Source organism: Eschrichtius robustus, chromosome 5, assembly GCF_028021215.1.
Source record: "Eschrichtius robustus isolate mEscRob2 chromosome 5, mEscRob2.pri, whole genome shotgun sequence".
NCBI lineage: Eukaryota > Metazoa > Chordata > Mammalia > Artiodactyla > Eschrichtiidae > Eschrichtius > Eschrichtius robustus.
Window position 1 is genome coordinate 136,997,367 of NC_090828.1, and position 144,179 is coordinate 137,141,545.

The 144,179-nt window shown below is 40.4% G+C and overlaps 1 protein-coding gene and 1 long non-coding RNA gene across 10 annotated transcripts; one reads left to right on the forward strand and one right to left on the reverse strand.

Annotated features, from left to right (window-relative positions):
* Nucleotides 1-21,678: 21,678 nt before the first annotated feature.
* SAP130 (Sin3A associated protein 130) lies at nucleotides 21,679-93,963 on the reverse strand. Of its 9 annotated transcripts, none has more exons than XM_068545321.1 (21): nucleotides 93,827-93,963; nucleotides 92,086-92,203; nucleotides 84,852-85,087; nucleotides 83,977-84,135; nucleotides 82,648-82,759; nucleotides 81,519-81,643; nucleotides 79,747-79,871; nucleotides 74,061-74,208; nucleotides 73,804-73,894; nucleotides 73,490-73,594; nucleotides 69,741-69,882; nucleotides 67,658-67,779; nucleotides 62,960-63,262; nucleotides 61,962-62,139; nucleotides 55,380-55,484; nucleotides 47,132-47,490; nucleotides 42,477-42,725; nucleotides 42,168-42,293; nucleotides 24,530-24,633; nucleotides 22,842-22,955; nucleotides 21,679-22,616 (listed from the first exon to the last, which is right to left on the reverse strand). In XM_068545321.1, exons 2-21 carry the CDS (start codon nucleotides 92,195-92,197, stop codon nucleotides 22,458-22,460), a joined length of 3,174 nt encoding a protein of 1,057 aa, XP_068401422.1. In that variant the 5' UTR covers nucleotides 92,198-92,203; nucleotides 93,827-93,963; the 3' UTR covers nucleotides 21,679-22,457. The 9 variants fall into 9 exon arrangements, with proteins under 9 accessions (XP_068401422.1, XP_068401424.1, XP_068401427.1 ...); XM_068545323.1 differs by lacking the exon at nucleotides 93,827-93,963 and adding an exon at nucleotides 93,664-93,738; XM_068545326.1 differs by lacking the exon at nucleotides 93,827-93,963 and adding an exon at nucleotides 93,158-93,202 and having other exon boundaries at nucleotides 61,962-62,136.
* Nucleotides 93,964-94,048: 85 nt separating this feature from the next.
* LOC137765455 (uncharacterized) lies at nucleotides 94,049-94,810 on the forward strand. The gene is made up of 2 exons (XR_011074165.1): nucleotides 94,049-94,303; nucleotides 94,386-94,810. It is a non-coding gene; the product is annotated as an uncharacterized lncRNA (long non-coding RNA).
* The last annotated feature ends 49,369 nt before the right edge of the window (nucleotides 94,811-144,179 follow it).

Genomic DNA, 144,179 nt, shown 5'->3' on the forward strand with positions numbered 1-144,179 from the left:
GCCTGTTGATTCAGAGGCATGAGGAATGCAAAGTGGCCTGGTGGCAGTCTTCACTTTCAGTTCAGTGGAATCATTGTTGTGTCTCCTGGTGGAAGCATTCCTCCTGTTGGAAGCAAGACCTCTAAGCCAGCAGAACAAAGTCACAGGAATTGGAAGCAAAAATTTTGTTAGGGGGTCACTAAGGGTAACAGTGAGTGGTACCACTACCATTTGTACTCCTTGATTCCTAGACCTGTGAGTCCTGGCTATCAGAGAAACAGCACCATATATTGGACACTGATTCAGAGAATATATAGAGAGGTTCTGGAGAACCTTGACCCAGCCCTGAAAGGTATTGCCACCTAGCTGGTGCTGTAACTGAGTCTTCAAAAGGCCATTCCAGATACAAGCAGAGATTATCATACTAAGCGAAATGTCAGAAAGAGAAAGACAAATACCACATGATATCACTTATATGTGGAATCTAAAATATGACACAAATGAACCTATTTATGAAACAGAAACAGAATAACAGACATAGAGAACAGACTTGTGGTTGCCAAGGTGGAGGGGTTTGGGGGAGGAATAAAGTGGGAGATTGGGGTTAGCAGGTGTAAGCTTCTATATATAGAATGGATAAAAAACAGGGTCCTATTGTATAGCACAGGGAACTATATTCAATATCCTATGATAAACCATAATGGAAAAGAATATTAAAAAAAAGATGTATATATATGTATAACTGAATCATTTTGCTGTACAGCAGTAATTAACCCATTGTAGATCAACTATACTTCAATTTAAAAAATAATAATAATAAAGAAAAGAAAAAAAGGCCATTCCACCATTCTATCAAGTCAGCTGCTTCAGGCTAGTGGAAGATATGGTAAGACCAGTGACTTCTGTGAGCATGGGCCCATTGCCACACTTATTTTGCCGTGAAGTGCATTCCTCGATCTGAAACAATGCTGTGTAGAATACGATAACAGTGGATAAGGCATTCTGTAGGTCCGCGGATGGTAGTTTTGGCAGAAGCATTGCATGTAGGGAAGGCAAATCCATAGCCAGAGTGTCTATTACAGTAAGAACAAAATGTTGCCCCTCCCATGATGGAAGCAGTCCAATGTAATCAACCTGCCACCAGGTGGCTGGCAGATCACCCCAGGGGATGGTGTCACATGGGGGCTCAGTGTTGATCCCTGCTGCTGGTAGCAGAGTGAGGCTGGCCTTGATGAGTGGACGCCCATGCGTAAGCTCCATCCCTGCCACCATGGCCACTTTGTTCATGAGCTCGTTGGGAGATGACAGAGGTGGCTGGGGAGAGAGGCTGACTGGTACCCATAGGACAGGTTATCCTATCCCCTTGATTATTAAAATCCTCCTCTGCTGAGGTCATCTTTTGGTGAACATTCACATAGGACACAAATATAGTCTTATCCAGGGAGGTCTATTCACATACATCTTCCCCAAGTTTCTTTGTCACCAAAGAAATTCATATTCCTTCCAAGTCCCTGACCATCCAACCAAATCATTGGCTACAGCCATGAATGGGTATATAATCCCACATCTGGCCATTTCTCCTGCCAAGAAAGTGAACAGCCAGGTGCACTGTCTGAAGTTCTGCCCGCTGGGAAGATTTACCATCACCACTGTCCTTCAGGGATGTCCCAGAAAGGGACTATTGTGCAGCTGTCCACTTTTGGGTGGTGCCTGCATATCATGTAGAACCATTTGTAAACCAGACCTGAGTCTTTTTTCCTCTGTCAACTGATTGTAGGGAACTCCTCATGAGGCCAAGAGTACAGGCTGGGAGAGAGAAGGCAATGTAAGAGGAATGGGGACCTTGGCATTTGGGCCACTTCTTCATGTAACTTACCTGTGCCCTCAGGGCCTGCCCAGACCCAATCACATACATGTACCACCATCATGTGATGATGGAGCATTGCTGTGCACACCCAACTTTATGGCTCGGTGGGTCAGATAACACTCAGTTCACGATGCGTAGCTCAGGTCATATGGTAATTTGGTGGCCCATGGTCAAGCATGCAGTCTCTACTAAGGCCCAGTAGCAGGCCAAGAGCTATTTCTCAAAAGGAGAGTAGTTATCCATGGAGGATGGCAGGGTCTCGCTCCAAAATCCTAAAGGCCTGTGACACGATTCACATACAGGAGCCTGCCAAAGGCTCCGGACAGCATCCTTGTCCACCACTGACACTCGAGTGCCACTGGATGTGATGGGTCATAGGGCCTAAGTGGCAGAGTAGCTTGCACAGCAGCTGGACCAGTTGTGGAACCTTCTCTTGTTCTGGGCCCCAGTCGAAACCAGCAGCTTTGGGGTCACTCAGCAAATGGGCTGAAGTAATACACTCAAATGAGGACTATGTTGCCTCCAATATACAGAGGCTCACCAGGCATTGCCTCTTTCTTGGTTATAGGAGAGGCCTTATCTTTCAACATAGAAGGCATATCTTGACATGTTGCACACAACTGTGTGCAATGTCACTGAGGTAGGAGGTCCCTGAATTTTACTTGGCTTTCCTTCTCATCCTCCGACATGTGTCTTACCAATAAGTCTAAAGTAGTGCCTACTTCCTGCTTACAAGGTCTAATCAGCATAGTGTCACCAACGTGATGGACCAATGTGACATCCTGTGAAAGGGAAAGGTGATCAAGATCCCTGTGGACTAAACTGTAACATAGCGTGGAGAGTTGATATACCCCTCCGGTAGGACAGTGAAGGCTGAAAGCAAGCTGCTCTGGGGAGCTTTATGGACAGGTGAGGAGGAAAAGGCCAGGTCAATAGCTGCATACCAGGGACCAGGGGATGTGTAAATTTGCTCAAGCCATGCAACCATATCCACTACAGCAGCTTCAGTTGGAGTCACCACTTAGTTGTTCATGATAATCCACTCTCATTCTCCAAGATCCATCAGTCTTCTGCACAGGCCACATAGGAGAGTTGAATGGGGATGTGATGGGAATCACAACCCCTTCAACTTTCAAGTCCTTGATAGTGGTGCTAACCTCTGTAATCCCTGCAGGAATGGGGTATTGCTTTGACTTCTTATTTTCTTAGGAAGAGGCAGTTTTAATGACTTCCATTTGGCCTTTCCCACTACAATAGCCCTCACTCTGAAGGTCAGGGAACCAATGTGGGGATTCTGCCAGCTGCTAAGTATGTCTATTCCAATTCTGCATTCTGGAACTGGGGAAATAACCACAGGATGAGCTTGGGGACCTACTGGGCCCACTGTGAGATGGACCTGAGCTAAAACTCCATTGATGACCAGAACCCCATAAGCTCCTACTCTGACTGGAGGGCACATGACATTTTTGGGTCTCTTGAAATCAATGCCTAGTCACAGCCAGTGTCCCTGAAAGGCCTGGCTATTCCCTGTTCCCCAGTGCATAGATATTCTGGTAAAAGTGGTAAAAGGCTGTAGGTCCCTTTGGGGAAGGCTGGGAGAAAGATTAACAGTATACATTTTTGGTAGTGTACTGGGGTCCTTCCTCAAGGGGACCCAGACTCCCCTTCATTCAAAAGGTTCTGGATCTGTCAACTGGCTCAAGTTTGGGAATTGATTGAGGGGGTGTGACTCTCTAGTTTTATAATTTGAGCTAGACTTTTGTTCACTTGACCTAGAACTTTTCTGCTTATACAGATTAAGAATCTAGTAGGCTTCCTATCTATTTCATGTCTAGTAACCCCATGATTAACTAGCCAACACCATAGGTCTGAGTCCTATGGCGAGTCAAAATATTCAGATTGCTGCTTTGACTCTGCTGTCCACTGCGGTAACTATGCCTGCCTGGCCTCTGGTGTTATGCAGCCAGAAAAGCACTCCTTTGGGCCTTGAAGAGGCAAGCCATCATGTGTTCAATAGGAAATTAATTATGCTGAAAAACCATGTGAGACTGGAAGAGGACTCAGATGATATCCAGCCCTGGTGGATACCATGATTGCAGCCTCGTGAAACCCTGCCCAGGGTTGCAGCTATGCTTTGCTGGGTTCCTGAAGCATGGACACTGAAATAATAAATATTGTTGTTTTGTATTTGTGGTAACTTATTACACAGCATGGAAAACTATGAGAATATGGATAAATGTAATGAGAAGAAAAAGCAGGGATGATTCACACCCTGAATGCAATAATTGTAGCAACCTGATAGCCACAAATCCCTGAGAGTGCTTTAAAAATACCAATCATGGGAATTCTCTGGCGGTGCAGTGGTTAGGACTCTGCACTTTCACTGCCGAGCGTGCAGGTTCAGACCCTGGTCGGGGAACTAAGATCCCGCAAGCTTCACGGCCAAAAAAAAAAAAAAAAGGTAAATAAAGTAAAATAAAATAAAATAAAAATACCAATCACATGCTATTAAAATGGTAGAATTTAACTTATAAGTGAGCCTTTTAAAACACTGGTATGCTAGTTTGAATGAAAAGATTATATACACTTTCTTTGTAAACTTTCCACTTCCTCTTTGTAAAACAAAAAGGTAAACTATATGTGAATCAAGAATTTTATTAAGAGAGGGCTTCCCTGGTGGCGCAGTGGTTGAGAATCTGCCTGCCAATGCAGGGGACACGGGTTCGAGCCCTGGTCTGGGAAGATCCCACATGCCGCGGAGCAACTAGGCCCGTGAGCCACAATTACTGAGCCTGCGCGTCTGGAGCCTGTGCTCCGCAACAAGAGAGGCTGCGATAATGAGAGGCCCGCGCACCGTGATGAAGAGTGGCCCCCACTTGCCACAACTAGAGAAAGCCCTTGCACAGAAACGAAGACCCAACACAGCCATTAAATAAATAAATAAATAAAATTTAAAAAAAGAGTATGCATTGCTTATCTAAAATGTATATTTAAAAAAAAAAAGAATTTTATTAAGAGAATTTTATTAAAGTCAGTCAAACTGACATTCAATTATAAAAGGCGTGGACAAACAATTACTGATACACCAGAACTGAAGGAATATTGTACCTCTGAGGCCTTCTTGAGGAACTCACCGGAGAACAAGTTTCAAACAACAAAATGGAGACGTTGACATAAGGACTGGTGGTAAACACTAAATATATAGTTATTTCTAGAACTAATACCAATTGAAGATTACAAGGGAGAGTAGTATGCTCCCTACTGTCGATGTGCTCTGATACTGTAGGTATAGTACAACTATTTAAAAAATGAGGGAGGGACTTCCCTGGTGGTCCACTGGTTAAGACTCCGTGCTTCCAACGCAGGGGGTGTGGGTTCGATCCCTGGTTGGGGAACTAAGATCTCACATGCCGCATGGCCAAAAATTTTTATTTTTTTAATTAAAAAAAATTTTTTTTAACAATAAAAAATAAGGGGAGGGCTTCCCTGGTGGCAGAGTGGTTAAGAATCCACCTGCCAATGCACGGGACACGGGTTCGAGCCCTGGCCTGGGAAGATCCCACATGCCGTGGAGCAACTAAGCCCGTGTGCCACAGCTCTTGAACCTATGCTCTAGAGCCCGTGAGCCACAACGACTGAAGCCCGCATGCCACAACTACTGAAGACTGCGTGCCTAGAACCCGTGCTCCACAACAAGAGAAGCCACCGCAGTGAGAAGCCTGCATATTGCAATGAAGAGTAGCCCCCGCTCGCCGCAACTAGAGAAACCCCGTGCTCAGCAATGAAGACTCAATGCAGTCAAAAATAAATAAATAAATAAATAAAATAAAATAAAATAATGAGGGGAGAGCCTTCAAGGAGGTGGAGCTTAATTTTGCATCGCTTGAACGTGGGCTATACTTAGTGACTTGCTTCCAAAGAGTAGTTTATGGAAAGGAGGTGGGGGGTAACTTTACAATTAATCACTACACTTAAATATGCATTTGTATATCTGTCTATTAAAAAGTCCTAGAAACAATTACATACCCAATAGCAATAATCATGCCCCACTGCCTAGACTGTGATGTTTAAACACCACTTCCTAGTAATTGAAACTAGAGATTCTTAGAGAAATGACCAATTTGAGAAGCAGGAAATATACAAGATGTGTTTAGAACATCTTGTCACACCAGAGAGCAAGATCATAACAAAAAGAATCAGGAGCCAACCCGAAGATGCTCCTACTGGCTGCTATCATTATAAAGAGAGACAATTAGGCAGTAAGTAACTCCTGTTGAAAGGATACAACATCACACATAGTCCTACCAAAATAAAAAATCAAAAATCAACAGATCAAGACTCTGGATCCAGAGGACAGAGAATCACGTTTAACTATACTATTAAGTACAACTGGCAAAAATCAGACTGTGGGGAAAAGGATTGAGTTCCTTAACAAATTCTAAGAAAAAAAGAACAGGAAGGCCACCTTTGACTAAAGATTTAAAAGGCATATCAACAATGGAATATTACTCATCCAAAAAAAGAAATGAAATTGAGTTATTTGTAGTGAGGTGGATGGACCTAGAATCTGTCATAGAGTGAAGTAAGTCAGAAAGAGAAAACAAATACTACATACTAACACATATATAAGGAATCTAAAAAAAAAAAAAAAAGGTTCTGATGAACCTAGGGGCAGGACAGGAATAAAGACGCAGATGTAGATAATGGACTTGAGGACAGGGGGAGGGGGAAGGGTAAGCTGGGACGAAGTAAGAGAGTAGCATGGACATATATACACTACCAAATGTAAAATAGATAGCTAGTGGGAAGCAGCTGCATAGCACAGGGAGATCAGCTTGGTACTCTGTGACCACCTAGAGGGGTGGGAGGGAGACACAAGAGGGAGGGGATATGGGGATATATGTATACATATAGCTGATTCACTTTGTTATACAGCAGAGACTAACACAACATTGTAAAGCAATTATACTCCAATAAAGGTGTTAAAAATAAATAAAAGGCGTATCAAAGACAGTAAGAAAACAGGCAAGATGAACTGTAATGTTTAGATAGACATAACTGGTTATTAAAATCATAGAGAAATGCAAAACTATGATTACAATAAATGTCAAGATAGAGGAGTCCATTAATGCCAGAGTTGATTTACTAAGATAAATCACATTTTGGGCCATAGAACATGTGTTAGCAAATTTAATAGAATAGGAATCATACAACGAATGTTTTCAGACCACAGTGAAATTAAACTAGAAACCAGTAACAGGAAGATAACTGGAAAATTCCAAAATATTTGGAAATGAAACAACATACTTCTAAATAACACATGGGTCAAAGGAGTTTCAAGAGAAATTAAGTATTTTTTGAACTAAATGAAGTTGAAAATACAAATTTTCAAAATTTGTAGGATGAAGTGAAAGCAGTGTTTTTTTTGTTTGTTTGTTTTGATGTGGACCATTAAAAAAATATATATAATATTTATTTATTTTTTGGCTGCGCTGTGTCTTAGCTGCAGCACACAGGATCTTCATTGGTTGGGGAACTAGATCCCACATGCTGCAACTGGGAGTGTGCATGTTGCAACTAAGAAAACAGTGTTTAGAAGTAACTTTATGGCCCTAAATACATAAAGTAAAAAACGAAGAAAGATTGAAGATCAATAATCTAAGCTTCCACTTTAGGGAACCAGAGAAAGAATGGCTATTTAAACCTAAAACAAGCATAGAAATTATAAAAATCACAACAGAAATCAATGAAATTGAAAACAGGAAATCAACAGACAAAATCCACAAAAACCAAAAGCTGGTTCTTTAAAAATATTGACAAAACTCTAGCTAGACTAACCAAGGAAAAACAGAAGTCACAAATTACTACTATCAGACATTGAAGAGGGGACTTTACTATTGACATTACAGGAATTAAAAGAAGCATAGGGGAATACTAGAAACAACTGTATGCCAACAAATTAGATAACTTAGATGAAATGAACAAATTCTTAGAAAGACACAAACTACCAAAACTGACTCAGGAAGAAACAGAAAATCCAAATAGATCTTTAAGAAATAAACAAATTGAATTAGTAATCAAAAAACTTCCCACAAAGAAAATCCTAGGACCAGGTGACTTCACTGGTGAATTCTAAAAAACGTTAAGGAAGAATTAATACAAACCCTTCACAAATTCTTCCAAAAGAAAGGACAGCAGGGAACACTTCCCACCTCATTCTGAGGCCTATATAACTCTAATACAAAAATAGACAAAGACATCACACACAAAAAGAAATGCACAGAACAATATCTTTAATGAATATATACTAAAAACCTTTAAAAAATTAGCAAATCAAGTACATTACTAAAAAGGATTATACATCATGACCAAATGGGATATATCCAAAGAAACACAAAGTTGATTTAATATCTGAAAATCAATTAATGTAATACACTACACATCAATAGGATAAAGGACAAAAACCACATGATCATCTCAATAGATGTGGAAAAAGAATTTGACAAAATGCAAAACGGTTTCATGATTAAAAAACACTCAACAAAGTAGGAATAGAAGGGAACTTAATCTCATAAAGGGCATCTATGAAAAACTCATATTCAACACCATACTTAATGGTGAAAGATAAATGCTTTTCCCCTAAGATCAGGAACAAGACAAGGATGTTTTCTCTCACCACATACATTCAATATTTACTGAAAGAGGGAAGGAAGGGAGGGAGGAAGGAAGGAAGGAAGGAAGGAAGGAAGGAAGGAAGGAAGGAAGGAAGGAAGGAAGGAATGAATAAAAGGTGTGGAAGGAAGGAATAAAAGATGTCCAGACTGGAAAGAAAGAAGGAAAACTATCTCTCTTTGCATATGACAGGATCTTGATCTTGTATATATAAAATTCTAAGGAATACAGTAAAAAACTGTCAGAAGAAATAAACAAGTTTAGCAAGTTTGTGGGAACACACAAAATCCAAACTGTATATAGATAACTTCAAATTGTATTGTAGTGACATCACGAAAGATGGCAGAGTAGAAAGCTCCAGGAAGCTATCCCTCCACTGACCCATCAGATTGCCAGGAACTGTCTGAAGCAACTACATGGTACAGCCAGTAGAGTAGAAGAACACTTGCACCATCCAAGAGACAGTTGGATGAAGAGGCTGGTAAACTTTTGTCTGTTTCAGCTTCAGTGAGATGGTGGCTGCTATTCCTCAGCCTTAAGCCCTGGAGCAGGCAGCTATGGAAACAGCAGCCTACACACACTCTTGGTGTGGCTTGCTGGACCCAGAGTGGGTCATAAGGACTTTGTCCTCCAAAAGATGGGGTTGTGGGTTCTGATTTGATAAGTGAGCAGGAGCCACGGAGGTGGGCCATCGTTTCAACCCATGGGCTGATGGGCCTCCCAGACAAGAGAGAGTTTAAAGAGATAGGTTTTTTTCTCTCTTTTGAGAGCCATTTAAGGAAATCTTTGTCAGTACACTGGCTGACTGTAGAGAAAACAGAAGGGAAACTTCAGTGAACATACACAACAAAGAATATATACTTTGCAAAAAATAGTATGGAAAAGCTACAGAAGGATGGTTCCAGCCATCAACAAAGAAAACTCAGCAATCCCTGATGAGTGGGAGTATTAGATTTCCAGAGAGTTACCACAACATGATGCTCAGAGTATCCACTTCTCAACAAAAAATACAAAACATACAAAGAAATAGAGAAGTATGGTCCAGTCACAGGAAGTAAAGAGTCTGTAGAAACTATCCCTGGGGAAGCCCAGATATTAGAATTATTCGTCAAAGGTGTTACAGCGACTATTTTAAATGTTAATCAGCTAAAGGAAACCATGAACAAAGAACTAAAGGAAATTAGTAAGGTGACATCTGAACAAAATGAGAATATCAGTAAGGAGATGGAAACTATAAAGGGCAATGAGAAAGAAATTCTGGATCTGAAAAGTACAATAACTGAAATGAAAAACAGAGGGATTCAAAAGTAGATCAGAACAAGTAGAAGAATCAATGAATTTGAAGATTAGATAATAAGAAATTAACCAATCTGAGGATAAAAATAATGAGGAAAAAATAATGAAGAAAAGTGAACAGAGTCTAAGGGACCTGTGGGATACCATCAAGCAGAACAACATATACATTATAGGAATCCTAGAAAGAGAAGACAGAAAGGGGCAGAAGAAATACTTGAAGAAATAATGGCCAAAACTTCCCAAATCTGATGAAAGATATGAATACACACCTCCAAGAAGCTCAACAAACCCAAAACAGGGTAAACTTAAAGAGATCCACATCTTTTTAAGGAATACATTATAGTCAAATTGCTAAAACTCAAAGACAAAGAGAGAATCTTGAAAGCAGCAAGACAGAAGTGACTCCTCATGTACAAAGGATCTTCAGTAAGGTTAACAGCAGATTTCCCATCTGAAGGCATGAAGATCAAAAGGCAATGGGATGACATTCTTAAAATACTGAAATAAAAAAACTGTCACCTAAGAATTCTATATCTGGCAAAACTATCTTTCAAGAATGAAGAAGAAATTAAGACATTTCCAGATAAACAAAAGCTGAGGACGCCCATTACCAGTATATTTGCCTTACAAGAAATCCTAAAATGGGGACTTCCCTGGTGGCCCAGTGGTTAAGACTCCACTCTCCCAATGCAGGGGGCCTGGGTTTGATCCTTGGTGAGGGAACTAGATCCCACATGCTGCAATGAAAAGACTGGTGCAGCCAAATAAATAAATAAATTTTAAAAAAAATAAAAGAAATCCTAAAATGAGTTATTCAGACTGAAATGAAAGAACACTAGACAGTAACTCAAAGACATAAGAAAATATTAAAAAACAGTAGTGAAAGTAACTTCATGAAGGTAAATAAAAAGCCAGTATTACTGTACTTTGGGTTTAGTGTATATTTATAATATCTCCCTTTTCTTTTACATACATACATAAATATATATGTGTGTGTATATATATATGTGTGTGTGTGTGTGTGTGTGTGTGTGTATAAATTTTTTTTTTTTTGTGGCTGTGTTGGGTCTTCATTGCTGCGTGCAGACTTTCTCTAGCTGCGGCGAGCAGGGGCTACTCTTCATTGTGGTGTGTGGGCTTCTCCCTGAGGTGGCTCCTCTTATTGCAGCACGCAGGCTTCAGTAGTTGTGGCAAGCGGGCTCAGTAGTTGTGGCTCACAGGTTCTAGAGCGCAGGCTCAGTAGTTGGGGTTTGCAGGCTCAGTTGCTCCTCAGCATGTGGGTTCTTCCTGGACCAGGGATCAAACCCGTGTCCCCTGCACTGGCAGGCAGATTCTTAACCACTGCGCCACCAGGGAAGTCCCAATGTCTCCCTTTTCATATATGATTTAAAAGAAACATGCATAAAATAATTATAAATCTATGATAATGGGTATATAATATATAAAGATGTAATCTGTGACAATAATAACATAAAGAGGGAGAGGAGGAGATATACAGGAGCAAAGCATTTGTATACTATGAGAACTATTATTCAAAGCATATTATCATAATTTTATGATGTTAATTGTAATCCCCGTGGTAACTCCCAAGAAAATAACTTTTAAAATATACAGAAAAAGAAAGAAGGGAATCAAAATGGTACACTGCAAAAAACTAACTTACTACAAAAATGGCAGTAATGGAGGAAATGAGGAATAAAAAACATAGACGATACACAGAAAACAAATAGCTAAATGACAGAAGTAAACCCTTCTTTATCAGTAATCACATTAAATGTGCTTTGGACTGGACATTTGTGTCCTCCCAAAGTTCATCTGTTGAAATCCTAACCTCTAATGTATTAGGAGGTGGGGCTTTTGGGAGGTAATTAGGTCATGAGGTGGAATCCTCATGAATGGGATTAGTGTCCTTATAAGATGAGACACGAGAGAGCTTGCTTCCTCTCTGCTCTCCCCCATGTGAGGATACAACAAGAAGACAGTCACTGCAAATCAGGAAGAGTGGTCTCACCAGTCATCAGGCATGACGGCACCCTGATCTTGGACTTCTCAGCCTCCAGAACTGTGAGAAATAAGTTTGTTGTTTAAGTCACCCAGTCTATGGTATTCTGTTACAGCAGCCTGAATTAAGATAACATGTAAGTGGTAAGGAGAATGAATTAGTAATGAAAAACCTCACAACAAAGAAGATCCCAGAACCAGATGGCTTCACTGGTGAATTATACCAAACGTTTAAAAAAGAATCAATACCAATTATTCACAAATTCTTCCAACAAACTGAAGAAGAGGAAAACACTTTCTAACTCACTCTATGAAGCCAGAATTACTTTGATACCAAAACTATACAAAGGCACTACAAGAAAAGAAACAACAGATGAAAATCTTTATGAATATAGATGTAAACACCCAACAGAATACTAGCAAGCCAAATTCAGCAGCATATGAAAAGGACCATCCCATGACCAAGTGGGATTTATTCCTGGAACACAAGTATGGTTTGACATATTAAAATTAACCAATGTAGTAAATCACATTATTAGAAAGAAGGAATAAAACCACATGATCATTCCAATTGTTGCAGGAAAAGCATTTAATAAAACTCAATATAAAAACACTCAATAAACCAGGAATAACAGGGAAATTCCTGAACACAATAAAAGTCATATGTGGAAAACCCACAGCTAACATCATACTTAACTGTGAAAGACTGAGAGCTTTTCCTCTAAGATCAGGAACAAGGCAACAGTGCCACCTTTCACCACTTCCATTCAACATGGTTCTGGAATTTCAAACCAGAGCAATTAGGCAAGAAAAACAAATAAAAGGCATCCAAATTGGAAAGGAAGAAGTAAAGTTCTCTCTGTATGCATATGTTATGATTTGACATGTAAAAAAACTTAATGATTCCACAAAAAACTGTTAGAGCTAATAAATTCAGCAAACTTGAAGGATACATACAAAATCAACACACAAAAATCAGTTGTATTTCTATATACCTGCAATGAACAAGACAAAAGCAAATTGTAAAAGCAATTCAATTTACAATAGCATCAAAAAGAATAACGTACTTTGCAATGTAAAATGATGCAGCCACTATGGAAAGTAGTTTGGTGGTTCCTCAGAAAGCTAAACACAGAATTATCATATGATTCAGAAATTCCATTCCTAGATACATATCCAGAGGAACTGAAACCAGGCACTTGAACAGACTTATATGCCAATTTTCGTTGTAGCATTATTTATAATAGGCAAAATTTATAAACAATCCAAGTGTTCACCAGTAGATAAATGGATAGAATAAAATGTGCTAGGTACATATAACAGAATATTATTCAGACATAAAAAGGAAAGAAGTTCTGATGCCTGCTACAACCTGGATGAACCTTGAAAAGCTCATGTTGAGCAAAATAATGCAGACACAAAAGGACAAATATTGTATGATTCCATTTACACGAGGTACCTAAAAATAGGCAAATCCACAGAGACAGAAAATAGTTTCGAGATTACCAGTGGTTGGGGAAGGGGGAATGAGGAGTTACTGCTTAATGGTTACAAAGAGGTAATGAAAACATTTTGGAAATAGTCGTGGTAAAGTTTGCATAATATTGTGAATGTAATTAATGCCACTGAACTGTATAGTTAAAATGGCAAATTTTACGTTATGTATTTCTTAGTACAATTAAAAAATTCATAATGTAATATATCAAAAACCAATGAATTATTATACACTTCAAATGCGTGAGCTGTATGGTATGTGAATTATATTTGTCAAGCTGTTTCAAAATAAATAATAAGTACAATATTTAAAAAATCAATTGTATCTATACAGTAGCAATAAGCAAACAAAAAATGAAACCAAGAAAGCTGTTCCAACTACTCAGCCATAAAAAAGAATAAAATTTTGCCATTTGCAACAACATGGATGGACTTGGAAAGTATTATGCTTAGTGAAATAAGCCAGACAGACAAATACTGTATGATATCACTTACATGTGAAATATAAAAAATAAAACGAACTAGTGAATATAGCAAAAAACGAAAACAGACTCACAGACATAGAGAACAAACTAATGGTTACCAGTGGGGAGAGGGAAGAGGGGGGCAAGATAGGAGTAGGGTGTTAAGAGATAGAAACTATTATGTATAAAATAAATAAGCTACAAGGATATATTGTACAACACAGGGACTATAGTCAGTATTTTATAAGTGTATGAAGAATAACCTTTAAAAATTGTAAACCATTATGCTGTACACCTGAATACTGTAAATCAATTATACCTCAATAAAAAATTATAAAATAAAAAAATAAAGCTAATCAAAGGGGCCTGCCACAAACATTTTTGCTACATAGACCAGCCCACAACATTTTTCTTACACCTACTAATGCCAGCAATTATGTGTCAATGGCAGGAAGCTGTGATGACATGAAGAATCTACTACAGTAAGGATTATGTCTTATTAAAATTTGTAATAACCAAGGGGCACAGGGGCAGAAAAGAAACTGTCTTCCTCTGGGCCTGACTGTATTTCTGCTTGAATGTGTTAAGTGAGTTGTATAATAAATTAACAATAGTTAATATTAAAAAAATAAAGCTATTCCATTTACAGTAGCATGAAAATAATAAAAGTTAGGCGTTTGACAAATGAAAAACTTTTACTCTGAATATTATAGAACAATTGAAAGAATTTAAATTAGAACTAAATAAATTCTAAAATCAGTCCAGGTACACAGATCAGAAGACTTCATATTAAGGGGGCAACTTTTTCCAAATTTACCTATAGATTCAACACAATACCTATAAAAATCCCAAATGACTTCTTTGCAGAAATTGACAGGCTGTTCATAAACTCACCTGGAAATGCAAGGGGCCGAGGACAGCCAGAATATGGAAAAAGAGTTCCAAAGTGTAGAACTCACAATTTCAAAACTTATGGCAAAGTTTTAGTAAACAAGACAGTGTGGTAGTGGCCTAAGGCTAGACCAAGGAATAGAATTGAGAATCCAGAAATAAGCCTTCACAAATACAACTCACTTATCTTTGACAGATTGCCAGGACAATTCAATGGTGAAAGAATAGTCTTTTCAACAAATGGTGGTGGGAAAACTGGCTAGGCATGTGCAAAAGAATGAAGTTGGATGAAAGTCCTAGAAGAGAACATAGGCAAAACATTCTCTGACATAAATCATAGCAATGTTTTCTTAGCTCAGTCTCCCAAGGCAATAGAAATAAAAGTAAAAATAAACAAATGAGATCTTACAAATCAAACTTACAAGCCTTTGTAGAGCAAAGGAAACCATAAACAAAACAAAAAGACAACCTATGGACTAGGAGAAAATATTTGCAAACAATGTGACCGACAAGGGCTTAATTTCCAAAACATACAAACAGCTAATACAATTCAATAACAAAAAAACAAATAACTCCATCAAAAAATGGGCAGAAGACCTAAATAGGCATTTCTCCAAAGAAGACATACAGATGGCCAACAGGCACATGAAAAGATGCTCAACATTGCTAATTATTAGATAAATGCATATCAAAACTATAATGAGGTACCAACTCACACTGGTAGGAATGGCCATCATTAAAAAGTCTACAAATAACAAATGCTGGACAGGGTGTGGAGGGTGTGGGTGTGTACACTGTTGGTGGGAATGTAAATTAGTGCAGCCGCTATGGAAAACTGTATGGAGGTTCCTCAAAAAACTAAAAATAGAGTTGCCATATGATCCTGCAATCCCACTGCTGGGTATATACCCGGAGAAAACTATAATTCAAAAAGATACATGCATCCCAATGTTTACAGCAGCACTATTTACAATAGCCAAGGCATGGAAACAACCTAAATGTCCATCAGCAGATGAATGGATAAAGAAAATGTGGTATATACCACAATTCCACAATGGAATATTACTCAGCCATTAAAAAAGAATGAAATAATGCCATTTGCAGCAACATGGATGGACCTAGAGGTTTTCATACTAAGTGAAGTAAGTCAGGCAAAGAAAGACAAATACCATATGGTATCACTTTTATGTGGAATCTAAAACATGACACAAATGAACTTATCTACAAAAGAGGAACAGACTCACAGACAAAGAGAACAAACTTGTGGTTGTGAAGGGGGAGGGATGGATTGGGAGTTTGGGATTAGCAGATGCAAACTATTATACATAGAATGGATAAACAACAAGGTCCTATACTGTATAGCACAGGGAACGATATTCAATATCCTATGGTAAACCATAACAGAAAAAAATCTGAAAAAGAATATATGTATGTATAATTGAATCTCTTTGCTCTACAGTAGAAATTAACATAACATTGTAAATCAACTATACTTCAATAAAAAAAAAAGAATGAAGTTGGACTCCCTACATCACATCAGATGCAAAAATTAACTCAAAACAGATTAAACTCCTAAACAGGAGTAATGGTTATAGGGCGCAGGGCTTGTTTTGGGGACAATGAAAATACTCTAAAATTGACTGTGGTGATGGATGCACAACTCTGTGAATATAGTAAAAGTCACTGAATTTCACAGTTCAAGTAGGTGAATTGTACGTTATGTGAGTTATATCTCAAATATTTAAAAAAATGAAATGAAAGATTATCACTTCTGTACCTACAGACATGGAAAGAATAATAAAGGAATACTAGGAACAACTCCATGCCCACAAATAACTTAGACGAAATGCTCCAATTCCTTGAAAGACAGAAACTACCAACACTCACACAAGGAGAGAGACAATCTGAGTAGGCCTATGTCTATTTAAAGAATTGGATCAATTAATCATTTCCCAAAAAAGAAAGTACCAGGTCCAGATGTTTTTACTGCTGAATTTGACCAAACATTTGAGGAAGAAATTGTACCAATTCTCTACAATCCCCTCCCAAAAAGAGAACAGAGAGAACATTCCCTAACTCATTCTATTACCAAAACACTGAAACCATACTTAAGGCATGTAAGAAAAAGAAAGCACAGACCAGTATCTCTCATGAACACAGATGCAACTAAGTGTTGGCAAACTGAATCTAACTATGTGTAAAAAGAATTATACACCATACCCAAGTGGGATTTATTTCAAGTGTGCTGGTTTGACTGGCTGGTTCAATAGTAAAAAATTAATTAATGTAATCTAACATACCAACATGCTAAAGAAGAAAACTCATATGATCATATTAGTGATGCAGAAGAGCATATGACAAAATCCACCATTCATTCTATGACTGAAAACTCTCAGCAAACTAGGAAGAGGGGAGAACTTCAACTTGATAAAGAACATCTACAAAAAAACCCTGCCGCTAATGTCATACTTAATGATGAGAAACTGGACACTTTACCCTTATGACTGGGAACAAGGCAAGGATATTCCCTCTTACCACTCCTACTCAACACCTTACTGGAAGGCCTACCTAGTGCAATAGATAGGAAAAGGAAATAAAACCTAAACAGATTGAGAAAGAAGAAATAAAACTGTATTTGTTCACAGATGGAATTACTGTTTACATAGAAAGTCCTGAAGAATCAACAAAAAACTTCTGTGAATACAACAACATCACAGCACAGAAGGTTAACAGTATATAAATGTGGACTGCTTTCCCATAACACCAGAAAACAATCAGAATTTGAAATAGGGAATTCCCTGGCAGTCCAGTGGTTAGGACTCCGTGCTTTTACTGCTGAGGGCCCAGGTTCAATCCCTGGGGTTGGGGAACTAATGTGCCACAAGCAATGCGGTGTGGCAAAAAAAAAAAAAAAAGTACCATTTACAATAGCACACACACAAAACCGAAATAATTAGGTATAAATCTAATGAAATATGTACAGGCTCTACATGAGGAAAACTACAAGACTGATGAAAGAAATCAAAGATCTAAATAAATGAGGAGACAGTCCATGTTCACAGACTAGAACACTCAACATTATTAAGATGTCAATTCCTTTGCAACTTGATCTTAGATTTATGTAATCCTAGTCAAAATTCCAGCAAGCTGTTTTATAGATATTAACAGATTCTAAGATTTATATGAAAAGACAAAAGACCTAGAATAGCCAACACAATACTGAAGAACAAAGTTGGAGAACTCATACTCTCAACTTCAAAACTTACTGTAAAGCTACAGTAATCAAAACAGAGTGGTACTGGCAAAAGAATAGACAAGTAGATCAATGGGACAGAATACAGAGCCCAGAAATAGACTTCCACAAATACAGTCAACTGATCTCTGGCAAAGGAGCAAAGGCAATTTAATTAAGAATAGTCTTTTCAACAAATGATTATGGAACAATTGGACATCCATGTTCAAAAAAACCCTGAAAACCAAAACCCAAAAAACTTTACACAGACCTTACAACTTTCAAAATAATTATCTCAAAATTGATAATTATAGCCTAAATGTAAAACACAAAACTATAAAACCACTATGACAAAACATAGGAGAAAACCTAGGTGACCTTGGGTTTGGTGATGAGTCTTTAGCTATTATCCAAAAGCACAATTCATGAAAGAAAAAACTGATGTTGTACTTTATTAAAATTAAAAACTGCTCTTCAAAAGGTATCATTTATTAAGTAAATGGCAACATAAGCTACAGACAGGGAGAAAATATTTGCAAAACACACATCTGAAAGAGGACTGGTATCAAAAATATATAAAGAACTCTTAAAACTCAATCAGAAAACAAACAAGCTAATTAAAATACAGGCAAAGATCTGAATACTTCATCAAAAATGATATAAAGACGGCAAATGAGCATTTGAAAAAATGCTCAACACCATATCGTTAGGGAACTACAAATGAAAATAATGAGAAACCACTACACACCTGTTCGAATGGCTAAAATCTAAACACTGACAACACTAAATGTTGACGAGGATGTGAAGCAACAGGAACTCTCACTCATTGCTGGTGGGACTGTAAAATGGTACAGCTGCTTTGGAATATAGTTTGGAAGTTTCTTACAAAACTAAACATAGTTTTACCTTATGACTCAGCAATCACACTCCTAGGTTTTTACTCAACTGATTTAAACCTGAGATTCCACACGAGAAGCTGCATTCAAATGTTCACAGCAGCTTTACTCGTAATAGTCAAGAGATGGAAGCACCAAGATGCCCTTCAGTGGGGAAATGGGTAAACAGACTGTGGCATAGTCACACAGCAGTAAAAAGGAACAACTTAGGATACATTTAACAGATGGAAGAATCTCACATTATGTTGAGCAAAAGAGCCAGACACAAATAAGTACATAGTGTGTGATTCCATTCACACGAAATTCAAGAACAGACAAAACTAATGGGTGTGGGTGGGAGGACACAGGTGTACTTGACTACAAAGGAGCTCCTTCTGAGGTTACAGTAATGTCATGTATCTTTATCTGGATGTTAGCCATGGTTGTGTATGTGTGTCAAAATGCACAAAACTGTAAATTTAAGATTTGGGCATTTTACTCTCTGTAATTACATCACAATAAAACTGATTATTTGGGAGGGAAAAGTCAAGATAGTGGTTATTTTAGGGAGAGGTAGAGCGCTGTGATTGGGATAGAGCGTTTTGTGGCTAGCAAAGTTCTATTTCTTACTCTGGGGGACCATTTCAAAGTTGTTCTTCTTTTAAGAACTTATAAAGCTATACATTTGTTTCATGTACTTTTCTTTACCTGTGCTGTATTTTACTATAAAAAAGTACAAAAACTTAACATCCTTTCAAAGGTGTCCATTTCATCACAGGTTGGGCTGGACTATATAACCTCTAAATAACTTCTAAACTCTAAAACTGTGTGATTCTATATTATTACTATGATAAAAATCAATGAAAATATTCTAGAGCATTTTCTATTTAATGATCTTTTGAAATACCTAAATGTTTAAGAAAATAATATGAAAGATTTTCTAGACCAAGCAGATGGATTAAAACTTTTTCCCCAGAGACTTCCCTGGTGGTCCAGTGGCTAAGACTCCCCACTCCCAATGCAGGGGGCCTGGGTTCAATCCCTGGTCAGGGAACTAGATCCCCCACGCCGCAACTAAGAGTTTGCATGCCGCAACTAAAACATCCCGCGTGCCACAACTAAGACATGACTCAGCCAAATAAATAAATAAATATTAAAAAAAAAATTTTTTTTCCCCCGGATTTAATTTTCTACTGTAAAGAACAGAAACCACATCGACGTCCTACCTCAAATATATTTCTAATTCTTTCTCATCTTTAAGTATGTGAATGATAGTTTTCTGGACCAAGAGCCACTGGGTGTCTGGACTTCTCAGCACTATCTCCTGGTCATAAATCCCTGGAAAGTACAACCAACATAAAATCACCAATTAAGGTGTGTACTGACATTTGTCCATACAAAGAACAGAAATGTACAAAGTAGCTGTGTCTGTAATAACCAAAACCTAACAACCTGAATGTCTTTCTACAGGTGAATGCAGAAACAACTTGTGGAAGGAATATCCATATCCATACAATGGAGTGCTTGCTACTCAGCAATAAAAAGCAATGAACTATTGAAATAAGCCACATGAGCAAATCTCAGCATAAATTTCCATTATGCTGAGTAAAAGAAGCCAGACTCCCTCCCTCAAAAAAGAACATACTGTGTGATTTCGTTCAAATGAAATCCCAGAAAATGCAATCTAGAGTGACAGAAAGCAGATTAATCTTTGCCTGGAGATGGGGGGTGGTGAGGCAGGGAGGGATGAGAGGCAGGAAATCACAAAGAGGCACAAGGAAAATTTTGGGACTGATATCTTCACTCTCTTGATTGTGGTGATGGTTTCATGGGCATATATGTATGTAAGATCTTATCAGACTATATACTTTAAGGTGCTTTGTTTTTAAATAATGCTGTACACACAGATAATTCATCTCCCCCTCCACCCTCTCCTATCTTCTGATCATATTGTCCTCATAAGGTGAGGGAAAACAGAAAACACCACCATTCTAACCTGCACTGACGGCAAAGCTTGTACTGACAATCTTCCTTTGACCAGGGTTATCAAAGTTTTGTTTAAACAGAGGTAACAATACTTTTAGAGAGAACAGGTCTGCAAAGCAGGATCCAAAGTACCTGGGTCCTGTCCTTAAGAGCCAGCACATCACGTATACCTGGGCAATGTGCACAGATGAGAAATGGAGGCAAGGAGCCCTGTGCTAGCACAGGCACTATACTGCACACAACACTAAACCGGCATCGTCTAGTACACAGTCAGTAATATCTTCAGGTTGAAACACTCTAGTGAAGCAGCCTTGACTGTTCCGAGGACCTCTTTAGCTTATGCTATGCAGGCCATGTGGCCTAACCGGGGGAAGGCTGAAAGCCTGCTTTGCTTCTCTCTTCCCCAATCCTACAACAGATGAGAGTTTACCATTCCAGTTCGAGGAAGGCTGTCCCAGGAGAGCCAAGGCCATCCCAGGAAGGCCGTCCCAGGAGGGCCGTCTCTGGTCCCAAAGACTGGATCAGACTCGGCATAGACTCCTGTCTCAGATCTGTGCAGGTCAAGGCAAAAAGCAAGGCTGGGCTACCTTCCCACTTGAGCTAGTTCACAGGAAGCAACCTTGTAAAGAAACTCCACTCTCCTGGAAGCTCTATCCCTATTACTGCAGCCTAATTGTCCTATAAAATGACCAATTTCTATCTGCAGTGGGATACAATGTAGTCTTGTATTTAAGATAACCAAAAGCCAACAGGCTTCACCATCTGTGACATCTTCAAGATATGAGGGTAAGTGGAACTCTATGTGGAACAACAAAACTTTAACACAGTAGACTCAAAAACGTGAGAGAAACTACAGTAGGGTAAACACTCGAGCGATGTGCAGTACAGCACTGATTAACTTTATAAAAAGATGTAAACTGCTTCTGTACAAAAACCTCTTTGAGTCCTTTATTAACGTTTGGAGATGTGTGGTACATACAATTAACAGCATCACACCAGCTACAGAAGTACAGATAATCAAGGATGTACTTCAGAACAAAGATCTTCGAGCAACTTACGGTGTTGCCTGCTCCGAACCTCCACAACACCCAGCTCTGACACACGCCGGACAGACAATATAACAATTTCACTTTGAAATGGTTCTTTAAAAAAATCACAAGAATCGATTGTTCAAACCCTTTAAAGTGAGACGTGGCAGGTCTCTCGGTGCCATGGCACTGCTTTAGAAGGCCAGCGTGGGCATCTGAAGGTCAGAGTAAGGACCGACTGGGGTGAGGGGAAGAGGTCGGTTTTCAGCGTAGAGAGAGAACAGATGGTCTGAGTGGGTACTTTCAGTCCAGGCTCAGTATGGGTCCTGCAGGAATCCAGCAGATAAATACAGTTTATCAACTGGAAGGCCGAAAAACGCCAGCCCGTCACTTGTGTCACTGATTCCAACTGGGAGACACTGATGCATCAGGAATCATGTACGACACAGTAAGTGTAAGAGGGAGACGCCTGAAAGAAAGCCTGGAGTCCACTGTGTCAGATCAGCTCTGATCCTTCCGTGTCACTGGATGCTATGGGCCCCTCTGCTTTCGAGCGTTGAGTTAAGGAACGCTTTCTTAATTTCAATGTTCTGCTTTGAAAATAACCAAAGCCCTCCCCCACCCCCAACACCATTCTTCATAAATTCTGTTTCCAAAGTCCTGATTCGGGGTCTAGACTTTTTCCTTTCGCTTCAATTTTGACACCTTCTTGACAGTCCCATTCTTATTTAGAAGCTTCAGGACACGATCTTTGTGATCTAAAACCTTAAGCATGGAGTCTCTGGCCTCACTGATTTGATCCATCACAAGTTTACACCTCTGCATATTCCCCTGAAACAAAAGACATGACATCGTCAGTCAGTAATTTTCGAGACAATGTGGCTTTTAAAGAACTTCTCACCTTTGGATTGAGCCATTTTGAGGCTTTCACACAGAAAAAATGTTTTAGTGTTTCTTGATAATGCAGGCTGAAGTAAGTAATAGGTTTCTACTAAAGACATTGGTGGACGAGAGAGGGAAAGGGAGAATAAGGAGAGGGAAAGGGCTCCTTCAAACCTGTATTAGTTCATTTATTCGGTGTAAATCATCATCAGTTGCTGCTTTTTTCTTTGGGATGATCCCTTCCTGTAGGTTGGTGAGTCTTTCATAAACATCGTGTTCTAGATTTGTCTGCAACAAACAAGAGGGAGGGCGTCATGACCTGAGAGATACTTCTGTCAAACTCAGGCAAACAACCCACCCTGAATCACCTGTGTAAACTGGTATCAGATCTGTTTGGGTGATAAAATCATTTCTCCCAATGACTCAGATGCAGTAAAGAAAACTGATCAACAACAATTTACATTACAATTTGCCATAATTCAGAGTCCATCTTCCAGGATAACTTTTTTTTTTTAAATTTATTAATTTTATTTATTTATTTTTGGCTGCGTTGGGTCTTCGTTGCTGCACATGGGCTTTCTCTAGTTGCAGCGAGCGGGGGCTACTCTTTGTTGGGTGTGCGGGCTCTAGGCGCGCAGGCTTCAGTAGTTGTGGCTCACTGGCTCTAGAGTGCAGGCTCAGTAGTTGTGGCGCACGGGCTTAGCTGCTCCGCGGCATGTGGGATCTTCCTGGACCAGGGCTCGAACCCGTGTCCCCTGTATTGGCAGGTGGATTCCCAACCACTGTGCCACCAGGGAAGCCCCCAGGATAACTTATTTATTTATTTGTTTGTTTGGCCGCACCGCACAGCACGTAGGATCTTAGCTCCTCGACCAGGGATCAATCCCGTGCCCCCTGCAGTGGAAGTGCAGAGTCTTAACCACTGGACTGCCAGGGAAGTCCAAGGATAACTTTTAAATTCTGCCAGGAATTCACAATTCTTCTGAAAAACAAGTCTATAAGTTTCAGAGAAATATGCTTTTATGCTACATAAAAAAACTAGCCATGGCACTACTTTAAAAACAATACTCATAAAAGACAATGTTCTTCAGATCACTGCTACTCCAAAGATGGAAAAACTCTGTGAGGTTATTATTTTGATCACTTCCTCTTTACCTTGTTGAAGGAAGGATTCCCGCCTAGGGTTATGGAAAGGGCTGGACACCTAACACGTGGGACAGATGAGATCAACAGCAGTTTACTAGTCAGTATACTCACAGCCCAGGGGAAGAGGACACCGCACACCACGCACGGCCACGTGGGGGTTGCACTCCATGACAAGCAGGGAACGGAGTGAAGGAGTAGGGGCTGTAGGAGGCAGGCACTGTAGTATCAGGAGGGAGTGGTGCCCCCCCCCCCTCCCCGGTGCTCCCGGGAGGAGGTCACTGGCTTATGTGAGTATCGCCAGCTGGCAGAGAACTGAAGCCCTCTTCAGGAAGAAGTGGGAACTGTGCCTGGTCCCCGCGATAAGGAGCAGTGAGGAGGAGGAGCTTACACAGTTAGGTCATCTGATGCCCCCTCTTTTTCAGATGTCACGGCCACACGTAATACTGAACCTTAACTGTACATCTCACAAACTTAAGTTGTTCAGTACATTTCACTTATGGGGACCAAAACTAAGATATATTTAGATTACAATTACATCCACAGAATAGATAACAGTAATTATAATATCACACAGCACACATAAAAATTCTACCATGACCCACGTTAACTGGGAACGCTTCGGAATCACTCTAAAGAAAATGTTCTATGAACTCAGATGTCTCCACCATCCATCCTTCTTTTCAGCAGGACGTAACAACTGCTAGAGCGCCACCTACCAGCTGCAGCAACTGGGCAGCACAGAGGTGAACCTTCCAGCCTTGGGCACGACACGATACTCCTTTCTGATTAGCTATTTCCTGCAGCATAGCTTTCTTCTCCTCTGGAACCATAAAAAAAAAAGAAAAAAAAAGTATATTTCAATTTTTATAGAGCTAAAGCCATTTGTGTTCAAGCCGCTACTTTATTAAGAATTTTACTTAAATATCTTTAAGTCATTGAAAATACAAGTCACAACATGAATAAAAGCTCTGTTTGTCCACACCAGAAGAATTCTTTAAAGACTTATTCTGCTAATCTAGTGAGTTCAAAAGAGAGTAAGTTAGTACTCTAAACTCTTAAATGAAGGAAATGGTCTTTAGTGGGTTGGAGCCTTGCTCATGTGTGATGCTGGCCAGCATGTGGAGAGTTCGGGCATGAAGCTTAGAAGCTCCGTGGTGTCATCTAGATCTTGGAGAAATCACAGGGCTCCAACTTGAGTCACATTTAAATGTAGGTAGAAAAGTCCAGTAACCAGCACTGTAGTAAAATAAATATGAATTGTATCATTTGGACTGGGGAAAGAAACTAGGATTGAGGGGCACCTGTCAAAGGTGAGTTTAGCTGTATTTGTGAAGTTTTAATATCACTGTTTAACTAGGACTTAAAATGTAATTACATAGTACATGGATAATTAAAAATACATTTTTTAATTAAAAAACTTATTTTATTATTTTAAAAATTAATCTTGAAAAAAACCCTACCTATATGTTTGTCAAAACTGATACAGTGTACAATGCCAAGACCAAACCGTACCGTAAATGATGAACTTTGGATGATACTTGTATGTCAGTGTAGGTTCAGCAGATGCAACAAATGCACCACTTTGTGGTGGTGTTGACGGTAGGGGAGGCTGTGCATGTTCGGGAGGGGCGGTGGGGGGGACATGGAAGATCTCTTTCGATATGGTTGTGAACCTAAAACTGACGAACTTTACTTCTCAGAGCAATTTAAAAAAACCTGTCTACTAGGCAAGTATTAGCATGAATGGGATGAAAGAATTTTAACCTTTTTGAGAGAACTGTAGGTTCACATACAATTGTAAGAAATAATACAGGGAGATCCCATGTACTTTTTTTTTTTTCATCTTTACTGGATTATAATTGCTTTACAATGTTGTGAATCCTGTGTACTCTTTATCCACTTTCCCTCAGTGGTAAGATCTTGCAAAACTACAGTCAATATCACAACCGTGACAGTGAGAGTCCACTGACCCTATTCAGATTTCACCAGTTTTAGATGGACGTGTATATTTCATTATGAACATTAAAAAAACTTTTTAGTTTCACAGAAGTTGCAAAGATAGTCTAGAGATATATCTGGTAAGGGACCTGTATATAAAACATAGGAAGAATTCTTACCACTCAATAATAAAAAGACAAACCAATTAAAAAGGGCAAAGGATCCAAAAAGACATTTCTTCCAAAAAGCATATACAAATGGCCAACATCACATGAAGATATTCAACATCATTAGGCATTGGGGAAATGTAAATCAAAACCACAGTGAAGTACCACTTCCCACCCATTAGGATGCTGTAATAAAAAAAAAGAGTAAGTGCTGGTGAGGATATGGAGAAATCAGAAGTATCATCATGCACTGCCGGTGGGAAAAATGTATTTGCTTTGGAAAACGGCCTGGGAGTTGCTAGAATGTTAACTATAGTTATCAAATAACCCAGAAGTTCTATTCCTAGGTATATATCCAAGAGAAATGAAAACAGATGTTCCCACAAAAATGTAGACACATGGGGCTTCCCTGGTGCTGTAGTGGTTAAGAATCCACCTGCCAATGCAGGGGACGTGGGTTCGAGTCCTGGTCCGGGAAGATCCCACATGCTGCGGAGCAACTAAGCCCGTGTGCCACAACTACTGAGCCTGCACTCTAGAGCCAGTGAGCCACAACTACTGAGCCTGCACGCCTAGAGCCCGTGCTCCACAACAAGAGAAGCCACCACAATGAGAAGCCCGTGCATCGCAACGAAGAGTAGCCCTCGCTGGCCACAACTAGAGAAAGCCTGCGTGTGGCAATGAAGACCCCACGCAGCCAAAAATAAATAAATAAAATAAATTTATAAAAACAATGTAGACACAAATGATCACAGCACCATTATTCATAATAATCAAAAAGTGGAAACAACCCAAATGCCCATCAAGTGATGAATGGATAAATAAAATGTGGTATATATCCATAAAATAGAATATTATTCGGCAGGAAAATGGAATGAAGTACTGATACATGCTACATGGATGAACCTTGAAAACATTACACTAAGTGGAATAAGCCTGTCACAGAAGACTGTATAATATATGATTCCGTTCATAGGAAATGTCCAGCACTGGGAAATCTACAGAGATGGAAAGCAGATCAGAGGTTGCCTAGGGTTGCGGGTAGGGAGGAGTGAAGATGGCAGGATTGGGGATGATGGCTAAGGGTTGTCGAGTCTCTTACTGGGGTAATGAAAATGTTTTAAAACTAACCGTAGTGATGGACGTGCAACTGTGAACATACTAAAAATCACTGAATTGTACATTTTAATAGATGAATTGTATGCTACATGAATTATAGTTCAATAAAGCTATTACTGGGGAAAAAAAGATAGTAAAGAGAGGTCAGGTATTTCTCCTTCACCACTGTCTATATCTTAGTAACTGCAGTACCGTATCGCACCCAGGAAACTGCCACTGATGTAAAGTGAGTATATGCCATTACATCATTTTAGATTTATGTGACTGCCACCGCAGTCGAGATTCAGAACTATTGCATCACCACAGAGATCTCTCCTGTGCCACACCTTTATGGTCACACCACCCCTGCCCCATGATTAACCCCAAAATCCACTAATTTGTTCTCTATCTCTATAATTTTGTCACTTAGAGATTGTTATATAGATAGAATCACATGCTATGTCTTCTTTTTTTTCTTTTTGGTATGTGTCCTCCTAAAATTAGCTTTTTCCACTAAGCATAAGCACAATGCCCTTGAGATCCATCTAAGCTATTACATGATCAATAGTTCTTTCCTTTCCATTCCTGAGTAGTATTCAATGGCACTATAGTTTGTTTAACCGTTTAATTTCATTTGTGTTGTTTCCAGATTTTGGCTCTTACCAAAAAGTTGCTAGGAACACCTGTGTACAGATTTTTGTGTGAACACAGGTTTTCATTTTTCTGGGATAAATGCCCAGGAGTGCAACTGTTGGGTCATATGGTAAGTGCATGTTTGGTTTTTATAAAACTGCTAAACTTTTTTTTTTCCAGAGTAGCTCAGCAATGTAGAAGAGACAACTGACTTGTGATATGACAGTGTTCTTCTAAGCTGCTTCCCCAGTGAAACTGGGGAAAAATTTTAAAAAACGCTTTAAACCTCTGGGAAAGGTCCTAAGGGCAAAGAGCAATGCAGAAACATCTACTCAAGCAAATCTACTAAAATGTGCAAAGAACAGGAAGTCTGTGGTATTTAACCCAAGACTGCTCCCTCTCTCCTCTCTCCAGCTCAGAGAGGCGGCGACTCCATTCCAGATGGCTGCAGCCCACAACACGGAGCTCCCTCTCCTCCAGCTCCCAGGAAGACGGCTCTCCTCCCAGGAGGGGCAAGACAGTTCTCATCCTGCTCTCTGCTCCCTGCTGCTGAGGCCAAGTCCCAGGCGAGTCTAACTGACATGGGGGCTCCCTTCTTTTGCTCAACCCCACTTGTAGGATGGAGACTGCACCTTAGGCAAGGCGTGCTGAGAACACTGGGGCCCCAGGAGCCCTTCTCCTGGCTTGTTAAATGGTGGCGTCACATTAGGAGAGGCAAACCAAGTGGACAGACCCCAGGCTACTCACTCCTCTTCGCCTACACTGAGTGCTCACCTCCTAGAGCAAGGCATTACTCGGAAAAAAGGCTGTCATTGTCCCACCCCCACCTCCAGAGCCCTAGGCTCAGAGCTTCTGCCTGGAGGGAGAAACAGGCCATAGCACAGGAAGCTTCTAATCTCTTCCCAAAGGAGGTGGCTCCATTTTCAACAGAGTGCGCAAGTTCAAATGCTCCCAAAAGCAGTGGAGAGTGTAGTGAAGGTGAGTAGGAGGAAACGTGCAGACCCAGTGAAAGACGCAGCCTAGACTGTGGGCTGACCAGTTTTCAGGAGAGAACAAAGAGTAAGACAGCTGGCAGGAGCTCTCCTGGGGGAAGCACAAACACCGAACACTGACCTCAGAAGCCGTTCTGGCAAGGAGCTACAATACGGCTGGATTAGTTTGCAGAGGAATTTGTGTTTAAGGTCAAATTCCAGTACTGTGTTCTAGTAGATCAAGTGGCAAGCAAGTAGTGGGGTTTATCAGTTGGATGTGGTCAGGGAAACAGTGGGGGAGAACCCTACTAATGCCACTGTCTTCCCAGGTGATTTGGGCACCCAAAGCTGTGCCTCCCCAAGGAGTAACGTCAGAGGCTTAACACTTGGCGGTGTTGGTGGGGTGCAGGTGATTAGACTTCACGAAAAGAATCCAGCCAGTCGCTAAACAGATAAACAAGCAAATAGCAAATAACTATAGTGGGTCTTGGAGGAGATGGGGAGATCAGTACCAAGAGTTGCTACAATACAGTATCTAAAATGTCCAGTTTCTAACAAAAATTATGAGGCAAGCAAAGAAACAGGAAAGTATGACCCATACACAGGGAAAAAGAAACAGGCACCAGAAACTGCTTGAGAGAGTGACCAGATGTCAGATTTATCAGAAGAAGATTTCAAAGTAGCCGTTATGAATAAATTCACAGAATGAAAAGAAAGCATGAGTAAAGAAGTAAAAGAAGGTATGATGATCATGTCACATTAAATAGAGAATATCTGTAGAGAGATAGAAATAATTTTTTAAGAAAAGAACCAAATGGAAATTCTGGAGTTAAAAAGTACAGTAAACAAAATGTTAAACATCTACTAGAGGGGCTCAACAGTAGATCTGAATTGGTACAAAAGAGAATTAGTAAAGTTGAAGACAGACCAACAGCACTGAAGAACTGAAGCGAGAAAGAAATGAAGAAAAATGAACAGGGCCTCAAAGAAACATGAAACACCATTAAGAGCACCAAAACATGTATAAGGGAGTATCAAAAAGAAAAGAGGGAAAGGAGGAGAAATATTCAAAGAAAAAATGGCTGAAGACGTCTCACATTTACTGAAAACCAATAACCTATATATACAGGAAGCTCAAGGAACCCCAAGTATGATAAATGCAAAGATACAAAAAGACATATTATAGAGTTATAAAAATGTTGAAAGTCAAAGTTGAGAAAATCTTCAAAGGAGCAAGACAAAACATGATGCATCATTTACAAGATAACCCCAATAAAATCAGTAGCTGACTTCTCTAGAGAAACAATGGAGGCTAGAAAGTAGTGGGATAACATTCAAAATGCTCAAAGGAACGTATGATAGATCTAGTTCCTCTACATCCCCATTTGGCATTATCAGTATTTTTAATTTCAGTTATTTTGGCTGTGCTGCATGGCTTGTGGGATCTTAGTTCCCTGACCAGGGATTGAACCCTGGTCCCCGGCAGTGAAAGCACCAAGCCCTAACCACTAGACTGCCAGGGAATTCCCTAATTTCAGTTATTTTGATAGGCAACTCAATTTAAGTTCCTCTAATGGCTAGGGATAAACGCTTTTTAAAAATTAAATTTTACTGCTTTCTGTTCCAGAATCCAGTCAAGATACCACAGTACATTTACTTATCATGTCTCCTGAGACTCCTTTTGGCTTGATGGCTTCTCAGACTTCCCTTGTTTCTGATGACCTTGACAGTTTTCAAGAGTACTGGTTAACTATTTTGTAGGATGACCTTCTAGTTAGATTTGTCTGATGTTTTTGTTAGGATTAGACAGAGGTTATAGATTTTTGAGAGAAGACATAGAGAAGTACCATTGTCATCACTGATTCATCACTATTGAAACTGACTTTGATCACCCGGCTGAGGTGATGTTTGTCACATGTCTCCACTGTAAAGAGAGAGAGACACCCTCTTCCACCACACTGCACACTCTGGAACAAAGACTCTACAGAGCCCACACTTAAGGACTAGGATTTATATTCCCTTGGACATCTTCTCAGGTGCTTGCCATCCATGTATCCTCTTTGGTGAAATGTCTCTTCATGCCTTTGTCCATTTTCTAACTGGATTACTGTTTTTATTTACTGTTAAGTACTGAGAGTTCCTAATATATATCCTAGACATGAGTCCTTTATTAGAGATGTAGTTTGCTAATATTCCCTCCCAGTCTATAGCTTGTCTTTTCATCCTCCTAATAGGGTCTTTCACAGATAAAAAAAGGTTTTATGAAGTCCAATTTATTGATTGTTTTTCTTTTAGAGATGGTGTTTTTGGTGTTATGTCTAAGAATTGTTCACCATGCCCTAGGTTTTGAAGACCTTCTCCTAGGTTTTTTTTCTAAGTTTTATAGTTTTACATTTAAATCTATTATCCGTTTTGAGTTAGTTTTTGCATGAAGTGTGAGGATTAGGTTGAGGCACCCCCCCCCAACCTAACATACGGATGTCCAGCATTGTTAAAGAGACTCTCCTTCCTCCATTGAATTCCTTTTGCATTTTGGTCAAAAATCAGTTGAGCATATCTGTGTGAGTCTATTTCTGCATTTTTTATTCCGTCATCAACACGTCTATCCTTCTGCAAACACCATGCTGTTTTGAGTACTGAAGCTAAAGAAGATTTGTAAGATTTCTCTTGTTTTTCAAGATTATTTTACCTATTCTAGTCCCTGTGCCTTTCCACATAATGTTTAGAACAAGCTTTACTAAGTTTACAAAAACCTCTGTGATTTTGGTAGAAATTGTAGTAAATGTATCGGTCAATCTAGGGAGAACTGACATCTCTGAGTTTTTCTAATCATGAATGCTGTATGTCTCTTCATTTATTTAGATCTTCTTTCATTTCTTTCATCAGCATTTTTCAGTTTTCAGCAAACACGTCCTGTACGTGTTTTGCTAGATTTGTACCTGAGTATATCACTTTGGGGGGAATAATTGTAAATGGCATTATGCTTTTAATATGTTTCCACAACATTCCAGGTATCTAAAATTATAATTGATTTTTTTCATGTTGATATTGTAGCCTGTGACCTTGCTGAACTTATTTACTAGTTTCAGGGGTTTTTGGTAGAATCCTTGAGATTTTCTATGTAGACAATGATGTCATTTGCAAATAGAGAGTTTTATTTATTCCCTTCCAACCGGTATAGCCTTCTATCTCTTTTTCTTACTTTACAATGTGGCTAGAACTTCCAGTTCTATCCTAAGTAAGAGTGGTGAGACAAGACAGTCTTATCCTTTTGCTAATCTCAGGTAGAAAGCGTTCAGTCTTTACCATTAAGTATAATGTTAGCTCTAGTTTTTTTGTAGACTTTTTATCAAGTTGAGGAAGTCTTCCTCCTTCTCTATCTTTGAGTTTTTATCATGAAAACGTTTTGAATTTTGTCAAATTTTCTGCATCAATTGATATGATCATGTGATTTTTCTTTAGCTTCTGTTGTGGGTTGAATTGTCCCTCCAAAAGATGTTTAAGTTCTAACCCTTGGTACTTGTGAACGTGATCTTATTTGGAAGAGGGTCTTTGCAGATGTAATCAAGTTAAGAAGTCATACTGAATTAGGGTGGGCCCTAAATCCAAAGAGTCAAGAAACACAGGGAGGAATGCTCTGCTGGAGATGGGGGCAGAAATCGGAGTAATGCAGTAGCAGGCCGAAGAATAACTAGGGTTTCTGGCAACCACCAGAAGGTAAAAAGAGGCAAGGAAGGATTCTCTTCTACAGCCTTCAGAGAGGGCATGATCCGGCATATACCTTGATTTTGGACTTCTGGCCTCCAGAACTATGAGAGAATATATTTGTTATTTTAGGCCATCCACCTTGTAGTACTTTGTTATGGCAGCCCTAGGAAATTAATATAGCCTGTTAAAAACAGTGAATTACAAAACAGTGAACTACACGGATTTTCAAATGCTGAACTAACCTTGCATAGCTGTAACAAATCCTACTTGATCAAGGTGTAAAATTCTACTTAGATATTGCTGGATTCAATTTGCTAACATTTTGTTAAGGATTTTTATATCTACATTAATTAAGGAATATTGATATGTAGTTTTCTATAGTTGTACTCTCTCTGTCTTGTTTTTGTATCAGGAAAATACTGGCTTCATAAAATGAAGTGTTCCCTCCTATATTTGAAAGAGATTGTGGGAAACTGGTGTTGATTCTTCTTTAAACATTTGGTAGAATTTCCCAGTAAAAGTATCTGAGCCTACAGATTCCTGTTTGGAAGCTTTTAAATTATGGATTCAACTTATTTAATGGTTATAAGACAATTCAGATTGCCTGTTTCTGATTGAGTTTTGGTAGTATGTAGCTTTTAAGGAATTGGTCTACTTCATCTAAGCAGTTGACTTTATGAGCATAAAGTTGTTTGTAGTATTTCCTTATGCTTTTAATGGCTGCACAGTCTTAGTAATATCCTGTTTCCTTCTTTTTAAAAAATTTTTATTTCATATTGGAGTACAGTTGACTAACAATGTTGTGTTGGTTTCAGGAGCACAGGAAAGTGATTCAGTTATACATATACATGTATCTATTCTTTTTCAAATTCTTTTCCCATTTAGGTTATTACAGAATACTGAGCAGACTTGCCTGTGCTATACAGTAGGTACTTGTCGGTTATCTATTCTAAATACAGCAGTGTGTACATGTCAATTCCAAACTCCCAATCTGTCCCTCCCCCCCACTCTTCCCTCCTGGTAACAATAAGTTCGTTCTCTAAGTCTGTGAGTCTGTTTCTGTTTTGTAAAGAAGTTCATTTGTATGTTTTTTTCCCCCCACATATAAGCGATATCATATGATATTTGTCTTTTTCTGTATGATGTACTTTGCTTAGTACGATAATCTCCATCCATGTTGCTGCAAATGGCATTATTTCATTCTTCGTAATGGCTGGGTAATGTTCTATTGTATATATGTACCACACCTTCTTAATCCATTCCTCTGTTGATGGGCACTATGGTTACTTCCATGTCTTGGCTATTGTAAATACTGCTACAATGAACATTGGGGTGCATGTATCCTTTCGAACCATGTTTTTCTCCAATATATGCCCAGGAGTGGGACTGCTGGATCATATGGTACCTCTATTTTCAGTTTTTTAAGGAACCTCCATGCTGTTCTCCATAGTGGCTGTACTAATTTACATTCCCACTAATAGTGTAGGAGGATTCCCTTTTCTCCACACCCTTTCCAGCATTTATTGTTTGTATATTTTTTGACAATGGCCATTCTGACTGGTGTGAGGTGGTATCTCATTGTAGTTTTTTGTTTTTTGTTTTTTTAAATTTTTTTTTATTTTATTATTTATTTTTGGCTGCACTGGGTCTTCATTGCTGTGCACGGGCTTTCTCTAGTTGGGGCAAGCGGGGGCTACTCTTCGTTGCGGGGCGCTGCTCATTGCAGTGGCTTCTCTTGTTGCGGAGCACGGGCTCTAGGTGCACGGGCTCAGTAGTTGTGGCTCACGGGCTCTAGAGCGCAGGCTCAGTAGTTGTGGCGCACGGGCCTAGTTGCTCTGTGGCATGTGGGATCTTCCTGGACCAGGGCTTGAACCCGTGTCCCCTGCATTGGCAGGCGGATTCTTAACCACTGCGCCACCAGGGAAGCCCTCATTGTAGTTTTGATTTTCATTTCTCTAATAATTAGTGAGGTTGAACATCTTTTCATGTGCCTCTTGACCATCTGTATGTCTTCTTTGGAGAAATGTCTATTTAGGTCTTCTGCCCATTTTTTGATTGGGTTGTTTGTTTTGATGACACTGAGCTGCATGAGCTGTTGGTAAATTTTGGAGACTAATTCCTTGTGAGCTGCATCATTTGCAAATATTTTCTCCCATTCTGTGGGTTGTCTTCTTGTTTTGTTTATGGTTTCCTTTGCTGTGCAAAGCTTTTGAGTTTAATCAGGTCCCATTTGTTTATTTTTGTTTTTATTTCCATTACTCTGGGAGACGGATCAAAAAAGATACTACTGCAATTTATGTCAGAGAGTGTTCTGCCTATGTTTTCCTCTAAGAGTTTTATAATGTCTGTTCTTACATTTAGGTCTTTAATCCATTTTGAGTTTATTTTTGTGTATGGTGTTAAAGAATGTTCTAACTTCATTTTCTGACATGTAGTTGTCCAGTTTTCCAGCACCATTTATTGGAGACTGTCTCTCTTCCACTGTATTGTACTGTCTCTCCTCCACTGCCTCCTTTGTCATAGATTAATTGACCACAGGTGCATGGGTTTATTTCTGGGCTTTCTATCCTGTTCCATTGATGTGTATTTCTGTTTTTGTGCCAGTAACATACTGTAGTAATGACTATAGCTTTGTAGTATAGTCTGAAGTCAGGGAGCCTGATCCCTCCAGCTCCATTTTTCTTTCTCAAGATTGCTTTGGCCAATTCGGGGTCTTTTGTGTCTCCATACAAATTATAAGACTGTAGATTGCCTTGGGTGGTATAGTCATTTTGAGAATACTGATTCTTCCAATCTAAGAACACAGTATATCTTTCCATGTGGTTGGGTCATCTTTGATTTCTTTCATCAGCATCTTAGAGTTTTTGGAGTACAGGTCTTTTGCATCCTTAGGTAGGTTTATTCCTAGGTATTTTATTCTTTATGATGTGATGGTAAATGGGATTGTTTCTTTAATTTCTCTTTCTGATCTTTTGTTGTTAGTGTATAGAAATGCAACAGATTTCTGTGTATTAATTTTGTATGCTGTAACTTTACTCAATTCACTGATGAGCTCTAGTAGTTTTCTGGTAGCATCTTTAGGATTTTCTATGTATAATAACATGTCATCTGCAAAAAGTGAGTTTTACTTCTTCTTTTCCAATTTGGATGACTTTTTTTTTTCCTTCTCTGATTGCTGTGGTTAGGACTTCCAAAACTATGTTGAATAAAAGTAGCAAGAGTGGACATCCTTGTCTTGCTCCTGACCTTACAGGAAATGCTTTCAGCTTTTCACCATTCAGTATGATGTTAGCTGTAGGTTTGTCATATATGGTCTTTAGTATGTTGAGGTATGTTCCCTCTATGCCCACTTTCTGGAGAGTTTTTATCATAAATGGGTGTTGAATTTTGTCAAAATCCTTTTCTGCACCTATTGAGATGATCATATAAGTTTTATTCTTCAATTATTTGTTAATATGGTGTATCACATGGATTGATTTGCAGATATTGAAAAATCCTTGCATCCCGGGGATAAATCCCACTTGATCATGGTGTATGACCCTTTTTAATGTGTTACTGGATTCGGTTTGCTAGTATTTTGTTGAGGATTTTTGCGTCTATGTTCATCAGTGATATTGGCCTGTAACTTTCTTTTTTTGTGGTATCTTTGTCTAGTTTTGGTATCAGGGTGATGGTGGCCTCATAGAATGAGTTTGGGAGTATTCCTTACTCTGCAATTTTTTGAAACAGTTTCAGAAGGATAGGTGTTAGTTCTTCTCTAAATGTTTGATAGAATTCAACTGTGAAGCCATCTGGTCCTGGACTTTTGTTGTTGGGAGTTTTTAAATCACAGTTTCAATTTCAGTACTTGTGATCGGTCTGTTCATATTTTCTATTTTTTCCTGGTTCAGTCTTGGAAGATTGTACCTTTCTAAGGATTTGTCTTTCTTCCAGGTTGTCCACTTTATTGGCATATACTTGCATGTAGTAGTCTCCTATGATCCTTTGTATTTCTGTGGTGTCAGTTGTAACTTCTTTATCATTTCTAATCTTACTGATTTGAGCCCTCTCCTTTTTTTTCTTGATGAGTCTGGCTAAAGGTTTATCAATTTTGTTTATCTTTTCAAAGAACCAGCTTTTAGTTTCATTCATCTTCGCTATTGTTTTCTTCATCTCTATTTCATTTATTTCTGCTCTGATCTTTATGAATTCTTCTAACTTTGGGTTTGTTTGTTCTTCTTTCTCTAGTTGCTTTAGGTGTAAGGTTAGATTGTTTATTTGAGATTTTTCTTGTTTCCTGAGCTAAGATTGTATTGCTATAAACTTCCCTCTTACAACTTCTTTTGCTGCATCCCGTAGGTTTTGGATCATTGTGTTTTCGTTTACATTTGTCTCTAGGTATTTTCTGATTGCCTCTTTGATTTCTCCAGTGACCCATTGGTTGTTTAGTAGCATATTGTTTAGCCTCCATGTGCTTGTGGGTTTTGCAGTTTTTTCTTGTAGTTGATTTCTAATCTCATAGCGTTGTAGTTGGAAAAGATGCTTGATATGATTTCAGTTTCTTAAATTTACTGAGGATTGATTTGTGACGCAAGATGTAATCTATCCTGGAGAATGTTCCATGTGCACTTGAGAAGAATATGTATTCTGCTGCTTTTGTATGGAATGCTCTAAAAATATCAATTAAGTCCATCTGGTCTAACGTGTCATTTAAGGACTGTGTTTTCTTACTGATTTTCTGTCTGGATGATCTGTTCATTTTTGAAATCAGGGTGTTAAAGTCCTATGTTACTGTCAATTTCTCCGTTTACAGCTGTTAATATTCGCCTTATATATTGAGGTGCTCCTATGTTGAGTGAATATCTATTTACAACTATTATATCTTCTTAGATTGATCCCTTGATCATTATGTAGTGTCCTTCTTTGTCTCTTGTAATAGTCTTTATTTTAAAGTCTATTTTGTCTGTCATGAGTATTGCTACTCCAGCTTTCTTCTGATCTCCATTTGCATGGAATACCTTTTCCCATCTCTTCACTTTAATTCTGTATGTGTCTCTAGATCTGAAGTGGGTCTCTTGTAGACAGCATATATACAGGTCTTGTTTTTGTATCCATTCAGCCAGTCTATGTCTTTTGGTTAGAGTATTTAATCTGTTTACATTTAAGGTAATTATCGATATGTGTGTTCTTACTGCCATTTTGTTAACTGTTTTGGATTTGTTATTGCAGGTGGTTTTTCTTCCCTTCCTCTTTGTTCTCTTCCCTTGTGATTTGATGTTGTGTTTGGATTCCTTTTTTGTGTATCTATTGTAGATTTGCAGTTTGCGGTTACCATGAGGTTTTGATATAGCAGTCTATATATAAATAAGATTGTTTTAAGTTGCTGGTCTTTTAATTTCAAATGCATTTCCAACATCCTGCATTTGTGCTCTCCTCTTCTCACAATTTTGCTGGTTTTGATATCATATTGTGTGCAGATGATTTCCTACCTTTACTGCATGTTTGCCTTTAATGGTGAGCTTTTCCAATTGTAATTTTCTTGTTTCTATAGTAGTTTTGGTCTCTTCTTTTTCACTTAGAGAAGTTCGTTTAGAACTTGTTGCAAAGCTGGTCTGGTGGTGCTGAATTTTCTTAGCTTCTGCTTGTCTGTAAAGCTTTTGATTTCTCTGTCGAATTTGAATGACAGCCTTGCTGGGTAGAGTAATCTTGGTTGTAGGTTCTTCCCTTTCCTCACTATAAATATATCTCACCACTCCCTTCTGGCCTGCAAAGTTTCTGCTAAGAAATCAGCTGATAACTTCATGGGAGTTCCTTTGTATATTATTTGTTGCTTTTCTGTTGTTGCTTTTAATATTTTTTCTTTGTCTTTAATTTTTGTCAATTTGATTACTATGTCTCAGCGTGTTCCTCCTTGGGTTTATTCTGCCTGGGACACTCTGCGCTTCCTGGACTTGGTTGACTGTTTCCTTTCCCATGTTAGAGAAGTTTTCAGCTATTATCTCTTCACATATTTTCTCAGGTTCTTTCTCTCTCCTCCTTCTGGGACCCCTATAATGCAAATGTTGGTGCATTTAATGTTGTCCTAGAGGTCTCTCAGACTGTCTTCATTTCTTCTCTTTCTTTTTTCTTTATTCTGTTCCGTGGCAGTGATTTATACCATTTTGTCTTCTAGGTCACTTATCCATTTTTCTGCCTCAGTTATCGTGCTATCGATTCCTTCTAGTGTAATTTTCATTTTAGTTATTGTGTTGTTCATCTCTGTTTGTTCTTTAGTTCTCCTGGGTCTTTGTTAAACATTTCTTGCATCTTCTCGATCTCTGCCTCCATTCTTTTTCCGAGGTCTTGGATCACCTTCGCTATCATTATTTTGAATTCTTTTTCTGGTAGGTTGCCTATCTCTACTTCACTAAGTTGTTCTTCTGGGGTTTTTACCTTGTTCTTTCATCTGTGACATATTCCTCTGCTGTTTCATTTTGTCTAACTTTCTGTAATTGTGGTTTCAATTCCGCAGGCTGCAGGATTGTAGTTCTTGCTTCTGCTGTCTGCCCTCTGGTGGATGAGGCTAGATTAGGCTTGTGCAGGCTTCCTGATGTGAGGGACTGGTTCCTGCCCAGTGGTGGGTGGAGCTGGGTCTTGTTCCTCTGGTGGGTAGGGCCATGCTCAGGAAGACTTCAAGCTGCCTGTCTGCTGAGGGGTGGGGCTGTGTTCTGCCCTGTTGGTCATTTGGCCTGAGGTGTTCCAGCATGGAGCCTACAGGCTGTTGGGTAGGGCTAATGGTGGCCTCTGGGAGGGCTCACGCCAATGAGTACTCCCCAGAACTGCTGCTGCTGGTGTTATTGTCCCTGTAGTGAGCCATGGCCATCCCCCACCTCTGCAGGAGACCCTCCAATACTAGCAGGTAGGTCTGCCCGTCTCTTATGGGGTCAACTGCTTTTTACCCCTGGGTCCTGGTGTGCATGGGACCTTGTGTGCACCCTCCAAGATTGGAGTTTCTGTTTCTCCCAGTCCTGTGGAATTTCTGCAATCAAACCCTGCTGGCTTTCAAAGCCAGATTCTCTGGGGGCTCCTCCTTCTGTTGTCAGACTGCCAGGCTGGGAAGCCTGATGTGGGGCTCAGAACTTTCACTCCTGTGGGAGAACATCTGTGGTATAACTGTTTTCCAGTTTGTGACTTGCCCACCTGGCGGGTATGGGATTTGGTTTTACAGCGATTGCGCCCCTCCTACCATCTCACTGTGGCTTCTTCGTCTTTGGATGTAGGCTACCTTTTTCGGTAGGTTCTAGTGCTTTTTTTTTTTTGTTGATGGTTGTTCAGCAGTTAGTTGTGGTTTTGGTGTTTTTTTAAGAAGGGTTGAGCTCACATCCTTCTACTCTGCCATCTTGAGCTAATCTCTGACACAGAATATCACGTGTCAAGCACTGTTTGTTGCCATGCTTGCATATGCAGTAAGCGTACGGTTGTTGTCTGCAGATGTTTGCAGTGCTGTCTCTCCTATTTCCTTCTTCATATTCATGATTTACGTTCTCTCTCTTCTACCTTCTTCAGTCTTGCTAGAGATTTATTTTATTGATTTTTCTTTTAAAGAATTAGCTTTTTCATTTTATTTTCTGTTTTCAATTTCACTGATTTCTGCTATCTTCACTATTTTCTTCCTTGTACCTGCTTTGAGTTTATGTTGTTCTTCTTTTTCTCGTTTTTTGATGTAGAAACTGAGATTGAGATAGTTCCTCCTCTGTTTTGATATAAACATTTAGTGCTATAGATTTTCCTGTTGGCACTGCTTTAGTTGCCTTCCACATATTTTGGTATGTTGTTTTTATTTTCATTCAGTTTTAAGTATTTTTAGAAACTTCCCTTTAGACTTCCTCTTTGACCCATTATTTAGAAGTGTTTTGCTTAATCCATGGCTTGGAGGTTTTATCTGTCACTGGTTTCTAGTTTGATTCCATTATGGTCAATGAAGATACTTTATATTTTTCTGTATGACTTCAATTCTCCCTAATTCGTTGAGGTTTATGATCCTAAATATAGTCTGTCTTTATATGTTCTGTGTACACTTGAGAGAATATGTATTCTGCCGCAGTTCGAGTGTCCTATAATGTCTATTAGATGTTGGTTCGTGGTGTTCACTTCTTGTATATCCTTGCTGATTTTGTCAAGTACTTCTATCAACTACTGAGAAGAGGGTGTTGAAGTTCTAACTATGACTGCACATTTGCCTACTACTCCTTTCAGCTGTTTTTGCTTCATATATTCTGAAGCTCTCGATTTTTGTTGCCTATATATTTTTAATCAGTATGTAATGCCTTTTTTCATTTCTAGTAATTTCCTTTCCTCTGAAGTTTACTTTTATTTGATATTACTATAACTACTCTTGTTTTTTGATTAGTTTTTGCATTGTACATATTTTTCCACCCTTTTACTGTCACTCTACTGACTCACTGTATCTGAAGTTTCTTACAGACATAATATAGTTGGATCTTTTCTTTTTTATCCTCTCTGCCCATCTGTGTTTTAATTGGTACTTTCAGACTATTTACATTTAAGGTAATTACTGATATGTAAGGCTAAGCCTGCCATGTTATTATTTGTTTTCTGTGCTTCTTATGCCCCTATTTCTCTTTTCTTTCCTCCCTGTGAATTACCTGTTTTTAGTACTCCATCTTTATTTCTTTGTATGAATATGACTTTAAAGCTTAGGCAAAACAGTTCAATTAAAGTTTAATAGTCAAGAGACTTGGCACAAGGTGATTAATATGTACATATCCAAACAGAAGATTTAGGAATCATCAGTATTTTCAGCTGTCAAATAATCTTTCTTGAGATAGCTTTTGAAGAGTGAGTTCCAATAAGCAATAAAAATCTTTTATGGCTTAAAATGTTACCAGGGAAAACTGTAAATATTTTCCTGCTACGATATGGAATTCCTGTGGTGTGAAGAAATGTTTGGTGGCTCATATCCTGCTTCCACCAAAGGCCAACATTCTCTGATTTCTCTTTCGAAATCTCACCCTCTTTTCAATCCTCAGGGTGTACTTGTGAGGAAGAAAAACTGGGCAGTGCATACACCTCTGTACTTCCATTCAGATAGTGAACTGTCAGGACCTTCACTCCTGCTGATAGGCATTAGTCAGTACCATCCAACTCAGACTCATCTTGAGGCTTCAAGGAAGCTTCCAAGTAAAGTTTATTTGAGGGAATGGGAAATATGGCCAATTCCCTGAAAACTTACACTTCTCTGTGCAATGATTATACTTGAGATTAATGACACAAAGTCTATCCATAGAAATATTTGCAGATATTTGCAAAGTACTATCAGACATTTTTATTATAAGTGGGTTTATGAGAATGTTATTCTCAAGTTCAAAACCACAAAAACATTCACTGAGTGCTTGCGCTGGACCATTCCAAGAGCTTCACATATGTTGAACAAAAGGTCTTTTGGAAAATACACTTCCTGGGGCTTATCACACATGTATATCTGAGCATCCTGGAACTACTGTGGACCATGTCCAATAACAGTCTAGTATAGCTCTTCCTCAACTACTTTGAGGGCTGAAGAGGTCATCTGTGACCACCTGGGGAGTGGCAACACATGTTGTCATTTATTCATTAGACTGTGTTTCCAGTAAAGTACACATAGCTTTCTGAAGCAAAGGATAATTTTCCAAATTTTATGCTCAACCGTATAGTCTGTCTAAGTTAAACAATAAAGTCTTGAGATTTTATAACAAAAACTTATGGTTCTTTTTGAAACTGGGAAACTGTGATTCTGTTTTTCTATTCTACTGTGATTTCAATATAGCTGAGTGAAAGACCCATTGCAAGTGTTAACACCGAACATTTCTGGGGAAACTGACCTTTGACCCGGACGTCACTGTACCGCTGAAAGTGGTGGTATGCAGCTTTCCAGGGGTTCCGATAGTGACGGAGCAAAGTAATGGGAGGTCTTGGACGCACTGGGACATACCTCACACCTTCTTCATCTATTCAAAAGAGAAGAAAAAGAAGACATTAAATAGCTTACTATCTGTTTGCAAAAATCTTCCTGGTACAATTCCTGCAGGTGAGCCGTAAGTGAAATCTGGCTATGTAAACAGCCTCAGGGATGGACCCCTGACTTAAGTGGGAAGCTTCTCGTGACAAAATTTAGCTCAAGTGAGCATTACCGATATACTCCTTGGGAGGAGACTTGCGCTTCTCTGCCTTCACCAGAAGACTCTTGGCAGTGGACTTCTCATCATCAGTGCTGTTTGTCTCCATCATATCCCCTTCTTCTGTTGAAATCACGTGCTGCTGCTTCCGAGGCTTTTTCCTTGGCGAAGCACCGGGTGGTAGGTCACTTGTAGGCATGGACAGGTTGTTAGCCAGCAGTGCAAGAGACGGAGACACACTGTTGGTAGCCAGGGGGGGAACTGCTGTCATAGGAAAAAGGGTGCACACATGCATGAGAGCCCAAACACAGTGGGAAGTGTCACTTGATTTCCATCAGTGAGAAAGATGAGGAAGACAGGAAAGAGAGCTAACATTTATGGAGTCTTCCGACATGCCCAGCACCATGCTAAGCACTCCAACTGTGGCAGAGGCTGCCAACTGCTTTCTAATACCGCACATCTTCACCTCCCTTAGCACGAGCACCCCTCACTTTGAAATGGGCTCACTGTCACTTGGCTGGAAGACCATATTTACTAGTCTCCCTTACAGTTCATTGTGGCCTTTTGAAATGAAAATACAAGTGCTCTGTAGCACTTTTAAGAAGTTTCCTTAAAAGAAAGAAGGCATGACCCACTCGTCTTCTTCCTGTGACCCCGGAACTCAGATGGGATAGCTGGAGTTCCGGCAGCTATCTTGAATCAAGAGCATGAGGGTCAAATGCTAGGGGTGATAGGAGCCTGGATCCCTAATGATTTTTTTTTTTTTTAATAGCTACTTTATTTATTTATTTATTTTTGGCTGTGTTGGGTCTTCGGTTCGTGCGAGGGCTTTCTCTAGTTACGGCAAGTGGGGGCCACTCTTCATCGCGGTGCGGGGACCGCTCTTCATCGCGGTGCGCGGGCCTTTCGCTATCGCGGCCCCTCCCGTTGCGGGGCACAGGCTCCAGACGCGCAGGCTCAGTAGTTGTGGCTCACGGGCCCAGCTGCTCCGTGGCATGTGGGATCTTCCCAGACCAGGGCTCGAACCCGTGTCCCCTGCACTAGCAGGCAGATTCTCAACCATTGCGCCACCAGGGAAGCCCCCCTGATGATTTTATGGAGTCCACATACCATGCCTGGGCTGTCTGCCTCAGGATTCGCTTCAAGGGAGACAATAAAACCTTACATGTTCAAGCCACTGTTTTTCAAGCCTTTGAGCGTTGATTTCTAGGAGATAACCCATTAACTCATATAATCTTAGAAGTAATCTGAGTAAGTAGGCATTATATTATGCCCCAATTTAAAGATGAGAAAACGTGGCACAAATCACACAAGTAGGAAGTGGGACAGCTGGGAGCTGACAGAGGCAGTCTGGCTTCGGAGCCTGGACTACTCGACTACCACAGCCCACTGCCCCCAGATAAGCAGCATGCTTAGTACAACGTTAACATCATTTGTTTGGGCTTGTATGGATCATGTACCTGGGGACTCGCAAAGCATGAGAAAGTTCTCCTCAACTCTTCTACACCATGTATCCTTGGCCTATCCTTTCCCTCCACCCTTCCTCAGCCACCCACTCCCAACAGTCATACCCTTCACTCTGTCATCACATCTCAATTTCTAGCACCTGACTTTCCAGCCCAAAGAGAGCTCAACTATCTTTCTAGGTCACTTCTCTTAGTAACTTACCTCCAACAATTCCTAGACCCCATTAGGAACTATTATCCATTAATCATACCACTTATTTGCTGTCACTCATCCCTCAAATGTCCACTCTCTCATATCACTGGGTTTTAATTCTCCCATCAATTTTATTCACTTTATTCATTTATTGTCCTTTCTTTTGCTTCATTGTACTCACTGAGAAAAAAGCACAACAGGCTAAATCCAACTCTCCAACCAGTTTGCACCTGTGCAGCTGACTGTAGCCAGAGAAAAACACACAGCAACGGGCACAGGTGTCCTGTTAGCACGCTCGCTGGCCTCGAGCAGGCCCTTGCTGCTGGACGATCCTCCCGCATCTGCCAAGTCCATTCACCCTCAACACCTCCTATACCACCCTGACCCTCAGCTATGACCCTGCTTTCTATCTTACTGGAAAACACAGAAATAATCAGAAGGAAATGTCCATAAATTCCCACCAGCTATACCCACTTACATGCATTGTGACCAGGCACTTCCTTTCTCTCTGTGATTTCAGCAGACACAGATTCCTTCACATACACAATAGGTCCCACCCACTCTCACCTCCTCAGACATCGCTCCAGGAAGTCATCTCTTTTTCCTGCATCATCACTTCTTTCCCCTCTATTGGATCACTCCCATTAACATACAAAACTCATTTGTCCTGTCTTAAAAGTAACTTCTCCCTGGCATCACTTCCCTTCAGATATTGCCCTTCTTTTTTCTAGCGCTTTATAACAAACTCCTCAAGTGCTGTTTATACTCACTGTCTCTAATAGTTATTTCCCAGCTTTCTCTTGAACCCACTCCCCATCATGCTGTGGCCAATATCATGACGTGGAAACTGCTCTTCTCAAGATCTGCATGACCTTCGTATTGCTAAATCCAACGGTCCTGCTCAGTGCTTACCTTACTTGATCTCTCATCAGTCGTGACCCTTGTCCTGGCTTTCTAGGACCTCATGCTCCATGCTTTGTCCCGATCACTCTGGCCCCTCCACTTAGTCTCCTTTGCTAGCTTCGGCCTCCTCTCCCTCCTCAAGATGCTGCAGTGCCCCACGGCTCAGTTCACAACTGCTTCCGTTTTTTTATCGGCGCTCATTCCTCAGATGATCTTATCCATTAAGATCTAACTTAATGGATAAGATTAAAAACTAACTCCTCATCTCTCCCTACACAATGGAGCCCCCCTGCACCCTCCCCTACCTCAGCTGCCAGCAACGCTATGCTTCCATACACTAAGACCAAAAACTTTATAGCTGCCTCTGATGCCCTTCCTCACACACAACATTCCATCTTAATAAAGAAATCCTCTCAGTTCTACTTCAATAATATATCTAGACTCTCACCACTTCATACTACTGGTACTGCTACTACCCTGGCTGAAACCTTCACTGGTCCCTGCAATTAACGCAGCAGCCTCTAAACACACCTCCCTAATTCCACCCTTGTTCCCAGTCTTTTTCCCACAGAGCAGCCAGAGTGGTCTGTTAAAAATGGAAGTGAGCTCAAGTCTCTCTTCTGCTCGGAACCCTCTAATAGCTCCCACCTCCCTCAGCAAAGCCGAAGGCCTTACAGTGGCCCACAGGCTCTCACAGTCTTGACCCTGTTTCTCTGAACTTGTCTATCCCGCTCCCCTCACTTACTGAGCTCCATCTACTGTTGCCTCTGCTATTCTTTGAGCACACCAGGCTTTTACGTTTACTGCTCTCTTGGTCTGAAATGATCTTTTTCCAGATATCCTCATGGCCAGCATTTCATCTCTTTAATGTCTCTGCTCAAATATCATTTCCTCAGTAAGGCCTTCCCTTTAAAACGTTCTTAAAAATCACAGCTCCAGCCCTAACTTTCCCTTATATTTTGTCTCTACTTCATTTTATCATCTGTCGCCCTTGCTAGAAGGTAAGCTCCAACAGGATGGAGTTGTGCTTGTTTTGTACAAGGTTGTATCATCAATGCCTGGTGACGAGCCCTACAGGACAAAGGCCGGTGCAGAGCCTTACAGTTTGAGGAAGGACTACTGCCAACTTCCTAGTACCGAGAGGTTAAGAGGAAGTATCCAGAACGTTGAAAGAGCAGATGAACAGCAAAAGTGAGACCATTTCCTTTCCCCTCCAGGGTTATCCACAGTACCTTTCAACTGAAGTGCTGAGGCTAAATATGGGTGCCATAGAAGGATATTTCCTGGCATAATAAAATGAAAATAAATAAGCAAATAAATACACAGCAGGTTTAAAAACTGTAGACATAGCATGACCACACCTCATAACTGAACAGATGGCATGGGAGATGGGGGCCTTCATGCCGAAATGGTAAGAGGGTAATACTGGGTAACTATGGGACAAACTGACTTGTTTTCCACTTTGGCTTTGTCTGTATTTTATAAATTTCATACACTGAATGTTACTTTTGTAGTCAGGAAAAATAAGATTCCACATAAGTTATTAAAATAACAGAAAACCAAACAAACAAAAAGAAAACTTTTATAGTGACCTGCCTTTTACAAACTAGAAGTTTAGAGTTGAGAAGAGGGAGGGGGTAATGGTAGTTTTGAGATTTTACTAATCACAAATAAATTTATTAAGAGACTACTTTCTACAACACAAATCTTACTTTATTGCATACACAAGGCAACAAAAACTGGCAGGGAATACACTGTAAACTAATCAGCACTTAGCTACGATTGTATTGTGAACCCCTTTTACATGGCAATATTTTCTTAATGAATACAAGAAGCTATGTTTAAAGATATTCTTGGGGAAATAATAATCTTTTTCATGATTTTGGTTAGAAAATTAACTACAAAAGGGCAGCAATATGGTTTTAGTTTTCAAAAGGAGCGTAATGCTTTCTTCTATTTATTAAAAACTAATGAAATACAAATTTCAAATGGGCATCAAGGTGTCAGGCTTCCTGGCTGAGGGTCACACAAGAGTTTGGACTCTGAGGAGAGTTAGGAAAAGGGGAAGAAGCAACTGCCAGCAAAGAGTATACTGTGAATGAACTTACCAGAAACTGGCCTCATGATGTCCACTGGTTCCACTTCTTCTTTAACTTTTATCTCAGGTACAGGAGGGCCCAAAACAGAGGAGAGACTGCTGCCCACAGCCACTGGCGGTGGAGGGGCAGTGGCAATGGTGGTGATGGGTGGAGTGACGGGAACTGCTCCAGGAATGGTTGGAAGGGCAACCGCTGGTTGTGACGGGGGGCTAGCTGCTGCAATCATAGTTGGAATGGCTGGTGGAGGCTGCTGAGCGGTGGGTGGGACTGCAACGGTGGGCTGATCGTTATTTTGATTGGACATGGTCTCCATAGACACAGTGACTGGAGTGGCCATCGATACGTGGATCTCTGACTTGGGTTTGGCACTGAAACACGAAAGCAAAGATGATGTAGCAAACACAAAAAATTGCCTTAACCTGCATCATCTCAGAAGGTGAATATTTGTCCAATTCTTTTTGTACAACACACAGCACAACTAAAACTCTATTCCTTGATTTTAAAAGTTGAACTTTAAGGTAACTTTTAAAGGGAATTCAAGTTTCAGAACCATCCCCATCGTTTTTATAGGCAGTAATAAAATTAACTTAGAAAAAAAAGAACATTTTAAAGAAATCAAAGTCACATCACTGAAAGACAACCAATTTTCATTACATTAGTGTATTTTTCCCTCCAAGAATTCATTACTGCATATGTTGCCTTAGGAGGTTTTTTTTTTTTTTTTAGTAACAACTATACTCACACTTCATATGTCATTTGTAAACCTACTTCTTATAAAACAGGAAACTCATGCACATGGAAAAGATCGAAAAGAATACAAATTGAGAATAACTCCCCTCCACTTCCAACACCCAGCCCTCTACCCAGGGTCACCACAACATTCCACTATGTTTTACCAGAAATACTCCAGACATCTAAAGTAACTACAAATACAGTCTTCAAAAATGTATATTCTACTTTTTTCAGTTTTATAAGAAGTCATCGATGTCATTACAAATTCTTCTCATTTTTTTTAAGTAAAATATTTCATTTGACAGCTGTAAAGCTTTACTGATTTATATTACTGCTGCTGAAAATTTACATACTACTGCTGAAAATTTAGAATATCAAAAGCAACACAAGACAATACCCCTCAAGTTCAAGGCCCCAAGCAACAGGACTTATATAGGCAAAAAATTCAATATTGACCAAAACCTCACACCATATACAAAAATGAACTAAACAAGGATCATAAATCTAAATGTAAAAATGTAAAACTATAAAACTTTTATGACTGGAGTTCTTAGGTATGATACCAAAAGCACAAAAAACTGATAAATAGGGCTTCGTCAAAATTAAAAACTTTTGCTTTGCTAAAGACCATTTTGAGAGATTGAAAAGACAAGGCAGAGACTGAAAAATATATCTGCAAAGCACATACTGCATATATCTGAGAATATTATGCTAAGTAAAATAAGCCGATCACAAAAATACAGTCGGCCCTCTATACCCGCAGGCTCCACATCTGCAGATTCAACCAGCAGTGAATGGAAAATATTTAGGGACAAAAAATTCCAGAAAGTTCCAAAAAGCAAAACTTGAACTTGGTGCATGCTAGCTACTATTTACACAGCATTTACGTTGTATTAGGTATTGTAAGTAATCTGGAGATGCGTAGGTTACATGAAAATACTATGCCATTTTATATAAGGGACTTGAACTTCCATGGATTTTGATATATGCAGGGGCGCACGTCATGGAACCAATGCCCCGAGAGGGTACCGAGGGGTGACCGTACTGTAGGACTCCATTTATATGCGCTACCCAGAGTAGTCAAATTCACTGAAAAAGAAAGCAGAATGGTGGTTTCCAGGGGCTGAAATGAGAGACAATGGGGAGTTGCTGTAAAACAGGTATACCGCTGCAGTTTTGCAAGATGAAAAATATCTGGAGATTGGTTGCACAGCACTGGGAATATGCTTAATACCGCTGAAATATACACTTAAGATGGTTAAAAAAATGAAAACAAAACACATATTTAATAAAGGAGTTATATTTAGAAAATATAAAGAAGTCTGTAAACTCAACACTAAGAAAACAAATAATCCCATTAAAAATGGGCACAACACATGAATAATGAACAATCTGCTAAAGAAAATATTCAGATGGCTAATAAGCACACAAGAAAATGTTCAACACTATTAGCCATTAAGAGACATGCAAAGAAAGCTTTGATGATATACGATCACACACATATCAGAATGGTGAAAATATAATACCCTATGATACCAAGTGCAGGAAAGAATGTGGAGCAACTATTTCTACAAAAAACCTTCTAACACTAATAAATGAGTTTAGCAGGGTTGTATAATAAAAGGATCTCCTATGTTGCAGGTATGAATTTTAAATGGTCCAGTTACCCTGGAAAAACAGTTTGGAGGTTTCTTTTTTTTTTTTTTTTTATAAATTTATTTTTATTCATTTATGTATTTAGTTATTTTTATTTTTGGTTGTGTTGGGTGTTTGTTGCTGCACACGGGCCCTCTCTAGCTGTGGCGAGTGGGGGCCACTCTTCGCTGCAGTGTGCAGGCTTCCCATTGCGGTGGCTTCTCTTGCTGCAGAGCACCGGCTCTAGGCGCGGGGGCTTCAGTAGTTGTGGCTCGCGGGCTCCAGAGCGCAGGCTCAGCAGCTGCAGCGCACGGGCTTAGTCGCTCCGCGGCATGTGGGATCCTCCCAGACCGGGGCACAAACCCATGTCCCCTGCATTGGCAGGCAGACTCCCAACCACTGCGCCACCAGGGAAGCCCTGGAGGTTTCTTATAAAACTAAAAATATACATGTACAATGCAACTCAGCAACTTCACTCTACCCACTACCATCTCAACACAACACCACTCTATTTCAGTACTTCATTGAATCTAAGTTGCCAACACCATACAATACACCAATATTTTGTGAACAACTTAAAAATACATTATTTAATGATAGGATATTAACATGCAGTCAATTTAAAGTTATATATTGATTTCAGAGACGTTGACATGTATATGTTTGATCTTACTTGTATCACAGCGTGTTCTGTATGGTTTTCGTTTTGTTTCTTTTAAAATTTTTGTTTACTTTTTTCATTTCCATCCTCTATGCCTACACTGTTTTGTTTTAACTGTACTTCATTCTGTGATGGTTTCTTCTAGGTCTTTACTGAATTCTGTCCACTCATGTGTCATCTCTTTATGTTTTCTCATTTATTCTTGGGAGTCTTTGTTATTTCATCCTTGTGTTATGTTTCATAAAAGTGGTGGCTATTTTGTTAAGTAATTTCTATTCACAGTCAAATATTCTGTTATAAATTTCATCTGTCCCCTGTAAATGTTTTTCTGGTGAGTGTTCTCAGTGAACCAACTAGTATATTTTGTTGCTTTTTTCCTACTTTTTAAACTTATTTTCCCATCAATCCTTCTGTTATTACTCGTCGGTAAATGAGTTGGGCTAGTCCAAGAAACAGCCGTTTACGTGAGACTCCTTGGGTGTGGGAGGGTAGGAAAACTGCTCTTTCAGCTGGTTGTTTTTCACAATCCAAATACTCTCTTCTTTCAGGTGCCACAGAAACAGACTGCCAACTGCAAATAAAGGCCAGCCTGGGTGCCTGTGTGGGGCCCACCCCACAGCTTCTCTGAACCATACTAAGCCCAGGAAAGAGTCTGCAACAGCCCCTCCTCACCCAAGTTTCTGCACATTTTGCTCACAAGGGATAAACTTTTGTAATGATACATCACAGTGTGCTCTTCACCTTCATGAACTACTTTTTTTCTACCACTTTAAAAGTAACTCCATATGCTGCTTTGTTTTAAAAAAAAAAATCTTACACAACTGAAAATAAGTGTATTACGTTTGCAAAATTTAATATCTGGTGTTGGCAAGAATGTGCAGGAAATGGGATGTAAAAAGGTAGAGTGATTGGAAATCAGAATTTAAACTGCACGTTTACTTTGACCCATCAATGCTACTTCCAGAAATCTATCCCTGAGAAATGTTTGCAATGAGGCTCAATGATAGATAATGAGATTCACTGTAGTAATGTTTATTACAGTGATAAATGGAAATAACTTAAATGTTCATTAACTGAGGACTTAATTATGGCACCAGCCTATCTGGGAACATCACACAGTACAGGAATACAGTCTCCTTTTCTGGTTTTGCACTTTCCTGACCTCTAAAGATGGTTATGTCCTAAGGTGTGGTCCTTGTACCACTTCTCTATTTATACTCACTGTCAATGGGAGCTTTTCCACTCTCATGGTGTTAAAGCATACATACAACATACCTCAGAGATAATGCAGGCTTGGCTCCAGACCACTGCAATAAAATGAATATCATAATAAAGCGAGTCACACAAATTTTTTGGTTGCTCAGTGTATGTAAAAGTTATGTTTACACTATACTGTAGTCTATTAAGTGTGCAACAGCATTATGCCTAAAAAAACACAATATACACGCCTTAATTGTAAAAAATATTTTTTTGCTATAAAAAGCTAACCGTCATCTGAGCCTTCAGGGACTCACAGCAGTGACATCAGAAATCACTGATTACAGATCACTATAGCCGATATAACAATAACAAAAAAGTTTGAAATACGGTGAGAATTACCAAAATGTGACATAGAGACACAAAGTAAGCAAATGCTGAAAAAAAAAAAAAGGTACTGATAGAGTTGCTTGATATAGGGTTGCCATAAACCTGCAATTTGTAAAAAATGCAGTATCTGTGAAGCGCCACAAAACAAGGTATGCCGGTACCTGCTTTAATTCCCAAATCTTAATCATCAGCATGGACCTCCATCTTCAATTCCAGAATTGTACATACTTCAGAAATATATATCCAGCTATGCACGTGACATCTCCACTTGGGTGTGTTTAACCACTTGGATATCTCAAACTAAAATATCTAAAAGTAAACTCCTGATTTCCCCCTTGCTATTTCTCACTTCAGAAAGGATAATTCCTTATCTGTAGTTGCTCAGGCAAAAATTGGTAGCTATCATTGCCTCCTTCCCTTTCTCTCCACTCAGTTAGAAAATTCCGACAGCTGTACCTTCAATACATATTGCGAACCTGAACTCTTCTGAAGACTTTTACTACCTCCATGCTGGTCCAAGCCATTAAGAGAGTCTAAGGTTTTATCATCTCTTACTTGGTCTCACTGTTTCCACTCTTGTCTTCTTGCAGTTGATTCTCAGCACAGCAGCCAGAGCAATCCTTTTAGAAATAAGTCAAATCATGTCACTCCTATGCCTTAGCCCTCTGATGGCACTCCTGTCTCACTCACAACAAAATCCAAAAGATTTTGAATGGCCCACAAAGCCCTGTATACATAATCTGGGTCTCATTGTTATCTCTGAACCATTTTGTACAACCCTGCCCCTCGTTCTAGGCTGCTCTCCCTTGCTGCTCCTTGTTCATTCCTAATACACAGACAGTGCTTACTTCGCACAACACTGATATGTGTGACTTTCACATACATACGTGTAACTGTATTCCCCAAGTCCCCCGCCAACACTGTTCGAATTCCAGTTACTAGAGTATATTTATTAACTGTGAGTAACTTCACAAAGTGCAAACTTTGCTACTAGCTCTTCAGTCCACAAATCACTCTGTAACTCACAGACATGCACATCGCACATCACTTCTTCTGCAGGATGTTGCTGACTGGTTGATGACTGCACATCTACTGCTCAGTTCATGCAGACAGCAAAGTGTGTAGTTGTGCTGTCTAGTTTCCTAGTGATAAATCCAGGTGAAATTTTACAAAAATCAAAGACTGAAAGAGAACTGGCCAACAGCGATGAAAACGCAGGAAAAAAATGTGACAAATCTAGAAGTAAAATGGGATGTGATTAGAAGATCTGAAAATGGCAACAGCAAAGATAATTTAGGATGAGACCTAGGCTTGTACAAAGCTATGGCATGGACCACACTGAGAAAGTCCAATGAATATAAAAAAGGTGGTAAAGTCACTTCATACCATCTTTTAGTTGAAACTGCAGTAGGATCAGTAAGCCACTATAGTGAAACGGAGTATTTACTTCCATTTTGGATTGAAGACTGTAAAAAAAACCCCACAACAACCCAATCACTCAGACCAAAGTGTTGAATTAACTGCCACCTTGAAAGAAGATGGAAATTACAAGGAGGATTAAAAAAACCAAAAAACCAAAACCTTTTACAGCCAATAAAGGCTGGATTCATTTTTTCAACAGTCAGCATTAATTTGATTAATGTAAGCTATCTGGTGAAGCTGCCAGCACAGATAAAGATGCTGCCGTGGAACGTGCACCCAGATTCCAAGGATTAGTTAAGGCAGATGGTTTGATAAAAGGATAACGATGTCCCTGGGAGTGATGCTGGCAACCACCTCACATTAAGGAACTTCTGGAAATAATTTACAACACTGAAAAGACAAAAGATAGGGACCTCCCTGGTGGCGCAGTGGTTAAGAATCTGCCTGCCGGACTTCCCTGGTGGCGTAGTGGTTAAGAATCCACCTGCCAATGCAGGGGACATGGGTTCGATCCCTGGTCCGGGAAGATCCCACACGTCGTGGAGCAACTAAGCCCGTGCGCCACAACTACTGAGCCCACATGCCACAACTACTGAAGCCCGCGCTCACAGTAACGAACACCCAATGCAGCCAAAAGAAAAAAAAGACAGGATAAAATGTCATGGCAGACCCAAACTTAGAAAGGAGTATGACAATTCACCAAAGCATAGAAGGACTCTTGCTCTCTGTATCATAAGTTATTCAATGTGAATAAGGGAAGCACTGTTCCAACTACAGCCGTCCCTTAATATCCACCCCCGCGGATACCAAAATCCATGGATACCTGTGGATGCTTGAGATGTGGAACCCTTAGATACAGAGGGCCAACTGTATTCTTGATTAGCTTTTATTTTTTTATTTCTTTTTTCTTTTTTTTTTGGCTATGCTTCACAGCTTGTGGGATCTTAGTTCCCGACCAGGGTTTGAACCTGGGCCCTCAGCAGTGAAAGCGTGGAGCCCTAACCCCTGGACCGCCAGGGAATTCCCACTTCATTAGCTTTTAGAAAGAAATAAAATACTTTAATTCTTAGCGCTTCTGATGTTCAAATTCCAGTGTACTAAGTAAATTTTAGTTTTACTATGTTTTTCATTTCCCTATGTATTTTAACTGACAGTTAAGAGAATTTTTGATACTTTCACAAATGTTTTTAAGGTCACAGAACAATTATAAATAACCATGCACAGTTTCCATTTACGTGGTTATTTGCACATTCCTGCACTAATGCACAAAGTGGTGACTGCAAATACTCCTGCCTCAAAGTCTTAGTCCCTGCTCTTTCCTCTGCCTGACACAGTCTGACATCAGGGAGCATGTGGCTTATTCCTCCATGCTCTTAAAGCCTCTGCTCAGAGAGGCCTTTCTATAAGTCATCACCTCTTCCTCCCATCCCTTATATTCCGTTTACACTGTTTTCTTTTTCTTCACATATTTATTATTTCTCTACACTCACTAGATAGCAAGCTTAAGGAGAATGGACACTTTATTTCAGTCACTCTTATATCCCCAGATTCTAAAATGATACTTGGCACACACATGGCATTCATAAATTTTTTTTTGAAGCTTTATGAAGAAGTAGATCTAAATATATTAACATGGTAAGCTACTACGGATATAAGTATAAAATGCAGTATATAAAACAATCAACAAAATCCTGTTTTTAAGAATCTATCAACCTATCTACACGTGTATGTAGAAAAAGACGTGGAAAGATGCTTAACAAAACTTTAACCAATCAATATTACTGTGGGGAGTGGGACTGGAGAGGTGGGGGGTGGAGAATAGGACGATTTTCTCTTTATACCTTAAATATTTTTATATTGTTTCATTTTCTTTTCCAAAATATTACTTTTAGAATTAAGGAGATAAAGAGTAAAGAAAACAGAATGTATTAACTATTGTCATGATGCCATTTTCGATAGCAACAATAACTGGGTGTTCACTATGAGGCAGGCTCTGTTCTAAGTGGTTTAAATACACAAGGAGCCTATGAGGCAGGTGTTATAAGTATGCCCATTTCATAAATGAGGTAAATAAGGATCAGAGAGGTTGAGAAACGTGTCCAGATCTCATAGCTAGAAAGTGGTTCTTTCAGATGCACACACTAGTGGTTCTTTTTAGAGGCAAATGATGTGAAGTCTGCGACATGTATTAGACTTTTCTGTCCTCAATGATGTGCTCACCCTGCAGGCCTAGGCGACCCAGACGTACTCCGCATAGAGCTCTCCACTCGAGGGCTAGCCACTTCAGGAGGCTGAGGAGGAATGAGGGTTTTCCGAACTGCCATTCTGAAAGAGTAAAGAGACAAACCCAGACGGCATTAAAGGACAAGAGCTACACATTTGCTAAGTGTACCTATGGCTAGGTATTTTTTAATGGATTTTCAAATTTTATCAAAGTAATGAAGGCAGATTATTTAAAAAACCAAATAGTACTAAAATGCTTTTAATAACATACAGCAGATCCCTTCCCCCTGCCTCCCCACTTCCTGCCCGTCTCTCTTCAGGAAGCAACCATTGCGACTCTTTTACCTGTTTCTTCTACCTTCTACCTACACATCTCCTTTGTACTTAATATTAAAATTTAGGGACTTCCCTGGTGGCGCAGTGGTTAAGAATCCGCCTGCCAATGCAGGGGACACGGGTTCAATCCCTGGTCAGGGAAGATCCCCCATGCCGCGGAGCAGCTAAGCCCATGCGCCACAGCTACTGAGTCTGTGCTCTAGAGCCCACAAGCCACAACTACTGAGCCCACACGCCACAACTACTGATGCCCTCGCACCTAGAACCCGTGCTCCGCAACAAGAGAAGCCACCGCAATGAGAGGGCCGCGCACTGCAACGAAGAGTAGCCCCCCTCACCACAACTAGAGAAAGCCCACACACAGCAATGAAGACCCAACGCAGCCAAAAATAAATATATAAAACATAAATAAACAATAAAAAATTTAAAAAATAAAATAAAATTTAAATCTGTTTAGCAGTTATAATCATTATTGTACCTATGTATTTATATTGACCTGAGGAACTGAGTGAAAACAGTTGATCAAGGTAGCCAGTGATCAACTGTGTCACACAGTAGAGAGGCCACGCGTGGCTCCGACTGACAACTAACTACTGGAGCTTAGCAATGTGGAAGTCATAAGTGATCTTGACACGCTTAGTTTTGGCAGAGTGGTGCAAGCAAATGCTAGAAGAGTCGGTCTGAGACAAAACGGCTAGAACATTCCACTTTGCAATGCCAAATCATGAATGGATGCAGACACTGATCATAAGACTGCTAACATCTCAAAAAGGTTGACTTCCACACAGCATACTTCTCCTGATAAAAAGACTAAACCACCAACTTATGAAGGAGTCTTGCCAAAAGGGGAGAAAAAGTGAATTTAACCAAGCCTTTACATTCAAGCAACAACTTAGAGAAAATGTGGAGGAGAGAATAACAAGTGAAACTAGGCAATGGGGGTAGTGGGTTGAACTGTGTTCCCTAACATGATCCATCCGAGTCCTAATCCCTGGTACTTGTGAATGTAAAAAAAATAGGGTCTTTGCAAATGTAATTAAGTAGATAAGATCATTCTAGACTTAGGGTAGGTCCTAAATCCAATGATGGGTATCCTTTTAACAGAAAGGAGAGGGAGATTTGAGACACACAGACACAGAGGGAAGGCCATGTGGATATGGAAGCAGAGACTGGAGTGACGCATCCACAGGCCAAGCAACACAAAGGACTGCCAACAGCCACCAGAAGCTGGAAGAAAGGCATGGAGTGGATCCTCCAAGAGTGTTCAGAAGGAACCAACCCTGCTGACGTGTTGATTTCAGACTTCTAGTCATCAGAACTGTGAGAATAAACTTTTGTTGTTTTAAGCCACCAAACTTGTGGTAATTTGTTATAGCAGCCCTAGGGAACTAACAGAATGGGGATGCAATCGACAAAGTCAGGGAGAGAGTTGGGAGGGGAGAGGAAAACTCTGCAGGACAAAAGACCAAGTTTCTTCAACACACAAACTGTAAGGAAAAAAGAAATGGAGGTAACATATATTAGAAGAGTCTTAATAGACATATCGACCAATCGTAATGTGTGTACCTTATCAGAATACAGACTCAAATAAATAATATAAAACAAAACAAAATTTGTGACATTTGAGATCACTGGAAGTTTGAACAATGACTAAATATTTGATAACATTATGGGGTTATTACATTTTTTATAGTATGTATTTCAATAAACACATGCTGAAATATATACAAATATATACAAACAAAATGACGTGTTCCCTATGATTTGCTTCAAAATAATATGGTGGAAGGTGGTGGATAGGCATACAGATAAAACATGAACTGATAAGTTAATAACTGAAGTTGAATGATGGGTATAAATTCAGATGTTCAAATTTGTATGTTTAAACCTTCCACAATAAAAAGTAAGAAATAAACAAAAAAGCAAGACCACTCAACCCCCCATCCCTCAGTACAAACAAGCCCTCCAAACCCCTAAAGAGATACACCACTATAAACCCACAGAATGACCAAACTTAAAAAAGAGTGTCAAATAACAAGCGTCGATGATGACGAAGGCGAGGACCCCACTGCTGGTGAGAGTGTAAATGGGTACAGACACCTGGACAAACGCTGGCGTTACCTGCTGGAGCTGAAAATGAGCACAGCCCACATCCTGGCAAATCCCCTCCGAGGTGCATAACAGCACTGCATTTATGGATGCATCAAAGGTGATGCACAAAGATGTTTGGGGTAACATTATGGCCCTAAACTGGAAATAACCCAAATATCCATGGTTAAACGATGGTATTCTCAGACAAGGGCATTTTATATAACCATAAAAAAAGTTACAATTATATGCGGTAACATGGATGAATCTCCCAAAACCAAGTGAAAGAAGACGGACTCACACAAAAAATGTATATGATTCTACGGGAGCTCAAAAAGAGGCAAAACAAATCCACAGGGTAAAAAGAAAAACTGGTTAGTAATCTTTGGGAGAAAGTGCTGGTAATGTTCTGTTTCTTGACCGATACAGCAGTTATACGTTTGTGCTAACTCATTACACTGTACATACATTATCTGTGCAGTTTTCTACACTTCAGTGGAAGTGCTGAAAGAAAGAGAGACTGGAAGAAGTGGAGCTAGCAAATAGAGACAACGCCTTCATTTTCATTGCAAACAGGAGCAAAAAAATGGGTTAGAGAGCGGAGCAAAGTGGAAGAAATGACAACAAGTTTATACTTTTTCATGTGAAGGATCCACTAACAAGAAAAAACTGATGGAGGAGAGAGGCAGAAGAGCTGGGGCACTGTTCTCACGGAGGTGAGACAGGCTGCAATCAGGTGCTTTGGAGAGATGCCCCCAGAGCTCACCTCTGAGTGCTGAGCCCGCCACTGAGTGATGGAGGCGGAGCAGGAGACAGGCAGCCAGGTAAGTATGTGATAGCTAGTTTGCGAACTTCTCTTTTGCTTGTTTCCATTTTCCCAAGAAAATAGCAGAAAGAAAAAAGCAGGCGGCACATTCATTAGCTACAAGTGGACGTGGGAGAGGAGGCGTGGAAGTCTGGAAAGCAGCAGAGGTACACGGGTGTCTGGAGGAATGGTCAAGGAGAGCAGACCGTGCTGGCCCGCTGTGAGGTCCCAGGGGAGGTGTGTGAGGTTAAGCAGGACGAGGCAACACTCTGCTACACACAGGCAAGCGGCACAACACAACTTAGGCAGAACGTTGGATTTTAACTCTGATTTTGACAAAGTGAAGAGGAGGACAGGGAAGCTGAGGCTGTAGGCAAGGAAATGACTGCAACGGACCACAGACTCTGAACCAGGGAGAGCAGACAACGAGGCCAGGGAAGGCAGTGAGGAAAAGTGAAAGGGTGGTAAGGACCAACAGACTGAAGGCTCCCAGCTGGGTCTGGTTGGGAGTCGCTGCCAGGGACATGGAAAGAGAGGCGGGCTGTGGGACCCTAGGGTACAGAAAAAGCTGCTGAGCTTTTGTGCCGTGGAGTGCTAGCACTCATGGGTGTGCCCTGCTGAGGGAGGGCGGATGCAGAGGATGCGTTCAAGCAACTGAGAGGCCAGAGAGCTGGGAAATCATTTCTGTTTACATTAAAGTTGAGGACGGTATGACACAGCCAGACACTATGTACCTTCTGAAGGACAAACACAGACCCCAAATCAAACCTGAATCTGTCCCACAAGGTAGCCACCAGCCACATGGGGCTAGGCACTTGAAAGGTGACAAGTGCAACTGACGAGCAAGATTTTTAACAATATTTCATTTAAACTAATTTGAATTTAAAAACGGTATTTGATTCAGTTACTGGAAAACTTTTCAGTGTGTCTGGATTAACCTGGCTATGTGAAACTACTTTTTCAATTGCGAATTTTATGAAATCTAAATACAGACCAGGAAGCATGTCTGCTGTTGAGAAGGAAGGGCCTGAAAGTGGCAGTGAGGCCCAAAGAGGACAGCTACCCCACCTCCAGGCCCAGTGACAGGAAGGAATGGGGAGGGACAGACAGCCACCACCCTGGGGAGAGTCGAGGAAGTCGAGACCCCAAAGAAGAGCCAGGTTCCAATTAAAGCAAGAAGCCATGCTCAGAGAAGAGGTCAGGCCACAGGGGACTCAGATGATGACAGACGATCTCAGAGGGCACAGCAGAAGGGACTTTGGAGGTGACGAAGCATGGGAGAAGGGGCAGATCTCATTTTGTCCAGTGCTGTGAAATTTCAAAACATTTTATCTTGGTGCCAGTTTGCATCCATTGCCATCTACTGTACCGAGCATTTCATGGTTCGTTAAATCAGGAAACTCCTACCCTTCGGTTCTGGTGATTTTCTATGAATTATTTTTAAGTCATCCCTCTCCTCTTCTCTCATCTGTCTTGCTGAAACCCCATCACTTGGAGGCAGGATCTCCTGAACTGGTTCTTTAAGTTTTTGGTCTTTTCTCTCCTATTCTCTATCTCTGTCTTTTTGCTCTACTTTTGAGAGATTTCCTCAGTTTTACTTTTCAAGTTTTCTACTGACTTTTTGATTTCTGGACACATTCTTGTTCTCGGAATGTTCCTTCTGTGGAGCACGGCCTTCCTGTTTCATGGATGCAGTTATTTTTTGTCCTTTGAAGATGGTACTGACAGTGTCTTGTCTCTGTTCATGTGTTCTTATGTTTTGTTTTTAGTTTTATTCTCCTTGCCTAGCCTCTGCATCTTCCAAGCTGCTTTTTTCAGTGTGTTCACTGTGGCTTCTATCTTGCATTGTTAGAAGAACCCTCAGATACCTGATATGCTTGGCTGCACGCTCATGATGAGGAGTGGGGGGGACTAAAAGGCTGGTTGGAAGCTCTGAGCTTGTGGCAGGGCTTGTTTACTTTAAGGGCAATCAGAGCCCTGTCCTGAGTGTCCTTAAACCCCTACTGTCAGTGTCCTTAGCTCTTTCCCCTCGGGCTGCAATGGACCCTAGAAGGAGAGTACAGCCATCTTCTCACTTTCTGCCAACAGAGTTAAATTCAACTGCCAGGGTCGTGTCAGCCACGAGGGAGAAGTCTCAGCACTCCACACAGGCTTGGTCACCTAATCCGTTTTTGGTACAGCACCATGCCCTTCAATGTGCTGGCTAATCCCAGTGGACCATCTACAGAGTTCACTGGGGTTGGAGAGGAGGGGCAGTGCACCCAACAGTGTGGGTAGAGAAGGAAAGGCAGGGCTCTAACCACTTTTCAGACAGATTTCAGCCCAGCCTTTTACCCCCAGTTCTTCCTGCTCCTGGTCCTTTCGGAGATTCACAATTTAAACAAGGATAGTTCTCAGCGTTCTTCTCTGCAGACTTAACGTTCACCTTTTTCACAGCTAAGGGAGCGAGTGAGCACTTGCCTATTTGCTTTCCAGCTTCAAAGTCGTGTTGCTGTTGTGTCTTCTCCTATTCTCCCCATCCCTGTGGGTTTATAATCTTTTTTTAAAAAAATATGTATTTATTTACTTATCCACTTACTTATTTTTGGCCGTACCGTGTGGCTTGTGGGATCTTAGTTCCCCAACCAGAGATGGAACGTGCGCCCTTGGCAGTGAAAGCGTGGCATCCTAACCACTGGGCCACCAGGAAATTCCCTACAATCTTTTTAAAAAGCCTCTTTACTAAAAGTTCTGTAGGGTTTTGAGAGGAAGAGAAATTTAGAAGTGCATAGTCCATCTGCCATCTTAACTACAAGCTCTGCCTTGTGTTTTCATTGATATGGTTACTGTGTCATGGACTTACTATTAAGACAGAGACTCTGGTCTCTGTTATGGCAGAGCACATACCTTCCCACCTATGACCCACCAACTCAGAAGCTTATATGACAACACAGAACACTATTTGCTACTAAATATGACCCTTAATACACTTGGGAAACTGTTTGCCCCGAGCAACAATTCATTTAGGACAATGAGGAAAAAACACACAGCACACATTACTGTGCCTAGCTAGACAAGCCTGAAGAGTTCCGTTCAAGTTACTTTAGGGGTTCTAGGATTAAACTCTCAGAACCAGAGAGAACTCCTAAAAGTACGTAATACGCAACACATGCTTACAAACTGACACCCAACTGACTCCTGGATTCTTACCATCCTGCAATCTGAGCTTGGCAAGGCTCTACTGAATAACCCGGCGGTCAAGTTATCTTGGAGGAAATTGAGTTTGCTATCAGCACTGGATTACTGCCTACTGCTTACACCAATTATATCCAGAAGTAGAGGTGACATTTGGCACTTCTGGGTCTACTCACCCATCTGTGGCAGGTTTCTTCCGGAGTATACTTGGCCGTGGGGACGAGCCCTGGGCTGGAGCGTTGGTGCTCGCACTCTGGCTGTGAGTCTGCACCACAGTTGTTGCTGCCGGAGCAGCACTGAATGGGTTGCTAATAGGGTTGGCTACAATTGTGGCTCCATCTGCCAACACCACTGCTGGAGGACAGGAAAGAGCAATGAAGAGAAGGAAACGGAAGTAACATTACTAAAATGTCACATAAGACAAAGAACAACGATCAGACCACCACAATCAAGAGTATCCATGTTAGGACTGTCCAATGTCAAGAAGATGAGGGATAAGGACAAAAGCAGATGGCAAAGTGGGAGAGGTTACAAAGTCTACTGATGCACCATTAAGAACCTCTTTTCTTTGCTCTACAGTCATAATTACTAATAAGTAAGATAAGATACATAAAATATATAGTATACTGCAAGAAATGTTCTGCTACAGTTTTTTGGTGAAATACCACCACCTCTCAATTCCTAATAATGGTACCAACATTCCAGTCTATCTTTACAGCTTTACAAACAACTCCAAAAAAAATCTTAGGGAATTCCCTGGTGGTCCAGTGCTTAGGACTCCGCACTTCCACTGCCAGGGCCCAGGTTCAATCCCTGGTCAGGGAACTAAGATCCTGCAAGCCGCGCAGCACGACCAAAAAAGAAAAAAGAAAAAGAAAATCTTGAAATGGAATGAGAACGTTAGTCTTATAAGGTGAATGTACTCTCTCAACTAAGAGCTCTTTTAGACCACTTCTCCCCATGTGCAAATGCATGTTAGACTGTTTATGTACGTAGCTTCTAATGCTTACAAAGACCCTGACAGGTAAGTTCTAAGCAACTCATATTACAAAGAGAAAATTAAGGCCTAGCAAGCTTACTTGAAACCACAAGGCCAGCAAGTAGCAGAATCATGATTCAAACCCTGTGTACCTTTTCCCTCCACACCAACTTCCATGTAAAAAATTAAAATTACCTGAAGTCTTTCCTTCAGGCTGAGGCTGTTGGGTCCCTATCGGTGCAGGCTGAAGTCCTTGGGTGCTGATTGGGGTTGCTGAGTGAATTCCCTGTGTGCCTATGGGGGCTGGCTGGATCCCTGGGGTCCCAATGGGAGCTGGCTGGATCCCCTGTGTACTGATGGGTGCTGGCTGGATCCCTTGGATATGTCGAGCGTGGGATGCATCCACTGTCATCAACTGCATGGGGTTCAGGTGGACGGTGGACGCCACCCCAACTCCAGTCTGAGCTGTGATGGCAGAGTTTGGAGCCTGAGCTGAAACTAAAAATGATGCAAAAAGTGACAAAGATGTTAGCTTTGATTAGCACAGTCCACATAAGGAGAAAAACACTCAAATCAAAACAATTTTTCCACTGTTCAAGATCTAAACCCCCAGTTTAAAAAAAAAAAGTGCTACATAAACTCTATACGTTGAGGTTTTTTCCCCCCTACTTCCACCAATTTGATACGATCTCTCTGCAGATTGCTAGAAATAGCATTAAAATGAGAAAAAAGCGATCATTTATTAAAAGCCGAATGTGAGCCAGGCAACTATGTAAGTAATTAATATAAAACTTCTGAGATACATCCATGCCTCCAGGTCAAGAGTCTTTGCTTTAATTGATAGAACCACTATCACAGGCACTTCTGAAATACAGTAGTTGCGAATTTTAAATTCCAAAATATGCACTGAAGAGAGAATTAACTTGTCCTTTTATCTATCAGGCAAACATATCATCTATTGTGTATATTAAAAACAAACAAACAACAAAACTGAAAACAAAAACATTCCCAGGAAGCGACAAAAAAAGAAGGGATTTCTCACTGTTTGTGGAAAGAAAACAAACAAAGGACTTTTCTTCTCAGTCATCAAAACAATCTGGAAAAAGATATAACGTATCCCCATGTTCACTGCAGCATTATTTAGAATAGCCAAGATATGGAAACAATCTGTGTCCATTAGTGGATGAATGGATAAAGAAGATATGGTATATATATCCATACACACATAATGGAATATTACTCAGCCATTAAAGAAGAAAAACCCGAAATACTGCCATTTGTGACAACATGGATGGACCTAAAGGGTATTATGCTTAGTGAAATAAGTCACAAAGAGAATGACAAATACCGTATGATCTCACTTATATATGGAATCTAAAATGCAGAAAACAAAAATAAACCAAGCTCTTGGATACAGAGAACAGACTGGTGGGTGTGACAGGCAGGGGTGGAGAGTGGGCGAAATGGGTAAAGGTGGCCAAAAGGTAGAAACTTCTAGTTATAAGATAAATAAGTCATGGGGATGTAACGTACAGCATGACGACTATAGTTAGCAATCCTGTATTGTATATTTGGAAGTTGCTAAGAGAGGAGCCCTTAAAAGTTCTCATCACAAGAAAAACAATCTTTACCTGTACGGTGACAGGTGTTAACTAGACTTGTGGTGATTATTTTGCAATATATATAAATACTGAATCATTATGCTGTACATGTGAAACTAATATATGTCAATTATACCTCAATTTTTAAAAAATAATCTGACTGAAAACGTTCTATAAACCATAGAGATAAAGGTTTAAATTATTATTATGCATAAGAAAAGTATAGTGAAAAGTTAGTACATGTAAATTTATAGTCACGGTTTATAATTCTTCCTTTGTAAAATACATACATACACAATTTCCAGAGCGTTATAGCTTCTTCCTGAGAAGTGTATCTGTGCTATTTCTGTTAAATAACAGTTTTTGGTCATTTGCCTGCTGTTGAACCTGCAGTCTAGTCACCACTCCAAGCCTTGTTAAGATCCAATCTCATTTCACACTTTGTGTTCTCACTCACACTTATGCTCCTGCCCAAACCAAACCACTCTGCTCTGACCACATAGTCTAGCTAATACTTTATTCACAGACAGAAAAGTGCTTTTCTCCAAACCCACTACGGCTCTGCCCTATACTTCCTGAAAGATGCTTTCCAAATGTCACTTCCTTCAGGAAATCACTCCTGACCTCCAACCCTACCTCCTCAAGTAGAAATAACCTCTTACCTCAGAAGCAGCATGGCTTTGCTCAAGCCCCTCTTTTGAGATTTAGCATATTCTAGTATCTCTTCATGTCTAATCTTCCTACTAGACTCTAAGCTTGTTGAAAGCTGTTTAAAAGTCAACTTTAAAAATAGAGCCTAGCATAGGACCCTACATAAAGTAGGGTTTCAATAAATATTCAATAGGATACTGTAAGCTGGTTACTAAATCATTTTTTCATTTGTGTCCATCCATGTTTAGATTCACATGTCTGAGAGATAATATATTACCTCTCATCTGCACCAACAATGACAGTTTGATCCTGGAAGAAATAAAGTATTGAACGTACTATTCATTTTTCTGTGTTAGTATCTCTCAGGGCTACGGCAGTGATGAAAGGAGAATAATGTAGAGAAACAGATGACAGGCAGGATCCCCAACACTTGAGACAGTGCTCTTATGATGGATTTTTACAATAAAGGTTTATATAGAATGACAGTGTCTGCATAGTTGATTCTAGGTCAAGAGAGACTCTGCATGCCCTTTTCAGCTGGCTAGCATTCAGAGAAATACACAGTGGTCATGAATGACCTTCTCCAGAAAAGCAAAATGACTGCACTGTTATACAAGTTATCAATTGGCCAAGGTAGTAGATGAAGGAGAGAACCTGAAGGCAAGTGCTGTTACTGATACAGAGACTTAAGAATTTTCAGCAATTAGTGTAACACACACACGCATGAAATTTACTTCCTAATTGTCAACATGCTTCTATGATACTTTTTGCATCCTACTTTTGGCAACAATCAATTAAACATTATTCTACTTTATAAGACTGTTAATAAAAAACCACTGTTATGGGCTTCCCTGGTGGCACAGTGGTTGAGAATCTGCCTGCCAATGCAGGGGACACGGGTTCGAGCCCTGGTCTGGGAAGATCCCACATGCCGCGGAGCAACTAGGCCCATGAGCCACAACTACTGAGCCTGCACGTCTGGAGCCTGTGCTCCGCAACAAGAGAGGCTGCGACAGTGAGAGGCCCGTGCACCGCCATGAAGAGTGGCCCCCGCTTGCCGCAACTAGAGAAAGCCCTCGCACAGAAACAAAGACCCAACAACACAGCCCAAAAATAAATAAATAAATAAATTAAAAAAACACCATTATGAAGTTCCTTTAAAAAGAAAGTTTTGAAAAACAAACACCCCCCACCCCCGGCAAAAAAAAAAAAAAAAAAATCAAAACACACACATAGAACAATGTAGAGATGGAGGAACCTATTTTCAAAGCTATTTAAACCTCAGTATTGGGACTTGCCTGGTGGCACAGTGGTTAAGAATCCGCCAATGGAGGGGACATGGGTTCGAGCCCTGTTCCGGGAAGATACCACATGCCGCGGGGCAACTAAGCCCATGCGCCACAACTACTGAGCCTGTGCTCTAGGGCCCAAGAGCCACAACTACTGAAGCCTGCACACCTAGAGCCCGTGCTCCACAGTGAGAAGCCGCTGCAAGAAGCCCGTGCAGCTCAATGAAGAGTAGCCCCCGCTCACCGCAACTAGAGAAAGCCCGCACACAGCAACGAAGACCCAACACAGCCAAAAATAAATAAATAAAATAAATAAATTTATATATATATTTTAAAAAAACCTCAGTGTTTGAAAGTTTTAGACTAGCACTGTCCCAACGAAAATATAAGTCATACATGCAATTTTAGATTTTCCAGTAGCCACATTAATAAAGTAAAACACAGGCCAAATTAATTTTAAGGACATATCTTGTTTAACTCAATATATCCAAAAATTATCATTTCAAAATATAATCACTATAAAAGTTATTAATAACATACTTTACATTCTCTTTTCCATATTATGTCTTCAAAATTCAGGGTACATTTTACTCTTAAAATACGTCTCAATTCAGAGACTAAATTTCAGAAATATTCGATTTGTATCTTGATTCCATAAAATCTACAATTTTGGAAAAAGTAGTTGCATATCACTAAGTTGCCCCAAACATATTTGAAATTTCTCTCATTTTAATTAAGTAAAACAAAAAATTCAGTTCTTCCTTTGTGCCGGATCCCCTTCAATGCTCAATGGCCACATGTGGGCGCAGCTGCAGTCCTGGACGGCACAGCAGACAGGCAATGGCCACAATCTGACAACCTGGCTTTCTTATGCCTGAAGTGAGCTGAGGGTCTCACAGGAAAAGACTATACAAACCCTGAGGTTTAAGTAGTATTGTTTATTCTGGATTGGCAAAAAGAACACTATTCACCAGACTGGATAGTGAATTTTGAGCATAACTGGACTAACATTAAAACACAACAAATAACCCACAAAACAACAGAAGCCCCGTAAGAGTACAGCTTTATTTGTTTTTAACTGCACTTCCATTTTAAGGGATAACAAAAACTGTTAACATAATTATCCTCTGGGTGGGATAAAATCATGCTACTATCACTAATAAGTAACAACTTTTTTAGATGTCAGGGATGGTGATTTACAACCTTAAAGCTTCAGATTTCAGCCTTATCTGAATCTGAAAATAGAAGCTAGAGTAATTAAATCTATACTAGAAATATTCACTGATCAATTTCTATCTCATTGCATGCAAAAATTAAAATGTTAAAAGTCATCTTAACAGTGGGGCTCATACCTGGATATTGTCGAATGGTGGACACAGAGCTGGTGATCGGGGTGTAGGTGTGAGCAGCCAGTGGGTATGCAGAAGGTGGGTACGTTGGCAGAAAGTACTGGAACTGAACAGGAACAGATGGTCTATAGATGGAACACAGATAATATGAACCACAATGGTTTTTCTTCTTTCCCTTCAAATGATCCCATCCCCTACAAACTCTTTTTACTTTTAATTGCCATACTAACGTTTCCCAAATTGCATCCCAAACAATTATATCAAAGGATACAGACCCAGAGAGAGTAATATTTTAACATGGATGGACCTAGAGATGATCATACTAAGTGAAGTAAGTCAGAGAGAGAAAGACAAATACCATATGATATCACCTACAGGTGGAATTGAAAATATGACACAAATCAACTTATTTACAATACAGAAACAGACTCACAGACATAGAAAACAAACTTGTGGTTACCAAAGGGGAAAGAGGCAGGAAGGGATAAATTTGGAGTCTGGGATTAGCAGACACAAACTACTATATATAAAATAGATAACAACAAGATCCTACTGTATAGCATATATATATATAAAAAACTGAATCACTTTGATGTATACCAGAAACTAACAACATTGTAAATCAACTGTACTTTGGTAAAAAAAAAAAAAAAGAAAAGAAAAAAACTAATAAGTATTTTTATACACCACAATAATCAAACAAGAATATTTAAAAATGATCCAATTCTGAAATTACTTCATGTGCACTCCACCAGGTTCTCACTGTGGGGTGGGAGAAGGGAGATACAAATACAGAATGGGGGAGGTAATGGTGCTGGACCAGAGATACCAGAATGTACTTAGTCTGTAAAATGTTATATACTTCCTACCTCTGCCTGCTGAAAGGGCCTAGAAGAAGTGACAATCCAGTAACAACAAACAGAGCTAATGGCTAGATCTTAGTTTCTAAATGATGCAAAGGAACCAGGGCTCCTTGGAGAAATGGCAGATTCCAGGGCTCAGAGGGACCAAGTTCAGGAAGAGTTTCAAGTATCTTAATGTGGTGAGAAGTAAGGAAGGGCTAGAATGACCAGGACATAGCAAAACCCAGGAACTAGTCTGAAGGGGCTCCCAAGGACGAACCTGGAGACAATTTGAGAATCGAAATAGATGACAGTAATAGATTATAATTATGAATAAATAAAACCAAATCCATGAGCCCATGCAGATGTTCAAAAATAAAATACACAGCAAAATAAATAAATGGGGATAGATAAACTTTCTTTACATCAGAATGTCAACTGATAAATATCAACGAAATGATCGAACAAGTCACTATCTTGCAACCATCACATTGCAACCATCAACTGATTCAGCCAAGAATCGTCAATAGAAGCAAAACTACTGAGTGAAAGCTTACAAGGACACTTACAGTCTCAAGGTATTTCCACACAAATTAGTTATTTACAAAAAAGAAAAGTACACCTTTACAGCAGAAAAATCTGCCATCACCTTCATTAAGTAATTAATGTTGAGATAACTATTAATGGGACAAAGGGAGAGCATGAGCTCTCTGATGTAATAGCAGCGAGAAGAACATATCACCTACTGGTATTCACTTCAAAAATGCACAGCCTCAATCTAACTACGAGGAACAATCCGACAAGCCCAAATTGAAGAATATTCTGCAAAAACAATGGCCTATCTATACTCTTCAAAAATTTCAAAGTATGAAAGAGAATGGAAAGCTAAAGGATCGTTTCAGATACCCGTACTGTGGTTAAGTAAGAACAGCTTTGTTCTCTAGAGATGAAAATGGAAATACTTAGGGATAAGGGGTCACGATGCTGCCACCCTTACACTCAAAATGGCTCAAAATAAATTAAAAAGAGAAGTACACAAGTCAAAAAAAAGATACTAGAACACTCATCAAAAGGAGAATGAATAAATACAGCACAGTTTCATAAAATTAAAGAAATTACACAATGTATTAGATTTTCAGGGGGAAAAACTGAAAATAAGGAAATACATGCCATATTTGTGGGACAATTGGTTTCACTGAAAAATCAAAACAATTCGTGCCACGATGGGGCACATTCCCTCCTACCTATTGTCACTTCGGGTTTCCATAGCCACAGGATTTGGAGAGGCTCGATGTCCGGAAATGGGAATCAGGCTACTCCTCTCTGCAGGGTAATCGGGTTGGATCCGAGGAGAAGTATGTGTGATTTGCTGAGGCACCACCTTAGCTACAAAAAGTATAATCCAATTACATTACTGCTCATATGCTTTCATTGGCATGCCAAAACATTCTTGGCCAGCAACAATCTTAAGAATGCAAACAGTAATAAGAAGCCTGGATTTTTAGTTTTCATCAAAATAAAAAATGAAAAGATGAGTACCTATGGTTCAACTGAATTATTTCAATCCAATAATCCACTGATATATTTACACTGCTATCTGTTAAAGCAGGGTTCAACGTTAATACTTCATCAAAAACATCAGCAACTAGGCCCTTTTCCCCTGACCTGGCTTCTTGGAGACCTTTTTTTTTAAAGGAGAAAACTTAAAAAAAAAAAAAAAAAAATCAACAAAAATTTGAATACAGAAATGGCAAATACCTTAGATTCTTCTCAGGAGCCCCTAACTAATTAGTAATTATGTAGCTAGTAAGTAATGAGAAGGTCATTTTAATTTCCAACTTAGTTTCCTCATCTATGAGGAGGCCTTCTCTAAAAAATCACTTAATTTCTAAAGTCTTCTGAGTGTCCTGTGACTTTGCATAATATTTTATGGCAAAATCAAAATGATCATACAGTTTTCAAATTTAATTCTATCTGTAAAGACCCAAGTCATACGAATGGCAGGCACGCAAACACTAGAGACTGGGAGGACGCCACCACGTTACCCAAGGTGCAGCACACTGAACGCCAAAGGTAAGCAGCAACCCCCCCGGGCCCAGATATTTTCTGAGGGAGGCAGCTGGAGAAGTTTCTGCAGGATGATGGGTGAGATGCCCAGTCTGACCAGCGAGGATGGCCTCTGCTGGCTAACGCAGAGAGAAGCTGGCATGATGTATTTTCCATCAGCAGTCAGTCGAGAGGGTGCTGAGGGAAAAGTGACTAAGCCTGTGTTTTCACTGTGCCCATAAAAGGTAGGAGAAAATTATGCTTCCAATAAAAAAGCAGCTGTGTTTGGCAGAGTAGCTAAGCATCAGATGGTAACCACACACACACATGAATCATACCTTCAGTTTTTCCTAATTAAAAGGGCCATACATCCTCAATTATTTAGAAAAAAAAAACTTCAGGAAAAACATAATGCAGAAATCATAAGTTGGGGCTATTTTCAAAGATAATCCCTGTTTTCTGTAGGCTGCGATCATCTGATTCTGCTTTTTATAATTCTGAGACCACTGTCATGTGTGGAGAAAATAAGGGTGGCATTCTATTGGAAACGGGCATTCATTGCAGGTGAAAACCCTATGCTTGGGGTTATCAGGCTTTTCCCCTGATCCAACACATTCCTATTAATAACAATGGGTGAATTCAATATCTAATCTCGCCTGGAGAAAGCAAGTGACACTTAGAAAAAGCCACTTAGGTGATTTTAATATAGCTCTTATGCCCTCAACTTGAAAATCAATGCTCTAGGGTTAATATCAGGTTTCCCTTCTCAACTGAGGCCTTTCTGTACAGGGATCCCATTATGATGTAACAAATATCTGGGTTACTACACAAGAGGAAAACAAAACTAGAGCATAAACCTGATGGAACTTTGACAAAAGCAATCACACTAAGTAGGTGTTTAAATCTGTTTGGACACTTCTGTCAAACGATTTTCATATCTAGAATTTAGTAAACGGTAAAAATTCAAAGATAACTGAGCTGCGGAGTTAGAGAACACAGCAATACAGTAACTTAGGACAGGTAAGAAGTTGGTAGTTTTAGCCAAAAGAATGAACATTATTTGTCTCCTGCTACTTTCAGTGAGTTTACTTCCACAGTGTTACTCTTAGGAAGACACAGCGACATTAACAAGAACTGATCTCTAACTAATTCTCCACAGAGAGGGTTCAAGACGCAACCAGACAGCCCCCTAGGGTACGCTGCCCCTCTTTCCTGGTCTGATTTTCTTCATAGCTACACATTCCCTAGTGAGACTCTCGACTATAAAGATGAAAAGAAGGGGCTTGGCTCTGACTTGACAGCGCTGCGGATAACTGATGACACTGTTAGGTATAGCCAGAAAACAGCCTGAAATGACAACATGGAACAATCAACGATCTTTTTCAACGAAAGTGCTGTAATGCCGAACCCCTACCCCCACCGCCAGACTTCACAGAAGTGAGATTAAATTCAGAGGGTGTGACAGAAGTTTGGTTTCTGCAATGCCAAGCTGGAGTGAGCAGTAACGTGAGAAAGACCGCAGTTATTTTCTCTGCTAAAAGCCATCTGTGGGGCTGAGTACCAATTTAAGGGCTGGAATGGCCCAGTTATCTAAAAGAGGAGCAAGGGTTTCCTGGGTCCTACCGTTATTTTGGAAAAGTGCCCTCAAAGTTTGCTAGGAGGGCTGTGGAAGCTGCAGCCCGTCACACATGCAAAGGAAGGAAGCAGGGAGGGAGGGACCACCCCAGTGCTGGGACACAGCAGGTAGGGGGGACACTTCTGTGTCTGGTCACCAGATTTCTGACCATCGAGTATGTCAGTGCATCCTCTCACAAAAGGCAGTCTTACTTCTAAAAGTACAGCAGATTAAAAATATGGCAGCCATCCCACATCTCTGGAAGTGAAGGAGAGTAAGATGGCACACTCACTGTTACAGAACCAAGGCATAGGTAACACTAGAAACTAAAACCTGTGACTTGTGGGTTAAAGAAGGAAGTGTTCTGTCTCATAGGCCACAGCCTCTGCTTTGGAAGCTGTGACAGTGAGCTATCAGCTCTGACGATAGGCGTCGACAACTTGCCGGCCAAACCTTGCTGATGCCTGTTTTGGCCCATGAGCTAACAATGGGTTCACACTCTTAAATGGCGGGGGGGGGGGGGGGGGGGGGGTAATCAAAAGAAGACTATTTTGTGACACCTGAAAATGACATGAAATTCAAATTTCTGTGTCCATAAAAAAATCTAACTGAAACACAGCCACACCCATTTGTTTACATATTGTCCATAGCTAGGTAGTTGCACACACCCACGAGGCCTGCAGAACCTAAAGCACTTACGATCCGGCTCCACGGAAAAAGCTTGCCAATCCCTGCTCTTGATCACTAAAGTTTGGCTGCCAGAAACTTTTCAAAGATGTTTTAATACTGAAAATATACACATATTTAAAAGGGGAATAAACAAAGCCTGGAAGGAATTTTAGGATGGTCATGAAGTACCTTGGGTGGCACCCAGATAAGAACCTCGGGGAAGTGACTTGAGGGTTAGCATTCTTCCCACTGTTGCATCACCCAGAGATTTTTCCTGAACAATCTGTCAGTGTACAAGGTCTCTTCACTCCAGATCTTTGCTTCTTTCTTGCTTTTCCTGTTGTTCTTGTCAAACTTTTATCAGTAAAGTTAACTTACTTTTTTAAAAGGTAAACATAGAAAAGGTAAAGGTTGATGAATAAGTCAAAAGTGGAGTTTAAGTAGTTTACTTTGAGCTCTCAGAGACGGTTATCTTCTTTTTTCTCCCCCTACCATCAAAATGCCAAATCTGTATATGAAATAATACTCAAAGTTAAAGTCAGTGTTGCTTTGAAAATTAACAATTAAAAAAAAAAATCAACACTAGCCAGCTATATGAAGACCTGGTCAGCGGGGCTGAAAAATTCCTTGTAAGCTTCCGCCTGCAGGCTGCACGCCACTTACCAACCGGGATGTTTGAGGTGGTCACTGCTGTAGCATGGGATGAATGTGAGGGCATTGTCATGGTAACAATTGTACTCGTGGGAGCTTGTGTGTGTGACACCGATCCTGGAACAGGAGAAGAAGGGAAATTCTTCAACAATGGCCTCTCTGCACACATTACAGATTCTCAAAAACCCAAGAAAAGCTCTTGGGAAAAAGTAAGAGAATTTTTCTAACCTAACTCTTGTTCTCTGCCTGAAGCTGAGAAATAAAAAATGAACCCACGCCTCATGCCTCCTTCTTCCCCGGCAGGAAGAGCAGGGCTGCCAACTTACCAGCCGTGGTTGCGGAAGGAATGGTGTTGGTTGCCAAAATAGGTGCTACCGTTGCTGCGGCCACCGGTGTGCCAGTGCTGAAGATCGTTTTCTGTGGGGGGGACACCCCACAACACAGTTAGAAACACGAACATCTCCCACCCAATCCCGCTTAAACGCAATCACTGCCTTCGATACTGCCAGGCTTTCAGCGAGTTTTGCACAGTTCTGGTTTTAGCCCACAGAGTAAACAGATGGCTCTTCATCTCTGGTTTTACCTGAGCCATGGTATGGAGCTGCTGTTTTGGCGTCCCTAGCGCAGGGTGAGATGGCAGTGTGATCCTTGTCGTCACATCCCGCGACTGGGCAGGACGCTGAATACTGATCGCTGCAGATGGGGGATGCTGGAGAGACAGAGCTGGCCGACTGGGAAGACAGAAAAGACATTACGATCTAGGACTTGTCTCCAGACGCAATGCAGGCAGTCAAGGCCACTTACTGTCTGGTGCTGGGTCACAGTCAGAGTTTTATTTTTCACAGGTCTGTGAAGTCCACAGGTGAACCAATGAAGTTAACTGCCCATCGAGTTTCTCTCCTGAAACTGCCGTAAGCCTCATTTTAAAAGGTATCAACATGTACCATGAACCAAATAAATTAACCCTTAGCCATACTGAGTATCCTCGATATAATTAATCAACACTCTCTGACCATCTCGAGTAAACATTACTATAACGAACACGTTTCACTCTGTGAACAAAGCTGAAGATATGAACTAAGGTTCTAACTGTTATGAGGTAATATTACAGAAAACCTTGATTAACGGAAGCTTAACCTGTGACCTTGAAGCACTGACTTCCTTCCCCCAATTTTATATCATCCTTTACCAGAAGATAAAGTTACAGTTATGACTGCCTCATAATTGAAAGGGATATCAACATAGACGGCATGTCAAATTAACCGGGAAGCATGCTACTGAAATTGCAAAAATGGTAAGAAAACTTGATAGCGTATCAAAGTTGACATCTCAAACAGAGGGGAGAGAATGGGCTATTTAATAAATGATGCTAGGAAGATGACATAGCCATTTGGAAAAAATAAAATTAGACCCATACTTCACACAGTACACCAGGATAAATATGAAAATGATGAAAGGTTTAATGGAAAATAAAGAAGTACTTGAAGAAAAGATAGAATTCTTTAATAGCCTTGGAGTGGGGGAGAGCTTCCTAACAATTAAAAGCTCTCAAAATCCAAAAGCTATAAAAAAAATCAAGAAATTTGACTCTGTAAACCAATAAGCAAACCTCCTAACACAGTAAAACACACTACAAGCAAAGTAAAAAGACTCATAGGTGAAAGTGTAATCTTAATATACGAAGAGCTCCTAGAAATCCATGAGAAAAATAACAGCCCAATAAAAAAAAACAGGCCAAAAAAAACAGCCCAAGGATATGAATAGTCAGTTTGCTAAAAAGAAAACACAGATGGCCCCTTAACAAAGGGAAAAGACGAAGTCTTAATCAGAGGAAGAGAAATGTAATTTAAAAGACACTGATATATCATCGTTCACCTATCAGATTGGCAAAAATCCAAAAAACTGACAGGGTACTCTGTTGTTCAAGCTGTAAGGGAACAGGCACTTTTAAATATTCTGGAGGGAGTATAAATTGGTACAAAGCCCATGGAAGGCAATAAGACATAGGTATCAAAATTACAATCACATATACCCTCTGATCACTTTTGGGAATTTATCCTACAGATATTCTTGCACACATGCATAATGACAAGAGTATAAAGTTATTCACTGCAATATTATTTATGATAGTAAAGTATAGAAAAGAACCTCAAATCCATTTACACAATGGGTCATCATACTACAGCTAAAAGAACAACGAAACTCCACGTACTGAAATGGAAAGCTTTCAACATATGTTGTTATACGAAAAAAACCCAAAGAGGAACATACGATTATCAGAAGACTGACACACTGCTGGCTGCAATAAGAGGGCAGCTTAGGAATCTATGAATTAAACAATTTTGGGGGTAAAAAGGATAAAAGTTAAGAATTGCATCTTAACAGTGAATTAAGATGAATTACAGTGAATTCGACTGTATTTAAGAAACATTGGAAGGATACCCCGAAAGCTATAAACATGTTACTTTACAAAGGCAAAGAGGGAAAGGAACATAGGAACTTGGTAGACGTGCGACAGAGGAGTGATACTCCCTACTGAATACCTTTTTATGTTTTTGTATTTTGGAACCATGTGATTATAAATCAGGAAGAAGAAAACATGAAAAGTTGAGCTGTAAGGGTGAAATGTGATTGGGACCTCACGTATCCAAACTAACCGATGGTTTCATCACAGGGATCCTCTCTCAAAATGCTTTAAGATCAGACCTGGTCCTAGGTGCAACTATGACACTTGGTGGAACTTACTGAGGAGAAAGCCTACTATTGAAGACTGGATTTTTAATAGTTGATGACTTAGGTCACCAGAGTACAGTGAAAGCTGCCCACTCCCAGCATTTACAATGAAATGCATTCAGAGAGATACGTGTATACATAATTAAAATAATCACAAATTTTAGGATGGAGGAATCTAATTATGGGAACAATTCTGAAGATACCTGTAACAAAGAAGAATGCCAACAGAATCACCCGGAAAGGATCTCCTAAATTCAAACTTAAACGTGCTCATATTTTAAGAGGTCCAGCTCATACAAAAATATACCCCTAAAAGAGCATTTCTATTAAGTATTTAGATATGTTAAGTGTTTCTGAAAGCATAGACTATACTAGTCTTTGATTTTCATTTACTCTAATGAAAAATAACAAGTGTTAATACATAACAAGTGTTAATGACCATTACATGTCAGGCATGTATTAAGTACTTTATATATTAATATTAATATATACATATTTACATATTAATATTTACATATTAACTTCCATATCAAGGGAGGTAACATTACTGCCATTTTCTAGGTGAGGAAATTGAGACATTTACTCTTTACTCTTTCACCTAGCACTCCCACTTCCAGGAATACACCTTGAAGGCACACCATCACAAACATGCAACATATGCCAAAATGCCCGTCAGTACATCCATTAGCTAGGAAGTCAGACATTAGGAATTTGTCACAGTTATAGATAATTTAAGTAGGAAAATCATCTGATCATTAGCGTTTTGCCTGTTTAATTCCCTAGTGTATTTCCAGTGCCTAGAGCAGTGACTGGCACAGACAAGGCACACAATAATATTTGTCACAGGAGTGAAAATACAGTTATATGCTAAAAATATATGACAAAATCCAATATCTATTTTTTAGTAAAAACAATAAACTGGAAAAGATAATTCAACAACATGGTTTAAAAAAAAAAAACTAACCCTCGTTTTCACTGTATACACATTTATACCTTTTGAATTTCATCATACCATCTGAATATATTAATTTTTTGAAGGTACTATAAAGTTAACATGAATAACACAGTCTATTTTATGTTGGGCTGTTGTGTCTCTTTGTACCTCCGGCAATATATTCAATTACCGAGAAGTAAAGTGTCTTCATTTTATTGAAGAGGGAACTAAGGATCAGGGAAGTTAAAAACACTTGCCTAATGGCACACAGCTAGTAAGTGACAGAGCTAGCGGTTAAAGTTAAGTCCTAGGCACTACTCTGCACGTAAGTGTTATTTTCTTCAGAGCTCTGTTCTGGGCCCTCTTCTCATTGTATTTATTCCCGCTGGGTAGACTCAGATACCTAGAGCGTTAACTGTAGCCCGCGTTAATGACTTCTCAAGCACAGACATCTCTTCAACTACCTGTTGCCACAGATACACTCAGTATCACAAAACTTAACCTCCTCTTTAAAATCTGCTTTCGGGGCTTCCCTGGTGGCGCAGTGGTTGAGAATCTGCCTGCTAATGCAGGAGACACAGGTTCGAGCCCTGGTCTGGGAAGATCCCACATGCCACGGAGCAACTACGCCCGTGATCCACAACTGAGCCTGCGCTCTAGAGCCCGTGTGCCACAACTACTGAACCCACATGCCTAGAGCCTGTGCTCTGCAACGAGAAGCCACCGCAACGAGAAGCCCGCACACCGCAACGAAGAGTAGCCCCCACTCGTTGCAACTAGAGAAAGCCCACGTGCAGCAACGACCCAATACAGCCAAAAATAAATAAATAAATAAATAAATCTGCTTTCTTTCCCTTGTTTCTTTTTCATTTACTTGGTCAAGCAAGGAGGAAACCAAGGAGGCATCTCAGACTGCTTCCAACTGGTAGACAAGTCTTCCGGATGGTCTCTAGTTCCCGACAGCTCTGTTCTCCATGCCCTACCCCTGCTTTTGTCCAGTGCCTCACTTCTTGTTCATATTGCCGAAGGCTCTTTCCCCGGCACCCACATACTCGATGGCAAGCATCAAGAAAGACCGCTGAACACTGCATGCTCCTGGCAAGACTCTCACGCCACTGCCTTCCCCAACTTTCACAGCTTCCCCAGCACAATACGCTTCGGGGTCGTGAGGACAAATACCTTGATGTCTTCATCCCTGATTGTGTCACTCGCAAGAAGCATCAGAGACCATCCCTCATCGACCAGACTCTCTCCCTGTATGGCTCTGTAAATCTCTTAACTGTACTGGCTTCACTTCTCAACCACCCAACCTTTCTACTATACCCTCTGGACTCACAATCCATCTTTAGCAAAATCTCCTGTATCCTCAACCTCTTCTGTGAATATATCCACTATCTTCCTGCCCTAATGAATCTTGGTTCTCCCTGAGAACGCTGCTTCCCTCGACAGCCCTCTCAACTGGGAGCCATCTTCTCTCTCATAAACCTCCTCCCCATCTACATTGCCTTCCTCAATCACCTCCTCCCAAACTCTTCTGTGGACTCCAGACTCATATATTAAGCCTTCTCAACATCTCCACTTGGGTGCTCAGAAGTCAGCACAACCTTAAAAATGCCCCAAACCAGAGTCTGGAATTCCTCCCCAAACCTACTCCTCCCATTCTTCCCCATCCCAAGTTTAGGCAACTCCACTCTCCCAGCTGCACAGCCAACCGGCCCTGGCATAAGCCTGACTGTGCTCATTCTCTAATAACCCCGTACGTGATTCCTCAGAAATCCCCTCCGCTATCTTCAAAGTTCTATTCAGAATCTAACCACACCTTTCCACCTCCAACGACCATCTCTCCTGGATTCCTGCCATACTCTTCGCAACAACCTGCTTCCAACTTTGCCTCCCCACAGCCTACTCTCTCCAGCAACCAGGCTGATGCAGCTACTTCAGATCATGGCGCTGCTCTGTTCCAAACTCTTCTAAAGCTTCCCATTGCCCCCCAGCACAGGCCAAATCCTCAGAGTGGTTCATAAGGCTCGGCATGACCTGGGGACCTTGCTACCTCCTAAAATAATCTCTGGCCACTCTCCTACCATTAGCCTCTTGCTGCCCCTTTATGCGGTAAACATACTCCTGTCTCAGGGCCTTTGCACTTACTGTTCCCACTGCCTAGAACACTCTTATCCCAGACAGCCATATGGCTCATTTCACATCTTTCCATTTTCTGTTCAACTGCATTCTTATCAACAAAGCCCTTCCTGATCACCTTATATGACACAGTAAGCTCCCCGCACTGCCTACCCTGTCACTCCAAATCCCATTCGCCCTACCCAATTTTTCCCCGAAGCACTCTTTGCCACCTAAAAAACTATATTTTTTTTATTGTATGTCTCCAGCCACAGTTCCTACAAACAGAAACTCTATGAGGGCAAGAATTTCTTTTTATTTGTTCACTGCTTTACCCTCAGTGTCTAGAACACAACACAGCTCATTAAAAAAAAGAAAAAAGCACTCAATAAATATTTACTGAGTTGAATGAAGGAAGGAAAAGAAAAGGGGAGAGAAGAAAGGAGGATGGCAGGATGGCTGATCTTCAAACCCCCGAATATACCTAAGTGCGGAATCAGTGGCATGGGCTGCTGTTGTAGTAATGACTGGAGACTGAGCTCTGGTGGCCGACACAGTTGCTACCACAGCAGGAGGGATGGTATTAGAGGTGGTCACAGGTGGACGAGACTACCAAGAGAAGAGAAAAACATATTTCATTGAAAACAAAAGCAAAATATAGTATGCCAAAAACACTGCAAGTATAATTTGAAAACTGGGCCTAGAAATAAGGGCGTTTATGTCCAAATGAAAATAAATTCTCACCATTCTCATTACCGAGTTCTCTTTCCAGATAGGTTGTTAGAAGTCCAAGAGCCAGAATTATCCCAAAAAATCCAATTTTGGTTGGACAGTACACAAGCCCCTCCTTTTCGACTATGACCACTCAAAATTCTGTCCTACGATTAGTACAGACTGGAATCTAGCCCTTCCGCTCTAGTTCCCACAGAGCTGTCGCTGGTCCTAGAGCAGACACTTTTCATGACGACACAACCTAGGGCTTCCCACAGAGGGCCTACTCAGAACTGGATGCTGGCTCTCATGCCATCTGAGGGCAAAAAAGGCAAACACGTGGTAACAGCATTCTTTACCAGCGGAAGGTGCAGGGTGCCCAGATGCTTTCTAGATGTTTCCATATGGATACACTTCCCTTACCCCTACATCTGTGTGTAAAATCTTCACCTGACAAACGAGTTCCACACTGGGCTTCACCCGCTTGCCCACTGTCAGATTCTCCAGTCATCTGAGCTCTTCTGAGTAGTCCTTCTTTCCTGCTCCTGCCACGTGCAGGTTAACTCAGCAAACTCTGCCCATTCTTGATCTGTTTCTCACCTGCAGACCTCGTCCCCCTGGCGCTGCTCTCACAGCCTGTCCTCTCACACTAGGACTGCTGTGCTGTCCTCCTCACTACTAAGCTCCTGACCTTGGTTCTCCTCTTTCTCCTACCCTTCCTACCATTATACTCCTGGGGCCCTAATCAGTCTCCAAATGTGTTTTATTACTAGCGAGGTCTTTTATTTTGTTCAATGTGAAAGCTCCAGGCTAGACATATCTTACCCCACGTCCCAGTCAGCACTCTTCCGTAGTACCTTAAACCCAGCTATTTCATACATGCTACCAGTCTGGCCCCAAAGGCACTGAACTTCTACCTTCTGTACGCAATTCAGCTGGATTAATCTTTCAAAGGTATTTCTTTGACCATATATCAGTATATTCCAAAGACGCAGTAGCTCTCTGCTGTGCACAAAATCAAGTTTACAGTCTTCATCTTAGAGTCCCGAATTTAGAGACAGACACGGTATCACGCAGTAACACGATATACTTCAGTAGTACTGAGGCCACAGATTTCCTTGAAAAAAGTTGAAAGGCATGGACCGTCTTCCTCAAAAAGCATATATACGTGCATAAAATGTTTAGGGGTTCACACACCCCGATCCAAACTAGAATCCCTTAGTTCTAACTAGTCTTTACTCCACATTGTGTACAACCACCACTATCTTCCTTGCCTTGTTCAGAGGGCTGCCCCCCTTCACGTGCCCTTCACGTCTCAGAATCCCCACTGCCACACCCATCCCAACCAAAAGCCTTCCCTTACTACCTCTCTCCTAAATTCCTACAGCGGATCACATGACACTGTATATAATTCAGCCTTCTCTACATCTTGGCAACTAGATCCAAAGTCGCTTGAGGTTCAAGGACTCGCACGGTGCCAAGCAGTGAATAACTCAGAGTAGGCGCTTAACGCTTGCCGGCTGGCTGCCCACAACCCTGGCGTGCCTGGATTGGTTGGTGAATGATGTGCTGCACTGCCGGCTGAGCTGCAGCAGCATTTGGCAACTGGGAGGTCGGCCTCAGGACCGTCGTTACTTTAGAACTGGACATCACAGCAGCAGCTGCTGCACCTGGAAAAACAGTATTTTTTTTATTAGTATGGCTTCCGGGCTCATGATTTAAATAGCTACAATTATATTCCCTATAAGCTCAGTATGTCAGTATTCAGCTTAAGTGCTTTATGTATACTTCCCATTTCATCATATAGAAAATTAAGAGAACGTGCACTCAAGGGCTGAGATTTCGTAAGACTGATAATCTGTATTGCTTCTTCAAGGGTGTTCTTAAATGAAACTGGCTTTTTTTTTTAAAAAAACTGCAAGTATGTAGCAGTGAAGCACAGCATGGTGCTGCTATTACCCTGATTCAAGCCAAGGCTGCAGCAGTTTAACCACCAGTAAGAGTTCACTTGAACCACCACTGCCTTTGCACCATCAGTGCCAATATCAGCACTGACAAAAGGGCACATGTCTTAGTTTCATCCTCACACAGATCCCCCTGCAGTCTGTGAACCTCACTCTGAGAACCACTAAGTTACATTGAGAGAGAGAGTATTCGTTCGCCTGATTTTGCCGACAATAATTTTATCCTCTCCAATAGAAGGTAACAATTTCTGATCAAGTAATTGAAAAAACTCATTAAACTTAATACCTTACAACCTATCAGAACTTCATTGGAAGAATAAATTCATCTTATTGCCATGTGAATAAAAAGATTTGACTAAGCATTTTCACTAAACTTCAGAAATACTCAGTATTAACATTTGTGACTTATTTATTAAAAATGAAGCCCATATTTACACTACCACAGCTTTCAGGAGTTCCTTAGTATAAAGGACAATTTTTAGACCATACAGAAAATTTGAATTGCTCTGAGTTTACACATATGTGTTGCAATACAACTATAATAAGCACCCATTAGGCCACACTAAAAATGTGCATTAATCTAAGTTTATTTCTGCTGTCCTGCAGCTTTAAAAAGCTCATTCTGGATATGCTTTGTGTTACTGTATCTTCTACCAAACGTATACCTGTCACTGCATTTCAAGAGTCTGAAGAAAACATGCAGCCTTTACCTCGAGGTAAATGAGAAGCTCCAATGTGAAGAGGGGGCCCAGGTGCGTTGCTGCGGATGATAGACATCTGTACGTTCGTGGTCATGATGTGATGCAGGTTACTGGGATGTCCCTGCAAGAAACAGGAGGCGACGTTATTTCCAAGTGCCTGGTCTTAGCCACGGGTGCTTAGCCATTGCTTCTAGGAAGTCAGCTGCCTCCAAATGTGGGTCATGTTGTTCCTCTTAAGATAGTGAGCACCCCAAGGGAAAGGACATTTAGTTTTCTTTTCACAGCGCACTGCACGATGCCCTGTGCCAGCAGGCATGTGGTACAGGACAGGGAGGACCCGTCAACTGCCTTGAGTCTAGCTAGGTGTTAGATTCCTGTCACTGATGACACGTTTGACTGTCCACTTTCAGACACTCTCATCTTCAATATTAGTCTTTTACCCTTGTTTTCTTTGTCTTGGCCTATAGCTTATTTTTTCTTATTCTCACTACTTCCTTTACACGCCACTGCACTCATGCATTCTTTATGCTAGCCAGGATTTCTAAGTAAATTCAGTCAGCATCCAACGGGCACTCCCCCGTCAGTTCTTCAGCTCACCCCTAAGTGTCCCTTCCTCACACCTGCCCAACCCTGGTGCCAGTGCTTCTCAGGTGGACATTCCAGCACTTCTGGGAGGACTCAGCAGTATGACAAAAGGAAAAAAACCACAGTGCATCTTTTTGGAATACCATTTTTTTCCTAAAACCTTGAAGGGAGTGAGTTGTGAGATTCAGTTTTCATTGGTAAGTAATTTAAAATATTTAAATAAATCAAATACATATTATGGAGGAGAACTGCAATTTCAAAAAAAAAAAAATTAAGTTACAACATGAGACTTTAAAATAAATGTTCACAACTGGCAGGCTGCTGAGGGAACCTGCCAGTCGCCCAAGAGGTACACACCCCTCTCCTCAGAGAATAAGCTTAGAGAAGCACTACTGCTGCGAGGCTGCTCTCAGCCCACGAGAGTTCTGGACCTGTAACCCAGCACGACCGGACTCCTGTGCTCCTCCAGGTCACGGGCTGCCTTATCTAGATCTGCTTCTCACACTGCAGGTGGTGCCTCGTACACAGCAGACACTCACTACGTACGGGCTAAATGACAAGACCACGGTGCATACTGGTCCTACTCCCGATGCCATCCTTCTCTGTCCGCTCTACTCTCGTCCCCTTGCAGATACCAGTGACCAGTTAATTTTTTATTTAGTCCAGTGCCTAATGTACTGCTGGCATTCAATAAATAATGATCAACAGTTTGGCATCTCAGTTTGAAAATCAGCAAATTAAGAGGAAAAAAACCTGTTGTCCACTGATTGTTGCCACAGGAATGGCTGAAGCTTGAGGGATGCTACTCTCCATGGTAACGGTAACCTGCCCTGGAACCTTGGGGGGAAGTGACAAGGTAGAAGGTGGAGCAGGAGCAATGGGACGGCTAGGCATGGTGGGCTTCGGGGGCGGCTGCAAACAGAAAACCACACGAAACATATCAACAGCTTTTTACTAGTGATGCATTTCATTCTATATACGTACACAAATCAAACCTGGGGAGTGCCAGGAAAGATGCCAGAAGCCTTATGTATTTTACCTCTTAGCATCACAGCCTTTCCATTGAAGTGCTAGCATTTCCGTGTTACAGATGTGGAAACATACAAAGCAAGGCTAAGTCACTTGCTTAAAGCCACACAGACAGTAAAAACTAGAACTGGGAATAAAGCCCAGATCTGTATGGCTCACAGCCCACATTCTTTCTTCTATACCGTGCTGCCTCCCAAGTTTGGGCGGAAGTAAACAAAACTCCCAGTAACTGACACATATCCATATGGTTAATACACAAGGCAATATTCTGATACACCCAAATTAGCAAGCTATCAAAACAAAACCTTGGAGAAGAGTGCCACTCCAAGATAAAAGCTACACTAGCATGCCCATAGCTTGAAATAAAACCAACGTCAAAATGGGTACGAGAAAAGATCCTGTGATGCCAACTGCCCAGCGGCACGAGACTAGGCACTGCAGAACAGCGGCACTCTGAGTTACAGAGAGGCGCTGAACTGATAGGTCAAAAAGAAAAAGCTATGATCCTAGGATACAGCCTAAGACTCTGTGAACACTGTCAGAAATACTAGCCAGTCTTTAGCTGTCGTTCAATGTGAAATTTTAAACCTCTCCATTACCTTCATAAGTCCCTCCGAAAATGAGAGTGGCACTGCTGGCGTCAGATGTGCTGGTGGGGCTGTCACTGTGACAGGTGTGCCCGATGCAACAGCATGGTGTGTAGACAACATCTGCACCTGTGGATAGGGCCTTACCACGACAGGCTCTTGCTTCTCTTCACGGGGCTGTAGGGAGCTGCTGGAACCCACGTGCTCCCTGGCAGTGACTTCAGCATCTCGACTAGATTCATCGTTGACTAGTGAAGACATGAAGGGTGAAACAGCGTGTCATGCCCTTCCGATATCAAATAATAGAACAGCACATATAAGAGTGGCACTTGCAGTTATGTTTCAGGGTTGATAAACTGACCATTTCCTTGTGAGATTTTCTTAACAAGGAAAATTTGGGCACCAAATTCCCCTGATGGATAGCAAACTGGAAAGTCACACCTATGGAACATGGGACTTGTTTTAAATATTGCAATTTCCTACTCCTATGAACAAAGGGCCTGAAAACTATCTAGAATGACCTCAAATACTTGAAATTGTAATATAAGATATAAGACAATTTCATTTAAAATATTTAAAAAGTTATAAAAACCTAATATTAAAAAGGTGACTTGGGGACTTCCCAGGCGGTCCAGTGGTTAAGAATCCATGCTTCCACTGCAGGGGGCATGGGTCTGACCCCTGTTCGGGGAACTAAGGTCCTGCATGCTGTGTGGTGCGGCCCAAAAAAAAAAAAGGTAACCAATTTCTCAGTCCAAATCCCTACAGAGTGAACAAGTAAAGCTCTATCATTATTACAATGCATGCACCCTTTGAGACTTAACAATTCCACTTGCATGACTGTACCCTATAGATACACAGCATGTGTATAAAATGACTCAGGTACAAGTTATTTGTTTCAGTATTTTTATACTAGCAAAGGAACCGAAAAACCTACATGTCCATCAATAGGGGACTGGTTATATAAATTATGGTATACTCACACAATAGGCTACCATGCAACTATAAAAATAAAACCAGAAAGCTTTTTAGGTACTCTTATGGGAAAATGTATAATATATATATATTATGAAAAAATATATGAAAATACCAAGGTACAGAACAGAAAAAAAGTAAATAAAATACACACAAATACAAATACATTTGTATTTGTATATGGATAACATATCTGCAAAGCATCTTGGTTGCCTGAAAGGAAAGAAAGTGGATGAGTGGGGGACAGGAAGCAGAGATATTTTTCAGTGTATACTCTTTTTCTTTTGGAATTTTGGGCCATGACAACATGTAACGTATTTAAAAATTAAGTTAAAAAAATCAAGGAACTGGGACTTCCCTGGTGGCGCAGTGGTTAAGAATCCGCCTGCCAATGCTGGGAACACGGGTTTGACCCCTGGTCCGGGAAGACCCCACATGCCACGGAGCAACTAAGCCCGTGCGCCACAACTACTGAGCCTGCGCTCTAGAGCCCGTGCGCCTAGGGCCCATGCTCTGCCACAAGAGAAGCCACTGCAATGAGAAGACTGCGCACCGCAACGAAGAGCAGCCCCCGCTCGCCACAACTAGACAAAGTCCACGCGCAGCAAGGAAGACCCAACGCAGCCAAAAATAAATAAAACTAAAAATAAATTTTAAAATGCTGTGAATTCAGAACACACTGATAAAAAAAATTTATTAAAAATCAAGGAACTCATGTAATGAACGAGGAGAGTCTGTGAAAATATTAATTTGCACTATCATTTTCCCAAAACAACACTGACATTATTTTTCTGAACATAAAGATTATACTTACGTAAAAAATTTTAATTACTTGGAAAACTATAAAGAAAGTAAAGCTGCTCCCAAAGTCTATCCCCTAAAGGCACCAAGTTACTATTTTGGTAAAATGTCAGACACTTCTCAGCTCTGTAATTTTAGGTGGGTTTTTATTTACTTAATTTTTTATTTAACTATAACCTTCCTAAAGACAAGTGTATAGCTCAGTGAGCTTTTACAAACAGAGAATGCGTGAGTTACCAGCCCCTGATCAACAAGCAGAACGCTACTGGTTCCCATAAGCCCCTGCTCAGCCTGATTCCAGTCGCTCTCCCTCCCAGTGACACTCACTGTGCTAACCTCTAAAGCTATAGGCTACTGTTGTCTGTTTTTGAACTTATATAAACACACTCGTAACAAATGTACCCGGTTCTTGTCTCTCTCACTTACAGGTATGAGATCTGTGCGTGTTATTGCATGTAGCCGTAGCTCTTTCATTCTCAGTACAGTATGCCATTGCTTGAATAAATTACAAATTATCCATTTTACTCCCAGTTAGTTTTCAGTTTTTTTTACTATTATGAATAGGAATGCTAGTAATATTCATGTGTATGTCTTTTGGTGAACATTACCATTTCTATTGGATTCCACCTAAGAGTGGAATTGCTAAGTAATATAGAATATACACCGCATTATTTCAAAAGTGCTAAATGAAATTCTATTGAATAGATGTACTATACCTTTTTAAACCATTATATCATTGATGAGCTTTTAGGTTATTTCCAAATTTTTGCTATTGTCTACAACTCTAGAATAAATATCCATATGTACTCTGAGTCCTTGTTCAATGATCTCCTCAGGAAAAAAAAATCAGAAATTTTCTCTTGGAGGAAAAAAGTGCTGGGAGAAAAGATTAATATATTTTATATTCTGCTATACATTGACCCTTCTCCTAGGTCATTCAGATTTTTAAAAAATTTTGATTTTTAAAACCACTTTATCGAGGTATAATTTGCGTACAATAAAATGGCTATTCTAAAGAGAGTTCAATGATTTTTTTTTTTTTTACATTCTCACCAACAAGTTAGGAGCAGAATGGCTGGGTCAAATGGTAAACTTTATATGAAACTGCCAAAGTACTTTCCAAAGTGGTTGTATTATCTCATGTTCCCACCGGCAGTGCATTAGCGGTCCAGTTGTTTCTCATCCTCACGGATTCTTGACACACAGATATTCTAGTGGGTGTGTACTGGGTATCTCATTGTGGTTTTAATTAACATTTCCATGCTGACTGGTAATGTTGAACTTCTTTTTATGTGACCATAGGCCATTCATATACATCTTCCTTTGTGAAGTATATGTTCATATCTTACCCATTTTTTAATCAATCAGCTTTATTATTAACTGAGATAAAATTTACATATAAAGTCTAATTTTTTGTATAAAACTAAATTTTCACAAATGTATTCAGTACTGTAATCACAACACAATCATGACATAGAACATTTCCCTTACTCTAACAAGTTCATTCATGCCCCTTTGCAGTCAATTCCCTCCCTCCCACCCCTACTCCTTAGAAACCACTGATCTATTGATGGTTCTACCACCACTGCTTTGTCTTTTCTGGAATTTCATAGAAATAGAACCACACAGTATGTGGTCCTTTGGGTCTGGCTTCTTTCTCTCAGTAAAATGCTTTTGACATTCATCCACGTTACTGTGTATAATGCTAGTTTGCTTCTTTTTACCACTGAGTAGTATTCTACTGTATGGATTGAACCAAACTTTGCTTATCCAGTCACCAGTTGGTAAAATCTGGGTTCTTTCCAGGGTTTGGCTATTATGAGTAATGCTTCTATGAACACTGAAGGAGAAGTCACTGTATGTATGACACACATTTTCATTTATCTTGGGTAAATACCTAGGAATGAGACTGCTGGGTTGTACGGTAAGCTTACGTTAAATGTTTTAACATACTGTGCCAAACTGCTTACCAAAGTGGCTAGATTACTTTGCATTCCCACCAATGCATGGGTTCTGCTTGCTCGACAAACACGTCAAAACTCGGTATTGTCAGTCTTTTTGTTTTAGTCATTCTAGTGGGTGTATAGTAGTTCCTCACTGTGGTTTTAATTTGCATTGTCCTGAGGAGTAATACAGTTGAATATCTTTTGTGTTTATCTGGCCTTTATATATAGCATCTTTGGTAAAGTGTCTATTCACATATTTCGTCCCTTAAAAACAAACAAACTAACAACAAAAAAACAAGCTGTTTGCCTTTTTTGCTATTGAGTTACAAGTTTTTTATATATTCCAGATGTAAGTCCTTTGCTGACACATTTATCACAAATGTCTTCTTCCCATTTGGTGGCTTGCCTTTTTATTTTACTAACAGTGTCTTTTGCAGAGCAGTCATTTTTAACGTTGATGAAGTACAGTGTATTAGTTGCTTCCTTTTAATCAGTGTTTTTTGTGCCCTAAGCAATTTTTACTTACTCTAAGGTAACAAACAGTTTCTCCTATATTTTCTTTTAGAAATTTTAAGTTTTATATTTAGGTCCATAATTATACATTTCGAGTTAATTTATGTGCATAGTGGAAGTAAAGGTCAAGGTTTATTTTTTTCATACGGATATTCTGGTGTTCTGGCACTATTTTGTTAAAAAGACTATCATTCCCCTATTGAATTATCTATGTACTTTTATCAAAAATCAATTGACCATTATGTGTGGGTCTATTTCTGGATCCTCTAGTTTGTACCAATGATCCAGTGATTTATGCTAATACCACATTGTCTTGATTAGTGCAGCTTTATACCAAGTCTTGAAGTAAGGCAGTGGAGTCCCCCAACTTTCTTCTTCTTTTTTGTCTAAATTGCTTTGGCTATTCTAGGTCCTTTGGTTTTCACATAAATTTTAGATTCAATTTTAGATTCAATTTTTAGAAAAGTACCTGATGTGAATTTGATTAAGATTCATTTGAATCTACAGATCCCTTTGGGTAAAGGAAAATACTGAGTTTTCCAATCCATGAACGTGAAAGATCTTTTCATTTATCTAGGTCTTTAACTTCTCTCAGCAATGTTTTACATAGTTTTCTATGTTTCATAGTTTTCTATGTTTCATAGTTTTCTAATCCCATACACATATTTTGTTAACTTATTCCTAAGTATTTTGTGGGTTTTTTTTTTTAATGCTACTGTAAATGACATTTTTAAAATTTCACTATTCATTACTAGTATTTAGAAATATAATTGATTTCTGTACACTGAACTTTTATCCTGCAACCTTTAGTAATTTCACTTATTAGTTCTAACAGCTTTTAAAAAACATTTAGTATTTTCTGTATACGTGATGCTTGTATATAAAGAGTTTTACTTCTGTCTTTCCATTATCAACTGATTGTTAACCTTCCCCACTGCCCAGATTTTCCCCTAACTAAAAGTTTAAAGGAACTGGACAATTTTATAACTGTCCCCCAAACCTATCTGTCCCGGAAGACTTCGATTTTTGACATTTTCATTTAAGATATAAGGCACTGACCATTTTCCACTAAGCTCTTTTTGCAACTATGTATCATTTCCTTCTAGGTATTTGAAGTTGTTTATTTTTATCAGAAAAGAACCCTGAAGCAGTAGTTAAGAGAACTGGTTGTAATCTATACTTCTGTACTGTGAACATGTACTTGAAATCCTGACACGCGTAGGATCCCAAATTACTTCTTCCAGTAAGAGCAACAGGAAATATAGAAAGACATCTAACTACTTAAGGAAAACTTTTATTTTCTTTTTAGAGCAACTGAAGGAAACAACAACAACACATTTCAGAAGTAAAATTCTATAGACAATTTTGGTCTAAGTCAATGATTTCCTTCTCAACAAAGTCTGAGGGCAATTATTGCTAATTGATACCCTTTTTAATGAGCAGTATAATTCTTGCAAATAGATGTTCAAAAATATTCTCTTTAGCTATGCTCCTTTAAATTATTCTGTTGTGAGGATTCCCTGGCACTCCAGTGGTTAGGACTTGGCGCTTTCACTGCTGTGTCCTGGGTTCAATCCCTGGTCGGGGAACTAAGATCCCGCAAGCCATGCAGCTTGGCCAAAAAAAAAAAAAAAAAAAAAAAAAAAAAATCCCACAGTGAATTCATACAAAAGATAAAACACTGTCAAAAATCTTTGTTAAGGGGTCAGGAACTTGAAGTGGCTCTATAAGAATTTGTTGACCTCCACCCTGTAGCAAGGATAGCACATACAAAGGAGCATGGACAGAAAAGTCCTGGCCTTCATTCTAGGAGGAGGCCCGACCTTGAGTTGCAGTGGATGATGGGAGTCAGTAAAGACTTCCCAGAGAAAGTGACATCTGAGAGGAAACCTCAAAGAAGAACAAAGAGTTAGCCAGATAAATAAGCGTGCAAAGGAAGAAGAAAGACTGTGGCAAACAAAACAAAACTGGACTGTGTAAAGTCCCAAGGTCAAGAAGATTGAGAACTTATCATCTGTTCAGAAAATATGAGCAGCTACTATTAAGCAGGAGGACTAAAGTAGCTTAAAGTTACTTCAAGTCTAAAGAGAACTAAAATAAATTTGTAACAAAAACTAGGTTGGCAGGAAGGAGGCGAAGCAATAGGAAGGAGGCCACAGCTCACAGGTGAGAGACAAAGACAGAACAATTAAACACCATGCCTGAGTTTCTGGTTTGAGCAATAAGTAGATGGTAGTACCATTTACCATAATGAGGAAGATAGAAATCAGGCAGTAAAGAAAGGAATAAACAAAGGAGTACCTTACTTCACTTCGCAACGCCACCTTTCCACTTGGTACACGGAATACAGAATTATTTGAAGGAGTAACTCAACTTCAGCACTGCTGACTGGACTAGGTACTCTGCTGTGGGGCTGGGGGCTGTCCTGCTTAACGGCGCGTGCCTAGCAGCATCCCTGGCCTCTAAATATCCGATGCCAAGAGCACCCCCTACTTGTGGCACCAAAAAGTGTATGGAGACATCGCCAAATATTCCCTGGGGGGCAAAACCATCACCAGCTGAGGCCACTGATCTTCAGCATTCAAAAAGTATACAACTAAAAACCAAATTGCGTATATGTGCGTATACACATCTTTTTAAAATCTCTTTTCCTATACAGTAAGCTCCTGAAAGGCAAGACCTATGCCTTACACACCTTTGCATTCCCTCATGGCATTATTATTACACCTCTGGGCCTTAATTAAGTAAGAGCACATTAATACATTTAAAAAAATAGTTCCTGTAGGCGTGCTTCACTGTAAGTTTCATGTACACTCTGAACATGTGAATCAAGTGGTTAAAACAGGAAGAAAGAAAGCCCTATTTAAATCAGGACTGTAATATATCCTTTTTTCAAATTTGATAATCTAGTATTTACTAAAATCCCACAAAGAATTTACTTATTTTTAAATTAGAAAACTGGCAATATTTTTAAAGCAGGAAGCAATATAGAAAAATATCACACATCTCACCTGTTGCAGCTGGGTTTATCAATCCTGCAGAACCACTGTTGGCTATCTGTGAAGGAGCCTGGCTTAGCCCGGTGGAGGGGGTTCCTAACCGAGGAAACTGTTGAGAACTCATTTCCACCTGCAGTGCATAGGCATATGGTCATTACTGGATTCTGATATTAGAATCAATACGGAGAAAGTAAAGCATTTTTAGTACCTACGTCTTCCCTTAGAAAAGCAAACGTAGCATCATCTATCTAAAATGATACTTGTGATTCAACATACAGTGCAGAAATGGTGTAAGCTGTTTAAGTTTTTGATGTACACAGGTTCAATTAATGGTAAAATCCTTTATGTGGTGCTGGGGGATATTATGACACCGCCCCCCAATACCTGTGGATTGCCACAAGAAAAAGTCGACACTACATTGTGTATAACATCCACGTGACAGGTCTTAACACAATATATATACTTCTGTGTAAAGTTTCATGACAAATGGCATGTGCCTTTGAAAGACTTAAGCCTCACACCAAGGTGAACAGAACTGTCATCAGTGTGTCACAGGAGGAATCGGAGGCAGATGCCCTGTCCTAAGAAGGGATCAGAAACCTTCCATCAAGACCTGATCCGAAAAGAATTCTCGAACGCTTTTCTGCACAGGCCTCCATTGACGGATTTCTCCCCCGCCCCTTTCACAGAGCCCCACTGAGCCAAAGGGAACCGAGATCTTCACCACTTTCCCTAAAACCGACCCCCACTCTTCCCTCAGGAGCCGATATCCCCGATACGCCCGCAATCCTGCCCCCACCCTGAAGCCCCCCGCTGAGATCGGAGAACACAGGTCTCCAGACACTCCGGGTCTCTGAGACTCCATCCCTGGGGAGGGGGGCAGGCGTTCTGAGGAGCCCCGGGACCAGTGTGCCCTTTACCTGCCGCCGCCCGCCGCCCGCCCCTCCCGATTCCACCTCGCCGGGCTGGGGGTGCCGCGGAGGACCCATCTCGGTGGCAGCGCTGGGCTCCGAGGTCGCGGGGACGACTCGTGCCGCAGCGCGCCTCGGGCCCGCCGCTGTCCAGCCCCGCCGGCCCCGCTCACCCCCGCCGCCCGGCTGCCGCTGCGCTCCAGTCCTCTTCCCCCGAACCTGCCCCTACCTCCCCCGCCCGCCCATTGGCCCCACGCCGGGCGCGTCAGTCCGGGGCCCGCACCAATCCAGCGCTGCCTGCGCGCTGAGATCCCGCCCCACCCTCCCGCCGACTGCCAGCCAATCAGGCGCGAGCCTCGCCGGGGCAGCCCAAACCTCTCGAGGCTGAGCCAATGGCAGAGGCAGACAAGCGCCGCAGGCGAAAGGGGCGGGGAGCTCGGAGGCCCCGCCTCGGTCAGGGTCTGAAAGCGGCGGGCGCAGGGCCCGGATGTGGAGAGTCACTTTAAACTGCTCCAGGAGCCAAACTCCCTGGGCCGCCCGCCCGCCCGCGCTCCCCCGGCCTCTCAGCTTCCCCGCCAAGGCCCACGCCCGCCACGCCCCCACGCCCGAATCAGCCCAGCCCTCCCGACGCCTCTCCCTTCCTTGCCACAGGACACCCGGCCTCCGCCGCCGGCCCAACCTCCGTGCTCAGCTCGGGAAAGAGCCCAGGTTTGCGCAGCAGGAGACGAGGGACCGCTGCCCTTCCCCGGGGACGCGCAGCGGGAAGGACGCTGCAGCCCGGCTCGGCCGCCCCGCCCCCTCGTCTCCTCCCCTCCGCTCCCAGGCGCCCGTCCCGCCATTACCTGAGTGCTGCGCCGAGTGGCCGCCGCGCCGCCTCGAGCTCGCTCTCGTGCGCTCTCCGCCTGTGGGGCCGGCGTCCTCGGGCTCCCGAACCCGCCGCCGCCGCCGCCGAGGCGCTAGCACTCTGCCCCCCACCCCTCAGCCCAGCGCCGCTGCTTCCGCCGCCGTAACGAGCCTCTCACCCATTGGCTGGGGTAGGCCCCGCCCTCCTCCGGGGAAGCCAGTCACCGCTCAGTGTGAGCGGAGAGCGGACGGGCCTGCCCCTCGGGGCCGCTGAGGCCTCTGGGAAATGTAGTCCCCGGTGCCGAGAGGGCGGGCCTGGGCGGAGCGTTCGGGCGACCGGGCCGGGGCAACACACCCCTTTGCTATGTAGAGTCGGTTCTGCATTTTCTCTTTGCCTAGTAAAAAGCTCATACCCTTTTGCCTCAGCTGACGGCACAAGGTTTCATTTTCCCGAGGGCGGTGCGGCGCGGGAAAAGGTAATGGAGGCCGACTGCAGCGGGCCGAAGGGGCTGCAGGCTGGGCCGAGGGTTTTCCTGACTGTTCTTGATGTCCCCACAGAGGCCACGGCCCGCAAAGCCTGAGCATCGTGGGAGGATCAGGTGGGCGGAACTGAAGCGACCCTGTCGGGTTTGCGCCCGGCGCGCTGCGTCGGGAGCTGCACACCAGGCCGGACCCGCTCGGGAGCCGAGCACCTTCGGGTTAAAGCCGGCTCGGAGAGGGGTCTTTGGCGCAGGACTCCGGCACGGTGCACCTGCTCGGTTTTTCCAGATTACGAAGAAGCGGAGGGAGGCGGTGGTGTTTTGTTGTTTTGTCTGGGGTGGAGGGATGGAGTTTGTACAGCTGCGGTAGACTTAGCCAAAGCTGCCGGAGCAAAATCTGAATCTGACAATAGAGATGATGTCCCCCTCCTCCCTTCCCTGATGGTAATTTAGATCTGGAGTTTTGTGTTAAGAAATAAATGGGGCTCGCATCCCTTCTTCCTATCGTGCTGTGTTCTTGCTAGGAAAAGAGTAGCTTGTGGCTACAAGAATGTCTCAAATACCCCCTCTCCTTCCTCAAGGCACTTTCCTTTCTCACACTCTTCCCTTCTCAAATTTCCCCTAAAAGTAACTGATGTGATATACCTTAGCCTCCTTTCTCCTTAGGCAGAACATTCTGCTTCTGCCACTCTTCTCAAACTGCTCCCCAAAGTTGCCAGTGACCTACTCACCTCACCCGGTGGTCCTTGCTTAGGTCTCATCTTGTCTAGTTTACCAACAGTAATTCCTCCTTAAAATGTTTTTCCCTATGGGAAAAGAATCTGGAAAAGAATAGATATATGTATGTCTATAACTGAAGCACTTTGCTGTACACCTGAAACTAACACAACATCATAAATCAGCTATCCTCAGAAAAAAAATTCTTCCCTTGATCACCAGAACCACACTCTCTCCTGATTCTACTTCTGTCCCTATTAAGTTGCTTTCTACTTCTTCTTTCTCACGTGTACAGCACTCTCCAGCCCTCTCTCAGCGCTCTGCTATCTTCCTAACTAGTTTAATGCACTCTCACAGTTTCAAATACTGTTCTCGAAAATGACTCAGTATTTTGTCTGCGTGGTGATAAAGATAACTCAAGATAACTCTCTCTCGAATTGTATACCTACAGTCCCACAAATATGTCTTACAAGCCCCTGAGACTTAACGTATCGGACACCTTCATTGATTTGCCTCACCTGTGTACTCCTGCCCCTGGTTTCTGGGTTTGGTTAATGGCATCACCATCTTCTCTGTCTTTATTTATTTATTTTTTTACAGAAAACTTTTTTTTTTCTTTTCTCAATTTATCCATTTATTTATTTATTTTTGGCTGTGTTGGGTCTTCGTTTCTGTGCGAGGGCCTTCTCTAGTTGTGGCGAGCGGGGGCCACTCTTCATCGCGGTGCGCGGGCCTCTCACTATCGCGGCCTCTCTTGTTGCGGAGCACAGGCTCCAGACGCGCAGGCTCAGTAGTTGTGGCTCACGGGCCCAGTTGCTCCGCGGCATGTGGGGTCTTCCCAGACCAGGGCTCGAACCCGTGTCCCCTGCATTGGCAGGCAGATTCTCAACCACTGCGCCACCAGGGAAGCCCTGCCTTTGGTTTAATTCTTGTTGGTTTCCACTCTTCCATCCCCCAGAGTCACCCTATGGACCTCTGCACCTCCTTTCCAGTTGCTTCCATAGCCTCGGCTCAACCTTTCATTAATTCCTGTCTGGATTATACTAACACTGCCTCACTCAAATCTCTTCCTACCCTGAACCTGTCCTCCGCAGTGTTCTTTTTCTAAAGCATTCCTCTGAATCTGTTCTTTCCATCCATGATGTTCCAATGACTTCAAAATCTATTCCAAACCCCTAAACCCAGTTCAAAGGCCTTAATAATTCAGTCCCTCGTACCTCTCAAGTATGGTTGAGTACTCTCTCAACCATAGTTTCCACCAGTTCTCCACACAGCTTGGCTTCCAGGATTTTGCTCAAGCTTTACCTTATATAGGCCTCACTCTTCAGCAGACATGTAGCAGAGTGCTGCCAATTCTCCAATGCCTAACTGCAAAGGAAATGATTTATCTTCTCCAAGAAGCCTTCCGTGAAATTCCTCTCCTTCCCCCCGCCCTACAGGATACTTCCGTGGATACTTCTTCGGTCCCTCTATTATAGCACTAATCTATCTACGCTGTATTCTTCCTGGATTAGGCGAAGAGAAAAATTATTCATCTTTATATCTCCCATCAACAGGAAGGATTCAATAAATGTTTGCTGGGTATAATCACAAACACATCCGTAGTACATGAATGAAATCTGAATTTTCCTTAGTTACTAGAGACAGTCTCTGCTTTATTCACTTATGTCTCTAGTCCCTCATGTAGTGGATACTTCAAGGAAAATAGATGTTTCATCCATGGTTGTGTTGCTAGGATTTAGGATTCCCATCCCCTGAGCTTGGCATGTTGAAGACAGCCTTCTTGTACCCCAACCAGGGTGAACCTTCCACACTTCTCAGGTCTTCAAGCCCCCTCTGCCAGTTGCGGGGGCTTATTAGTATCTTGGGTTCTTGGAGATAGTGTGCACAGAAGAGAGTTTGGATGGATTGAACAAAGACACCATCAGGCACAACATCTGCTGGGTGGTTACCAAGAGAACAAATAACTACTGCCCTCTGCCAACAAAGAGAGTAAGTTCTCAATGCAAGTGTCCTGTGGTGGTCAGTCAAACGTCAGTGGATGGTCTGCAAGTGTGGGTGAAGCTCTGTTTGGTCTCTGCCACTGAACCCGGATGGTTCTGAGCCTGAGCCTGGGTTGTCTAATGATACTGACTCTTTGGTTCCTCTAAGTCCAGATACTCCCCTTGGCCCAACTCCCCAGCCAGGGAAATATAGTCCCCTCCAGGTAACTCATCTGTAAAATGAGAGCACCATTACTTATCTCAATCTTATTGTATAGGTTAAAAGCTACACGCGTAAAGAACGTGAAGCTTTTGAGCTCACTCACATTCATTGTTTTTATTGCCTTCATCTGGTTTATTACCTAGGCCAAACTCAGACTCTGTCTCCTCCAGAGTATGTATGGTGGACAGACTCTAGGATGACCCCTCATGATCCCCCTCTTGGTGTTCATGACCTTGTGTAATCTCTTTCCCTTGAATGTGGCAGGACCTGTGACATTCTTCTAATCAATAGAATATGGCAAAGGTGAGGAGATGTCACTTCCTTGACTGTATTATGTTATGTTTAGTTTTTAGCTAAATTTGAAACAATAGAGAAACATGATTTCGACACATGCAGGATATTTAACGAGCCAAGTTTTTTAAACTTGTTACAGCAAGTTAAAAAAAATAGTGATTGTCATACGACCCAGCAATCCCACTACTGGGCATATACCCTGAGAAAACCATAATTCAAAAAGAGTCATGTACCACAATGTTCATTGCAGCTCTATTTACAATAGCCAGGACATGGAAGCAACCTAAGTGTCCATCGACAGATGAATGGATAAAGAAGATGTGGCACACATATACAATGGAATATTACTCAGCCATAAAAAGAAACGAAATTGAGTCATTTGTCGTGAGGTGGATGGACCTAGAGTCTGTCATACAGAGTGAAGTAAGTCAGAAAGAGAAAAACAAATACCGTATGCTAACACATATATATGGAATATAAAAACAACAACAACAAAATGGTCATGAAGAACCTAGGGGCAAGACGGGAATAAAGACGCAGACCTACTAGAGAATGGACTTGAGGATACGGGGAGGGGGAAGGGTAAGCTAACCTGCTGACATTTTCACCTTGGACGTCCATTCTCCAGAACTGTGAGAAAATAAATTTCCACTGCTTAAGCCCTACAGTCTGTGATATTTTGTTATGGCAGCCCTAGCAAACTATGTACTATACGTATACTACATATAGTAGAGTATTGTTTTGTGAAATTTTAGTTTCAGTTGTGTGTATGTGCACTGGGTCTCAAAGCAAGATGCATTTCTTATTATGGGTTGTAGGTCAAAATGTTTGAAAAACATTGAGCTGGAAGAAATGAAGGATTTTGCCTCCCAGTTCTGATATAAGCCAACTGAACTAAAACCTTATACTAGGCAAACCTGGAGAAACCGTAGCTCCACTTTTCCTGGGTAGGGCGCTAAGGAAAAGAAATGGGTTCCTTATGAAAATGACTCTAGAACAGTGTTCTGGAGTGGAGTCTGTGGACAGAATTTACAGGGGTGTGAACTTGGATAGGAAGAAGGTACATGTTTATTTTCACTAATGTCTACCTGAAAATTACCATTTCCTTCCACTGTAAATAGAAGTAACAGATTTTGGTAATATTAGCAGTACTTGTAACTTTGTCACCAATTAAACTCACGTATATTTTCATATCACATTACACAAACTCTATCTCAAAACACAAACTGCAACCATTCCTATATTGAAAGTATATTAGTTTGTTAGTTAAGATATTAATAAAGGAGCACATGTATTACGATGCACAAATTTGTTTTTTTAAATATATTTTTATAATAACCATGTTTGTATATAATTTCTTTCCCCAGGATCCCTAGGTATTTATGCATTTAAGAACATTTTTCTGAGAAGGGTCCATAGGCTTCACAAGACTGTCAAAGGGGGTCTGTGACAGATAACAGGTTAAGAAAATCTCTACAGGTATATTTTTATAGACTCAGGCCCTGCCTCTGCTACATTTCATCTGAGTCCTTTCTTATCTGTTTCTTTCCACTTCCACTGTTTTGGTTATGACCAAGACTCTCCTTCTGACCAGTTTCTTTTAACTGAGGACTTCTTTGGTTCTAACTTTGACTTGACACCTTCCCAAAGGCTGCCTCTGTGTTTACACCTCTGCTCTTGCAGTGCAGCCCAAGGACAGTGGCCCTACCCTGACACTCGGCCCAGGAAACTGACCCACAGGGTTACAACTTCTGGACTGCTGAGGACCAGTGGGAAGAAGGTGTCTTGGCCACCCAAGGCCACCCGAGGAGGTTGTGGCCATTAGAAAACCAGCTAATAACATCAGCAGCACAGAATGGGAAACCTTCAGTCCCAGGCCCTGTGGACCTGTTCCTGCCTCCTGAGGATGTTTGGCTTACTTTTGTGACTTCCCTCACCGCTTCATTTCCTATTTAGACTTCCAGCCCATGACCTGAATTTGTAGCCCCATACAAGGCCCTCCAGACCCAAGAGGTCCACATTTCCGTTGCCCACCGTCAGTGGCCATATGGAGCATGTCCATTCCCCACAGCGTGGAGTGTGCCAGTTTACAGTAATTGGAATCTTCACTCGCTTTGTCTTCCACGAGCACACAGCACTCCCATTTTGGTTCACCCACCTGACCAACACTGGGGGAATTCCACACTCCCGCAAAGAAAAGAATGATACCTTCCAGGCGTGGGCAAGGACCATACCAAATCTCCTTCCCTCCCGCCCCTTTATGGGACAGATCATCCGCCTTGTGCTGCAGGCCCCTACTTGGCCATCGTGTCAGTAGCACACTCTGGCCTCTAGAGGGAGCCCCGTGAATGACGAAGAGGAGGAGGAGCAGCTCTGAGACTTCAGGGAACGGGGGAGGGGGGGGGGGGGACTGGAACCTTGAATCCCCAGCTGTCCTGGGGAATGGGGCTCATGTCTGGGCCACATAGCCTAAGTTCACTGATGACCTTTAGTGTCCTTTGGGCAGGAATGCCCTACTTAATTTACTTTGTCTGTTCTGGCTCCCCACCCATCTCTGCCCACTGCCAACATTTATCTATTTGGGGGTCATGATTCTTTTTTTTAAAAAATCATTTTCATTTTTATTTATAATCAGAAAACAATTAGAAATTAAAGTGGGAAGTTATTTACAAAAATAAATGCTGGAGAGTGTGTGGAGAAAAGGGAACCCTCCTACACTGTCGGTGGGAATGTAAATTGATACAGCCACTATGGAGAACAGTATGGAGGTTCCTTAAAAAACTAAAAATAGAACTACCATATGAATCAGCAATCCCACTCCTGGGCATATATTCCAAGAAAAACATGGTTTGAAAGGATACACGCACCCCAATATTCATTGCAGCACTATTTACAATAGCTAAGACACATCAGCAACCTAAATGTCCATCGACAGAGGAATGGATAAAGAAGATGTGGTACATATACACAATGGAATATTACTCAGCCATTAAAAAGAATGAAATAACGCCACTTGCAGCAAGATGGATGGACCTGGAGATTATCATACTAAGTAAAACAAGTCAGACAAAGACAAATATCATATGATATTGCTCATATGTGGAATCTTTTAAAAAATGATACAGATGAGCTTATTTACAAAACAGAAACAGACTTACAGACTTAGAGAATGAACTTATGGTTACTGGGGGTGGGGGGAGGGATAGATTGGGAGTTTGGGACTGACATGTACACACTGCTATATTTAAGATAGATAACCAACAAGGACCTAGTGTAAAATAAATAAATCATAAAAAAGGAAGAAAATAAAATAAGAAGGTATCATGTTTTACAACAACATTTTAAAATCAAATGTGATTAGATGGCAAGATTTATACTCCAAATATTATAATATGACGTTGAGAGAAATTAAGGAAGACTTAAAGGAGGTGCATGCCATCTCCATGCACTGGAAGACTCAACCTGAAAACCTCTATTCTCTCCAAAGTGTTAGAGACTCACTACCATCCTGGTCAAAATCCTAGCAGGTTTTTTTCCCCCGTGTGTGTGTGTGTGTGACTATAACAAGCTGATTCTAAAAATTTTTTTTTGTTGTGGTAAAATATAAATAACAAAATTTACCATTTTAACTGTTTTAAAGTATACAATTCAGTGGCATTAAGTACATTCGCAATGGTGTTTGGGTAGATTCTTGACTGCTCAGGCTAGCCTGGCCTCACCATCAGGACCCAAGCACTCCCTTAAAGGAGACTCTGGATTTTAGCAAACGGGTGCAGTGGGTGTATCTAGAAAGCAACCAGTCTGGGACAAATGTATATATCTAATCGCATCCAGGCTTCTGTCTAGGAATAAACAATGCTCTGCATCATGGTTAGCTTTAGTTTTTCCCTTTAAGCTGATTGTTGGAAGCACTTCACCACTGTTATTTTTTTTTCTCACTTTTTTATTTAGGAATATTTCAAACACATAGAAGAGTTGACAGTATTGCATAATGAACAGCTAGATGCCACCCACCTAGATTTAACAATTTGCAACATTTTGCACAACAATTTTTAACATCTGCTTTCTTTATGCACTCCCCCATTCTCTCATGTGTGATTGTGTTTGTCGACACCCACTTTTTTCCTCCTAGACCATTGGAAAATAAGTTCAGACATCAAGACGCTTCACCTTAAAATGCTTCAGTATGAATTTCCTAAGAATAAGAACTTTCTCCTACAAAATTTTAATACCCCAAGTGAGAAAAAATATTTTACGTATAGTAGTGTGTATATGTCGATCGCATTCTCCCAATTCTTCCCACACCCCCCTTTCCCCCCTGGTGTCTGTATGTTCGTTCTCTATGTCTGTGTCGCTATTTCTGCTTTGCTAATAGATTCATCTGTACTATTTTTCTAGATTCCACATATAAGCGTTAATATACGTTATTCGTTTTTCTCTTCCTGACTTACTTCACTCTGTATGACAGTCTCTAGGTCCATCCACGTCTCTGCAAATGAGGGAGCCTCTGTTCTTTTTTTTTTTTTTTAAAGACAAATACTATATGATTCCATTTAATTAATTAATTTATTTATATTTATTTTTGGCTGTGTTGGGTCTTCGTTTCTGTGCGAGGGCTTTCTCCAGTTGCAGCGAGCGGGGGCCACTCTTCATCGCGGTGCATGGGCCTCTCACTGTCGCGGCCACTCCCGTTGCGGCCTCTCCTGTTGCGGAGCACAGGCTCCAGACGCGCAGGCTCAGTAGTTGTGGCTCACGGGCTTAGTTGCTCCGTGGCATGTGGGATCTTCCCAGACCAGGGCTCGAACCCGTGTCCCCTGCATTGGCAGGCAGACTCTTAACCACTGCGCCACCAGGGAAGCCCTTTTTTTTTTTTTTATAAATTTATTTATTTTATTTTATTTTTATTTTTGGGGGTGTTGGGTCTTCGTTGCTGCACGCGGGCTTTCTCTAGTTGCGGCGAGTGGGGGCTCCTCTTCGTTGCGGTGCGTGGGCTTCTTATTACGGTGGCTTCTCTTGTTGTGGAGCACAGGCTCTAGGTGTACGGGCTTCAGTAGTTGCGGCACACAGGCTCAGTAGTTGTGGCACACAGGCTTAGTTGCTCCGCAGCATGTGGGATCTTCCTGGACCAGGGCTTAAACCCGTGTCCCCTGCATTGGCAGGCGGATTCTTAACCACTGCGCCACCAGGGAAGCCCAGGGAGCCTCTGTTCTTACAAAGGGGTGTCCATGGAGACTCCTGACAAGTACCATCAATTCTGTCTAATATGAACGACAATCCTTTCTAGTACCAAACATATTCCTAACAATACAGTATTGACACTGTCTCTACCCAGCACAATGTGCATCATATTGAAAAGTACCCCTTCTAATATTAGAAGTAATAGGCAGCCCCTATACCCCAGAGCCTGCTGAAATTATTCACACTTGCAATCCTAAACGTGCTTAGCCTGCTGACCCTGCCTCGCCCATTCCTTCCCCTGGGAACCACAATAAAAGCTCTTGCCCATATTATACCCTTGTTCTCTCTGCCTCCTGGCTGACCCTCCTGCTTCCCATGTGGCCCTGCATGGTGAGGCATGCCCCCTCCTCTGGGAACTGTGAGAAACCGTCTTTTCAATGGCAATTGTTTCCTGATCTGTTGGCCTCACCATACCTGAATAATATTTAAACCTACATCTGAAAACAATTATGCAGTTTACAGTTAAGGGAAGGTATGGTAACATCCCAAATGAATGTTAAACCTAGAAGTTGCATATCTGTGTAGGTGAATCAAGGGAGAATTGCAATGGCCTGTCCAGTACTAGATTAAATTAAGTTAAATTCCTCCCAAGACTAAATGGCAAAATGAGATTCAAAGTCAATGACTATAATACATGCTGATTTATCAGGTAAAGAGATCATTTAAAAGAGAAAAAGCAGAACTAATCATTTGATTTCTTTACCTGTAAAAGGGACATTTGACTATTTCCCCAGCAGTCTTCAGATTTTCCTTCTGTTAAGAGCAGTACAGGGACTTCCCTGGTGGCGCAGTGGTTAAGAATCCGCCTGCCAATGCAGGGGACATGGGTTCGAGCCCTGGTCTGGGAAGATCCCACATGCCGCAGGGCAACTAAGCCCATGTGCCACAACTAGTGAGCCTGTGTGCCACAACTACTGAAACCTGCACGCCTACAGCCCATGCTCCACTACAAGGGAAGCCACCGCGGTGAGAAGCCCGCGCGCGGCAAGGAAGAGTAGCCCCCGCTCGCCACAACTAGAGAAAGACTGCACGCAGCAACAAAGACCCAGAGCAGCCAAAAATAATTAATTAAAAAAAAAAAGAGCAGTACAGAGCATGGCATCTATTTCCATCCAGAAATGTGTGTCACTTACAGATTCAACATAATCTGTATCAAAATCCCAGCTGGCTCCCCCACCCCCCAAAATTGACAAACTAAAATTTATACGGAAATGAAAGGGACTCAGAATAGCCAAAGCTATCTTAAAAAGAAAGAAGTAGGAGGACTTGCACTTCCTGATTTCAAAACTTGCTACAAAGCTACAGTAATCAAATAGTGTGGTACTGGCATAAAAATATACATATTAATCAATGAAAAAGAATTGAGAATCTAAAAATAAACCCTCACATTTATGATCAGCTGATCTTCAGAAAGGGTGCCAAGATAATTCAATGGGGGAAAGAATAATCTTTTCAATGAATGGTGCTACAACACTGGATATCCTCATGCTAAAGAATAAAGTTGGACCCTTTGCTTACATCATACACAAAAATTAACTCCAAATGGATTATATACCTAAAAAGAGAGCTAAAACTATAAAACTTTTAGAAGAAGGAGTCTAAGAAACGTAGGGGTAGGTCTTCATAACATTGCATTAGGCAAAGTCTTCTTAGGTGTCCATCAAAAAAGTGAAAAGACAAATCCACAGAAAGGGAGAAGATATTTTCAAATCATGTAGCTGTTCAGCAACTTATATCCAAAATATACAAAGCATCTTATAACTCAATGACAAAAAGACAAATAGCAATTTAAAAATAGGCAAAGAACATAAAGAGGAACGAAACTGAGTTATCTGTAGTGAGGTGGATGGACCTAGAGTCTGTCATACAGAGTGAAGTAAGTCAGAGAAAAAAACAAATACCGTATGCTAACGCATATATATGGAATCTAGAAAAATGGTACTGATTAACCTAGTGGTAGGGCAGGAATAAAGATGTAGATGTTGAGAAAGGACTTGAGGACACGGGAAGGGGGAAGGGGCAGCTGGGATGCAGTGAGAGAGTGGCATGGACATATATACACTACCAGATGTAAAATAGCTAGCTAGTGGGAAGCAGCTGCATAGCACAGGGAGATCAGCTCGGTGCTTTGTGACCACCTAGAGCGGTGGGATAGGGAGGGTAGGAGGGAGGTTCAAGAGGGAGGGGATATGGGGATATATGTATGCATATGGCTGATTCTCTTTGTTGTATAGCGGAAACTAACACAACATTGTAAAGCAATTATACTACAATAAAGATGTATAAAAAATAAAATAAAATAAAAATAGGCAAAGGATATGAACAGATATTTCTCTGAAGATATACAAATGACCAATAAGCATTTGAAAAGATGCTCAGTTTCATTTGTCATTAGAGAAATACAAGTCAAAAGCACAGTGAGATACCAATTCACACCCAGTAGGATGGCTATAGTAGAAGGGACAATAATAAATGTTAGTGAGCAGTTAGTGTAATTGGAAACCTCACGCACTGCTGGTGGGAATGTAAAAGGGTGCAGTCACTTTGTGAAAAGTCTGTCAGTTCCTGAAACATAGAGTTAGCATATGGACAGAAATTCCACTCTTACAGATATACCAAGAGAGATGAAAACATATGTCCACACAAAAACTTGTACATGAATGTTCACAGCAGCATTATTCATAATAGCCAAAAAAATAGCAACAACTTAAATGTCCATCAACTGATAAATGGATACATCAAATGTGGTACAACCATATAATGGAATATTTATTCAGTCATAAAAAGGAAGGAAGTATTGATACATACTACAGATGGATGAACCTTAAAGGCATTATTGTAAGTGAAAGAAGCCAGTCACAAAAGGCCACATGTTGTATGATTCCATTTATATGAAATGTCAAAAAGAGGCAAATCCATAGGGACAGAAAGTAGATTAGTGGCAGCTGAGGGATGGTGCGGTGGGGGGTGGGGGGGTTGGTGGGAAATAGGAAGTGACTGCTCACGGGTACAGAGTTGTTTTGGGGATGATGAAAATGTTCAAAAATTGATTGTGGGTGATGGTTGCACAACTCTGCAGTGATTCTAAAAAACGATGAACTGTACACTTAGTGAATTGTATGTTATATGAATTGTGCCACAATAAAGCTATTTTAAAAGTGTGTAACTGACTTAACTTAGATGCATGAATGGTATATTCACACCAAGGTGCACCATTTCCATTGCATGATGGAAGGAATGTTTCAAATTCAAGGTAGCCTTCAGGCTTCCATATTATTTTGCATTATATTTTATGACATAATAGATTATTACATGTGACATAATAGATTATTACATGTAACATACTGTTTTACTTTATTATCCTGTAGTTGAGAAAATAAAAATTATAGTTGCTTGAAAAAAGTTATTTCCAGTAGCCATTTAGTTTTTTCCAGAGATATTGGACCCCATAGAGCTTAGAGTCTACCTAGTCCAAATCCATCAGAGCGAATCATTACAACACAGAGGCAACGAAAGCACAGGTACCATCTCCCAAGCCTCAGGCAGGCCTCTTCACTTAGAATATTATGCGTGTTTGCGTCCCCTGGATCATTACTGGCTTGGTGTTTTCCCATTTTTGTCTGTATTAACTGTCTTACTCTATTACAGTCTTCTATGCTAAATTTAAACCATCTTCTGAGAGATATAGGAGGAGGAAGCTCTGGAGAAGGAAAGTCTAAGACAGGAATATTGGCTATTAGAATGTCCTTGAGGGACTTTGCTGGTGGTCCAGTGGTTAAGAATCCGCCTTCCAGTGCAGGGGACTTGGGTTCGATCCCTGGTCGGGGAACTAAGATCCCACATGCTGCAGGGCAACTAAGCAGCCTGTGCCGCAACTACTGAGGCCATGCGCTCTAGAGCCTGTGTGCCACAACTAGAGAAGCCCGCCTGCCACAACAAGGAGCCTGCGAGCCACAACAAAAGACACTGCATGCCGCAACTGAGACCCGATGCAGCCAAATAAATAAATAAAATTTAAAATGTAGAATGTCCTTGAATTTCTCTACATTTGCTGCAGACTTCTTCCAGGGAACTCTTTAAATTTGTGATCTTGGTTGCCCCTCTTCTTTATTTATTTTTTCATTTCTCAGGGTTTGCCTTCAGTGTGTGGTGTTGGTGCTCATTCTTTTTACGAAGCATATATAGTAGTGAGTCTCAAGTCCCTTTCAAAGAGTCTAAGACTTTTCTGGCAGGTATTTATCTATAAAAAGGCTGTACTGCTGAGAGAGAGAGATGCCTAAGCACCAACAGCTTTGTCCTTCACCACGTTCTTCTGGGCTTTCTTCTGTGGCTCTGCGTTGCCCTTTTCCTGTACCTTCCGAGCTCTGAGATTTTATTTCATTCTCTCTCCAAGCTAGTACGTTGGCCTGTTCCTGTTTCATGGGTGCTGGCGGAAGTTACCAGACTCCTGGGTCAGATTTCACTGCGTGGACTTTATTACCCACAGCACAGGAAGCGGCATCAACATTATACATGCATGGTGTTTTTCTCGCCACTGCCTCCACAAGCCCCATGGGGGTGATGCAACGCGGGCCTGACAGTTTTCGTGCACACAGTGAGTTTGCGTCACAGCTGGGAAACACTGAGCTTGGGGAACCTCCTGTTTTATGGCAAGCAGTATGCAAGCCTGCTCTTTGCCCCAGGATGAAACGTTACCACATCTCTCAAGGCTGCTTGTTGCAAACACAGTCCTGAGAAATGGCCAGGGGGAAGGGTTGTCAGGGACTTGCATTCTTGGCATACCCAGCAAGAAATGAGAGACCCATGGAGAACTGTCTCTCCCAACACACCTCTCCTATTTCACGTGTGTTGACCTCCCGAAAGGGCTCCCCTGGGCGATCCACCATCTAGGAGCTTCCTGTGTAGCTGTGCTAATGACAACCAACAACCAACATAAAAGATAAAACTTTATTAATGCTCACACCAGTGGGGACTCTCAAAGTAGATGGGGCTTCATTAGCTGGAGGTAGGTGATGACAGGGTAATGGGACAAGTGGCCAGATTACAGAAGCAAAAGTATTTATGCATTAATTAAGGGTGGGTTAAATTTTGTACGAGGTGTTATCTGATTGGTTGGATTTGGATCCTAAGAAGCTTTCACAGATGCCGCCAAAAAGGGAACATGTTAGCTCAATACATGTGAGGTGCTGGGGTGTCAGTGAAAGAGTGAGGATGTTGAGGACATGCAGATGGGAGGACATTGGTGGGGCATCCCAGGGTTAAGTGGGACTTATACCAAGCTGTTGTCACTCAGAACAAACTGACGGGCCTTCCTCACTACAGCATGGCCAGCAGAAAATGTTACACAGATATTCTAAGATCTCACTCTAGTTATAAATCCTTCTGAGCAGTCTGCTTTAGTCTCCCGTCTTTGGAATAATACACATCTGCCTTTATCGACACCTCTGTAAATGACAAGAAATTGACTCTTCCGATTTCCCTGCAGCTCACAGGTGGTCTGCTCTCGTGCTCTGGTGATAAAGGTGGAGGGATGTGGTGCTTCTGTCATTTTTGGAGATCTTAGGCATCACTCCCTCCCCTCTCCAGAAAGGCATTAAGACAACAGGACATATTCACAGAGTTATGACTGTCTAATTTCCAAGATTTTGCAACACCATTGATTGTCTAACTATGTAGTGCCACATCAGGCACTTTTGGCTTATATCCTGGTCAATTAGTAATTTCCTCCAAGCCTGCCTGTCTATCATCGTAGTAGGCATGTCAGAAATTCCTTTTACAGTGATAAAGTGGCCCAATGATTACTGCTATGTAAGCAGGCTAAAGGCAGTGAGGGGTCAATTCTGGGTTCCTCCAGCCTCACGTGTCCTTCAACGCATGCAGTTTGCTGAGACCGCTGACGTGGGGCGGGGGGGGGACCCTCAGAGGAACCAGGTGGGCGTGGGAAGGGGTGCAGCTTACACTGCTGGGTCTAGGCTGCACCGCTTTACAGTTGAAGTGAGAAGAACGCAAGTGAGAAAAACTTCGGCCAAGCCTGGGTCAGCCTTTGTAAACTGGCTGGGGCTCAACCACGTGTCACCCAGGATCCCGGGCTGAACAGAAAGAACAGAAGCGATACCGGGAGTGCTCCGATGCTCACCCCTCACGCAGAAAGATGACGGGGACACGTGGCTTGTGACTGCTCTTCTCCTCACGACCGTCTGTGCTCACAAACCAAAATTACCTTTTTTTCCTTTTTTTGGCTGTGCGGCTTGCCGCATTGGAAGCGTGGAGTCCCAGGCACTGGACTGCCAAGTAATTCCCCCAGATTACCTTTCTTAATGGCAACGGTGGTTCTCCCTGCTGCTAGTTTCCAAGGGGCAGAGGCCAAGTACAGGCCAAAGACCATTAGAAATGGAATCGTAATTACACGGTGCGCAGCGAGCACGGATGGGGCAGCAATCAGAATGGTTTCACTCAAGATATCCTTGCTGATGGCTTAGGGAACATGTAATAAGGAATAAAATATGTGAGAACTCCACTAAAGTTTTACTTGATGTTAAGAAGTAAAAGTGTTCTAGTTGTGATGTCCACAGACCTGATTTGAGCTATACGTTGTAGGGTCATTGCCCGTCACCTGACTCTCACACCTGAGCCAGTTTACAGCCCTAGGGCCCCTTAAATTGAAGGGGAGGGAAAACTCCCTGAGGAAAGACCCTGCAACTTGGCCACTCTTCTTCCTCACCTCCCACACGGGATCTGTGGCCATTTACCAGAGTGATTGTGTATTGTGGGGAGGAAAATACCCAGAATTTTCAAGGATTACTGGATGGGCTGAATAGTTCCTCTCCCGAAGTAGTTCACTTCCTAAGCCCCAGAATGGAACCTGTGAATAGGTGACTTCGCAGATGTCCTTAAAGATCTTAAGATCGGGAAATTATCCTGAATTATCCAGATGGGACCAATGGAATCTTAAGGGTTCTTATAAGAGGGAGTCAGGAGGGTCAGAGAGAGAGGAGATGTGATGAGAAAAGTGGAGGTCAGAGTGTGCTGAGCCATGATCCAAGCAAAGTCGGAGGCCTCTAGGGGTTGAGAAAGGCAAAGAAACTGATTCTTCCTTAGAGCCCACAGAAGGAATGCAGCCCTGCTGACCCATCTTAAATTTTGACCCTTAAAACTGTAATACTTTTCATTTTACTAGTCAAATGGGTGACTTACGGAGTCATATGGTACATGGAGTTTTTGTCCAAGTCTGTCTCACAGTAGGTCTAGTGGTCTGTGAACTCACTCTGTATATTTTTCTCTATACACACTAATTGGTAAAACCCCACAGTGGCTCTCCGACTCATAGAATGAAGGCTGCTATTATGGTAGGAAGGGCCAAGTGGAAGCCCAGGAATTACCCCACACATCACAAAAGAAATATAACATCCCCTGGGAAATTTCAGAGATCAACATCACCAGTAAAGAAAACAAAGATGCAGGGATAGTGATTCCCCATTTATCCTGCCTATTAGTTTTGTGCAAAAGACTGATTTCAGAGAACAAAGGATTATCGTAAATTTAATTCCACTTGCATCTGATTTCATGTCTCTTTAGAGCAAATTGACCTTTCTGGTAACTGGTTTTCAGCAATCAGATCAATTGGTAATTGATCCGGCAAATTTTTTTTTTTCTAAATACCAATTAAAAAAAAAACCTACCAGACTTTGTTTTCCCCTGACAACAATAGCAGTAGTATACCTTCATCATCTTTCCTCAAAGATGTTGAATCTTTGGCTCTATGTCATAATCCAGTCTGCAGGAAACAATCTTTCATCAGGTCATCATCTTGGTCTATTACACTGACACTGTTTGGATCTGATAATGAAGATGCTTCAAATACCCTAGATTTCTTTTTCATACACTTGCATGACTGAGAATGGGAGATAAACCTCATAAAAATCCAAAAGTTTGTCACTTAGTTGATGTTTCTAGAGGTTCTTTGGCCTGGGGTATTTTGAGATGTCCCCTCCCGAATGAAATGAGTTACTGCAGCTTGTGCCCCTACCACTAATAAAGAGGCATAGCTTTTTGGTGGGTCACTTTGGATTCTGGAGGCAACATATACATTTGACACATTTACTGAGTAATACCTAACATTTCAGTTTTGAGTGAAAGCCTGAGCAAGAGAAGGCACTGCAGTAGATTCAATGGTTCCAAAGCATCTCTAATATTTTGATGGCTATGATGGGACTTCTGGAAAACCCCAATAGAGAATCTCAGCTCAGACTTCTAGGATTTTGGAGCAAAGTAATGCCATTTTCTGAAGACAGATATTCCCTTTTTGAGAAACAGCCCCTGGTTTACTCCTCAGTGCTAGTAGAGACCAAAGGGAAACTAAGTTATTATTTGACCTCTGTTGGTTATCATGATCTAGGTGTTTGTCATTGGATCTATGAAGCTATAAAGTTGGTCATGCATACCACTAATTCTACATCAAGTGGAAACAGTATGTATAAGATTGTGCATGAACTTGTCCTGAAAACACAAGTGATTTGTGTGAGCAAATGGCTTAGACCCCATGGTAGCCCTTCCTGCTGCACTGACTCTGTTCTCTCACACCGTGGCCTCGTGGGGAGTTCCCTATGACCAATCCACTGAGACAGACTAGTTTTTCCCTCAGGCTTGGTTTGTAGATGGTTCTGCATGATATGCTAGTACTGACCTTATTTGTTTATATTAACCTTATAATTTAGACTTCAGATTACAATGTATCAAAACTGGACTGTAATTGATCTAGAAAAGGAATGAACATCTACTAGAGAGAGACTTTTAGGGCTCAGGGTCTCCCCTTCTTGGCGAGAGCACAAGAGCCTCTCTGATGGTGTGACGGCCAGTATCAGGATGCTAAGCAGAACCGGGATGATGGAATTATTGTTGCTTGTTGGCATTTTACATATGAGTAGGAGATCATGTACGCATGCCAAGTTTTTTGTTTTGAAAAAACATAGACTCAGAAATTTGTGAAAATAGTATAAAGAGTTCACACATGTTCCTCACCCAACTTCCCCTAATATTAACAACTAGTAGGATCATATAAGTGTATGATTATCAAAATCAGGAAAAGAATAATGGTACAATACTATTAACTAAACCACAAGCTGTCTGGAAATTTCACCGGTTTTTCTCTAATGTCCTTTTTTTTTTTTTAACTTATTTATTTTTGGCTGCGTTGGGTCTTCATTGCTGCGTGCAGGCTTTCTCTAGTTGTGGAGAGCGGGGGCTACTCTTCGTTGTGGTGCGCGGGCTTCTCATTGCGGTGGCTTCTCTTGTTGCAGAGCACAGGCTCTAGGCATGCGGGCTTCAGTAGTTGTGGCTCACAGGCTCTAGAGCACAGGCTCAGCAGTTGTGGCTCACGGGCTTAGTTGCTCTGCCGCATGTGGGATCTTCCCGGACCAGGGATCGAACCCGCGTCCCCTGCATTGGCAGGCGGATTCTTAACCACTGCGCCACCAGGGAAGTCCCTAATGTCCTTTTTTTTTAAAAAAAAAAAGTTTTTTATTGAAGTAAAGTTGATTTACCATATTGTATAAGTTTTAGGCGTAGAGCACAGCAATTCAGTTATATATATATATCCTTTCTCAGTTTCTTTTCCCTCATAGGTTATTACATAATATTAAGTATTGTCCCACGTGCTATAGAGTAGGTCCTTGTTGGTTATCTATTTTATTCTAATGTCCTTTTAATGTCCCAGGAACCAATCCAGAATCACACATTGCATGTAGTTTTTGTACAGCCTTGTCTCCTCCAACTTGTGTTTCCTTATTCTACTCCAGTTCATTTCCTTGCCTTTCATGACCCGGACATTTTTTTTTTTTTTTTTACATTTTATTTACTTATTTATTTTTGGCTGTGTTGGGTCTTTGTTTCTGTGTGAGGGCTTTATCTAGTTGCGGCAAGCGGGGGCCACTCCTCATCGCGGTGCGCGGGCCTCTCACTATCGCGGCCTCTCCTGTCGCAGAGCACAGGCTCCAGACACGCTGCACAGGCTCCAGACACGCAGGCTCAGTAGTTGCGGCTCACGGGCCCAGCCGCTCCGCGGCATGTGGGATCCTCCCAGACCAGGGCTCGAACCCGTGTCCCCCGCACCGGCAGGCAGATTCTCAACCACTGCGCCACCAGGGAAGCCCGACCCGGACATTTCTGATGAGTATCGGTGAGGTATTTTGTGGAATATCTCTTAGTGTGAGTTTGATATTTTCTCATGATTAGACTGAAGCTATGCATGGGATGTTGTGTACTTTGTGCATCATATCAGAAGGTGAATCTTGATCACTTGGCTAAGGTGTTATTTGCTGGGTTTCTCCAATGTAAAATTACTAATTTTTCCCCTTTGTAATTTATAACTATCTTACATTTACTCTGAGATTATGCTAATATCCTATTTTGCCCACTGATTTTAGCATCCCTTGGTGAAACTTGCCTCCAACAATTGTTGCTATGCTATTTGCCTGGTGGTTATTTTACATTTCTCATATGCCTTCTGTAAGATGTTATGGAAACATGAACGAACTTTTTGGCCAACCCAAATACTTATTTATTTAATTTAGTTGTGCCGGGTCTTAGTTGTGGCTCGTGGGCTCCTTAGTTGTGGCATGTGAACTCTTAGTTGCGGCATGCATGTGGGATCTAGTTCCCTGACCAGGGATCAAACCGGGGACCCCTGCATTGGGAGTGCGGATTCTTAATCACTGCGCCACCAGGAAGTCCCCCAAATACTTTTGTAACTGGTTTTCTTCCATAAGGAAAGGTTGTCCCTTCTCTCCAATTAATTAATTAATTTATATCAGCAAGGAATCATGGATATTTATTTTATTCTATGAATTATTGTCCATTACTATTATTATTTAGTTTATTTCCCAAATTGCTTGAGTTTTGGCCATTGAGAACTTCTGGTTGGCTCTGTGTCCTTTTGGCATTCCCCCATATTTATTCAAGCACTTCCTTATTTTATGGCATCCAAGATATTCCAGACTCATATTTTCCTTTGCACAAGGTTTTTAAAAAATATTTCTTTATTTATTTATTTGGCTGCGTCGGGTCTTAGTTGTGGCACCCGGGATTTTCGTTGGGGCTTGTGGGATCTTCGCTGTGGTGCACAGGTTTCTCTAGTTGTGGCTCATGGGCCTTTTTCTAGTGGTGGCACAGGGGCCCTAGTGCATGTGGGCTCAGTAGTTGCGGTGCGTGGGCTTAGTTGCCCCACGTCATGTGGGATCTTAGCTCCCCCACCAGGAATCGAACTCGTGTCCCCTGCGTTGAAAGGTGGATTCTTAACCACTGGACTTAACCGCTAGTCCCCTTGCTCAAGATTTTGAAGGCAGAAGAGAATCTATGGTGGCAATTTCAGATGCAGAGTAGAAGTTAAGTTCTTTGCCATGTGCTGTAGACAGCTGAGACGGTAACAGCCTCCTGGACAGTCATTCCTTGAGCCTTCCAATAATTATTGTATAAGCTCTCTATTACTACAAAACAAATTACCACAAACTCACAGCTTAAAACATATCACATGTATTATTTAGTTTCTTTGAACCAGGAGTCTGCTCATGGCCTAGCTGGGTCCTCTGCTTCAGAGTTTCTCACAAGGCTGAAATCAAGGTGTTGGTCAGGGCAGGAGCTTCATTTGAAGGCTTGAGTGGGAAAAGATCCATTTCCAGGTTCAAGTGATTGTTGGCAGAATTCAGCTCCTTGTGGTCTGTTGCTGTGAAGGTTCCCAACCGGATGCTGCCTGAAGGCCACCCTCAGTTCTGTGCCATGTGAACCTTTCCAACAAGGCTGCTTATGTCATCAACACAAATAGAAAAGGCAGTAGAAAGAGTCCACTAGCAAGATGATGTCACAATCTCTTGTAACCTACTCACCAAGGTGACTTCCTCTGATGTCCTTAGAGTACAACGTCTTTGTTGCATTCTGCTGGTTAGAAGCAAGTTGCTAGGTCATCCACACTTATGGGAATGGGATTACATGAGGGTGTGCACAGCCAGCAGGAGAGAGGAATCACTGTGGCCATCTTAGAGTCTTCCCAGCACAGTTGTGTAAACCTCTAATTTTTTCTGGACTGTCTAAAGTGGCTTCTGTTTTTGTGATGAAATCATGATCGACCCAGCCATCCTCTCGGGATTGCATCTGTATTCCTTCTGTGACTTAGGTGACTGCTCTCTGGCCGAATCAAAACCACAGAGACTGTAAAATCTTGTGGCTCCCATTTCTATGCACCCAAATAATCTTCGCCAACAGACCGGGCTGTTTGGACATGCTCTCCACTCTGATATTACTCAACTCTAAGTGGTGCTAGAAGGTTAGACTCAGGCGTTTGCTGAAGCCAGTTTCAACACCAGACACTATGAACAGAGTGCAGATTAGAGGAACTCTTCCGCTATATCTTCATATATAAGGATTTGTGAGAGATTGGCTAAATAGTGAAAAATGCTTAATTGCTTGAAAATGGTTAGCATGGTAAATTTTATGTTATGTGTATTTTACCACAATAAAAAAAATTGGAAAGGAAAAGTAGTGACTGCAAAGGAAGGGACAAAGATTTTTTAAAATTTATTTTATTGAAGTATAGTTGATTTACAATGTTTTGTTAATTTCTGCCATATAGCAAAGGGATTCAGTTGTACATATATATACATTCTTTTTCATATTCTTTTCCATTATGGTTTACCACAGGATATTGAATATAGTTCCCTGTGCTATGCAGTAGGACTTTGCTGTTTATCCATTCTCTATATACTAGTTTGCATCTGCTAATCCCAAACTCCCAATCCATTCCTCCCCCACCCCCTCCCCCTTGGCAGCCACAAGGCTGTTCCCTATGTCTGTGAGTCTGTTTCTGTTTTGTAGATAAGTTCATTTGTGTCATATTTTAGATTCCACATATAAATGATATCATATGGTATTTGTCTTTCTCTTTCTGACCTACTTCACTTAGTATGAGAGTTGATAATCTCTTGGTCCATCCATGTTGCTGCAAATGGCATTATTTCATTCTTTTTTATGGCTGAGTAATATGTAAATATTTGTTATTTGTAGACTTTTTAATGATGGCCATTCTGACTGGTGTGAGGTGGTAGCTCATTGTGGTTTTGATTTGCATTTCTCTAATAATTAGAGATGTTGAGCATCTTTTTATGTGCCATTTGGCTGTCTGTAAGGAAGGAACAAAGATATTTTTATTCCTGGTGAAACCTACAAGTGTTTTGCATGGGAACTTGGGGTCGCAGAGCTATGAGATGTCAGCACACATCTGGTTAACAATTTATATAGATGCCTGTGGGTGCCCCAGGACCTGCGGGACACGCGCACGAGTGCAGGCCAGCTGCTGAGGTCTGGCTGGTACCTTTATGGGGGCACTCCCACAGTTTCAGCTTTTGCTCTGGAAGAAGTGCAGTAGAGAGATGGGCTGCTCAGAGACAGAGTCTGACAACTGCATACAATGACCACTGAATTAGAAGTTAAGAGTCTACAGCTCATGCAGCTCTATGTAAAAAACAAACAAAAACAAAACAACAACAACAAAAAAACCACAAACAACCCAATCAAAAAATGGGCAGAAGATCTAAACAGACATTTCTCAAAAGAATACAGATGGCCAAAAGAACACATGAAAAGATGCTCAACATCACTGATTATCAGAGAAATGCTATTCAAAACTACAATGAGGTATCACCTCACACCTGTCAGAATGGCCATCATCAAAAAGCCTACAAACAATAAATGCTAGAGAGGATGTGGAGAAAATGGACTCCGCCTACACTGTTGGTGGGAATGTAAATTGGTGCAGCCACTATAGAAAACAGTATGGAGGTTCCTTAAAAAACTAAAAATAGAGCTATCATGTGATCCAGCAATCCCACTCCTGGGGATATATCCAGAGAAAACCGTACTTCGAAAAGATACACGCACCTCAATATTCATTGCAGCATTATCTACAGTAGCAAGGACATGGAAGCAACCTAAATGTCCATTGACAGCAGAATGGATAAAGAAGATGTGGTACATATATACTATGGAATATTACTCACCATAAAAAGAACACAATAATGCCATTTGCAGCAACATGGATGGACCTAGAGATTATCATCCTAAGTGAAGTAAATCAGACAGAGAAAGACAAATATCATATGATATCGCTCATATGTGGAATCTAATTTTAAAAAATGATACAAATGAACTTATTTACAAAACAGAAACAAACTCACAGATTTTGAAAACAAAGTTATTACCAATGGGGAAACATGGGGGAGGGATAAATTAGGAGTTTGGGATTAACCTACACACTTTACTGTATATAATATAGATAACCAACAAGTACCTACTGTATAGCACAGGGAACTCTACTCAATACACTGTAATAACCTCCATGGGTAAAATCTTAAAATGAATGAATATATGTATTTATATATCTGAATCATTTTGCTGTACACCTGAAACTAACACAACATTGTAAATCAACCATACTCCAGTAAAATTAAAAAAATACTTACCACCCTCCTATATTCTATTTATTTACATCTTTACTGATTTATTATCAGTTTTTACGCTCCAGGAGGGTAAATACATTACCTGTTTCATTCACTGCTGTGTCCCAAGTGTCTAGCCCAGAACCTCCAAATAGTAGGTGCTCAATAAATGCCTTTGGAATTCCAAAAAAAAAAAGTTAATAGAGTCTAATGTTAATGTAATTTATTCATATTAAAAATACCATGTATTTGCCTTCTATTGGGCAAATCTAGGGAAACCCTCACCAGGCCTGATAATTCTTTTTTTTTTTTAATGTTCAAATAGATTTTTATAGGTAAGGGTTCTTATTTACATTGAAGTACAATAAAATATACTGTGACCACAGAACACTCAAGGAGAGGGAAATAAAAGTCAGGGAAATTCATTTGAACTAAACAATCATCACTTTGAAAGGCAAAAAGACAAAGATTCAATTGGCAAGTTACTCTCATAAGAAAAGAACAGAGGGAAAAAAAAAAGACTAAGTAAATGAAGACATTACATTTTTCAAATCGGAGAGAAAGAAAAATGAGGACTCTCAACATAAATACCAGAGGAATATAAGAAGAACCATACCATGCCTTTAAATGAAGAAATCTTTCTAGTAAAGTATATTTAAGCTGGATGTTCATTCAATAAAAATTTTATATCTACTTCAGGCCAAACAGTTTTCTGGGCACAGGGAATATAGCTATAAACAAAACAACAAAATCCTTGCACTCAGGGAATTTAAATTCTTAGAGATAGCAGGTGGAGACAAATATATGCTGTCTAGAGGAAACCCAATTACTTTATTTATAACATTACATTTCCAGGACTTATTTGTTTTATTTATTTAAATTAATTTTTATTGGAGTACAGTTGCTTTACAGTGTTGTGTTGGTTTCTACTGTATAGCAAAATGAATCAGCTATACCTGTACACATATCCTCTCTTTTTAAAAAAATTGTTTATTTATTTATTTATTTAGGCTGCACCGGGTCTTGGTTGTGGCATGCGGGATCTTTTAGTTGTGGCATGCAAACTCTTAGTTGTGGCATGCATGTGGGATCTAATTCCCCGACCAGGGATTGAACCAGGCCCCCTGCATTGGGGGCATGGAGTCTTACCCGCTGGACCACCAGGGAAGTCCCATCCCCTCTTTTTTGTATTTCCTTCCCATTTAGGTCACCACAGTGCATTAAGCAGAGTTCCCTGTGCTATACGGTATGTTCTCATTAGTTGTCTATTTTATACGTAGTATCAATAGTGTATATGTGTCAATCCCAGTCTCCCAATTCCTCCCACCCCACCCCTCCTTCCCCCTTGGTATACATACATTTGTTCTCTAGGACTTATTTATTTTATAACTGGAAGTTTGTACCTTTTGACCACCTTCCCTCATTTTGCCCATCCCTCACCCCTGCCTCTGGCATCCACCAATCTGTTCTCTTGTACCTATCAGTTAGTTTTTTGTTTTTCTAATTTATAGCCATATATAAGTGAGATCACATGGTATTTTTTTTGCTTTGTCTGACTTATTTCACTTAGCATAATGCCCTCAAGGTCCATCCATGTTGTTGCATGTGTCAGGATTTCACTCTTTCCTTTTTTTTTTTGGCAGAATACTAGTCCTTGAAATATATCTCTACCTCTATCTCTATCACATTTTCTTTATCCATTCATCCATTGATGGACACTTAGGTTGTTCCCATGTCTTGGCTATTGTAAATAATGCTGCAATGAACATGAGGGTGCAGATATCTACCTGAGTTAGTGTTTTCATTTCCTTCAGATAAATACCTGGAAGTGGATTGCTAGATCATAGGGTAGTTCTATTAGTTTTTTGAGGAATCTCTATATCATTTCCTATAGAAGCTGCACCAATTTATATTCCCACCAACCATTCCCTTTATTCTACATCATTTTTTTACATCTTTTACCATGCCCTGTCTTTTTCATAATATCCATTCTAACAGGTGTGAGGTCATATGTCATTGTGGGTTGATTTGCATTTCCCTGATAGTGATACTGAGCACGTTTTCATGTACCTGTTGGCCATCTATATATCATCTTTGGAAAAATGTCTATTCAGATCCTCTGCCTGTTTTTTTTTTTTTTAAATTGAAGTATAGTTGATTTACAATGTTGTGTTAGTTTGTGGTGTACAGCAAAGTGATTCATATACATATATATACGCATGTATACATATACATATATATACACACACATATGTGTATTCTTTTTCATGTTCTTTTCCATTATAGATTATTATAAGATATTGAATAGTCCCCTGTGCTATACAGTAGGACCTTGTTGTTTATCTATTTTATCTATAGTATAGTTTGTATCTGCTAATCCCAAACTCCTAATTTATCCCTCCTCCACCCTTTCCCCTTTGGTAAGCATATATTTGTTTTCTATGTCTGTGAGTCTGTTTCTGTTTTGTAAATAAGTTCATTTGTATCATATTTTAGATTACACATATAAGTGATATCATATGATATTTCTCTTTCTCTGTCTGACTTACTTCACTTAGTATGATAATCTCTAGGTCCATCCATGTTGCTGCAAATGTCATTATTTCACTGTTTTTTAGTTTTTTGAGGAACCTCCATGCTGTTTTCCATAGTGGCTGCACCAATTTACATTCCCACCAACAGTGTAGGAGGTTTCCCTTTTCTCCACACCCTCTCCAGAATTTATTGTACGTAGATTTTTTTAATGATGGCCATTCTGACCGGCTTGGGGTGGTACCTCACTGTAGTTTTGATTTGCATTTTTCTAAAAATTAGCGATGATGAGCATCTTTTCATGTGCCTATTGGCCATCTGTATGTCTTCTTTGGAGAAATATCTATTTAGATCTTCTGCCCATTTTTTGATTGGGTTGTTCATTTTTTTGTTATTGAATTATATGAACTGTTTGTGTATTTTGGAAGTTAAGGCCTTGTTGGTTGCATTGCTTGCAAATATCTTCTCCCATTCTGTAGGTTGTCCTTTTTTTTTTTTTTTTTAATGCTTTCTTTTGCTGTGCAAAAGCTTATACTTTTGATTAGGTCCAATTTGTTTATTTTTGCTTTTATTTCTATTGCCTTGGGAGACTGACCTAAGAAAACATTGCCATGATTTATGTCAGAGAATGTTTTGCCTATGTTCTCTTCTAGGAGTTTTATGGTGTCTTATATTTAAGTCTTTATGCCATTTTGAATTTATTTTTGTGTATGGTGTGAGGAATGTTCTGACTTCATTGATTTACATGTGGCTGTCCAGATTTCTCAGCACCACTTGCTGAAGAGGCTGTCTTTTCTCCATTGTATATTCTATATTTTTTTTAAACATTCTATTAATTAATTAATTTATTTATTTTTGGCTGTGTTGGGTCTTCGTTTCTGTGCGAGGGCTTTCTCTAGTTGCGGCAAGCGGGGGCCACTCTTCATCTCGGTGCGCGGGCCTCTCACTATCGCGGCCTCTCTTGTTGCGGAGCACAGGCTCCAGACGCGCAGGCTCAGTAGTTGTGGCTCACGGGCCTAGTTGCTCCGCGGCATGTGGCATCTTCCCAGACCAGGGCTCGAACCCGTGTCCCCTGCTTTGGCAGGCAGATTCTCAACAACTGCGCCACCAGGGAAGCCCCTCCGTTGTATATTCTTGCCTCCTTTGTCAAAAGTTAGTTGACCATAGGTGTGTGGGTTTATTTCTGGGTTCTCTATTCTGCTGCATTGATCCATATGTCTGTTTTTGTGCCAATACTACACTATTTTGTTTACTGTAGCTTTGCAGTATTGTCTGGGAGGGTTATGCCTCCAGCTTTGTTTTTTTCCTCAGGATTGTTTTGGCAGTGCTGGGTCTTTTATGGTTCCACATAAATTTTAGCATTATTTGTTCTAGTTCTGTGAAAAATGTCATGGGTAATTAGATAGGGATCACATTAAATCTGTAGATTTCTTTGGGTAGTATGGCTATTTTTTTTTTAATTTAATTTTATTTATTATTTTATACAGCAGGTTCTTATTGGTTATCCATTCAATACATGTTAGTGTATATATGTCAATCCCAATCTCCCAATTCATCACACACACCCCCGTCACTTTCCCCCCTTGGTGTCCATACGTTTGTTCTCTACATCTGTGTCTCTATTTCTGCCCTGCAAACTGGTTCATCTGTTCTATTTTTCTAGGTTCCACATATATGCATTAATATACGATATTTGTTTTTCTCTTTCTGACTTACTTCACTCTGTATGACAGTTTCTAGATCCATCCACGTCACTACAAATGACCCAATTTTGTTCCTTTTTATGGCAGAGTAATATTCCATTGTATATATGTACCATGTCTTCTTTATCCATTCGTCTATTGATGGGCATTTAGGTTGCTTCCATGACCTGGCTATTGTAAATAGTGCTGCGATGAACATTCGGGTGCATGTGTCTTTTTGAATTATGGTTTTCTCTGGGTATATGCCCAGTAGTGGGATTGCTGGGTCATATGGTAATTCTAGTTTTAGTTTTTTAAGGAACCTCCATACTGTTCTCCATAGTGGCTGTATCAATTTACATTCCCACCAACAGTGCAAGAGGGTTCCCTTTTCTCCACACCCTCTTCTCCAGCATTTGTTGTTTGTAGATTTTCTGATGATGCCCATTCTAACTGGTGTGAGGTGATACCTCACTGTAGTTTTGATTTGCATTTCTCTAATAATTAGTGATGTTGAGCAGCTTTTCATGTGCTTCTTGGCCATCTGTATGTCTTCTTTGGAGAAATGTCTATTTAGGTCTTCTGCTCATTTTTGGATTGGGTTGTTGGTTTTTTTAATATTGAGCTGCATGAGCTGTTTATATATTTTGTAGATTAATCCTTTGTCCATTGATTCATTTGCAAATATTTTCTCCCATTCTGAGGGTTGTCTTTTTGTCTTGTTTATGGTTCCTCTGCATTACAAAAGCTTTTAAGTTTCATTAGGTCCCATTTGTTTATTTTTGTTTTTATTTCCATTACTCTAGGAGGTGGATCAAAAAAGATCTTGCTGTGATTTATGTCAAAGAGTCTTCTTCCTATGTTTTCCTCTAAATGTTTTAAAGTGTCCAGTCTTACATTTAGGTCTCTAATCCATTTTGAGTTTATTTTTGTGTATGGTGTTAGGGAGTGTTCTAATATCATTCTTTTACATGTAGCTGTCCAGTTTTCCCAGCAGCACTTATTGAAGAGACTGTCTTTTCTCCATTGTATATCTTTGCCTCCTTTGTCATAGATTAGTTGACCATAGGTGTGTGGGTTTATCTCTGGGCTTTCTATCCTGTTCCATTGATTTATGTATTTTTTTATGCCAGTACCATATTGTCTTGATTACTGTAGCTTTGTAGTATAGTCTGAAATCAGGGAGTCTGATTCCTCCAGCTCTGGTTTTTTCCCTCATGACTGCTTTGGCCATTCGGGGTCTTTTGTGTCTCCTGCATGGCCATTTTAACAAATATTAATTCTTCCAATCCAAGAGTGTGGTAAATCTTTCCATTTCTTTAAATCATCTTTGTAAATCAGATTGTTTTTTTGCTATTACGTTGTATGAGTTCTTTATATATTTTAGATATTAACCCCTTATCAGATTTATGGTTTGCAAATATTTTCTCCCATTCCATAGATTGCCTTTTTTGAAATCTTTCTTTCTATCTTTCTTTCTTTCTTTTTGCTTTTTTGTTGAGGTATAATTGATTTACAACATTATGTAAATTTCAGGTATACAATATAATGATTCACAGTTTTTAAAGATTATACTCCATTTATAGTTATTATAAAATATTCACTATATTTTGTGTGCTGTACACTATATCCTTGTAGCTTATTTATTTTATACATAGTAATTTGTACCTCTTCATCCCCTACTCCTATCTTGCCCCTCCCTACTTGTAACCACTAGTTTGTTTTCTGTATCTGTGAGTCTGTTTCTGTTTTGTTATATTCATTAGGTTGTTTTATTTTTTAGATTCCACATATAAGTGATAACATACAGTATTTGTATTTCTCTGTCTGACTTATTTCAGTAAGGGTAATACCCTGCAGGTCTATCCACATTGTTTCAAATGGCAAAATTTCATTCTTTTTATGGCTGACTAATGTTTCATTGTATGTACACACCGTATCTTCTTTATCCATTCAGCTATTGATAGTCACTTAGGTTGCTTCCATATCTTGGCAACTGTAAATAATGCTGCCATGAACATTGGGGTGCATGCATCTTTTCAAATTAGTGTTTTTGTGGGTTTTTTCAGATGTATACCCAGGAGTTAAATTGCTGGATCATACTGTAGTTCTATTTTTAGTTTTTTGAGGAACCTCCATACTGGTTTTCCACAGTGTGGCTGCACCCATTTAGGTTCCCACCAACAGTATTCAAGGGTTCCCTTTTCTCCACACCCCCACCAACATTTGTTATTTGTGGTCTTTTTGATGATAGTTAGTTATTCTGACAGATGTGAGGTGATATCTTGTTGTGGTTTTGATTTGCATTTCTCTGATGATTAGCAATGTTGAGCACATTTTTCATGTGCTTGTTGGCCATCTATATGTTTACTTTGGAAAAATGTCTATTCAGGTCTTCTGCCCATTTTTTAACCAGGTTGTTTGTTTCTTTGATATTGAATTGTATGCGCTGTTTATATATTTTGGATATTAACCTGATATCAGTCATTTCATTTGCAAATATTTTCTCTTATTTGGTAGGTTGTCTGTTCGTTTTGTCCATGGTTTCCTTTGCTGTGCAAAATCTTTTAAGGTTAATTATGTCTCATTTATTTATTTTTGCTTTTGTTTCCTTTGTCTTAGGAGACAGAGCCAAAAAAATACTGCTACGTTTATCTCAAAGAGTGTTACACTTACGTTTTCTTTCAGGAATTTTATGGCTTTTGGTCTTGTATTTAGGTCTTTAAACTATTTTGAGTTTATTTTTTTTGTATATGGTGTTAGAAAATGTTCTAATTTCATTTTTTTACATGTAGCTGTCCAGCTTTCCCAGAGCCACTTGCTGAAGAGACTGTCTTTTCCCTATTGTATATTCTTGCCTCCTTTGTCATAGATTAATTGACCATAAATATGTGAGTTTACTTCCAGGCTTTCTATCCTGTTCCATTGATTTATATGTCTGTTTTTGTGCCAGTACCATACTGTTTTGATTTTTTTTAGATTTGTGGTATAGTTTGAAAGCAGGAAGTGTGATACCTCCTGCTTTGAACTCCTTTCTGAAGATCATTTTGGCTATTTGGGGTCTTTTATGGTTCCATACAAATTTTAGGATTGCTTGTTCTATTCTGTAAAAAATGCCATTGGAATTTTGATAGACATTCAAATGAATCTGTAGATCGCTTTGGATAGTATGGACGTTTTAACAATATTAATTCTAATCCATGAGCACAGAATATCTTTCCATTTATTTGTGTCTTCTTCAATTTCTTTCATGAATGTAGTATAGTTTTCAGAGTAGGTCTTTCACCTCTTTAGCTAAACTTATTCCTAGTTATATTATTCTTTTTCATGCAATTGTAAATGGTATTGTTTTCTTAATTTCTCTTTTTAATAGTTTATTGTTAGTGTATAGAAATGCAACTGGTTTTTGTATATTGATCTCATACCCTGCAACTTTACTGATTTCATTTATTCGAACAGTTTTTTGGTGGCGTCTTCACAGTTTTCTATATATAATATTATGTCATCTGTAAATACTTTTTATTTCTTCCTTTCTGATTTGAATGATGTTTATTTCTTTATCTTGCCTAATTGCTTATGCTACAACTTCAGATATTACCTTGAATAAAAGTGACAAGAGTAGTCATTCTCATCTTGTAGTCATTTCTCCTGATCTTAGGAGAAAAGAGAAACTTTCAGATTTTCATTGTGAGTGTGATGTAGGCTGTGGGTTTGTCACATATGGCCTTTATTATGTTGAGGTACTTCCCCTCTATGCCCACTTTCTGGAGATTTTTTTTTTTTATCATAAATGGATGTTGAATTTTGTCAAATGCTTTTTCTGTATTTATTGGGATTATTATATATTTTTTATCCTTCATTTTATTAATGTGGTGTATCACAATGATTTGCAGATGTTGACCCATCCTTACATTCAAGGGATAAATCCCATTTGGTCATGGTGTATGATCCTTTTAATGTATTGTCAAATTCGATTTGCTAATATTTTGTTGAGGATTTTTTTCATCTATGTTCACCAGGGATATTGACCTGTAATTTTCTTTTCTTGTAGTGTTTTTGTCTGCTTTTGGTATCGGAGTAATGCTGGCCTTGTAAAATGAATTTGGAAGTGTTCCTTCCTCTTCTATTTTTTGGAAGAGTTGTAGAAGGATTGGTATTTACTCTTCTTTAAATGTTTGGTGGAATTTACCAATGAAGCCATCTGGTCCTGGACTTTTGTTTATTCGAGGTATGATTACTCTTTCAATCTTCTTATTAGTAATTTGTCTGTTCAGATTTTCTATTTCTTCATGATTCATTCTTGGTAGGTTTTATATTTCTAGGAATTTATCCTTTTCTTCTAGGATGTCCAGTTTGTTGATGTATATTTGTTCATAACAGTTTCTTATGATCCTTTGTAAGTGTTTTTTTTTTTTTTTTCCCCCAGCTTGCAGGATATTAGTTCCCCAACCAGGGATCGAACCCAGGACCCCAGCAGTGAAAGCACCGAGTCCTAACCACTGGACCACCAGGGAATTCCCCTCTTTTATTTCTAATTTTATTTATTTCAGTCCTCTCCTTTTTTTCTTGGTGAGTCTAACTAAAGTTTTGTCTATTTTGCTTATATTTTTAAGAAACCAGATCTTGGTTTCATTGATCTTTTCTATTGTCTTTTTAGTGTCTATCATATTTATTTCCACCCTGATCTTTGTTATTTCCTTCCTTCAACTAGATTTGTGCTTTGCTTGTTCTTTTTTTCTAGTTCTTTGAGGTATAAAGTTAGGTTGCTTATTTGAGATCTTTCTTGTTTCTTAATGCAGGCATTTATTGCTATGAACCTTCCTCTTAGAAGTGCTTTTGCTGCATCCTATAAGTTTTGGTATGTTGTATTTTCATTTTTATTTGTCGCAATATTTTAAAAAAATTTATGTTTTGGTTTCTTCTTTTACTTATTGGTTGCTCAGTAGCATGTTGCTTAGTCTCCATATATTTATGAATTTCCATTTTTCTTCTTGTAATTTTTTTCTAGTTTTATACCACTGTGGTTAGAAAAGATGGTTGATATTATTTCAATCTTCTTAAATTTCTTAAGACTTATTTTTTGGCCACTTTAAAGAGGGAAACCCACTTTAAAGATAAAGGCAAAGTAGGTAGGTTACAAGTAAAAGATATAAGTGCAAATATTAAAAACTAACAAAATACCCAGCTGTATTGGGCATATTACAGTCAAAAAATATACTCCAGGGCAAAGAATATTAACAAAGATAGAGCCATTCCATTATGATAAAGTGGTCAATTCACCAAGAAGACATAACAATGGTAAATATATATTGCTATAAAGGGCTTTAAAAGACATGTATTAATACTCCAATAAAGATGTTATAAAAAGACATGTATTAAACAGTGAAATAACTAAAAACAGGGAATAGACAAAAACACAGTTATAATTGGAAACTTCAACACTTCTGTTTCAGTCATTGCTAGAAAAAGTAGACAGAAAATCAGTAAGACTATAGAAGACTTGAATGACACCACAAACCAAACTGAGTTAATTGACATGTATAGAATACTCCATCCAACAAGAGCAGAACACACATTCTTTTCAATTGCACATCAAACATTCACCACACTAGATCAAATTCTGCACCATAATGCAAAATTTAACAAATCTGAAATAATTGAAATTATATAAATCATGTTTGCAAACCACAATTAGAGAGAAACAGAAAGAGTTTTGAAAAATCCCTAAAATTTTAGGAATTAAACAACACATTTATAAATAACCCATGAGTCAAAGAGGAAGCAGGGAATTTAGAAAACATTTTGAATCTAATGAAAATAAAAATACAAAATAAAAGTTTGTGGAGCACAGCTAAGTAGTTAGAGGGAAATTTACAGCATTAAGAAGAAAATGTCACATCAATGATCTAGGTTTTCTCCTTAAGAAACTAGAAAAAGAGAAGGAAATTAAACCCAAATCATGCAGAAAGAAGGAAATAAAGAGCAAATTTCATTGAAAGTGAAAAGAGAAAATAAATGAAAAAAAGCCAAAGAAAGCAACACTGGTTCTTTGAAAAGAGCAATTAAAATAAATAAATCTCTAATTAGACTGATTAAGAAAAAGACTACACAAATTACCAATACCAGAAATAAGAAAGGAAATATATTTACAGATTCTACAGTTATTAAAAGGAGAAACAAATGGGGAGTTCCCTGGTGGTCCAGTGGTTACGACTTGGTGTTTTCACTGCCATGGCCCAGGTTCAATACCTGGTTCGAGAATTAAGATCCCACAAGCCATGTGGCATGACAAAAAAAAAAAAAAAAAAAAGGAGAAGCAAGGATATTATGAATTTTATGCCCCTAAATCTGATAACTTAGGACAGGAGCAGATTATGGTTCTTGGGTCAAATGAGCCCATGAGCCTAGAATGATTTTTATACTTTTAAAAGCTGGCAAAAAAAAAAAAAAAAAAAGGAGGAGGAGGAGAAGGAGAAGGAGGAGAAAAGATGTGACGAAGAATATATGTGACCTACAAAGCCTATGAATACTTACTATCTGGTCACTTATGGAAAAAGTTTCCTAATTCCTTAGATGAAATAGACAAATTCTTCGAAAGACACAAGTTACCAATGTTCACACAAGAAGAAACAGGTAACCTGAATAGTCCTATATGTATTAGAGACAGGGCTGGGGCTAGGTGAGGCAAGTGAGGCAAAGTGAGTGTGCCAAACATAAAGAGGTACTTACTTTCAGGATCTTCCTAATTATAGAAAGTGAATGCTTTTAAAATCTTGTGTCACTCTGAAAAACAGCTTGTCCATTTTTTATAGAGTTAATTTTACATTTACAGTATTATCCAGCAAGTATTACTGCTTTACCCAAAAGAAATGAAAACGAGTGCTCACATTAAATGCACATATGAATGCTTATAGTAGCTCTATTCATAATTACCAAGCAACACAGATGTTCAAAGACTGGTGAATGGCTAAAAAATTGTGGTACAGCCATTCAATGGAATAGTACTCAGTAACAAAAAGGAATGAACTACTGTTTCTTTCTTTCTTTCTTTTTTAAAAAATATCTATTTATTTAGGCTGTGCCACGTCTTAGTTGCAGCATGTGGGATCTTTTTTTTTTCCAGTTGCGACATGCAGACTTCTTAGTTGCAGCATGCATGTGGGATCTATTTCCCCAACCAGGGATCGAACCCGGGCCCCCTGCATTGGGAGTGCAGAGTCTTACCCACTGGACCACCAGGGAAGTCCCTGAACTATTGTTTCATTCAACATATATGAATCTTACACAGATTATGCTAAGTGAAAGAAGCCAGATTCGAAAGGCTACACACTGATTTCATTTCTATGATATTCTGGAAATGGCAAAATTACAGGGATAGAGACAGAGAAGTAGTTACCAGGGCCTGGGATGGTGGGAGAAGTTTGATTACAAAGGGGCATGGGAGAATTTTGGGAGGTGATGGAATTTTTGTACATCATGATTGTAGTCATCATTACACAATTGAATGTGTTTGTTAAAACACAAACAACTGTTCATTAAACTGTTCATATTTAAACTATAACAATAAAAAGAAAAAAATTTGAGAGGAAGTTTTCCATGAACATGTAGATAATTTCCAGGATATAAGTTAAAAAAAGTGAAGTGCAAAAGAATATCTAAAATATGTTACCTTTTGGATAACAAAGAAAGGAAAATAAGGAAGATTAAAGAAGACTTGAATAACACTATCAACCAAATTGACTTAATTGACATTTTAGAGCATTTCATCCAACATGAGCAGAATTATTCTTTTCAAGTACACACAGAACATTCACTGTGATGGACCATATTCTTATCTGTCAAACACATTATAATTAATTTTAATAATTTGAAATTATAAAAAGCATGTTTTCTGACCATAACAGAATTAAATTACAAAGTAATAACAGAAAAATATGTGGAAAATCCCCAAATATTTGAAAATTAAATTACACCAGGAATTTGTGTGAAATAGTAATGTCAAGTGGATTTTCAAATCTATGTGATAGTGATCAGCTAAATTTTCTTTCTTTCTTTTTTTTTTTTTTTTTGGCCGCATTGTGCAGCATGTGGGATCTTGGTTCCCCAGCCAGGGATCGAACCCGCGTCCCCTGCAGTGGAAGTGCGGAGTCTTAATCACTGGACCACCAGGGATGTCCCTAAATTTTCAAGGTTTAGAAAATGCTGCTTGCATGTGAAAGTTTATATATTAAAATAAAATCTCCCAAAGCAAAAAAGAAAATCTATGAATAGAAAAAATAATAGAAGGAAATAGATGGAAATTTTAAAATGAAGACATGCTTGGAAGATAGAGGTATAGGTTAATTTTTCTACATGTGAGTTTCCCAAATTTTCTTTGTCCAGTGGGTTATATTTTTTTAATAATGAAAAGCATTATCATATAAAAGAGAGAAGTAATCAAACTTGTTAACAGCTTACAGGCAGCCTTCCCTGATTCTCTTTGCTGGCTTAGTGCACTTCCTCTGCACACAACCATGGCCTAAAATGGCCTTTGTCTTTGCCTTTCACCTGTTTTACGATCGTCTGTGTCTTTGTCTCTCTCCGCATAGCCTGGGCTCCTTGAGGGCCAAGGATTGTTTCTGGCACAGAGTGAGTATTAATTAACTGAATGAATGAAAGAACGTTTGCTAGATATACCATCCCTCTTACATCAAGGAATGTGAGGGAGGGAGATTCAAGAGGGAAGAGATATGGGAACATATGTATATGTATAACTGATTCACTTTGTTATAAAGCAGAAACTAACACACCATTGTAAAGCAATTATACTCCAATAAAGATGTTAAAGAAAAAAAAAAAAAAAAGGAAATGTGTGGGGAATTCTGTGACACAAGGGCTTTGGAATAGGAACCAGAGGTACGGCTGCTGGAAGTCAGTGGTGGTCACAGAGACCAGAGACTATGTAAAAGCCAAACTTAATCTACCTCACAACAACTGGCCAGTGACTAGTTTGATCTCAAAAGATTCTGGAGTCTTGAGCCATGGACACTAGAAAGTATATAGTAGGTACCTCCACAGCTGACACAAGATGGTTTGCAGCCTAAAGGAAGATTCTTTGGGTACTGGGTAAAGAACCAACTGTCCCATTCAGGACACTTTCAGGAAAACCTGAAAAATTCAGGTTTTCCTTTTCACATCTAACAAATTACAAGTAAAGACTGGCTGGGATTTGCCTCTTTTTTATCTTTAGTACTCTTCTGAGTTTACACCTAAACGTGACTCCTGTGTGCTATTGTGTGTACCCAGATTTATGTATGTATGTTAAAACACCATCTGGAAAAGCAAATGGCACTTTGAAGTCTACAGAGAAAGCACCAGATGGAAGCTTACAAAGCTCCCCAAAACACTGCGTCTACAACATCCTCAAGTATGATAAAGAAATAATTTCATTTGACAATCCTAAGCTTTGTTATCAATAAAATGTACGTATGTAAGCATGCACCTGTGTGTTAGCATGGTTGACAGAATAAGAGTCCCAAGGTTTTCTATGTTCTAATCCCTGGAATCTATAAATGGTACCTGACATGGCAAAAGCAACTTCACTGATGTGACTAAGGATACGGAGGTTGAGATGGGGAGATTACCTAAGTGGGCACAATCTAATCACACGAGTCTTTAGAAGCGGAGAACCTTTCTGACTTGCAGTGGGAGAGATGCCAGGACAGAAGAGAAGTGTTCAGTGTCCTGTTACTGGCTCTGAGCTGCAGGGAGCTATGTGCATGGACCAGAGGGAGGCCTCTAGGAGCTAAAGGTAGCCCCAGATGACAGCCAGCAAGGAAATGGGGACCTCAGTCAAACAACCCCAGGGAACTGAATTCTGTGAGAGCCTGAATGAGCAAGGAAGTGGGTCCTTCCCTAGAGCCTCCAGAGGGCAATGCAGCCCGGCGAGATCCATGTCATATTCCTGACCTATAGAACTGTGAGAAAATACAAGTGTGTAGTTATAAGCCATTAATTTTGTTGTAGTTTGTAAGAGCAGCAATAGAAAACTAATACAGGCAGGGAACCATATACTGCATGTATTTAAAAGGTTAAAGCTTCTAAGCCAGTGTTTTCAAATCTCTGGACCAACTACCCAAAAATCTGTGGGCTATGACAAGTAAAAAAAAAAAAAAAAGAACAGAAAATGTCACACTGCATTTCACAGATTCTTACTCCAAAACTGCACCCATTGTGACAAATGCTAATGCCAGTTTTGACAAATTTGTGAGTGAGATGGTACAAGGAATGTGCATTTGCTACTATTGTTGTCTCAAGCTTTTGTTTATAGGTGACATTTGATTCACTGGTAAATGATCAGTTTGACCATTACCAAGAGGCAGGGGGTGGATTTATAGCATTTAATTAAAACTTTTTTAAAATTTATTTTTGGCTGCGTTGGGTCTTCGTTGCTGCGCATGGGCTTTCTCTAGTTGCAGCAAGCAGGGGCTACTCTTCATTGCAGTGTGTGGGCTTCTTATAGTGGTGGCTTCTCTTGTTGCAGAGCACGGGCTCAAGGTATGTGGGCTTCAGTAGTTGCGGCACTTGGGCCCTAGAGCACGCAGGCTTCAGTAGTTTTGGTGCCTGGGCTCAGTAGTTGTGGCTCATGGGCTCTAGAACGCAGGCTCAGAAGTCATGGTGCATGGGCTTAGCTGCTCCGCAGCATGTGGGATCTTCTCAGAGCAGGGCTCGAACCCGTGTCCCCTGCATTGGCAGGCGGATTCTTAACCACTGCGCCACCAGGGAAGCCCCTAATTTTTAAATATGTTATTTTATTTTATTTATTTTAATTAAAGTACAGTTGATTTACAATGTTGTGTTAGTTTCTGGTGTACAGCAAAGTGATTCAGTTATATTAATGCATATATATATTCTATTTCATATTCTTTTCTATTATGGTTTATTATAAGATATTGAATATAGTTCCCTGAGCTATACAGTAGGACCTTGTTGTTTATCTATTTTATATAAAATAGTTTGTATCTGCTAATCCCAAACTTTCCTTATCCCTCCCCCACCTTCGTCTTTGGTAACCATGTTTGTTTTCTACGTCCCTGAGTCTGTTTCTGTTTTGTAAATAAGTTCATTTGTATCTATTTTTAAATTCCACATATAAGTGATATCATATGATACTTGTCTTTCTCTGTCTGACTTACTTTACTCAGTATGATAAAATCTAGATCCATCCATGTTGCTGCAAATAGCATTATTACCTTCTTTTTTATGGCTTGAGTAATATTCCATTGTATATATGTATATACCACATCTTCTTTATCCATTCATCTGTCACTGGACATTTAGGTTGCTTCCATGTCTTGGCTATTGTAACTAGTGCTGCTATGAACGTAGGGGTGCATGTATCTTTTTGAATTATATATTTGACTGGATATATGCCCCAGAGTGGGATTGCTGGATCATATGGCAATTCTATTTTTAGTTTTTTGAGGAACCTCCATACTGTTTTCCATAGTGGCTGCACCAATTTGCATTCCCACCAACAGAGTAGGAAGGTTCCCTTTTCTCCACACTCTCTCCAGCATTTATTATTTGTAGACTTTTTAAATCATGGCCATTCTGACTGGATTGAGGTGATACATCATTGTAGTTTTGATTTGCATTTCTCTAATAATTAGAAATGTTGAGCATCTTTTCATGTGCCTATTGTCTGTATGTCTTCTTTGGAGAAATGCCTATTTAGGTCTTCTGCTCATTTTTTGATTGGGTCGTTTGTTTTTTTGTTACTGAGTTGTATGAGTAGTTTGTTTAATTTGGAAAATAGGCCTTGTTTGTCACATCATTTGCAAATATTTCCTCCCAGTCTTAAGTTGTCTTTTTGTTTTGTTTATGGTGTCCTTTGCTGTGTAAAAGCTTATAAGTTTGATTACAACCCATTTGTTTATTTTTGCTTTTCTTTCTATTGCCTTGGGAAACCTAACAAAACATTGCTATGATTTATGTCAGAGAATGCTCTGCTTATGTTCTCTTCTAGAATTTTTATGGTGTCATGTTTTATATTTAAGTCTTTATGCCATTTTGAGTTTATTTTTGCATATGGTGTGAGGGTGTGTTCTAACTTCATCAATTTACATGTGGATGTCCAGCTTTCCCAACACCACTTTCTGAGGAAACTGCCTTTTCTCCATTGTATATTCTTGCCTACTTTGTCGAAGGTTAATTGACCAAAAGTATATGCGTTTATTTCTGGGCTCTCTATTCTGTTCCATTGATCCATATGTCTGTTTTTGTGCCAATACCATGCTGTTTTGATTACTGTAGCTTTGTAGTATTGTATGAAGTCTAGAAGGGTTATGCCTCCAGCTTTGTTTTTTTTCCTCAGGATTGATTTGGCACTTCTGGCTCGTTTATGGTTTCATATAAATTTTAGCATTATATGTTCTAATTCTGTGAAAAATCTCATGGGCAATTTGATAGGGATCACATTAAATTTGTAGATTGTTTTGGGTAGTATGGTCATTTAAACAATATTAATTCTTCCAATCCAAGAGCATGGGATATCTTTCCATTGCTTTGAATCATCTTCAATTTCCTTTATCAATGTTTTACAGTTCTCAGCATATAAGTCTTTCATCTCCTTGGTGAATTTAATTCCTAAGTACATTTTTTGCATGTGATTTTATAAGGGATTTTAAAAAAAACCTTTCCCTTTCTGATATTTTTTTGCTAGTGTGAAGGAATGCAACAGATTTCTGTATGTTAACCTTGTATTCTGCTACCTTACTGAATTCATTTATCAGTTCTAGTAGCTTTTGTGTGGAGTCTTCAGGGATTTCTATACATAGTATCATGTCATCTGCCTATAATGACAATTTTACCTCTTTCCTTCCAATCTGGATACTTTTTATTTCTTTTTCTTGTCTGATTGCTGTGGCTAGGACTTCCAATACTATGTTGAATAGGTGTGGTGAGGGTGGGCATCCTTCCAGATTTTAGCAGGAAGGCTTTCAGCTTTTAACCGTTGAGTATTTTTTTTTTTTAATAATGTGAGTTGTTTTGTTTTGTTTTGTTTTTAATTTTTATTTATTTATTTATTTATTTTTGGCTGTGTTGGGTCTTCATTTCTGTGCGAGGGCTTTCTCTAGCTGCGGCGAGTGGGGGCCACTCTTCATCGCGGTGCGCGGGCCTCTCACTGTCGCGGCCCCTCTTGTTGCGGAGCACAGGCTCCAGACGCGCAGGCTCAGTAGTTGTGGCTCACGGGCCTAGTTGCTCCACGGCATGTGGGATCTTCCCAGACCAGGGCTTGAACCCGTGTCCCCTGCATCAGCAGGCAGATTCTCAACCACTGCGCCACCAAGGAAGCCCTACCGTTGAGTATTATGTTGGCTGTGGGTTTTTCATAAATAGCTTTTATTATATGGAGACATGTTCCCTCTATGCCCATTTTCGAAAGAGTTTTTAATCATGAATGAATTTTATCAATGTTTTTTCTGCATCTATTGAGGTGATCATGTGGTTTTTGTCTTTTCTTTTGTTGATGTGGTATATCACATTAATTGATTTGCATGTGTTAAGCCATCCTTGTGACCCTGGGATGAATCCAACTTGATCGTGGTGTATGATCTTTTTTTTTCTTTTTTTTGCCATGCCATGTGGCTTGCGGGATCTTAGTTCCCTGACTGGGGTTGAACCTGGGCCCTCCACAGTGAAAGCGTGGAGTCCTAACCACTGGACCACCAGCAAATTCCCTGTATGATCTTTTTTATGTGCTGTTGCATTTGGTTTGCTAATATTTTTTTCAGAATTTTTGCATGTGTATTCACCAATGATATTAGCCTGTAATTTTCTTTTTTGGTAGTGTCTTTGTCTGGTTTTGCTATTAGGGTGATGGTAGCTTCATAGAATGTCTTTGGTTAATTTATTCTTTAAAAAAAATTTATTTATTTATTTATTTATTTGGCTGCACCAGGTCTTAGTTGCAGCATGCGGGATCTTTTAGTTGTGGCATGAGGGCTCTCAGTTGCAGCATGCGGGATCTAGTTCTTTGACCAGGGATTGAACCTGGGCCCCCTGCATTGGGAGTGCTAAGTCTTAACCACTGGACCACCAGGGAAGTCCCATAGAATGTCTTTAGGACTGTTCTCTTCCCTTCAGTCTTTTGGAAGAGTTTGAGAAGGGTCAGGATAAGTTCTTTGTATGTTTGGTAGAATTCCCCAGTGAAGCCATCTGGTCCTGAACTTCTGTTTGCAGGGAGTTTTTTTGTTTTCTGTTGTGTTTTAATTAAAGATTCTTTTTCACTTCTAGTGATTGGTCTGTTCAAATTATTTCTTCTTGACTTATCTATTTCTTCTTGGCAGGCTGTATGTTTCTAGAAAGTTGTGCATTTCCTTTAGATTGTCCAATTTGTTGGCATATAATTGTTCATAGTATTCTCTTATGGATTTTTGCATTTCTGCAGTATCCATTGTTATCTCTCTTCTATCATATCTTACTTTGTTTACTTGGGTCCTCTCCCTTTTCTTCCTGGTGAGCCTGGCCAGAAGTCTGTTGACTTTGTTTATTGTTTCAAAAAGCCAGCTCTTGATTTTATTGATTTTTTCTATTGTTTTTATCTCTATTTTACTTATTTCCTCTCTGATATTTATTATTTCCTTCCTTCTGCTGACTTTAGGTTTTGTTTGTTCTTCCTTTTCTAATTTTTAAAGTGGTAGGTTAGGTTGTTTGAGATTTTTCTTGTTTTTTTGAGGAAGACCTGTATTGCTATGAACTTCCCTCTAAGGACTGCTTTTGTTGCATCCCATAGATTTTGTATGGTTGTGTTTTCATTGTCACTTGTCTCAACGTATTTTTAATTATTCTCTTTGATTTAATCATTAATCTATTGGTTTTTTAGTAGCATGTTGTTTAATCTCCATGTAATCATTTTTTTCTCATTTCTCTTTCTGTGGCTGATTTCTAGTTTCATGCTGTTATGGTCAGAAGAGATACTTGAAATAATTTCTATCCTCTTAAATTTGTTGAGGCTTCTCTTGTGTCCTAGAGTGTGGTCTGTCCTAGAGAGTGTTCCATGAGCACTTGAAAAGAATGTGTATTCTGTTTCTTGTGTTTTTTTTTTTTTTGATGTAATGTCCTGAAAGTATCAATGAAGTCTAACTCTTCTATTGTGTCATCTGGGATCTCTCTTGCTTTATTGAGTTTCTATCTGGAAGATCTGTCTATTGATGTCAGTAGGGTGCTACAGTCTCCTACTATTATTGTACTCCCATCAATTTCTCCCTTTATATCTCTTAGTATTTGTTTTATGCATTAAGGTGTTCCTACATTGGGTGCATATATTTTAATGAGTGTAGTATCCACTTCTTGTACTGATCCTTTTATCATTATATAGTATCCTTCTTTATCTTTCTTTATGGCCTTTGTTTTAAAGTCTCTTTTGTCTGATGTGAGTATTACCACCCTGCTTTCTTGTTACTTCTGCTTGCACAAAATATCTTTTTCCATTCCCTCACTTTCAATATATGTGTGTCCTTTGCCCTGAAGTGGGTCTCTTGTCAGCAGCATATTGTAGGCCCTTTTATTATCCAGTTTGCCACTCTATTTCTCTTGATCAGAGCATTTAGTCTCTTGACATTTAAGGTGATTATTGATAGATATGTATTCATTGCCATTTTAAAAAATAAATTTATTTATTAATTTTTTTGGCTGCGTTGGGTCTTCGTTGCTGCACATGGGCTTTCTCTAGTTGCTGTGAGCGGGTCCTACTCTTTGTTGTGGTGCACCGGCTTCTCATTGTGGTGGCTTCTCTTGTTGTGGAACAGGGGCTCTAGGCACACGGGCTTCAGTAGTTGCAGGACACGGGCTCAGTAGTTGTGGCTCATGGGCTTAGTTGTTCCAAGGCATGTGGGATCTTCCCAGACCAGGGATTGAACCCATGTCCCCTGCATTGGCAAGCAGATTCTTAACCACTGCACCACCAGGGAAGTCCTTTCATTGCCATTTTAAATCATGTTTTCCAGTTGATTTTGTATTTCTTCTTTCCTTTCTTTTTTGTTTTTGTTTTTTTCTTTTTTAGTTTGATTGTTTTCTTTTGTATTAGGTAGCGTTTAATTTTAACATAACATAAGTCACATCTGTGAAATGTAGGAGAATTTTATCTATAGTTAGCAAATATGAGACTTACCACTGAGTTTTTATTATGAACGTCCACATAAGTCTCAACCAGATATGTGCATAATAGCTTTGTCCTTGAGTGTTCTGGGTTAAAATACACTCAAGAACAGGCATTGAACAAAGTCCTTCCAATTTTTTTGTTTTGTATTGTTTATTTTTTCCTGCATTATATATACATATGAATAGAATAATATTTGATATCAACTTTGTAATGTTTTTACATGATCAAATGTATAAAGTATTGTCTCATGAAATATTTTTCAGTTTTATAGACATGTTTATGAGCATTATGTCACAATATGAAATATGTTACTGTTTGTTGCAGTCTAAACACTGTTCTAGATTTATCATTAACATGCAGCTGCTACGGATAAACCTCATCTCAAGTTCAAACAATCTGGGGTGTTGGACTTTTTTTTCCTACAAGACTGTTTACAAAGACACAATATTGAGAAAAAAATGATTCCCAGTGAATACAGGGTTTCTTTTCTAGGCATCATTGAGCTACATGCCTCAGGATACCACATGGAGCAGGGATTCCTCAGAAATTGCATGAAACAAGCATGGACTACTCCTTAGCAAAACTCTATATCTGGTCAGAGTAATGAGGATACAATTTACAGCTGCTGCCTGTACTCCCAGCATGGGTACCCCTTGCCCATCCAACTTCAGTTCTGCCTGGGCTGATGTGCCCCAGGCCATTCTGTGTGCACTGGCACAGGGCCACACTGCTTTGTGGCTTTGAGATATGTAACAAATTATACCAAAACATAGTGGCATTAAAAAACAAGAACCATTATCTCACATAGTTCCTGTGAGTTGGGGCCAGTGATTGGCTTAACTGAGTGGATCTGCCTTGGTGTCTTTCACTAGGTGCAATTAAGATATGGGCAGAGATTGCAGCCATTGGACAGTGGGAACATCCAACTCCAAGATAACTCACATACACGGCCACAAAGTTGATGCCGGCATTTAGCTTGGGGCTCATGTCCTGCTCACGTAGACCTCTCTGTGGGGCTGCTTGAGTCTCAACACTAGCACGGCAGTTGGCTTATTCCAGAGCAAGTGATGCAAGAGAGAGCAAGAGGGAAGTACCAATGTCTTTTATGACTTAATCTCGAAAGATGTTCTCCATAATTTCCACAATAATCTGTTGGTTACCTAGGTCATCCATGTTCACTGTGGGAGGGGACCTAAAACTGTCCAGATCCCAATTCCAGTTCGTGGTGGGGAGTGATTTGCTACACAACAGCAAGCAATTCTTGGATAGTAGCTGGGTGTCCTAGAATTCAAGTCAATTCTACATGGAGATAGTGTCAGATCCCACAGGTTAAGGGTTCAGTCCTACAAGACTGACTCCCCACCCCCTCTTCAAACACTAATCACACAACCAGGTTGTTACCAGTGGTACTGACAGATGGGCTACAGATTGGAGGATCCCATAACCCCTTCCCTGGACTTCAGATGCCAGTTGCAAGACTATTGGCTATAAATCAAAAGTTCCCCTGACCTCCTACTTGGGTTCGATTAATTTGCTAGAACAGCTCATAGAACTCAGAGAAACATTTTATTTACTAGATTACCTTTTTATTATAAAAGGATATAACTCATGAAGGGCCAGATGGAAGAGATGCATAGGGCAAGGTACATGGGAAGGGACATGGAGCTTCCATGCCCTCTCAGAGAGCACCGTTTCCCCCAAATCTCCATGTATTCACCAACATGGAAGCTCTCCAAACCCCTCCCTTTTGGGTTTTTTGTAGGCTTCATTATATAGGCATAATTGATTAAATCATTAGCCACTGGCAATTGATTCAATCTCCAGCCTCTCTCACCTCCTCGGGGGTGTGTGTGGGGCGACTGAAAGTTCCAACCTTCTAATCACACGGTTGGTTCTGGCAACTAGCCCTCACCTTTAGGTGCTTTTCAAAAGTCATCTCACTAATATAACCTAAGAGACATCTTTAAGCTCTCATCACTCAGGAAATTCGAAGCATTTTGGAGCTGTGAGCCAGGAACTGTAGATGATGACCAAATATTTATGAGAGATATATTTTGGTCATCTGAATGACCAAATACATATATTTCTTTTTTTTTCTTTTTTTAAAAAAATATTTATTTATTTATTTAGGCTGCCCCAGTTCTTAGTTGCAGCATGCATGTGGGATCTAGTTCCCTGACCAGGGATTGAACCCAGGCCCCCTGCATTGGGAGCATGGAGTCTTACCCATTGGGCCACCAGGGAAGTCCCTATATATTTCTCATAAATTACAATATCGCAGGACCATGCAAGGGTGTGAATACTAGGAGGCAAGAATCTTTGGAGGCCATCTTCAAACCTCCCCACAACCTCCTAAAGCAATCTTAAAATAATAGCCTAAAAAAGGTGTATTTTACTTTATTTTAGCAGAATAAATATCTAAATTATAGTCACCAAGAGGTGATTATTCAAGTTTCTTTAAGAATATAATTGAAAGCAGCCCAGGAATGAGAGGATGAACCCATATTAAACAGAATCTACATTAAAAGAACAGTAAGAAATTATTATGATGTGAACACCTTATTAACCAAAGAATCCTGGGGTATAGAAGTGCTTAGAGAAAATCAAGACTTGGAAACCACCCCTCCATTCCAAACGAGAAAGTTTTAGGGGGTGATAGTTGGGAATTATGTCTCCAGTTGCCATCTGATAAAACATCAAGTGATGACCTCTGAGTCTAACTCTTGTACATGTGTGCACATGAAAGAGGTGGTTTGGCCAAGATGGACCAAGGGCAGGCAGTCTCCCAGGGAATCAGTAGTGTCTCCTCAGTTTGGGTAGCATTCAACTGAGATAGGAAGGAAGAGGGCAGGGCACAACCTGTAAAAGAATGACACAGCCATTGAGGATACGACAAAAAATGGTTAGAACCAACTAGGTCCAAGATGGCAGAAGATTCGACTTGCAGTAGAACTTGAGCCTCATTATACACTTATTGTAATACATTAGCTAACCTCCATGTAGAGAAGCCTGAGAAATGGTACAGCTGGCCCATCCCCGAGCCATGAATAACCTAAAGGTCAGGCTTCTAAATCCTAAGGGGTCCATGGCTAGTTGGTCTGTGGAATTAGGGCTTCTTGTTTAGGGGAGAAAGTATAACTTGTGGAACACGTGAAACTCATTGCTCACATCACTGACTCGCAAACCAGTCAAGCCAGCGCTCCTGTCCACAGGTGGGGAGAGGTTTTAGGTGTTGCCTGCTCTTTCCCTTGGAACCTCCATCTGTGTATTCTTTCTGCCTCTTCCCCTTTCCCTCTATTTTATTTGGCTGCCTGTTTGAAATATGTTTTGAAAATAAGTTCATTTACTTTATTTAGACAGGTAATATTCACATATTTTACAATTCAAAGGCTACAAAAGTATGTGCAGTGAAAGTTTCCTTTCCTTCTAATGGTGGTAAATGTATAACAACTTGCCCTTAAAAAAATGCCTCTTTCTCCAGCAGGGTACCTTGAGCTTCTCTACATGGAGGTTGGGCCCTGAGTGCAAAGGCAGAAACTGCCAGGCTCCTTAGGGTTTTGGCTTGGAAGTTCCAGAAAGACACACATCCACAGCATTCTCTTGGTCAAAGCAAGTCATGATGCCTGCCCAGATTTGAGGGGTAAGGAGATAGGTTCCACTTCTTGATGGAGAATGGCAAAATCACACTGTAATAGAAAGGCGTGAGTCACTGGGGGCCACACCACACAAACTGGATGATCCTACGTGTCTCTGTTGCTACTCTCTTGCCCAAGACAAAATACACAGTACACCTGACATTGGAAATGCACTTAGGGGTGGGTGAGTGAGATTTTCTAGGAAATCAGATCATCCTATTTGCTGGAAGGTATATGGATCTTCTAAGGGAACTCACTTTGCTGAGACAGCTTATTTGCCAGCAGTCATCTCTCACCTCCCCCAGATTTTAGGAACTGGAGGGAATCTGACCCCACAAAAACCTCAGGGAGCCACTATCTTGACCTCAGTGATTCCTCATCCCCCAGACCTCCCTGATGGAATCATCTTCCCCTCTGGAGTAGCCTCTGTTTCTCATGGCTGGACAATCTTCCTTTGGGATGGCCTTCTGCAGTGATGGCCTTCTAACCTGACCACCTTTTCAACTCTGCAGTGTGCCACTATAAGCATCTGTTGTCTTGCACTCCTTTTCTATGTAGAAAACAAACAAACAAACATTAAATCAACTTTGCTTTCCGCAACCAATTTCTTCTCAGATTCCTACAGTTCCTAGCAAGTTTCATATGCTACATTCAAGTTTATCCAAAGGTGTACGTAGAGCCCCCTTAACAGTGAATTCAGTTTTCTGAAGATTTGCTTTGAAGGTTCTACATAGTCCCCATTGCCAACCTTATAAAAGCTGTCTCTCGTTTATATAACTTGTGTTTCCCACCTATGTCTCCCTTTAGAACCTGTTTTTCTTTAAATTTATTTTTTTGAAGTATAGTTGATTTACAATGTTGTGTTAATTTCTACTGCACAGCAAAGTGATTCAGTTTTATATATATATATATATATATATATATATATATATATATATATATATATATATACATTCTTTTTCATATTCTTTTCCATTATGGTTTATCACAGGATATTGAATATAGTTCCCTGTGCTATACAGTAGGACATTGTTGTTTATCCATTTTATATATAATAGCTTGCATCTGCTAATTCCAAACTCCCAATTCACCCTTCCACCCCTCCCTCACCCCCTTGGCAACCACGAGTCTTAGAACCTGGTTTCTGGCCATAAGATGCTTTCTGAGTGTTGTTCCCCTCTCTTTCTCTGAGCATATTCTTTTCCCCCCTCCCTTTTCCTTTGGCAGTTCAAAGTTTAATTCCTTCCTCTTTTTTAACCAATCTTACATGCTCCTCCAACAATTTAGTATGATTGAGGGGCTATGTGGCACTGTTTAGAAGTAGCTAAATAAGTGGTAGAGACAGTAAGTGCTAAGAGTTCCGAGGACAAATGCAGACTAGACTTCCTTACAATAAATAGGCACCTCACTGCAGGAGCATGGGAACATTATATAAATGGACATGCACATTCACACAAAGAACCAGAGGTTAGGAAAGGGGGAGACACAAGGGCCAACAGAGGTCTATCATAAAGCAGAGCGGGGGATAGTGATACAGACCCAGACACTGCCCAGCAAGTTCTCTGAAGTGATAAAATGAACAACTGAAAAGTCCCCAAGGGGCTTCAGTTCCTTTTTATAAGTTAGTGGAGCCATTATGGGGCCAATCAATAAAGAGGAGAGAATAAGGAGACAGGAGATGTAAAATAAGAATTGATTTGACAGAATAATACAATTAGAAGAAAGACACGTAAATGTAATCAAAGATAAAACAGTGTAAAATACTTACAGGTAGGCATTTACAGTTAACTCATGGCTATTTTTAGATATCCTGTTTTTACTATGTTTATTAACTTACTTTTGGGAAATTTCTTTTGCCAGGCAATTTCTTTTCTTCATTGGGCACTCTAGTAAGGCAACTCTGTAAATGTAAAATGCATACTAGATTTCAAACACTTAGTACAGAAAATAGAAAAATATCTTAATAACTTAAAAAATAACTACACATTTAAATGATAATTTATCTGGTTGGCTTACAGTGTCAGGTGGTGTGGGTCTGACTGTAGGGCCAGCACCCCTGCAGGACATAACTCTCCCATTGGGTCCCCTGAACCCCCTGTTAAGAGAAAAAGTACACGGAGCCAAAAGTATGGTTTAGTTTTCTGAATGACAAACAGAGCTTAAAACCTGGAGGATTCTATGCTATGTCTCTTAAGCAGCTCCAGGGGACTCACTGATCTCAAGGCAGGTCCTTTGCCCACAAGCTGACTGGGTGAGAATAACAGCAAGGGCAGAACGTCTCCTCCGTTGAGTATGTCCTCACGGACAGAGGGGGGTGATGTGGCTGGAACTCATCATTGGATGTTGCATGAGCACTGCCCTGGGGCTGAGGACATAGCACGGAACTCAGTAATGTCCCTTTCCTCATGGGGTGACATCTAACAGGGGATAGCAGACTATAAACAAATACAGAATGGAAAAAATAAAGTAGGTGAAGGAGAGAGAGGGTAACAGTTTGGGGGATGGATTTTAGGTGGGGTAGTCAGGAAAGTCCCTCTGAAGAGGTGATGTTCACAGTGACCTAGGGGAAAAGTGTGAGCAAACCTTGTGGAGAAAGGGGAAGAAGGCAATCCAGGCAGGGGGGATAAGCAGAGCGGTGTGCCTGTGTGTTCAGGGAACAGTCCTGGTAAGGATGTGCTCAGTTCACTCTTGCTATTAATTTTTTATGATGACTGATGGGGTGTAGCAGAGTCTGTGGCTCTTGAGCACTTAAAATGACTGGATTGAGGGACTTCCCTGGTGGTCCAGTGGTTAAGACTCCGTGCTCCCAATGCAGGGGGCCTGGGCTCGGTCCCTGGTCAGGGAACTAGATCCCGTGTGCTGCAACTAAGACCCGGCACAGCCAAATAAATAAATAAATATTTAAAAAGACGACTGAATTGAGATATGCTGTAAATGCAAAATGCA

Coding starts and splice junctions, on each gene's coding strand:
- SAP130 (XM_068545318.1), bottom strand. CDS start 93,062: ATGGGTCCTCCGCGGCACCCCCAGCCCGGCGAGGTGGAATCGGGAGGG. Junction 63,263..67,657: donor CACCATTCGACAATATCCAG/GTATGAGCCCCA, acceptor CATCATTTTTAG/TTTCAGCTCAGGCTCCAAAC. Junction 42,294..42,476: donor TCCTCCCAAGGAGTATATCG/GTAATGCTCACT, acceptor TCTTTTGAATAG/ATGAAGAAGGTGTGAGGTAT.